The sequence below is a fragment of the Lottia gigantea genome, assembly GCF_000327385.1.
Source record: "Lottia gigantea unplaced genomic scaffold LOTGIsca_52, whole genome shotgun sequence".
In the NCBI taxonomy this organism is placed as follows: Eukaryota; Metazoa; Mollusca; class Gastropoda; family Lottiidae; genus Lottia; species Lottia gigantea.
This window is the reverse complement of record NW_008709781.1, coordinates 1566131-1684875: the sequence shown is the minus strand read 5'-3', so window position 1 is coordinate 1684875 and position 118745 is coordinate 1566131. Positions and strand designations below refer to the sequence as shown.

The window sequence follows — 118745 nt, the reverse complement described above, 5'->3', positions numbered from 1 at the left end:
CGTTGATGTTATTACTATATATGTTATTCATGTCTTTATGATGTTATTACTATATCTGTTGTCCATGTCTTTATGATGTTACTACTATATCTGTTGTCCATGTCTTTATGATGTTATTACTATATCTGTTATTCATGTCTTTATGATGTTATTACTATATCTGTTGTCCATGTCTTTATGATGTTATTACTATATCTGTTATTCATGTCTTTATGATGTTACTACTATATCTGTTAATCATGTCTTTATGATGTTATTACTATATCTGTTATTCGTGTCTTTATGATGTTATTACTATATCTGTTATTCATGTCTTGGTGGTGTTATTGCTGTATCTGTTATTCATGTCTTTATGATGTTACTACTATATCTGTTGTCCATGTCTTTATGATGTTATTACTATATCTGTTATTCATGTCTTTATGATGTTACTACTATATCTGTTATTCATGTCTTTCTGATGTTATTGCTGTATCTGTTGTCCATGTCTTTATGATGTTATTACTATATCTGTTATTCATGTCTTTATGATGTTACTACTGTATCTGTTATTCATGTTTTGGTGGTGTTACTACTATATCTGTTGTCCATTCCATGTCTTTATGATGTTACTACTGTATCTGTTATTCTTGTTTTGATGGTGTTACTACTATATCTGTTATTCATGTCTTGGTGGTGTTATTACTATATCTGTTATTCATGTCTTTATGATGTTATTACTATATCTGTTATTCATGTTTTGGTGGTGTTATTACTATATCTGTTATTCATGTCTTGGTGGTGTTATTACTGTATCTGTTACATGTTCCTTTCTCAATCGTTCATTTCCCGAACAGTGTGGAAAATTAAGACTTGCTTTCAAAACTGTTCCGGTTGCTTTCCTCGAATTATCGACTTTTTTTATTTACTTTACTAGTTCATAATGTCTAGTTTACAGCTAAAGATTCATACTGGGCCATCTTTAATATACAAGGATAACAGGGGTATATTTCGCAGACAGGAATAGTAAATCAAGTACCCACAGTTATGTCAACAATAATAATATTTGAAGTGGTCAGTCTTTAACCACCACTCTCTATAATCTCTTTGTGTCAAGTGCCTACCAAGAATTTTCCGAATACCACAACATTTACAATATGGTTATGAGTAAACCTTAATTAGTTGATTGAAAACGGGGTCGAAAAATTATTATCTTATTTGACAAAAACGTCAAGAATATCTCTTACCCGTTATCTGAAAGATCCTGATATGATTCCCAGAAAGATTCCATATAAAATTTTTCATCCATTTCATTTCAAAACTACGGAATGAGTTTTCATCCACTATATATCCAAGTTTGTCTGTGTAAAGTTTACTTTCTGTTGTAAAGATCGTATTGATTTGGTATAAATATGGGCTTATGACATTTTGCATGTGTAACAGTCCGATGGCGCCGAGATAGCCGCGTTCATTAACTAATGTTATTATTGAGTTAAACATGATATATAGGCTATGTTGTTTGCAATGCAATATATCATTTAAAAAACACAGGTAATAACTCACATAAAACATTAAAGGTGGTCTTTCATGTGCAACCCAACAAAGCTTCATATATATCAGAACAAATAAAAGTGAATGTATTGGATTTATTATTTTTGGGAGTTTTTATTGTTTTTTTTTTTATTTATCAGAAACTCTCTCACAAAATAAATTTGACCAAAAGAAATCTGGTTTCTAAACTGTCGCCTATATATTTTGAAGATTACGTGTTTTATTATCATCTATGTTAAATACGCGATTTTATATATTAAAGGTATATTAACACTTATTAGTATATACATTCTCAAATGTTCAAATAACTGATGATTCAATAATAACGTTGATTCCTACCTTGACCACCTTAACCAGCACCATTACCAATAGTCTCAATAATAACCGATTGTATAAACTATATGTTAAATACGTGGTTTGTGGCGAATAAACAAGTCAATAAACAGAGTATTTATGGGGTTATTTTATGAGAGGACAATAAATACCACAAACAATATACTCCCCTACTATCTCAATATTCATTCACTTTCTATAAGACAATAATAGATCTAATAACAATCTGACCACAGGTAACTACCACAATGTCCAGAACAGCCCTCTGTAGCTATGAGCATCCATGTTAGATTTTTTGGCTCTCTGACTAATAATTACTTGGCTGGGGTTTCGATCCCGATAAAGTAAGATGATAGCATTAAATTTTTTAACCTGGGTCCCTCTGTAAATGGTGCCAGTAGGAGGTCTTACATGTAAAACCGAGACAAGAAAACAACTACGACAATTTTACTAATATACAGATCAAACGTAGTTCCACAAGAGCTAGCTGTTTCCGGTGTATGTGTACTCAAAATCATAAAACACGAAAAAGATAATGTAGATGGTCCATTTAACACTGCACATAATGCAACTTCCTCATCAAACTGTAAAAATATTACAATATAAAGCATGTTGTTTCTTTTTGGTATAATCCAATTAAAAAATAAAAGATAAACTTTACAAAAACACTAATGATAGTAAATATATTACCCGGTGAATCCAAAAGCCATTTCCTAGTCTTTCTTGAATCAAAATCAGCAACCAGAGCTGCTAAGAACACATAGACATGTTCTTCAAGATACGAACATTTCCAATGACACAAAATGCCCAACACTGCGAGTTCCTGTTGTCTCTCGACAACTTAGACAGAGATAGGATCAATAAATAAGTTCAACACTTTTACTTCAATTGAATTCAATTATAAAATATAAGTTGATAAATATGATTTCTAATGGTCCTCGTGAAAGATATTTACATAATAAGTCAACATAACCTTGTAAGATAAAACTGTGACTTAAAGGAATGCTTTGACATATTCTTCATTTTCTGTTCTTATTTGATATAACATAATACCTGATGCCAGATCAGAATCTCTCGTTTGGATACTGTATCGACTACTAACATCGCGTCGAAATATAGACTAATTTCAAATATGAAATATATCTAAAAAAGTGATGGTCGTAAAATATAATTATAGTTGCCCGAATGTGAAGAAACATTGAGATATCTACAAGTTTAACCTTTTATATGTCTTAAAATTTGCGGAATAGGAAGACATTTTAAAATTCTACTCTTTTTGTCATTTTCTCTTCTCTGAAGGTAAACTCACTCCTTTAATCTTGGTGAGAGTTTCAGAACAGAACTGCCAATATCCGGTTAATAAATCAACATCAACCATGACACTCGTTCAATGTGTATAATAAATATTTATTTTATTTCCAACATAGAAATATAATTGAAAAACGTCTATAATGAGCTAATTATGTATGATAGTTGAAATGTTTTATTGACATTGTAGACTGTACAAGAGAGTTTTACCATGTAAGTCAATAGATATGTCATGTTGTGCAGGATATTTTGCTTTTCTGACACCATATCCGTCAAAAATAGTCAATTACCTCAATATGTTTCTAAAGGTAAACTTCAGAGCAATTATGTGTCGTTGGTACGTTTTTGATTTGTTGCATCTTATTGAAAATTAGTAGTAAAGTGGAATTTACTTCTGATGGAACTTAATTTACCAGCAACATTAACATGTAATGTCGAATGTTGAGAACAAGCAGAATCTGTATCTCGGGTATTTAAAGTATATAAATATCCAGTTCATCGTGCCGAACTCAATCAACAGTCAAGCTCTGAAATGACTAGACTAATTTGGAGACGTATTTGGGTCAAGTTCTAATTGAAAACATTTCATTAAATTCATTTGTGGACAGTGATTTTTTTAGTAATTAGCCAATGTGCCTCTGGTCTTCTGATTTATATTTATCCTGTTTTTTTTCTGTAATATTGATTTTACGTCATATTGAACGATTGGAAAGAAGATAAATGGCATTTTAACGATGTATTATAACAGTTCCACAAGCTTTTAACATAACAATTATTCCCCATAGACGAATCAACACAAATATTAGCTTATGAATTGAATGAACAAAATAAAATCTCGTCTGGTATGGGACTATCTACAAGGGATCTGTCAATGTGAACCGAGCTGACAGTTCTTTAAATTTTTAAATTTTGAATTTTTCTGGGGATGGGGGCCTCCTTATGGATGGGGGCTCGTGAACTTGGCTCAACCAATCCATATGATAGGTGAGCTACTGTATCTAATTCATCCTGCCTCTTACAGAGGATATTAGACAGTGCATCTCGTATGCAAGACCCATTTCTATCCTTCATGATTGTCTGTCAGCTTTTCAAATCAATGTATTTTACAGATGATAAAATCACATCTAGATTGTTACGTAAACTAGGCTTAGGTGAATATCAATCCTTATATAGCAATATTAAATAGATATCAAAGAAACTATGAAGCGCCTTACCTGTCTGATACCAAGCTTTCTCTGCAAATAGAAACATCTTCAACAAAGCCTGATTATGATTCTATATCGATAGTCTATAATAACTTGTCAATGTCATCAATAAATGGCTAGTCAACAAAGCGGTGATTGATTAGGCGGAGCAGCAGCAAGGGTTGTCTTGGAATTCTATAATTTCTAAGAGTATAGGTAGATTGGTGATGGATCACAAGGAGACAATGTGCACTAGTGCCTTTTAAATGGAAGTCCATTATTCAAAAATGTAAAACACACAAAATGAAAGTCAGAAACGAATTAGTTCATCAGCTTTGCTTGATCATTCGATAAGGTTTTTAACCTATGGTCCAAAAAATAAACGTATGCCTAACATTTTTTTCCGGAACACCCGTGAATTCTAACCCAACCCAAGTAAATTGGTCAAAGAATTATCTGTCGATGTAAAAGGATCTTGTCAAGGGCCCGAAGAAAAATTAATTTTTTGGGGGGATTTCATCGTATCGTGGATTCCTCTTTATTTTATTCCAATGGCATTGTAACATCAGTTCTGTTTTTATTGGAAAGACATATCTGAGAACGTCAGATTCCCTGAAAGATTAAACTGAGGATCCGCTCCTGATTATTTTATCAATACTATCATATTGATTTTTTTTATATCGTTTCTTGTCATAAAAATCTGTTGTGTTATTTCATTTATAGAACGCTTCACACAGCAACTAATAACAAAATGGTCACCGTGTTGTTTAATACGGAAGCAGAATTCAGACATTGGTGTTACGTGGTGTCTTATTTCCGCTTATTTTATCTTGTTCTTTTGTTTATTCTGTATTCATTGTATTCTGTTTAATTGTGGTTGTATATTTTTTTACATAAAATAAGGGGCACAGTGAGCTAAACTTTGTATTTGTTTAGAGATCAAACGTTTTACAATTACCTGGTGAATGTTTCCCCTAATAAGAAAATATCATTAAGTACAGTAATATCTTTGGAGAGGAACCAATATGTTTCTATAGACAACAATTGAATTTTCAATGTGTCTCAACATTGAAGTTCCCCAATGTATCTCAACGATAGGATTCAAGTAAATTAATTTCTGTGTCCATGGGATTCTATAGAATTCTTCTTCCGAAGGGGCGCAACTCTTAACTAAAAACCTTGTCACTTCTGCCAGTGACCAGTCAGTAAGACTTGTCTAAATGCTGAATAGGTAGGGTTGATATCTGGAGGGTCATATGAAAAATGTACCTAAATATTTTTGATAACGTAAGTTGATCAAGTCAATGAAAAAGGGCCCAGATCGCCAAGAAACCCGTCCATGACAAGTGTAGTATAAAAATTTCTATTTCGTTATTGTTTACGCCACCCTTATTTGCACCAGATATAGTAGAAAAATCTCAGGGACAAATGCACGGAAAATTAATGGCTTAACAGAAAAATAAAAGTTGAAAAACATTAAATTTAAAACATTTTTCGCACTTAAAAGTAATGCTATGATTTTTCAAAATGTTATTAAAATCTATTATATTATATAAATCTATTCAATGAATACATCTTATGTATGCCCATCAAGTTCCAGTAGATATTGAATTGCTTTGTTAAAACACAAGTAAAGTCCCACGTACATGCCACAGCAGATAATATCGATATATTAGTAGGATAGTCTATATTCCAGGGTCCATCCGGAAGATTGTCAATTAAGGAAAGACAACTCTTTCTTATATGGGAGTTACTTGCCCTTGGCTTCCTTAGCATTTTCGAAATGGCAAATTATACGAAGTAAAAAAAATATTTGTTTTTAGTGATAAGGTGTAAAATCGAAGGATAAAATCGCCCAAAATGGCAGCAAGAGATTTATCTAAAACCTTTGATGAATTTGAAGGTGAAGATTTAAGCCTGGAGACATCGGTACCGACTGATTTTACCATGTCTCCAGAACCAAATGATGACAGAAACAACAAACGACAAATTACAAAACATTTGATAGAAAGAAAACAGATATTACACGATATGCAGCTTTTAAGAATAGATCTGTCTCAGAAAAACCTGACAATAGAAAATATGAGAGCAGCCAGCTTACAGAGAGTAGATGAATTGGAAGAAAGATTGAATGATGCATTACATCAAAAGCAAATTTTGCAGGCAAAGCTTGAATCACAGCTTGCCATTCAAAAAGAAGATGCAAAAAATAGACAAGATGTGATAAAAAATGAGTTGCTGGAAGTACGAAATAGGCAGCTACAGCTAGAATCAGCTAATAATAGATTGAGAGAAAAGGCAGGGGATGTGATGAAAAGTTTGAAAGATCTGACACTGTCAGAAGAGAAGTTCTATGAGTTTCGTGCAACAAAGGAAGATGAATTATCTCTTAGAGACTATGTTGCTGTGAGTTTATAGATAATATATTTCATTAATCAAACAAGCAGTTTAAAAACTGGCATCAATGTTTTTCCTAAAGCTTTCTGCTGTTTAAAAGGAAAGAAACAGTAACATGTCCAGACATGTTTTCAGAATATGTTCCTTATTTTACAGAAAAAGGGAAAAGGATTGGAATGTATGGAAAGGAAAATCACTATGAATTGAAATTCAAATGGACAAAAGATTACTGTAAAATTTTATGATTTACAAGTTTTAGATTTTTCAAGAAATTTAAACCTGTCAATGATGATTCACACCTTAAATCTTATTATCTCCCTTTAATATTTCCAATTTATTGGTCATTTTATAAGTAGCTTAAGAATCTATGGTTATTTTTGTAGATGAAATTATATGAAGTTACCAAACCTCTTCACAATGAAATAGATCAGCTAAGAATGAGAAATAAAGTTATAGAAGATGAGATTAAAGTTGCTTCAAAACAAGTTTTAGATTTACAAGAGGTAGGTCTTTATCAGTTTCTTGCTCTGAATAAAAAAGCACCTTGAGGTTAAGGTTTTTCAAGTAAATCTTTTGGAATCTTCCTACTTTCTGTCTTTGTGAATTAAGAAACTATGTCAGGCTCATTGGATGCCATAATTCTGATTGGAAAAGAAGAAGAGGTGAGTTAAAAAAAAACTGCAGAGCTGTAATACCTATAACTAATTTCATTTGGGTTCTCTTTCAAGACTTTCTGCTGTCAGTATGAAAAGAATTCACTTCCAAGTGTTCTTAAAAAAGATAATCCTAATTACCTTTTAGTTGCTGGCAGATGAAAGACAAAGCCATGGTGAATTAAGAGTCAAGTTCCAGAAAATGTCTTTAGAATTTGCAGAAACAAAGACTCAAGTTAAAACAGATGATTATAAAGTAGAAAATTATGAAAGAGTCAGACAGTAAGTGAATTTTTATATTCTTTGATATTTAATTACTTCAGAATGGAAATTATTCTTTTCGTTAGTATTTCACTTGAGTATCTTGTATTTTATATTAAGGTTATAATTTTACATGACTGTTTATTTAGATATAACTAACGTATATAAATTTTGTATTTCCAGTCAGCGAGATAATTTTGAAAGTGATCAATTAGATTTAGCAAGACAACTGAATGTTTTAGAAGCGGCACATCAAAATGTGGTACGAGAGAGAGATGAACTGCAACGAGAGGTGAGCTAATTTCTTTACAAAAAATTAATATCAATTCTTTAGGTACAATCATACATGACTGGTAAACACAGTACTGGTAGCTCTTTTCTACTTGATGCTCTCAACAGTATAACAAAGTTAACTTGAATCTTAACTTGGAGTGTGTTGAAAAGTTGACCATTGCCTTGTATGTTTGTATGATATGTTTTATCCTGTACCATTTTGTTCGTGCTTTCTCCAATTTGATGTTTTATATTTACAGCTGGCAACAACTAGACAGAGTTTAGCTTTAATTAAACAAGATAAAGAATATTTAAATCGTCAAGTAGTAGATGTGAGTAATAAATCATCATATACAGAGGAGAAATTAGAACAACTAAACAGACAATTAGAAGATGCTAAAAAAGCACGAGAAGAAATGTATGATAAATATGTCACTTCAAGGTAATTCATACTTATTGTAATTTATAAATCCTAGACAGGAGTGTAACTTTATAGTACACAATGTTTGGATTTTGACCGATTTTTAAACACATAATAATGAGAATGTAATTGGTAGGTCTATATGAGTTGATGACATATGGTTAACCTCTTTCAGGGCCACACATCTAAAAGTATTTGGAGGCCTCAGCTGTCTGTTTATGATTTACGACCAGCCCCCTCTGTGAATGTATTTTTATATCAGAAATATACGTTGATAGAAGATGAGCTTTTGTCAAATACAAATCTCCATCACAGTTGATGGAACTGTCAGTGTAGTGGCTTTGCTTGTATGATCTACTTTTTCTTACTACCATATCAAAGAAAAGTCAAAGATAATCAGTTTTATGTTGTATATTTTTCAGAGATCAGTACAAGTTAGAATATGAAAATAGGTTACAAGAAGAATTAGAAAATATCCGATTAAAAACTAATACAGAAATAGATAGATTGAGATCTTCTACTAAAGAGATGTATGAAAGAGAGAACAGGTAAGGAAAATGGTCTTGGTTCACTATTGTTGATTTTATTTAAAGATCCTTAAAGAAAGATTATTAACCTTTATTACAATGGATTTTCTTTCTAAGCATGTAGGTTTCCTTTCCCAAATGATGTTGGAAGAATAAAACTCAAGTGTACTATACAACAAAATTATAATCCATTATTTATGTTTTTTTATTTTATTTAAGAGCTTTATTGGCTCTATTTGACTCATTGAAATGTCTTTCAATAATGTATGTTTGACCAGTTTGATCTGTTATTTAATTCTGTTCATCTGGGAATTTCCTTGTTAGTATTTCTTTAAATATTCTTATATGAATGTAATAGACATCTTTTATATCCATCAACAATAATACTTTGTAGAAATCTCCGTGAAGCTAGAGATATGGCTATATCAGAGAAAGAAAAATCACAAGCTACAGAAAGAGAATTAAATACTAAATATGAACAGTTATTGAATGAGTAAGTATAGGGTTTAAGTATAGTAAGTAGTAGTCCTAGTAAGTATAGTTTTAATGATGGCCTCTACGAGCTCAACAAATCAAAAGAAGGACATTCACAGTTTGTTTGTTTACCATTCTGATGTATTTGGTTCATGTAATTCCTGAAAACTGCAAAAACTTCAGGAGGAATGAGAACTGCCTTTGATATACATTTGAAAACAAATCTTTGAATACCTCTATGGAAATGAAAAAATAATTCAGAGCTAATTGATTATTCTAGATTCCGTCAGTTACAAATGGTGGGTGATAATAGAGTATCAGAAGTACAAAATGATTTAAAAATAAAAACATTTGAATGTGAACGAGCTCAGATGGTATATGAAGAGACGTTGAAGAATCTAAAAGAGGCTCAGATTGATATTGAGAAGATGCAGAAGAAGAATGAGGTAAATTTTAACAGAATTTAGATTTATTGAATGTTTGTTTGACAGTGACATTTGGTTTTATAGAGCATAGAACTTCAATGAAGAACATTTTGAAATTGTTTATATTCAAGCTTTGTGACCTTGACTAGGGTTTTGTGACCTTGACTAGGGTTTTGTGATCTTTGACATTTTAAGGCAGTTTATTAGCCAATTTTGTACCAATTTGTATACATAATCGATAGTAGCAATTGAGTTCATATTCTGATAAATATTCTGTTTCAGGTATTAACAAAAGAATACTATACATTACAAACATCGTTTGAAAAACAAATGGTATCATTAGAAGCTGATGTATCAGATAAAACAGCTAAATTAGATACATATGAACGTTTAGAACAGGAATTAGATGATGTGGTCATGCAAGCAGCAGAAGGTAGTTAAAAATATTGATATATATTTATTTCAGGAACCTCGAAAATACCATTGTCTTGTCATCTAGAAAAAAGCAGCATCCCTAGCAACCCTTATCTCTTTGAATTATAGACCTGTCTCTTTGAATTATGGACATGAACTGATTCCCATCAAACAATATATTTAGATATTCTTTGATTTGAAATAAATAAATAGGAGGTTCTGAAGGTCAATAGTACATTTCCATGAACAGTTTGAATTGGGAAAAATAAGTTACAGATACCTTCTTGGCTAGATTTTCCATATGAATCAGAGCATAGGGCTGTATTCCTTTAATTTACAAGTCAAGAGACCATTTCTTTTATTTTATATCAATTCTTATCTCCTATTTGAAATCATTTCTTCTATTTCAGTTGAAAATGAGGCTGAGGCTGAGAAAGTTCTATTTTCCTATGGTTATGGTGCCAATGTTCCCAGTAATTCTAAAAGAAGATTACAACAAAGGTTTGTAGTTGCAATTTCTAAAAATAGTGGTGTTATCCAAATTTTCATGTAGAAATTCTGGATAGGAATTATTCTCTATTTTTTATAAAAATAATTTTGGACTAGCTATATTTTAAAGGATTATTAACATGTGAATTTATTTAACAACAGTGTACATCTAGCTAGAAGAGTAATACAGTTAGAGAAAGCTAATACTTCTTTACGTCAAGAAATAAACAGAGAAAAATCTAAATCAGATCAACTTACTGTGGAGGTAAATACATCATAATTTTTAGAAATTTTTTTACTCGTGATTGATGAAATCAAGCATTTGCTGTTAAGGTATTTACTTTCAGAGAACAATTCCGTTATATTTCGTTGCATTTAACTGTTAGCTTCTTTGAAGCACCAGCGTATGCTTTAAAATATGTGAAATTTGACATCAGTTTTATTGTTATGTTTGATATACATAATACAGCATATTAATGTCATCACAAATCACACATGGTTAGCATTAGTATCTGTCATGTGCTACAACTAAGAAATATTAATGTTCAATGTGTGGTGAAATGAAATTTGTATCTGAGAAGTAATATATGTGTTTTATATTGTAGATAAAGAGCAGTAATGAACTATTAAACCATGCTGAACAACCATATAATTATCTCATAGAAAGTATACGAGTTAGAGATCATACTCTGAATCAACAAAAACAACATATTAAACAGATAGAGGAAGATCTCCGGTGAGTTATTGACCTCCATTGTTTTTCCATTGGTCAATAATTGGGCAGTACCAGGGCTGCAATGCACTCTATTTTATCATAATGAAAAAATACTTGTGTTCATGGCATAGTTCATTTTGTTTTAGAAATCTTGTACTATTTTTTTTTATATTGGAAATGTTGGCCTTTTAAGGAATGTTTATAGGTAGATTGTTCATTGATTTTGGATGAATTTTTGTAATTGTAGGGAGTTGGAAAAAGAGAGAAGTAGTTTAGTAAAGAGTAAAAATCAGATGGCTCTAGATTTAGAAAGACTTCTTAATCAAAAAGAGGTAAGGAAGGTTTCAGTTTAACTCAACAAACAAAAACAAAAATCTTACAGATTTTATCAAGATATACCCATTTTGTATCTGTAGTCTATGAAATTTTTGTGTAGAACAATACAATATTAATCAATATAATCAATAATTAAAAGTTGAAAATTCACTTATTGACAAACACCGTAGATGACTGTTCAGTTCCTCATTACATTTTCAAGTAATTTGTTTCTGGTATATTCCATTTTGATATTTCTACTGTAGGAAATGGCTGTGATGAAACAAGTTGTATTAAATTTATCAACAAGACGAAATGGTGATAGAAAATCACAATCTGTAAATACACACACTAGATCTCGATCGAAATCACCAGTGTTTAGAAAGAGAGATATTGAAGGGTTTGAAGAATTGGGTATTGAAAAACCTGGTGCTATCACTATAGTAAGTATTTTAGACTGTCTCTGACACATTTTCTAGGTAAAAGTTACATTGGAAAAAGATCATCAGGTATATAGAAGTTTAAGTTTCTTCAGGCGCAAAAAATTTCTGTGAAATTGAAACTGAAGATTACTATGCTTGGGATAAAAGAACTTTTGAGAAAAAAGGTCATGAAATTAGTGCCCACATAAAAACAGTAACTGCTTACTTTTTTAATGCTCTCTCTTCTTATATCCTGAATCAAAAATGTTCATCAGGCATAAATCAATATTAACACTCAAAGCAACGTCAGTATGGATTTGAAACCAAATGAAGTGGTTGCATTAATGATCAAAGAAAGGAACATCAACTTACTTTTTATCATGCCATGTCATTCATACTTTAGTTTAATTTTATTTTCATGGCATGGAGTTATTTTCATTTTTCAGACTGGCACTAAATCAAATTGGCATCAGAAATTAAAAGAGAAAACTCAAGGAAGACAAAGTCATAAATATTCTAAAGTGTATGGTATATCTAGTACTTAGTGAAGATTATAATAAACTAATGAATATTATTGTGATATGATATTAAAAATTCAAAGATTGGTGCTTTCACTGACTCTTCATCCTGCCTACTCATTTTATTTTACTTAAATTATAATAATTATTCATTTATTATATTTATACAATGGTACAGGGGAAAAAAGATATTTCTTCGTCCACACTATTTTGCTTCAGATAAAGTCAACTGTCTGTCTTGAATCATACCTAGATTTGCACAAATATTTTTTCTCAACTATGCTGTTCACTGAACAGTTTCTTAGATAAATGTTTTAAACAAATAAATGGTTATAATTTTTAATATAGGCATGCATACTATCTTGGTATATTTTCAACATGTTTTGAAATGATCAGGTTTTTATGGTTTTAAGAAATAATGCATGATTATATGTATCAGTCTCTATATGATTATTTGTATTGTTTTGTCTTTACCTGATGTTTTATATAGGTTTATATTGTTATTGAATTTTTATATTTTAAATTATGTACATAATAATGTTAGATATTAAATATTATTATATAAAAGTACTGAAATATTATTAATATATTATTTTTATTGATATTAATTATCTTAATCAGAAGCAGAAAATTAGTTGACATTGTCTTGGCATGAATCCCATTGCACAGGATATTCTTTCATCGCATAGATGACCTTTAATTGGATTTTGCATTATCTCAGTGGCTAAGACTGTCAACAAACCAAATTTGATCCGTAGTTTCTTTTACTTATAGCTAAGTGAGGTCATTTCGTAAATAAAGGATTCCCTTTAGCCTCAATGTGATCTGAGGGATTCCCCGGTATTGATTATTTACAAAATGAAGAAGACAGTTTCTGCATTCCTTTTTCTCGTCTTTTATTTCATAAAAATGTACATGTTTGGCGTTTATGCTTTGATTAGAGAGAAAATCGAAGGTCATTATCATCCACCAGGTAAATTTTATGCGGCTTTTCTGTATTTTCTTCACGTTTTTCAACTAAACGAAACCTTTTCATTTGCAATATTTTCGATCATTGAATCAAGTCCAGAGTCCAACTGTCATACTAAATATCGTGTTATGACATTTGAAATAGTCTTATTTCATTGAAGAACCGCCTGAAGGAGAAGGATTGGTTGCTTTGGTAACTGGAGGTACAGAAGGAATAGGATTGGAGATTGTCAACACATTACTTTCTAAAAATGTTACAGTATTCATAGGTAAGTGAGATTGTCTAATAATTTAATAGAGTGATTTAATCCGAAACTTATCAGCCTCTGATATGTTTGACAGTTATTAGTTTGAACAGAATATCTTGAAAGACTTGACAGCTGGATTGTATTAAATATTTCTTTTCTTATACAGGTTCAATAATTACGAATGATTTGTGAATAACGAAGGTATAAATGTGATATTTTGCATCTATAAATCATAACCCAATTAGCTCATTTGTTTATTTCATTGTTGGGCTTTATCATTTTTATTTTAAAGCTTCACACCATAAAGAAAAGGGTGAAAGATTAGTTAAAGATATGAAGTTAAAGTATTCCAGTGCACAAGGTAGGTCAAATATATTTTATTGTAATACGTCAAGATTTGATTGTAGCGCTAGATGTTATGGGTTAAATATATATATCATTGATTCATTGATTCATTCACAAGTTTTCATATTAAAAAATTCAGTCATATTTTATTTTATAGCAGCTGACACTATAAAATTTTGATGAAGAAAATATTTTCTTTTTCAGTGTATCACCTAAGTCTAGATTTAAGAAGTTTAAAATCTGTCAAAAATTGTTTTATGCAGTTTAAAAAATATAAAACTCCTCTTCATATCCTGATTAATAATGGTAAATCACTCTAGCCTCCACCTGCTATCATTTTAGAACATCAGTAGCTGAGATAGTTAGTGTTCTATATTGTGTGTGGCATAATCTCTTTGATAGCCTGCACAGCCTGTTTATTTACATACAGCTCAGAAACAAATAGTTCAATCAAATTCAATGTTACCATATTATCTGTCAAACAAGATTGTCTTTTTCCATTATGTTTGAATTTATAACCAACAAACCAAAGGTTGTCAGATGATGTACCATAAGGCTGTTGATTTTGCTGTATGTTCAAGAATGACCGGCAGATCATGTCAAATGTCTTTTCTGGCAAGGATACATTTGACTTGAAATATAATCACTATGCTTCAAGATTACTTCAAGATTATATTAAGATAGGTTTTAACTTTCAAAATTTCATCTTACAGCTGGAGTGATGCTGACACCTTATAGAATAACAGAAGATGGTTTTGAAGAACAGTTTCAAGTGAACTACCTCAGTCATTATTATCTAACATTATTATTACTGGATAAACTCAAATTATCTGGTAGTCGAGATCATTCTAGTCGCATTATCAATGTGTCATCTGCTGTACATTTTATTGCTGGTGAAGATTTAGAGAAATTAATGTCTAGGTATAAACCTATACAGAAGTATGTTTAGAATATTTTGACAATTGGATAAGATTTTATATGAAAGGCACATGTTAATCTGCAAGGCCATAGAGTAATCAAGCTGACCATGACACAACACTGATCATGTGAATGGAATATAAAACAATTCAAGATCTCCCAACATTTTGAAATCAGAAAAGATATGGCAAGTTGGTGAGACTGTCCTGTCCAATTTTCCAAAACACAAACTCCATTTTTTTTCCATTTTGCCTAAATTAATTTCAAAAATTAAGCTTTCAATTGCCCGATAACATTCTTTGCGCACAATCAATGGCTGTATTGCCCAGCCCTTATCAATGGCCCATTACTTCATTTCAGATCCAGTTGTATGTTTGACTATTCACCTCATTATTCTTATGCTACCTCTAAATTAGCTATAGTACTGAGTTCTTATCACCTAGCTAGACATCTAAATAGCAGCAGATCTTGTGTCACTATAAATACCTTACATCCAGGAGTTGTCAATACAGGTTTATATAGACATACACATTGGAGTATTAGATGGCTTATGTTAATTATAGCTAAATTACTATTTAAGGTAGGCCCAAGTTTCCCTTCCTCTTGCAAGCTGTATAAGCTTATCCTACAGGGCCAAATGTGTATTCTTTTTGGGTGCAGTTTTTCATTATCAAAGTGATTTGAAGATTGGTTACACCTGTTATATTTTCTGTGCAGGCAGATGCAAAGAATATGTGTCAATGTAGAGCATTTTTGCTGTGAAATTGACAGAAAGTAAGACAGTAGACTCCAATATGGTGAAATTTATTTAATTAGACTAATGGCCAAAATGATATTTTCATTCTGCATGGCAACATGAACAGTTTATTCCTGCATTTATTTATTACATTTATAATATGTTTAGTCTTTATGGTGAAATGTATTTTTATTATCTGTTACAGACTCCTAAACAGGCAGCACAATCAGCTATTTATGTCGCCATGGCAGCAGAATTAGAAGGGGTCTCAGGATGTTACTATGACAACTGTAAAGCAGTAAATTCCAGTGATTTATCATATGATCAAGATCTACAAGATGAATTATTAAGCAGAACTGTTCAGAACTGTTTCCAAGATATTAAAACCTGAAGGGGACTGTATTCAGTGTGTCTTATTGGCGATGACAATATATAGGCTCATGATATCTTGCAAGTCTTATAGACATGATTAGATTGTTGTCTTTGACTTGTAAGAACACATAGATGAAGTGCTTGAAGTTCAAATTCAAAATTGGAATCTAAAAATAGTGTTTGAACAGTAAGCAATGCTACAGATAAGGTCAACCAGAGGTTTATAGGCAGTCTTGTTACATTTGTGTGCACAGGGTATTGATTTCAAACTAAATTTTCTTAGTGGTTTATTTATCAACAATATCAAACAAGGACCAATGTGTCCAATTTAATACATTATATACTTAAAATGATTTATTACATAGATGAAATAAATATGAATAAAATATTTGGTATATAGTTTTATTTTAGTTAAACTAACAGTTTTTTTTATCTACTTGCTATTGACTGGGGAGAAACTGGAGAAATTATGTCTTCTATACTGGATCTGAATATCCATGCAGACCTTGACAAATAAAACTCTTTTGAAGCATGCTTTATCAAGGTTATGTATCAAAACAACTTCTACACCTTTGTGATATCAAGCTGATAACAGTTAAAATACAATAATATTTGAATATTATAAATATATCACAGACAAAAAAAATACAATCTAAAACACTTCTTTCTTATTTCACATTTCAAATATCTTATTAATTATTAACATACAAATAGTTTAAACATGAAAATGGTTATAAATTATATAGATATAAAACTTACTTCAAAGCATACCATCTCTGAAAATGGTCATTTAAAGTCTCAATGGTCAACAAGTGTATATATGCATCAGTTGAACTTACCAGATACCATGACTTAAGAATAGAATTCCCATAAAAGATGATATATTCATGGAATAATTATGCTTCTAAGCATGTTTCAAAGTTACTTAGTTTAATGAATTATTACTTAGTTTTATGGATTTATTGGATTATAGAGAGATTCTGTTGTATAGTTATGACACCACGTAAGTCCACTGATGAATAAAGACTCATTTTTGAAATTTAGATATGTTGGTCATCCTAAGAGGTAGTATACCATTAAGATATAAAAATATTTTTAACATGAAAAGAATAAAAATGATAAATATGTCTTCAATACAAATATTATAACATTTATATAAGATATAAATATTTCTAATACAACCATTTCCATCACTTAAATAGACTATTCCTATATCATTATAATATATTATTTATAAAAATATATAAAAAAATATTCATACAATCTAAAACATAATTAAGCTTTGTTTATTAAAAGAAATCCTTAAAATCTGTGTCTACTTGAAGCAAAAAAAACAAAATGAAAATGGTTTTGTGATCATATAGAAAATGATGATATATTAATGAAAAAAAAACCTTAATGATTAAATGTGACTGTGATAATTCATATTTTTGATTATAACAACAGCAATGAAAGGTTGCTTGCTGTGCGATCCCTATTATAAGTTAGATATAGCACACATCATATCTTAAACTGACAGTAGTCTATTAACTACTTACATGTACTTAAGTGACTCATACAAATATAGCACTCAACTTGCATTGCACTCTAATATGAAAAGTTCAGTAAGTGTTGTAATCATCACGGTGCCCATCTCTGTGGTGTGATTTCAGGAAATACATTTAGCTTCTGGCGGTGTTATGGTGAAGAAATACATGAACATCAAGACTAAATATATACATAATACAATAGAACCTGTAATAAAAAGAGACAAAATTCAATTCACTATCTACTTTTATACATATAAAAATACCTCAAACTAGTAATTTCACTTTCTATTTCTATTTATGTCTTTTATATATAAGGTAGAGTCTCAAGAAAAGACCAGTCTTCTTTTAAAATTTCAATCATAGATAATTCTGGAGCCACATTGCCTTGATGGCTCAAAATTCAATAGTGAGCTGTGAACACTATTACTGATTTGTTTAAAGGGGCAGATGCGCCATTTTGGGGGGATTATTTTGATCTTGAATATATGTAAATAGTCTTCAGAAGTACTAGAAATATCAAAAATTAAAAATACTTCAAACTATGAATTTTACTCGCTATTTCTATATATGTCTTTTCAATAGAGTATCTTAAAGTGACGAGTCATCATTTTAACATTCAACGCAAATAATTCTGGACACAGAGATTCTAAGGCTCAAATTTCGATGGTGATTGGTTTAGCTAAAAAATTCCTGTTTCTAAGACTATAGTAAGATTGGTCAAAAAAATGGTGCATCTGTCCCTTTAACTAAAGCATTCCAGTTTCTGAGACTAAGGTTTAATTGGTGTAACGAATGGCAAACCTGTCCCTTTACTACAAAACTGAACATAAGGAGATCCAAAAGTGCAAATTTTGTTAAATTAGACTTTACCTTGGAAATAGTCACTTTTACCATCTTGAAATATATAATTAATTATAACCACAGAAAATATGACTGAATACATGTGGACATCACTGAATACAAGGATAAAATTCATAGGCTGAAATACAATCATATATTCTGTGTTAAAGAAACACATTAACCATGCAGTAAAGCTTGGAATTTATAAAGTGGTATTGCAATACAGCTTCCTTACTAACACATTATAATTTTCTTGAGAAACCTGTCTATAATCCTAAGTCAATCCGTAATATTTATCACTTCCTGGTTGATCAAAAGTAAACAATATAGTCAGTATAGACTACAGTTCTATGATGAGACAAACAAAAAAACAGCAGAAACTAATAGTCCAAATTGGATAATAGCTTCACAATGGCAGAATACAGAGGAATTCAACAACAACAACCACATCATTCATCTGAATTTGTGTTGTATGCTTGTGATACAGGCCAAGCATTAACATTGAGGTTGAATCATAATATTCACAAGAAACAACACAGGCCTAGGCCTACTGGAAAGAAACCTTTTCATTGTGGTATTTGTGGACTAGGTTTTGATATGACAAGAAAACTAAGTAATCACATCAAAATACATAAGGCTGAGAAACCATACGAATGTAATGTTTGTGGAAAGTGTTTTCCCAAATTGTTCAATCATACTGAGCACATGAGAAGAAAACATACTGGAGAAAAACCATACAAATGTGAGGTTTGTAAAAAGAGTTTTGCTATAGCAAGTGATCTTAAAGTTCATAGGAGACGACATACCGGAGAAAAACCATACAAATGTAAAGTTTGTGAAAAGAGTTATATTACAGCTGGTCAATTTAAAGTTCATATGAGAAGACATACTGGAGAAAAACCACACAAATGCGATGTTTGTGAAAAGAGTTTTATTACAGCAAGTGAAATTAAAGTTCATGTGAGAAGAGCCCATACTGGAGAAAAGCCGTATAAATGTGATATTTGTGAAAAAAAATTTAATACTGCAAGTGATCTTAAAGTTCACAAAAGAACACATACTGAAGATAAACCATACAAATGTGAAGTATGTGAAAAGAGTTTTAGTGAGTTAAGCTATCTTAAGGTTCACATGAAAACACATACTGGAGATAAACCACACAAATGTGATCTTTGTGAAAAGAGTTCTGTTACAGCAAGTGATCTTAAAGTTCATATAAGAAGAGCCCATACTGGAGAAAAACCATATAAATGTGATGTTTGTGAAAAGAGGTTTGTTACAGCAAGTGAATTTAATGTTCACATGAAGAGACATAGTGGAGAAAAACCATACAAATGTGATGTTTGTGAAAAGAGGTTTGCTATAGCAAGTGAATTTAAAGTACACATGAGAATGCATAGTGGAGAAAAACCATACAAATGTGATTTTTGTGAATGGTGTTCTTTTCAGCCAAATTCCCTTAATTTGCACATGAGAACCCATACTGGAGAGAAACCATATCAATGTGATGTTTGTGGGAAATGCTTTATAACTTCATGCAGTCATAAAGTTCATATGAGAATACATACTGGAGAGAAACCATACAAATGTGATGTTTGCAAAAAGAGTTTCTCAGTCTCAAATAAACTAAAAGTACACACCAAAATACATATGAAAGAACTTTAAAAGTATCTTAGTTCATGAAAAGTTTATTACTAAAGACATAAAGAGGGGGGGGGGGGGGGGACTTCTAATGAACTGTTGGTCCTTTGAGAGCTGAAAGTGGCATTACCTTCATCTCATACCCTCATCCTTTGGTAAATAAAATGATTTTATGCAGAAACAATAGAGGAGAACCTATACAACTCTTGTACTTTGCACCGACTCTTCTATATCGCGATATTTGAATCTATGGTGATAAAAATTGGCCTATATCGCCATACACAAAATATCTCATATCACCCAACTAGGGTCTCCAAACTTATTCCTTGCTAACCCTACCTATACACAATTTTGTAATCAGATTCAGACTATTTTTCAATGAACTCGAATACACAAGAAAAACATTTTCATAATCTCATGTTATTGGAGTTGTAAAGCCCCAGAGGTTTGCCCCTGATCACAGAGTGTAGACAAACAGTTGGCAGGAAAATACATTACATTCATAAAAATACATAGTAAATATGTTATATTGGTTATATTGTCATTATTTAAGTAAAGTTTATTATTATCACATGTTGACAGAGATTAGGGTGATTGAAAGTAATAAGTAACTATTCAATAAAAGACACAGGACGAGAGTTATCTTTCCAATAAATTAGTATAAGTTTACTTACATAAATGAGATTTATTAAAACTAGAATTGGAACTTGAACTAAACAAACTTGTATTGCTGTAGAACCACCAATCTCTATACTGTTAAAAAAAAATCATATTTTCAAATTAATCTCAATATAAGGAGATTTCTTGGCTAGTAACAGAATACGAACCAAGTTCCATAGAAAAGGGGCGTTTACAATAGATATACCAATATTTAATTTAGGAAACAACACTGATACAACCAAAAATCAATATTAAGCAGACTCACCCAAGATTGACATTATTTTGTAAAGAAAACTGAACACCATTGACTACCTCTGGTAATTCAGGTACTAAAGCTAACATTGTTACACCAACAAAATACTGTAAATATCAAAAAATATATAAATTTATTAATTATCTAGCTGGATTCTTTAAAAGTTACAATTTCATCCAGTGAGAGGTCTTCTTATCATTCTAACGCATTCATTGTCTCTGTTTGTGACCTTGGCCAGTGCTTCTACAAGAGGGTATCTTCTAATACTAACTTGGGAATATTGCACCTTTGAAGGAATATGCAGTTATGCTGAAACATTTGGGTCTAAAATATCCCTTTATCAAAGGTATACAAGTATTTTCCACACACATCCCTTGATTTAAGCAGGCTTGTATCATATAGTGCTGGAATTTCAAAAGGACTAGATTCATTGAAACAAATACTGTACCAAAGTGCTTCTACAATTGCTATGTTATACTCTACTTAGATCATCAGTACTATACAGGGTCGTAAGTTTTAAGTGACTAGAATATCAGCCAGCTGTATCAATAGATAGTTATCAGTATGGTGATGGCTGGGAGATCAAGCTGAGTGTCAGACAATAAAATAGTAACACCATACCTCGGATACACCTGTACTCTCTAACAATGGTTGTAGATTATTAGTTACTAAATCAGCACACAATGCTATTAATACTGCACAGAATAATAATATAATAGTACTCTTTAATCTCGACCATTGAGCTGATTCTACAATAATAATTTAATTAAAAAATCGATAAAAAAAATCATTTTTTTCAGGATCATATTACTATTTACATTAGGTGGCGCTTAGTTGGTCAGTTCTTACAGGTTTGGCCTGTACGCAACCTGATATGTCACATTCAAAGTTTGAAACATATTATTCCTTTCTCTGCCATTTTCAATTCTTTCTCGATGCACCTTTTGTACTCTGTTCCAACTTGTTTCCTTTAAAGTCTTGTTGATACCATGAATCCAAAACATCAAGAACTTTCCAATAGAGAGCCCAAAAATACTTTCAATAAGGAAGATTAGTTACTATTGTTCATATCAAAATATTATTTTTCCAAGGTCAAGACTATAATTTTCTCTACTGACAAACCTTCAAGTGCTGTGGACGTGGCTTTAAGTTGTTCATTAAAGGCATCATAGATATGTGAGGAATGTGTTTTCAGGGTGAATATTAAACCCACTATATATGATATTGGTAAAACTATAGCACAAGCATAGATCAATGGTTCTATATGTTTCTCATATAATGATTTATCTCCATCTAAACCAAACTGAAAAATAACAAAGAAAATTGAAAATCATATGGAAATTTACATCCTACTTTTCCATCTTGGGCTAATGAAGACCGGATTCAAATTTTTAAGGTACATATCCAGCCAAAAACAATAGTGCTGTTTTGTATTTTAATTTTTAACTATAAAGTTGCATACCAGCCCTAAACTTGCAATTGATGCTGCATGCATATGTATAGTATATTTCAATAGATAATTTCTTAATCAAAATCATACGCTACCAAGTTATTTTGTCATTAAAAGCACAGTATTAAGAATTCTTGTCTAAAACCTACCAAAGATTGTTTACAATCATCGCATTTAAAACCAACAGTAGCGTTAGAAGTACCATTAATATCTGTTTGATTCACATACTCACAACGATTACACGTTAAATCACCATAAATCTTAGAAAATATAGTCGGAGCAAATATACCTAAAAAATAACAATTGTTTATTCCTTAACATTAATAATCGCTCTAAACCACATTCTCTTTAAAACCAGCATCCCTTCATAACTGGTATTTTCTGGTTGGCTGACAGTTTAGGGGTTTCACTACAGTTTGTTCAGTTTATCATGTACTTTATTGAGTCATCTGCCATGTCCAGTGGCTGATTTAGCACAAATAAGTTAACACTGTTAAGATCAGTTGCCATATAAATTCAAAAACTTAAAGGAATCATCATAATTAGTCTGCATGATTTTATATATCATAGATATGACAATGAGTTAATCAATAGTTGTACTAACCTACTATAGAAACAAACAACAAGGCAGCACTAACTGAAGCTGATCTTGGGTTAAAATTCTGAGTACGAAATTTAATACCACCCACTATCATACATACTCCCTAGAAAATAAATAAATATATTTATATTCTAACACAGTTATCTTATGCATCAAATACAATTTAACAAGGAAGATATGGCATGCATTTGATGAGAAAAATAAGGCATACTTCAGCAGCTTGAACTTAACTCAAGTAAATGAATCCTATAAAGAAACTCGGAAGAAATAGCAGATACATGTAATGACATAAAAATTTCTCCTTATACTTACAGGAATGAATAAAATACTGGCTAAAATAGTTCCTGAAAAATAGAGATAAAAAATTTATAACAAAATCTGAATACACTTATAACAGTTGATGTCGACATAGATTAGGGCTAATAGTAATGCTATTTGTTTCAAATAAAAAATTGAGCATTGGCTCAATCACAGTAAACTAGAAATCAAAATCCTACTTTTCTGCTCCAGCTTGGGCCTATGATGACATAGCAAATGAATAAAAACATTTCTTGAAAGCCAAGTTCACTGACCTGCTAAGGAAGATTTGACTAGTTCTTGATAACAACCTTTATCTGTATCAACACCTTTCTTTAATACAATCACAAACAATATTATCTCTACTATAGATCCAAACGTAGCATTCAATATAGCACCTACAGCAAAACTACTTTGAGCTGATATACTGAAATAGAAAATATGGAAGTTGATTTTGAGGTAAGTCAGACACAAATCTCTCAGTTACTTTGAGCTCCACTAAATTATTGTGCCAGTTTTACCAACAAATAAGGGAATGCTCACCACCTGTTTCCATTATGTCATTCAGTCTGTCTACTTAGCATCACTCTCTTAAAGTTCAAATAGCTAGCAGAAACAATATAATATTGTATTGTATCTAATAGTTGTATTGAATATGTGAAAACTTTACAAAACATGACTTTGATTGATTAAATCCCAGCATAAAAGTGACGAATTACTGAAATTTGAAATATTGAAGCTGACTGACCTAGTAATGGAGAGGCCAATATAATAAGTTAATGGTATAATGGCAAGAATAGCTAATATACATTTCTGAAAATAGATTAATAATCACATAACTGGTTTAAGAAAAATTCCAGTATAGGGAATAATGAATGGTTATGTGTCTATTCTATAGGCAAAGCATCCAATTTGTGCTATTAATGAAATTCACAAATTGTCATATGCATACAATCTTTACTGGACTTCATGTTTATTGTTATGTAGTTCATTCACTTTAGTACATCAATATTCTAGTACCAGTAACTAAAATGACTTAAAGAAGTAATAAAACACTATCTTACCGTTACACCATTTGTTATTTGATTCTCTTCATCAGAATATCCCAAAACAATAGATAAAAACACAAACACTAACAAATCTAATTATAAGTTTAAGGTATAAACATAACATTATTTATTATCTTCGGTTTCAACCATATATCAAACCAAACATAAGACTGATTTGAAAATTGTTCAATAAAATTTTTAAAAATTAAATCAAGGTTTTAGCTTTCTCTTTTTCCAAATAAAATGAACACAAGCTACTTTCACATTAACCTTGTGACAGTCCTCAAGTCTTTCCCTTTCCCTCATCTGATCGAACTTATTTTCAGCTACATGTACCACTTTTCATAATGAAAATTGTAAAGGATACTGACTAATATAACATTAACACCATCAATAGTAAATTTATAATAATATATATTCATAGATTGGTGGGTGTATAATAATATTTCACTGTGTAATCTTTCTGAATCCTACAATATACAAACATAATGCATTATTACAATACACAACCACAATGCTTATTACAAATCACAAACAATGCATTATTACAATACATAAACATAATGCATTATTATACAAACATAATGCAGTAATATTGTAAATAATAATGCAGAACGACTACATGATTCTCGCTGTACTTACCAAATCTACAATGGCTTCTGTATGAACCGTGACTTGTTCTGGTGGTAGAAATAATATTATTCTCATTGCTTTTAAATTGACCTAGAACAAGATAAAGATATATATCAATGACCTTTTTCTCAAAAAGCTCAACTTGATGACATTATTATTCTAGGCCTCACTAAAAATTATTTTAAATTCAGTTTTATTAACAAATTAGATTACTGTATTTGATAAAATCAGGTTTTATCATCGTTAAGTTTTGAAAATAAAGACTTAGATCTAGAAATATTACAAGGAATAAAAGTATTTTCACAATCACTATAGTGAGTGTGAGGCAAACTTCAAGAAGTTCAAAAGTATTCTTAGTGATCAAAACTAACTGCTGCATTAATCCTAGAAACAACTGGATATGACACATACTAAGGCAACTATTTAAAGAAATAAAGTACTCCAATACTAATATGAGTTACTTACCTTGGCCATGGGAATAGAAACAACAAACATCCATGTTAAAAAACATGCTATTGAATGTCCAATAACTAAAAAAGGAATACCCAATAAGAACCATAAATATGTAAGTGGTCTTCGCTGTAAAAAAAAAAAAGAAAAGTAAAATTAAATTTTCATATTCCCATGCTCGTATCAATTTGATGTCATTTAAGTACATCTTAACTATGAACTACATGGAAATAACAGACACGAACAGAGTTCACATTTAGAATCTCTTCCTCAAATCGATTACGTTCGTGTGTTATTTCCATGTAAGAACCATACATAGAACAAAGACATAGATACAAAAACTCTCCTCTCAAACACACAGAGAGGTTCATGGTGGTCTACATCATAGTTCATTCTATGAATGAAATTCTATCATTTTAAGAAAACAAATGAAATGAAGATGGGTAAAAATTCTGCAAGGTGCAATGAGGACAATTTGCTAAGAAGGATTTACAAACTATTTGCAATTTAAAACTATCAAGGATCTATGTACAAGGCCTGTTGCTGAGCTGAAAGTTTTCATAAATAAAAATAAGCCCTCACCCAATATTGAGACTGCTCTATATTGTGAGGTTTTTCAGATGTTTTAATATCATTGACACCAAGTAATGTGGATCTTTCATTCAAGTCTTTATTATCGTTCTCCTGAAAGCTGACCTGGGCGACAATATGTAGTGGTATTGGATGAATCTGGAAGAAAGATTTGATACAGTTGGGGCTCAGGATTTCATTACAATCCTTTATTTAGAAGTCTGTAGGTCTGTTAGGCAAGTTAGAGAATTTATCACATATTCACTACAAAAATTGTTGTGTATTCTTTATTCACAGCTTCACATATTATAAGATGTAACAAATATAACTATCATCATAACAGACATGCATAGTATTTACCATAATTTGCATATCATTATACATGTATTAGGGATGTTCTTGCAGTTTATTTCATAACAATAATGACAGAATAGGAAAGACCAATTGTATCAATCCATTCATTGTTTACTTAATGGAAACTTATGATAGTATAAAATGAAGTTAATATATGTTCTCACCTGGTGAAGAAATTTGCCAAACGGCCAGAGGAAGTACTTTGACAGATTCCAACATAAATAGGCATAAGGTCGTCCAACTATAGTAATCAACATTAACCCAGCTACTAATAAATATAACAAAGCTAGCCACCAACCAATAAATACAGTGTATAATATATTAGATATTCTTATAGTTGACACTGTAATTAGAAATAAGTTTGGAATTACTGGCCACCTTAACAGATAATCAGTAAAAACAGTAGTGATGTAAAATTGGCACTGACAGTTGCACACATCAATAAAATATCATGTATAGAAGCCATTTACAAAATAAATCAATAATTCCTAAATTATACTCTCAAGTCAATTAGAAGAGTTTAAAAAAATCAAAGAGAAATAACAAAAAAATATCAAAATATTGTTAAATGAAACTTTTAATACCAAGATCTTGCCAATTTAAAATATATCAGTTCATTATATTTCTATAGAAAATTGAGAGAAAAATATTCATTTCAGTGCATAAAATTAATTAATAATAAAACATAAGTTTCTAAATGCAGTACATTCATCATTAATTAGTGTATTGTTGTTTGTACTTCATGAGGACAAGTTATGATGAGTACCATTGTGCAGGCAATAACCAGGAGAGTTTGATGCCTACATCATGACATGAAAACTACAAAATGTACAAAATATTTGGTCAAGGTATAAAAAAAATGTTGGAAAATTTCTCAATTTCATACTGTAAATGTCCAATCTCATTATCTTTAACATTATTAACAGTATGAGATAAGATGTTATCTTACTGAAAAATTACTGAAATGAATTAGAGCATGATATTTTGCATCTTATCATACTAATGAATACTTGTAAGGTCATGCTCTGTGCAATGAGGGACATATTTCCATCAGTATAATGAGACATAATGATGAAAGTCTATAATTTCTCACAATTTAAATCATTATTATTATTGAGTAGACAACCAAGAAATTTTAATAAGGATTACTGTCAATGAAGGGTAAAAGTTTCGGCAACATGAATTTGAACTGTTCATTATATTAGTCAGGGATATTCATTGTCATGATTTTATCTTATCAAACAATATACTATGTACAATAACAAGAATCTCTACCCAATATTATTAAATGTTGACCATGGAAGTCATATGTTACATAGGATACAAATCCCTATATATTTACACATACCAGTGTACAAAATATGTATATATCAGAAATGTGATATCAAAAGCTTTTTCAATGTTTTCTGTAATTAATCCACTGATACATACGTACATTGACTTCTTACAATTATTTTTTGAAATATCATAGTGTAAATACCAGTATTAGGTGGTGATGAGAACACAGTCAACAGTATAAGCATGAACATTTCAATTACCTAAGAGCTAATTTTACAGGAAAGAATTAGATGATGATAAACTAACATGTAGGCCTACTGTAATTCTATCCAGTTTGAAAAGATGAGTACAGGTGAAATGATGATCTGACACCAGGGTTGTCTATAGTTAATAAAAATTATGTATAACTTACCATTTTTGATTTTATAATCATCTGAGTACAAATCTTGAACAATTTCTGATCTAGAGGATAGAGGTCGAGCCGTCACATGACTCTTCCATTTTTTAAAACCAAACTGTTTGAAAAAAAGAACCAAACAATAATTATAAATATTGCAGTGAATAAATCCAGAATCTTTATTTCTATAGCAACTGCTAGTGTTTATAAAGGGACAGTTGCACTATTTTGGGGGGTTGATTTTAGTCTTCAATCTATGTAAATAGTCTTTAGTTAGAGGTACTAGAAATGTATGAAAATCACTTTAAAAATTCTTCAAACTAGGAATTTTACTCACTATTTCTTAATATGTCTTTTCTATATATCACAGAGTTTCTTAACATGACGAGTCGTCATTTCAACATTCAAACACAGATAATTCTAGACACATAAGAATTTAAAGGCTCGAATTTCAACAGTGACCTGTGAACACTATTATTGCTTAGCTAAAACCTGTTTCTGAGACTAAAGTATGATTGGTCAAAAAAATGGAGCAGCTGACCCTTTAAAATCTGTATTATCTTTCGAGAATGAAATTTAGATTGAGAAATCAATATTCGATTAGAACACACTGATTGGAGGTTTGTTTGCAAGCTTATAATGTTTGGTTCAATATGATTAAATACAAGTAAAACAGGATTTTTGTCTGGGAAAAAAAATTTGAATCATGAATGAGTAGAACACCTAAACAGTCATACATTGTAATAGATAACTTTTTACACCTGACTAGTACACCTGACTTGATACATTACAATAGATAACTCTTGATAGATAATAGATAATGATCATATACATCATCACCTCTCACCTCCTAAACTTAACAGTACATTGACTTTTCAATGAATGAAAAATTCAAATTCCATTAAAAGGGATGTTGCATTATACAGATCAAATTTAAGCACAAGAAGCTTTTTTAAGGGTTTCTGACCTGTTGCTTTTGATCCCCTGTCTAGGCTATTACTCCTATTGTCTACTATAAGCCAAATACAAATATACTAGAAATAGGACAACAAGGATATTAGTGAAACCATCAATCTCAGTATTTTAAACGACTCCATAGTAGAGTAACCCATGTATTCCCATTACAAAAACTTACCAAATAATTATTAGAGATTCTATGAGCTTCTATGACATTTTCTGGTTTTGCAATAAACTGAGCTGACCTTTCAAATGGTCCTATACTGGAGGTAATATCTAGAGTGATATCATTACTTTCTGTGTTACTGGTTCTTAATCTAACTTTAGGTAAATCACAGACATCAGGAGTTCTGACTTGTCCATTTTCAACCGTAATACTGGTTTCATCTTTAGAACTACTCCATGATTCTTTATCAATGTCGGCCATTTTGACAGTGTCTTATAAATTTACAGTATGTCTTATTTTGGTTACTTTTAGTCAATTTATCATGTCAAACCATGTTCTAAAACGAAACAATTAATTTTCAATATTAATATCTGAAATATGGATAAATTCTACACATAAACAACAGCTGCAAGATATACTACAAAGACTATACACAGGATGTATCTCATGATATATAATCATATTATATCATAATATGTAGCTTAATTAGCTGATTAAGAGTTCAATTTTTAGCTATCAATATTACTTTGAGGACAGGCTGTAGCAGAGTTGATAAGAGCATTAGAATAGTTGACATCATTAGTCGTTCAAACAAATTCTGGTGGCCTTGAATAAGTTACTCATTAATTCAGTCGACCAAGTTGTAATATAAAAACTGGATTTTATAATATGGGAAAGATCAATGCAAAGATGTCTGGTTAAGATTCAGACGGAAACTTGGTTGCTATTCTTGTAAAATATGATTTCTTTATAACTGCCTTATATCTAACGACAGTCTTAATATGAGTCAGGGCTACCTCATACGTCTGTACGTCGCTTAATATGGTACATGTTTGTGGAATCCTGTAGGCCTTTGCATCTGGGAGAGGCAGACATCAGATTTAAATTCTGAAAATAGTTACAGTTGTTGAAATCAAGTTATCAGCTAGTAAATATTTAGACTAATATATTGTTTTTATGATTATTGATTAGGGTGCTGACTGTGAATGATGCTAATATCAATTCATAGCATACAAAACATCACACACAAATTGATCAAGATAAATCTTTTTTATTACCTCCACTAAGTAGACAAATGAGTTTAACAAAATGTGTTATATATTGTAATGTCATCGCCTTTTCCATTTAAGTGCAAAAAGGTTAGCAAAAATAAAAACATGAATAAAAACATATTTTTTAAATTTAATGAATTACAACTAACTAGTTATGAACTTTCTGATAAAAACAGTACTTTATAGAAGGTCCTTTTGGCTTAGGCTCACTCTCATGGGCCTATATTTTTCCTCTCAGATCACCTGAGTAGCCTACACAGTGCGAGCACGGTAGTCGGTAATCTAGACGGAAAAACTTCAAAAGAACTCAATTTTCTGACTGAGTTCAATGAATATCACGAAATGCAATATTGGCAATTGATAATAATACTGCATTTTAGACAAAAAAAACTGTAAGGAGTCAAAATACTACCTTGCGTTCAGTAGATTGTAGGCTATGATACCGATCTAAGCCGTTTCTTTAAAAGCTACAGTCAAAACAAATCTCTGCCATGATTCTATCATGTGATAAACGATGATCACGTGACTTTAAGTTTCTTGATTACGGTAGGTACGTTTCACAAACTACAAATCATTACAAATAACTAAATTCATTATATTTTTTTTAAACATTTCCTACCCGATTGAAGCAAGCCCCTTTACATTTGGGTAGTCACTGTATAAAACCACATCTTGGTGACAGATAATGTCAATAAGAAATGAAATAGACTACCGTTTTAACCGTTTGTTTTTTTACACACAACGATAGGCCGAAACATCTGCCTCTATTCCAGTCTCTAATGGATATTTCTCTAACATAATATACCCGTCTTCATTAGCCCACAAGGTGCAGAAGAGTAGGACATAAAACTCCATTCATTTCATTTCATTTTCTAACATAATATTGAATTACCTTTAAAATTATTGTAAATAAGTGCTTGGCATCACCTTAACTTTAGTTTTGTTAGTATCACGTGATACTGTGACCTTTGGACTTTTGGCTGTGCAAGCAGTTTTAAATGACCGATGCTAGATCAATTTCGCCAAAAAAAAAACTTTGATGGAACCGGAGACATGACATAGATGGTGTAGGGAGAAAAATATGGTATGACTGAACTACGAAAATATTCATCTTTCCATATATAACTGGGTTATACAGATCCGAGGTATCTAATTAGGTTTAAAAAACCCACACCTGCGAAGATTAAGTCGAACTTTATAATGAAAAAGCATAATATAATGAAAAAGCAAAAGGGGTTTTATCGGGCTCTTGCTTCAATATAATTCATAGCCGAGACACGCCTATTTCTTCTCATTTTGATGTATACAGTTCTTTTACTTGACTCAAAGAAGACTTAGCTTCTAATAAGGCATATCTGCAACTCTAGTCAAACAGTTTTACAGTGACTTTTTTTCTTATGTACATACCAAAGGCGCATTAAAAACCTCAGTAACTTCCTGGTTAAGTATAGCCCAGATCGAATTCTAGTCCAGTGGGTTCGTTTTGCCGCATTACCCAACTTGCCGCATCGTGCCCAACTGCACAAAAACGACATGTAAAACAAAACTAGAAGTTTCTGATAAAATTCGGAATGGCCGTTTTTCACATGAAACGAAATATTTTAATCTGTTGTCCCGCATCTTTATTTTTTATTATGTATAATTTGGACCTGTTAGGGAAATTGAAACTATAGTTTTATGGTAAAATCTGAAATAAAATAAATACCAAGTACAAACGATCAGAACCGTAACATAAAATACATAAATCCACCACGGCATGCGGATGGTAAATATTCAAGATTTTGGGGCAAGGGCAATAACTCTGCTTCTAACGGTCGAAAAAAGCTCAAATTCGAACTTGATCTTCGTTTTATGAATATGTATACTATACACATACCGAATTTCATTTGATTCGATCCAAAAATCTAGTTTTTAGAGCGCTTACAAGCAAATGTTGACGGACGGACCTACGGACGGATTTTATCAGAAACCTTTAATTTTGTTTTACAAGTCGTTTTTGTGCAGTTAGGCACGATGCGGCAAGTTGGGCAATGCGGCAAAACGAACCCATCGATTCTAGTCCACTATTAACATTCTCGCATTCCGATATTCAGACGGCGACATAATATCGTATCCAGTGGAATTGATTTTGATAAATGTCTGATGAACTGGTCGTTGGAGTTTATCCTAATAAAAATGGTAGACCCTATGAATAACTGAAATTGAGCTCAATAGATTTAGAACTTTTAAGACGATATTACTTCAATTATATTTGGGAACTACTGATGAAAACCTGAGTTAGTTGAAAAATTGTTGTAAAAAGAACTTTCAGTTTAATAAGTAGGGAAATTTAATTATCTCTTTCTCTTGTTCTTTTATTTGAGTTTTGAACGATTGTATTTAAACTGATACAATACCACTTAGAGTGAAAAATAAATTTATTCAATGTATTTTTTGACGACTTTGTTGATATACGTCTCTATGGCAGCCATTTTTTGTTACATTTTCTTTTAAAAAAAATCATCCAATTCAAGTGTTCAGTTTGTAAATCATAATGTAACTATTTGCTTTGATAGCGATGTTTATTCCTAGTTATTCCGTTTTGAAAACAATGTCTTAGCATTTTCGTCGATATTTCACATAGAAATAATCTGTAAATTCTGATATATTCATCATAGTGCATGCATTGCTGGTCACTATGATCAAAAATGGCTGTCATCTTCTCAATATCATAGAGGTTAACAAGGCGTTTACAGCATCTTGCATTCTTATCCACTTGATCTTAAAAGGATTGTAAAGAGTTTTTCGAAACTTTTTATGTGTATCGGGGACACTGATAGCATCTTTTTGCACATTTCACTCTCGATCAGACGTCTGCGATATCTGATATGCCCCGTCCCCCTTGATTTCTGACTGGGGGGACATCATATATATTGTCCCCCCCCCCCCCCCCACTTTATTCATTCAACTGACCACTATAGTTCGTAAATACATGTATATAAATAAATATATAGAATAAGAATAAAATAAAGAATAAAAAGAATTGTCAGTTGTTATATATACATTAATTAATTTTACTGAATCAAATTCGCTGGGAAATCTCGTTTCTGGGCGACCAATTCGCCATGAAATGTCAGGAAATAGTGTTTCAGGGAGTCAAATTATCTAGAAAAAACAATTCTGGAGGGGGTCCCCAGCTTCATAAAATCGAGTTTCCAGGCTTTTAATGGGTGTCCTCGGCAGCAATAAAGATATCAATAACTACAGAAAGCACCAATGAAAAGCGTCACAATTCATGAAGTTTTACACCCCCCCCCCCCCCCCCCACCTTGATTGGACGTTTGACCCTCGAGAAGTACTAACTTGGCTACAGACCTGCCCCTTTGACCAGTACCCCAACCCCCCCCCCCCCCCCACCCCTTTTAGCAACGGATGGTCGGCCCTGCCTACGGGCTACATTGCATCAAAATAGGTCAAAGATTTTAGATTCTTCAGAGGGAATGTGAGTGAACGGACAAACAGGTCGATCGTGGGACATACACATCATGGCGTATAACATTAACAACTGAAGGTTGTCAAAAAAACCGCCATTTATTCTGACAATTTTGAAAATGATTTTTTGCAACAAAAATCAATAGCCTTTGTACAAACCATCTTATATAAAATAATAAAAAGACGAGTAGAAAATCATTGCATTCGTGGCATCAGGGAGCGAAGTTACATCGGATAAAAGAATGGTTTATTGGTATATCTTGATTCTCTTGGTTTTTATCAACTTTGGGACAGAAAAAGTAAATTGTGGTAAGAATATGATAGATAATTTTGTTAGGGGCACAAAATCCCCGTAATGAGGAGTGGTAGTGGTGTTGCGAGAAAATATCTTGCTGGCTGGGGGCATTTTTAAACGTTTTTACGGGATCAGTTCTATAAGCTTTGTATTCTGTTCTTTTTTAGCGTGTCTCACTGAAAACCTTCCAAGTAATAATTATACAAAACACAATGCAAGTGATGAAGAATATGAGAATGGTACTTTGATATCTTTTAAATGTATAGAGGGTTATTATGATCAACAAGCAAGTTCAGCGATTTATCAATGCTTGGGAATAAATCTTTCACGAGAAAGGAAGAGATTCGTGTGGAAAAAGCCAATAAAAGTTATAAACTGTACAAGTAAGTTTAACGTTGATAACTCTATAACATATGTTTAACGTCCTGTGTCACTTTAAATATTGAAAAAAGGTTCGCAAGCAATCATCAAATAATTTTTCTAAAATAAAGATAACAATGGCATGGACACCATCTTCACACAGTCAGGCTATACGAACTGCGTTTGACTGCAATAGCCACCATTCTTGTTTTACGAAGCGATTTGATTGCATTGTACTTGTGAATACAGACAGTCAGAGCCTTCGACAGAAAGACTGTGAACAATATGCTATCGGTTTAACCGTAGGCAATGATTGGCTGTATCCGCTAACGACAATCCAATCAAATCACTGCATCAAAAACTTGCGTAATGGCTATTGCAGTAATATACTCAGTTCGTAATAGCTTGACATTGTGAAGATGCCTGGATATTTATTCATTAAAGCTCAATTTTTTTAAATTAACCACAGGTGATGCCGTTTCCGGAGACTTAAAATCTTCAGATGGATCAACAAGAGCTCTGGAGACGACTCTGTCTACATCTATTCTTCAAGTTATTCCCAGCTTGTCTATTATTTACGCTGAAATAACATCAATAAAGGCATCTATACATGAAAAAAGTCCTTCCTATCTGAAATCAACTAATCATCTGGAAGGACAACTGCAATGGTCTTCAACAGTGATCACAGTTCAACAGCAACCATACGATTCATCGTGCAATTGTCAAGTTTTAGAAACGGTCTACTCCAATTTGACAACAGACATAGTGCATTGCTCGGTTATTAATTCTCATACCAAGATACACATAACCTACAATCACTCGCTTCTCACCACGTGGAAAAAGCACAAGCCTCCTGTTTATGAAGCCAGATATTCTGTAGCTATTGGTTCCACAATCTATCTATTTCTAGGATTTGGTCTGGTGTATATTCTTGTACTGGACATACCGCGTATCGTGGAGCACATCAAGAAATACCATAAGATTTTCAATAGAAAAGAAACAAAAGTATCAAATTAAACAACCAACTGTGGTGGTATGCCAGTGACTCAATTAGATAAGCGCAGATTTTAGTTTTTTAAATGAACTATACAAACTACATCCAGCCTGCGAATCAAGGAATCAAGGAAAAAACTTTTGGTTGAAAATTTGTAAATGTAAAAAAAAAACTTTCAGATAAAAAGAAACGCTTTAAAGATTGTTCACTGCCAAGCTCAGTCATAATTTTGTCAAAGATAGCACATTGTTTCAGCAACAATGGTCTTCAGGTCAAAGGGAGATTTGGCAAATAGATCCAACAGATGGACAGGGAAAAACTTGTAATGATAAACAAAGACTTCTTTTTTTTTTATAGAGAATGAAACAATTTATAAAGAAAAAAAATTAATGAAATAACAAAAAAAAACATATGAATGCTTTGTCTAAGCCAGACATGTAAAGGTACTTTTAAAAATACGGCTCATAATTGAGTAGGTACCTAAACAATACAACCTAAAGAAATGGAATGTCACAATAACCTGTCTTTAACAAAAGTATATTATAATCATCTAATGCTAGGTATATTAAATTAGGTTAATATTATTAAACGACTACATCCCTTAAATGGTCATTTGAAAATTGGTCACAAAAACGTCATAAGCAAATATGTCACAGGTAAATTGGTCAAAAGATAAATAGGTCACAAACTTAATTGGTCTCAATTACTCAAGTCTTATAGGTGAATAGGTCAAAGTAATATGGTTACATGGTATGTAGTTCACAAAATGATTTCTAATTGGATTTTGTAAATTACCAAAACAGACAATTTTAACTTCTGACCAAATTGTGACAGAGAGAATATATTTGAGTTAGATGGATAGTTTAGAAACTAAGTTACAATTTTACAGTCAAAACGGGCACCACACAAATATTGCTATGTGTTATTTGGTTTGATTTATTATTTGTCAACTGAAGCCTTCTGACATTTACCATACCACAATTTCATAAGCCTAACCTGTGCAAGAAATAAAAGGAGATCAACATATTATTTCGAATCAAGTTATACATCTTCTGGCGATATATAATAATGGAATAACATTTGGTCAACTACTAATCTCATTATGTAACTATTGATACATCAAAACCAAATGGTATATCAAAATAATATAGCTATCTAATAACACCATTGAACTATTGGCAAATATAAGTACCTATACTACATGTATAATATGTTTGTATCTAAATACCATAAGTTTCCACACAGAACCAAATTTCATGTTTTTTAATTATCTGTGTAGTAATGGGAAGATAATGGCAACAAAAAATAGTATTTATAAGACAATATGCTTCATTAAGTATATATGTTGGTATTGACAGTTGGGCAACTCTTGGTATGTTTCAGAGACTTACTTTTTATTTAAATCTACATAAAATTAAGAATGACATTCAGAGATATAAAAGTGAAAATTATCAATTTCTATAATCATGTAATAGTGTAAGTTATTCATAGTAAAAAACAAAATATTTTACAGCTAGCAAGGCATGATTTCAGCCCCCATATGGAAATGAAAGTATGTTAAATACTACAAGATAGCACTTTTCTGGATGGAATTTTGAAGTACTGAAGGAAGACATGTTTTTTTTACACTTTTCCTTTTGTGGTTTGGAATTCCTTCAAAAGTCCAGCTCTACATTTTGGACAACTACTGATGTCCATTAAATGAACCACATTTGGATGGACAGAACAAGGATATCTGATTCGTCCATAGAAAACATTTCCACATGAACGACACAAGATATTCTTCATGCCTCTTTCACAGGAACATTCAGTCTTTTCTGGTTTAATTGTCACTTGTAGTTGTGTCTCATTTACTCTGTTTTTAGTAATATATCTCAAACTTAGTTCCTTCTGAAAACAAGAGATAAACTTTGTATAGTAGGTTCATTGCAAATTTTAGTCGAAAAGCAAATAATCAAATAAATTTTACGATGTAAATACCCTAGATCTACACCAAAAAATTCAGTGGTAAGCTCTAGAGTTAAAGTCCCTAAGATCTTGCTCAGTAGACTACTGGCTGATTACTGTGGCAAGTATCCCTATCAAGAGAATGCTTATACTTAACCATTAATTTATGGTTCCTGCAAATTAGGGAGGAATGCAACACCTTTTTGGCATTTTTTGCTTTGGCCCAACTCATGCCTATGCGAGTTCTGTCACTGTGTGTAACTGGATAGGTCAACTAGTAATCAACACTCTTGAAGCTTATTTGTTGTCATTTCAGACTAGTAGCCTTCTGCACTACTCTTCTCAGTTTCCATTTAAATCAAGCAAAGCGAAGTGGAAGAGTCATTGATTGACATTGCTCACTGGAGGTGAAGAAGATGCATCCTGCTTATTCTGTATTAATTTGGTACTGTAATTTCGCTCAGTTGCAGTTGACATTGAATATGGGTCGAACAATCCCTGACTGTAATGTGCTTTGTTCATTGTCATGGTTGTTTTATCAGCTCACAACTTGTTTCTTAACTTTAATTAACGTCAGTGACTTTCACAAGTTTCTCTGCAACTGAATATGGCGATGGTCACGTGAGATAAAAACGGCCAGAAAGTAAAAGATTACGTCAGCTCTTTCTATTTGATTGGTCAGAATATTTTCACTGGAATCGAGACACGCCCATTTCACATTAGGTGTGCGCGGAAAGTGTCTATCGTAGACCAGACGCAAAGTTGATTTTCAGTTGACACTCATCCTCAGAAGAATTTTACGGGTTTTTTTTAATCACTTGAGAGGAATTGGGGGTTTCTTATGTCATGTCATCACTTTCAAGACGTAAAAATCTATAAAAACAATATCTAGGACTAAGCAAGAAAGTCTAGGCCTATGTCTTTTTCGTTAATTTTTCATTGTAGCATTTTATTAGGCCTAAAAGGCTTAGATCTTATTGATATCTTCCAAAATAAAACTTGTAACAGTTATTGGGATACATTATTTTTTCCTCATTAGGCCTATACTTCCATTTTGGCGCTTATTTAGCCTTTAATTGATCACTAGGTATCTGCGCAACATGTTGCCGAAAGGCCCGTAGTCTTGATTGTTCGGAAAGGCAAGTATATAACCGGAAAGGCATTGGTTCAATGCTTATTGAACGGGATTGTCCCTTGTCAGAATTTTTTTTTGTAGCTACGGTTGCCAAAAATATTTTACTTTTGGGAGAAGAGTTAGTATAGTCCTCATATATACATATATTATCTATTAAATCTTTCGAAATAGAACGTTAAGGTTCCATGTTCAAACAATCTTAAAAATCGCGAGCATTTCTTATTTTGAAAATGAGTACAAGTCACGTGCAAACCAACCGACGAAAATCACGTGCTCATACACGGTGACCCATTTTTAGACAAAAAGTATGAATGGAACAAATTGAAAACACTATTGAAATCTAAACAGTACTGGAAGAAGTTTAGTAGTAAAGTTGAATATTTTATTAGCTTTTATTTATAATATAGCAACTTCAGTTAGAGTCTAAAGTTAGGTCAAAAGCAACGTTCATTGTCATGAATATGTATATAAAATATGGATATTAAAGCTAATAAACAGAAAACAGAACAAAGTTTTAGTCTAATTTTTATCAGACTGTGGTGTTGATCCATGACTAGATTCTTATTATTGCAGTTTTGCGTTTGTGACGTCATACTTTGGCATGCTTTTACAAAAGTCAAACAGGATATAAAAGGGATGGTGCAAATGGAAGCTATAATAGCACCCAATACACATATATAAACACCAAAATCTTCCTTACAATTTGATTCTGTCTTTTGGAAATTGTAAACGAGGGACGCCTTTAATTTAATTACAATATAGGACAAGTCGAAGGTGTTCCTAACTCGTTGGGATATCTAAACTGGACAGCACAAACTGGCTACAAGATGTCTGCGCCCATTGAAAACAACAACACAGTCACAGAGAACAGATAATAAACTTGATAAACTAGATGGTTTCCGTCAAATACTAGTTATTTTTAGTAAGTATGCCTCTGGTATAGCTATTTTAGTGGAATAATCACTTAGTCACTGGCATTATAATATACGGACATAGCTTCAGGTTACTTTTGTGAGTTTCAGTTTCATTTTGACAGAAAAATGTTAGCCAAATGTTATGTATTGAAAGTTCACATTTTTAATATAGTTCTCCGAGATATTTTAAAAAAATGTAGTCCAAGTGTCTATAGATGAGACTGCTGTCTTAAAATCTGAATGATACAGGTAGACCAAAACATCTGTCTCTATTCCAGCCTCTGATAGCTATTTAGACAGATGTCAGCTAGTATGGAGACAGAAAAAATAGGCCCTGTTAAATGGGAAAATTCCGTATATCCGCAGGTGTGGGGGTTTTAAACTTATTTAGATACCTCGGTTCTGCAAAACTGAGGTATATTTGGAAAGACGAATATTTTTGTAGTTCAGTCATACCATCATTTTCTCCCTGCACTGTTTATGTCATGTCTCTCTGGTTCCATTAAAGTTTTTTTTGTGAAAATGATCTAGCATCGGCCATTTAAAACTGTGTGCCAGCCTAAGGTTCAAAGGTCACAGAGTCACGTGATACTAACCATAAGTTACAGTGATGCCCAACACTAATTTACAATCATGTTAAAGGTAATTCAATATTATGTTAGAGAAAACGCATCTTTGGAGGTGTGGAAAATCCCCATTTAACAGGGTCTTTTTCTTCTGACTCTACACCAGCTGACAACTGTCAAAATATCCATCAGAGGCTGATGTTTGAGACTATGATACACATATACTTTCTTTGTAAATATGTTTGAAAAATTTAAATTGTAAAACTGATATTTCAGCGGAAAATTATTTTAATTTGGGCATATGCATTATTAGAAACTTTATAGGAAGTTCTGCTTTTTCAGAGATGAGTGATGTCAGTAAACTAGCTGGAATAGAAAGTTCTGCTATAAGTCTGCTAACAAGAGCTGTAGAGTTAGATAGTAATAAAAGATACGAGGAAGCTGTCACTTGCTATCAAGAAGGATTACAGCTGCTCTTAGAGGTTCTAAAAGGTAGAAACTTTTTCTCATTTTTTCTTATTCTTTAATCTCACATTACGCTCCAAAATGTTCACATGTACATGTAACCCTAAGTGACAGTAAAAAGCTCAGGCAGTACTCCAGTAGCGAGTTGGTCTACTGCTAGGCGATTAATTGCATGGCTGTGGATTGAATTCTGATGTCATAGCCATTGCTTTTGAGAGTAGGCCTTATATGGCTTTCATCCCTTTATACTTAATGGAAAAATTTAAAGAATGTACAGAATTAATCTAATTGATTACGCTTTATGTTATATGCAGTATGATTATGTACCAGTACAGTATTATGTTCCATTCATTTTTAGGTACAAAGGATGAATCCAAAAAACACAGATTCCGTGATAAAATTCAAGAATATATGTCAAGGGCCGAAGAGCTAAAAACATTGGTTAAACAAGAAAAAGAAGGTCAGTGTAACACAATTTTGGTTAAACACAAGATGTTGTGCAAATTTGAATAAAACTGGCTGGGCAACAGGTTCATTTTAAAGTGTGTGAATAAAGTGGAAACGCTGTGTTGCATTGTCTCTAAGTTGGCACAATGAACATGATCCATGGTAGTGAAGCTTCAAAAGGTATATGAGGATGACATCAATATTATGCATTGTGAATGTGTCAAGTAGTTTCTGTTTGGAAATTTGTATATAATGTAAACGTGAAGATTGTAGTGTGTCACATTGAATAGAAAAATATTTAAACATAAGTACTGTAAGATTCAAGATTGTGACCTTGCATATCAATGATTCTGAATAATTATTTTGATTGATATCAGTTATATGATTAATATAGATAAGAGAATTCTAATATGGAATACATTTACTGATGATAGCTGCCTTTGACCAGGATTCTCAAGACTTTATATTCCATATATGACTTAAGTTATCTATATCAGACCACCTTTTGTAAATGCCATCCAAGGAATATATATTTGATTAATGATCTTTCATTTTTAGATGGAAAATATCATGAACAGATTCATATTGATAATGGTTCTAAAGGAAATAGTTATGAAAAGTTATTCTCAAGATTTTTTGATAATAATGTTACCTCTGTTGAAATTGAAGATCCTTATATTAGATCCACACATCAGGTTAGTAACATTTTTAACAGTCAGAAAAACTTTAAAGGGCCATTAAATGGCACACTTGTCCCTTTAACTAAACACCAGAAAAACTTACAGCACATTATTCCAGGGGAGAAATTAATCTATTGTTACTTTTTCAACACAAAATGTCTTGACATTGATTATCACTGCACATTTATCAATGATCTATTTAATGATATGATTTGTATACCAAAAATCTGCAAATTAACCTACATTATAACGAATTATACTCTGGAAAGCTGCTCATTACAGCTGTTATCTTGCAGCTGTTGTTTATGTGTAGAAATTATCCATATTTCAGATATTTGGATAGCAATTGATTGTTGTGGGCTTCTGGAACATTTGTGATTGATTTTTAACATTATCAATGATTATATATTTCAGATCTATAATTTATTGAGATTTTGTGAATTGGTTGTGAAATTAAAGTGTCCTGTTAGAACAATAACATTAACAACTAGTAGAGATGAGGTTAGTAAATATTTACTAACATTCTACTTTGTACCTATTCTCTAGCAAGCAACAATCTAAAACGTACATAATGAAGCCACAATGAAGAACTGTGGTTTCGATTATCGTTTATTCTACTACAAAATAAAGGTATAGTCAAGCAAAGCTATTTCTGCTCATTTGGATTCATTTCAAAACATAGCCAAAAGCTAGTAGTTTAAATAGTAATCAACAGTCTGTATAGTTTTTATTACTGTTTATTGTACAAATAAATTGCACTGCATGCATTTTAAATTGGACCCAGATGGCCAAAAATATCTTTGCTAAACCATAGAAAACCCTAGTTTTATGTTTACATAAAATGATTTGCTTTAACTTCTTTGTAAGACTATACACAATGTAAAAAATATTATACAGAATACCCAGAAACAAGAACAGAATCTTGGACAAGTTAAGAATGGTTTACAGCATCATGGTATTGAGTTAATTATCCAGTATTCTACCACATTACATGATAGAGAAATTAGGTAGGAGTATTAATTGGAAATAACAATTTATATTTATGATTAGATATTTGTAAACAGTTGTACTACTTTTATGTTAGATTTGACCTACTTTAATGATTAGGTCCTGACAAAATTCTCCACATTGTATGACATTGGTGATAGTTTCGGCCCAATACCACTACCATTCCACTAGGATACATTATATCTTTTGGAATTTTTATAAATGTGTGAATTTTTCTCGTATTGTAGGTTAGATACAGGCTGGGTGATAAAAATAGGACGTGGTTTAGACATTTATAAAGGTGTAGATAAATTTGCTGTTGGTTTCTGTGATTTTGATCTTAGGCCGTGCCATGAAACTACAATAGATGTATTTCATAGGAAAAACATGAAAGGAAGTTGATAATGAACTGTTTAATTTTATAGGACAAAATCTGTGATATTTGCAATGTTAATGTGAGGTATAGAAAGTATATTAATGGTATGGAAGGTACAACCAGGTGTGATCCGAACATATTAAACAAAATATGAAATATAGCGGGAGAACTCCCATTATGTTTCCAATTGAGCCTGTTGTACATAAATTCTGCAATCTTTATTATTATTGTGTTAGCTCATTAAACCTATTTCATTAATCCTAGAAATCTACTAATACTCAAAATTAAAAAGCATAAATATCACATTAGTCCGTGTTTTATTCAATTTATGCAAACAAGAAAGTGGATTTTTGGGGCAGTTTAAAAAAAAAATTCTGTTTTGATAATAATCCATTCATGTCATGTATATATAATTTTTATTTTCTATTTTTATAAAATTAATTTTTATAAACAAAATATTGTTAACTATTCGCACAATAGGTTACAGATGAATTTAAAGTATTCATGATTTCATTAATGTCTTTTTTTAATGTCGTTCTTGTCTTCCAATTTATCACTTTACCAACCGATAAAGCCTTAGTCCAGCTACATATGAAAAGTCACTTTTAGATTTTGTCTGTTATTTCCTAGAAAAAAACTAATGACATCAATATATGGGTTGTTGAGACTTTTCTGGTTTTCTTGGAAGCATGATAATTGAAAATTAAACAGTTCTAGCAGGAACAGGAAATAGTATTTTCATTGTGAAAAGAGATTCAGGTAGCAGAAATTAAGGTCAAACAACTGGTCGAGGGAATACTTAGATCTTCTTTATATCCCATTCACATTATATAGCAGATCATCTTAAAACAGAATACATTTGTAATTCTGGACTAGAATAAGTCTGTACTCGACTAGTTGATAAATCTGTAGTATGAGTTGGTGAACGAACTTTAATTCTCCGAACATGTGTATCACGTCCATTTTGATGATTAGATAAAATTGCTACTTGTATCATAAATGTTCTGATAGGTTTATCATTTGAGTCTTTTAATGGCACTGATATCCAACCCACTGGCTCTGTCATTTCTAATAGCTCTACTTCTATTAAATCATTAAAATGGCTTCCAACTCTTATAGAAATCCTGAAATATCAAAACATTCATTTGACATTGAATTAATTTAGAGGTTAACAGGTCATGATAATACTCCCTGTTCCCGGCCCATTTCAGACTTGATATAAAACATTATTGATAAATTTTGAAAATCAAGTTCAGATAAACCAAAGATATATATATATAAGTTTATCTACATGTACTTACTTATTAGGTGTGTAACTTTCATCAGCTTTATAATTTGCAAAAAAACATATGTCATATATTGTTGTTTTCCTTCTAAACTGTATATTAGCTAGGTGTGGTTGAGGACCATCTGATTGCCAATATGTATCATATGCATCATCACGTAACTGTTCCACTCCAAAACCTATTAATATGACATTATTTATAATAAAAGATTATAGGTACAAGGTATTGATTATTGATTCTATACTCAACTTTTCATAGAAGAGTTAGGCCTATATAGCCTACTATACATGTCCAATGGGAAAAATGGTCATTAAGAACTTATTCTTCAGAGCAGTTAACCTTACCAATTAATAAGATCTATAGACCCTCCTGTAGGCACTCCTTCGAAAAGCAGGCTTATTTTAGAAGGCAAAGTCGGAAGATTACACTCGCCATAAAAAATTATAACGATTCGGGCTTTTCTCACCTGGTTTACACGAAGATAAAGACCACGCAGCTTGGTTTCCAACTTCTCTCAACTTTCCCTCTTTTTCATCTTTAAATATATTGTTGTTCTGGGTGCCACTGACTTTTATAGACATTTTTGTTATTTTCGCCAAAAGCTAATTTCGAACTTCGCCATAAACAGTAAGGGGGGTAACTCTGAAGGTGCTTTTGAAAAACTTAAAAAATAATGGAGATGTCGTGTTGAGATTATATGTGGAAATGATTTTCCGTTGTTTAGGATGGGGCAATTATATAAATCTATTGGTCACTTACAGAGGATTTTTCTTCCTTTGACAAATTTTAACTTTATAAATTGAAGTCTGGATAATCGTGACTAGTCATAAACCACCTTTCTTGACTTTATTTTAGAGAGTATGTTTTGATTTTTTGAAAGACTGTCGGAAAACAATTAAAATGGGGCAGGTGTCAATGTTATCACACTTGACAATGAAGCCCCTTTCTTTGTTATATTTTTGCTGCCACAGATTGAAAAGGGTAAACAATATGCTTAAAAGAGTAGGCTAGATATCTATGTATGATTGATACATAGGCCTAAATTTTTAGTACGGTAGTTCAGTTACATCTTATCTTACTTACTGTTACAGTAACTTACTTATTTCGATCAGTGCCAACTGAAAGTGTTGATACTTTGGTGTTTGTAATTCGATCATGGCATTCATTCAATGTCAAATAGACTCATTTGTCTTTTGATATTTCAATTACACTGTTAGAAAGAACAGAAAATAGGTTTGAAGCAAACAGCCTTTGTCATTATTTCAGTTGATTACACATGTAGGCCTATAGGATGTTAGTCTGCTATTTTTAATTTTTGTTCAAAGCATAGAACTGTATACTGTCAGTATGTTCAAAGTAATGGTTTTTTATAATAAGCAAATATTATGTAACTTGAATTTATATTTGAAGGATATTTTCCTTTTGTTTTTCAGGTGATTATGAGGCTAGGGATAACTTCTAAGTGGTTGGTGGCCTCATCATATAGATGATTATTTCATTTTGTTTATGGTTGAATAGGTCCTAATTAATACAAAGATGGCATGGTCTATTGATAAAGATTTGAGTTGCCTAGTAAAGGAAAGTGTACAACAACATCCTGATCAGATAGCTGTTCTATTTGATGATTACAAGTCTAAATGTTTTCTTACTTATAATGAATTCTGGTCAAGAGCTGCAGAGGTAAATAATCATTATTCATACTTGATCGGATGTTTACGTCAGATCTTTCTCCTCTTTTATCTTCTTGTGGATTAGGGTTATCAGGTTCGCTCTCTGCCTTTTCGAAGCAAATGGCAGTTCTCTTCATTTCATTATGTGCTTGTGCAAAATATTGTTTTGCTCTATATAGGCCAGTGCTTTCATTGAGACGCGTCTCAATACACCCTACCACTGTATCATGAAGTTATTTTAATAAAATAGTTAATTGGAATGTTTGATTAAGTTTTTTGGTCTTCTGTTATAAAGATTCACTTGCAGTGTCTGAAGACATTCTTTGTGTTTATTCTTTATGTTTGACTTATTAATTTCAATTGTTTATATAGATAGCTGATGGCATTTCAAAAGAAAAACTCAATAGTAATGTAATTGCAGTATGTGTAGATTCTACCATAGATCTACCATGTATATTATGTGGGTATGTATTCCTCAATTATGTAAAAGACAGTTCACATTAATCCACTAAATAAACATGGAGATTTCAGATGAAGTTAATATTGAAGCTACACAGTTCACTTTTATCTGAGTTTTTCAACCATGTTGAAGACAGAATACAGATTGCCTTAAATGACCCATAGGAACCTTCAGTTAGCTACTCTTTAATTCACTTTGTTATTTCAAAAATTTTACTATACATTAAATGGTATATTTCAGGGTTTTGAAGTCATCATGCAGCTTTTACCCATTCACTATAGACAGTAAAGGTTTTATCAGTCACAGTATAAACAGTCTGGGAATTGGTTATCTGTTAGTTAATTCAAACAAATTGGAGGTATATTATATTATCTTTTTTAACAACTGACTATAAAAGAATAATTGCAAAATGAAATGGATTAAAATGACTAATTTATGATATTTTAGATAATAATTAGCTATCAACATTTTAGTATAAATGTATTTGCTGCTTGCTGCTGTCTTGTCCATTTCTATACAGACATTTGTTCACTTAATACTTATAGAGACCAAGTTTGGTATATAAGATGAGTGGAAGATAATTATTTTTTAACAAATTAGTCTTTTGTTTACATATAATATGTTATCTTTTTTTGCAGGAGTTACAAGATGTTATATCTGAAAATCATGGCGAAGTTATTCCATCATCAGGTCTTTTGAAGTATAACCTGGTATTTCTAGCTTTGCGAAGAAATCATGTGACTGATACAGTTGACCAATCAGATCAGGCGTACTGTATAACTACATCTGGAACAACCAGTGCCCCTAAAATTGTTTCTGTTCCTCATAGGTGTATTGTTTCTAATCTACTAGCTCTTAGGTAAGTTTCAAAAAGCTTTTTACCAATAAATTATTAGTTTAAGCATGGCTTTATTCTTTAAATTGTCTCTTTTACCCATCCCTTCTGATATTGTATCAATTATTTGACTGGCAGACCTTTGTCAATAATAACTATCAGAGACCAGATATTGATATACTTGAGAATTTATAGAATGGAATAGAAACAACATGATATGACATTGTGGGAAAGTGACAGTGCTTTATGTATCTTTTTCAGAGAGATATTTTCAGTGTCACCAGAAGATTGTTTGTTTCTGGCCTCCCCATTAACATTTGATCCGTCTATAATAGAGTTGTTTATTAGTATAATTAGTGGAGCTAGTATATTAATAGTACCTGACTATATCAAACAGATACCTGATAGGTTATTAGATATATTATACCATAGAAACTCTATCACTATTCTACAGGTAAATCGTTTAATGTCGATTAAAATCGCCACGTCTTTTGCAACGGCCAATCACAAAGGGACACATGTAACGAATGGCATCAGTCATCTTTGGTTGGGATAATACCTTTGGATATTTCATCAATGCTCACCTTGTCAGTGATGCTGGCTGGAGGGGTCTTGCATGGAAAAAATCTTTTGGATAAAATAAAAAAAAAAGAAGTACTCATGTGCTTCTGGTTGTGCAAGTTAACGATGTTTTAAATGTTTTACAGCTTTACTTACCTAACTGTTATTTTCTAGGCAACCCCATCACTGTTATATCAGTTTAAATCTAGTGAACTAAAAAGAACTCTACTAGGAAACAATACCAGTTTACGTATATTAGCTCTAGGAGGTGAAGAGTTTCCACCAATATCAGTTGTTAACCAATGGAAAGATCCAGGTTGTCCTGTAGAGTTTTATAATCTCTATGGTATAACTGAAGTTTCCTGTTGGTCTAATTGTTACCATGTAACTGCTGAAGATTATAAGTAAGTGAAACCATCTACCAGTTCCATACGTCTAAAGCATTTTCAGATTTGAAAAGTGGGTCTTTAGCTAGATCACTTAAGAAACCCTGATGTAAATGTTTTGAGCACAGCTAACTGACATTTACATATGCCTTTTGGCCATAAAGTGGTTTTCACATACTAATGGCTTTCGGCTTTTTATTCAGATTAAAACTGAAAAATGTACCTATTGGTGAACCATTAAATGGAATAGAGGTGAAAGTCACTAATAAAGATGGAGAAAAGATAAGACAGGGAGAAGGATTATTATGGATTGGTATGTCTAATAGTATTTACTTAATATAATACTTAATTTATAATTTCTTATTTGAATTCCTTGTCAGGATATTTTTGACACTCTTGGATATACTCTTACGCATATAAATCTACTAATAAACTGAATGTAACAAATTCCACTGCCCTGAATTTGATGCCAGATCTGGATGGGCCTATCTTTTAACTATTTACTTGCAGCATCCTTTTCATAAAGTCCACATAATCATAATTATGTTAATTTTTGTCATTGTTCTGATCATGATAATATTATATTTTTGTATATAAAACAGGTAGTAAAGAAAGAGTATGTGATATAAATAATGAAAGAAGAGATATAAATAATAAAGGAGATATAAGTAATAAAGATATAATATGGAGATGTACAGGAGATATTGTTAGGATATTAAACAACAGTCATATTATATATCTCTATAGAACTGATACTCAGATAAAAAGACAGGGTAAAAGACTAGACCTTTCTACAATACAGTCAGTAAGTACTTTATGAAGTAGGCAAATTATTTGCGCTCATATAGGTTGTTACCGATAACAAACCCTTATTTGAAATTATAGTGTCATCCGAATGTTAGTTCTGAACCTTTCTACTTAATTTGAAAAATAATAGGCTTGCTTTTATAATGCCATAGAAAGGAGCATGAAACGAACAGACTTACTAAGACACAGTTCTTTCAGAGCCTCTCAAATGAATGAGGCTTGTGTAAATCAACTTAAATAGAGACAACTTTGAACAGGACATCAGCTTCAGAACTTAAGGTTTCTTTTGGTGATCAATTAAGAAGAATTGAATAACTACTATATTTGTTGTAGTGTGTAATGGAAGTTGATGATATTAAACAGTGTTATGTTATTTATGATGAGAATAAACTATGGGTATTTATTGTGTCAGAGATGGTAAACGAGCTGGAGACTATAGTTCTGTCTTATATACAGAATAAATTACCACTTTATTACCATCCTGATTGTGTTAGAGATATTCAGTCTTTACCACTTACATCTCACGGTAATTTCCTTCATTCATTCACATTTGTTTCTTTGTTCAATTTATCTCAAGGCAAATTACTTTTTGTATATACTTGTTTACAATGTAACACTATTGACCCTTTTTGATGAAATATTGTTTTTTTTTAGAACATGATGCTGTATCCTAATTTGTATACTTCAAGAATCATCTCTGTTTTAAAGAGATTATAAACTAAGTGTTTGATACACCTAATCATGAGGGTCTTAGGTGATACAAGCATATTTCGCAATTATTGATGTCATCAAACACTTAGTTTTAGTGGAATTGCTGGAACCACAGAAGTCTGATTGAAAATTGGAATAGTGCAAATTGATGCTATCAGTGCCCCCAATACACATACAAGTTTTATAAAAAACACTTTACAATCCCTTTGACTGCTTTTAACTGTCTATTATCTTTTTCCCTATTTACCAGGTAAAATCAATAGAAAGAAATTACTAAAAATAATGCATGAAGAGAGTAGGAACATCAAAATACCAACAACATTATGTGAGTTGACAAAATGGCTAAAGAATTTGTGGCAGGTAAGAGTTGAGTTTCCCTATAAACTTTAAGAAAAAATCATGTACTTTGACTATCAATGTTCTCATGTCTCTTTTTCATTGCCTTTCATTTTTTTTATAGAAACATATAAGTTTGGTTGATCAATGTAAAGAAGATATAACTATAGAAGATTCTAGTTATTTTATAATGTTAGGTGGTAACTCATTACAAGCTGTTTATCTTACTGACTATATACAGTCTGCATTACACAGTAGACATCCAGTTATATTGGACTGCTTATTGAACAAAAATTTCTCTCAAAATATACACTGCTTGTACGACATTATCAATATTTACATTGGATTAGATGAGATATCTACACAGAAACATAATGGTTCTGTTATTGAAAACAGTAATCCTAAGAAGCAGAAACTAGAAAAAGATGGTTTGGGATTCAGGAATGGTAAAGACGATTCTGGTAATCATCGATCTAATTTTGAATACTTCATCTGTCGAGGAAACAGAACATATCAGTGTGCTACAAGTTCTTTACAGCATGGAAAGATGAAGTCTTGTTGCAATCAACACAATAAACATGTTTCCAATTTATACAAATGTTCAGATTGTGATACAGACTCAAGTGAGTTCTACAAAGAAAACTCGGGTCTTCGAGAATCTCAGATTATCAAGAATAATGGTGATATGAAACCTAAAATAGAATTACAATCATTGTGGAAATATGATACAGGCAAATGTGTGGATTCTTCTCCTTGTGTTTCTGCAAGAAGGTAGGCTTGGTGTGTTTTTTATCTAAGTTATTTGCATGGGTGACATTGGCAAGCCTTTAATTCCAGATTTTAGAACATCATTTATATTATTATTAAGAAAGTAAAGTAAAGATACAAATCCAGAAATGCATGTTGATTCATTCAATCACTATTGCCTGTTAATTTCTATTCTGTTTCTATTTAGTGATGGTAGTAGTGTAGTTTTTATTGGTTCACATTCCCATAAGTTTACAGCTCTAGATGTTAACAATGGTGATATAATATGGGAAATATATCTTGGTGATAGAATAGAATCGTCACCCTGTCTATCTAACTGTGGTACATTTGTTATTGTTGGTAAGGTTTATCAATTTTAAAAAGAGACATGCATTTTTGAAATAATATCTTTTTTTGATATTAAGAACAAATTAAGGTTTTCAAGTAGTTCATTTTATGTATGAATTTTTATTACATTGATAGTGTTAATCACAAAAACACTCCTCAAAGTTGCTTGTTTGTACCAGTACCTACATGTTGATGTCAATATTTACAAATAAAGCCTCGAATAGGAGATAGGAGAGAGTGGCAATGTTGGTACATTACACCTATATGATGACATTGTCATGTGGCCATCCCTTTTTAAAAATTAGTTTAAAGGGAAATATGAGTTTATATTCACCAAACAATAATTTCCTTACAGGTTGTTACGATGGTATGTTATATATTATTAATGTTAATAATGGTGATATAAAATGGAGGTTTCAAACAGGAAGTCATATCAAATCATCACCAGTTTTAGATCCTCTAACATCATTCATTGTATTTGGGTCACATGATCAATGTCTGTATGCTGTTGATATAGATGTATGTATCTTTCACAACTTTAAATTTATTTAAGACCTATCTTCATCCTTTTCTTTGAAAAAGTTGATTGAAAAATGCTAATAAACAGCTGCCCTGATTGTAGATGTTAAAGACTCTGGCAATCATTGCACAATTTGATATTTTTTTTTTTTTTCAAATACATTTCATGTATAAAATGCAGCCTGATAGTGATAATAGTATCTAATTACTATTTGTTTTTTTTAAGAAAGAGGAATGTAAATGGAAGTGTGCTGTAAACAATGGAAGTCTATTCTCTACACCTCTGATATATAATAATACAGTTTATATTGGTACATTAGGTGGTCAGTTATTAGCTATTAACACGGTGAGTTATCAATTATTCTGTTAGACATAGTTACATTTTTCATAGAGCATTTCTATATCAATATCATATCCTTAAAATGAATAGAGCTAACCTTAGGCTGAATTCTTAATGCATTCACTTAGGCATTAAGAGGTTCCTCTGTCTTGAAAAACTTACTGTCCTTCATTGCTTACCAGTGGACAATCCAACTCAGATATATCCTTAATTAAACAAAAAATACCACAACTGCACAAGGGTTGTATTGCAGGGGTATGTAGGCCAATGTGTCAAGGAATGAAACAATTCAGAATGAATAGGATATCAAGCCAGTAACTGTAAAATTATGCTTAAATACTTATCAATATGATTAGATATTATTCTCTGTATAGGATGATGGTAGTATAAAATGGAGGTTAGACGTCAACAAGCCAATATTCAGTTCACCATGTTATTTATATAACAGTATTATTGTGGCCTCTGTTAATGGGTACATCTATTCTGTTTCTTTAACAGGAAATGTGGTAAGTCTTGTTATATAATACAATAAAAAAAATATGTGAACTTATAGTAGATCAATATAAAAGCCTCTTTGAGTTTCTCTATCCAACATTTCATTTCTGTTATCAAGGAACACTTTGGTTGTAAATGGGGTATAAAAATTTTGACAATTGAGGCGAAAAATAAGAAACAAATTTGTTATCTAATTTATATTAGAATGGCCTTTCTGTCATTTTTAATATGTGATCAAAAGTTTCATCTATGCATATCTTTTCAGATGTGGACATTCCAAACCAACGCACCGATATTCTGTTCACCTGTTATATCAGAGTGCAGACAAAATAAATGTGTCATTATTGGTTCCCATGACAATCATCTTTATTGCCTTAACCAAAGTGGGCAGCTCAACTGGAAATTCAAATCGTCCAGTCATATTTATTCTACACCTTTTGTGTATTCAACATCAACTAGACTTGAACATTCCAGCCAAAAGTGCAAAGAACTTTCAACTGAATCTATAGCCAAATGTAGAAATTGTGATCAATATGATGGCAATAAGTCTTCCAATACAAAGCATCAAGGCAGCAACAAATCTTTACCTAATGAACTGCTGAATAATGGAATGTGATAATGAAAGTCATCGATCTCAAACCATTAGAGATCAAAATTCTCAAGAAGTTATTTACTTTAAAGACTTCAAATCATGTCCATGTGAACCATATCAAGATTATATTTTAAGTGCCTCAACAAATGGTGATCTCAATATCATATCTGTCTCTACTGGTGAAGTACTGTACAGTATTCAGTTACCAGGAGAATTATTCAGTTCTCCTGTCATTTATCAAAATAAGCTATTAATAGGTTGTCGAGATAATCATCTTTATTGCTTTCAAATTGAGCATGAGTTAAAATAACTTTGAGATTTGTTGTGACCCAAGTGTGTGTTTTAAAGCACATTTTTGCGCTACTATGCTTTGCAACGAGAGAATTTTTGTATAGATAGCTGTACCTACAATCCAATCAAAGATAAGGTACCCTCTCTAACTGTATTTGCTTATTTGAAGAAACTGGATAGCCCACCATTCACTGATAAAGCCACATTGGCACTCAGATTTCATATGTTAATCATCCATGTTATGTTAAAGCTCACCATGTGCCTCTGCTATTTGTGCAATATTATTTATTACATTTTTATTTGTTAATGATTAAAGTGCCTTATTCTTCAATTGGTCTTACAGATATTTATTATATACTACTTTGTTCCTTATCTGATGCGTTTGTCTACCTACAATAAACTTAATGTTGTATGACACTGGTCCCTGTGATGTTGACAATATCAATACTTATCAAGTCTAAAGAAAAGGGTGGAACAGTCTAAATCTGCACAACAGATATCTTTCAAAAAAAAAGAGAAAAACAAGTCAGATATTATAAATTTTAATAAATAATAATTCCACCATTGCGATGATACATAGTGAGAATATGAATATGTGTACATTATATTTATATTATATTCAACACCACTGCTTAAGTTGTTACAAGGAACAAAATGCAGTTTCTGTGAAAAGAATGACATGAAAGCAGCCAATATGGCTTGAAATTTCATTTAACAATTTTTATGTGGGGTATGAATCAAGATTACTCAGAATATGAAAGTTACAAAATACAGAACATGATAACAGATCAAAAGAAATTTAACTTAAAAAATTTATGCTGTGAACTAACAAGAATAATTTTTCTGATTCAAGATTTGACGAAATTTAACTCAAATGTTTTTAACAATAGTTTTGAAAATATGTGACAAACTTATGTAACCATAATTTAATAATCATCATCACTACTACTGTTTCCATCATCTCTTATTGTTTTTTTCTGGATAGGTCGACCATAACCTAGCACACTTTTATTTCTACTGGCTGCAGCCTCGTCATCTAATGGTGGATGTAACAAGTCACCACTGTAATTAATAGCATCAGCTGTACCTAAACGCCATTCTAACATTTCTGTTGAAAAATCATCCTTATTGCCAAGATCATTAAAACCAACTATATAATCAGTAGTTTTACCATTCTTAGCCACACAAATAGTAGGTAAAACTTTAATTCTTAAACGCTCTACTAAAAACGGCGCCTTTTCTACATTAATTTTCAAAAATCGTGTTTCCAAATGTTTCGGAGCTAACAGATATAAATGTTTATCTACTATTTTACAGCGAAATGTACTGTCTCTGAAAAAATGGCACACCACTTTTTTACTCTTTTTACACTCATCAAAGAACTCTTTTTCATTGGCAATTTCTGTATATTCACCATGACCCTGGGCTAACCATTCTTGTTTTTGTTGTGCTGATTTTTTCATCATATCCATTCTCTTCTGACGCAAAGCATCAAAATCATCTTCATCCATTTTAGACATTTTTTCAATTTCAGCGTCCACCTGTTGCTCCATGGCCTGGGTGGCCTGGAGTAGATGTTGCTCTAAAGCTTGCTCCATTTTGCTTTTATCTAAAAAAAAATTTAAGATTAGTGGCTTGTTCATTATGAGAATATACAAATCTCAAAAGGCTTGTCAAAAGCGACAAAAAAATTCCATTTCTGAGACTAAGGTATGATTGGTCAAAAGAATGCTGCATTATATTGCAAACACAATATTCTAAATTCTAACTCTGAAAAGACTGTAAAAAATCAAACAATTATTGTAGTTCAGATAGCCGAAATTGAATAACAGCTTAAAATTGTGATGTACACAATTTGCTTTTGATTGCAGTCGAACAGAGTACACTACACTATTTAGACGCACCTATAATTGACAAACTGAGAAAATGAACGATGTTGAATTACTACGAATCAAAATGCCAAACCTACATTTTTCTTCGTAAAAAGTATTCTGACGGATCAATTACTTTCAGTTCAATGGTAACAAGAGACAGAAAGTTACCTGATTAGAACTGTTTCTTTACTATGATGTTCAGTGACTCAGTTATTGCAAGTCGCCATTTTCTTAACATGCGTTTACTTATGATACTGTAATGCGATTGGCTGTTCTTAAAAAATCAGCCAATCAAATCAAATACCAATCATAATGTCAAAGGTCAAACTTTCAAGGTAGCAACAACAAATTTGTTTGTTTACAGGTAAAATAATCTGTACGTCAATCATGTGGGGACAGGATTCTTTTTGTTGATGATCGCTAGATTCTTATTAAATTATGTAACAATTGTTAGTAACAAGATACAACTGACATCACTGTGAAGTATTAAATATTTCAATATTGTATTAAAGCCTGGTTCTTTAACTTTAACCATATTTTTTTCAGACCCAGACCATTTTAACAAGTTTATAATTCAAAACTTTTGCATTCTCTTTATCAGGTGACAGTTAATGGTCTGGCCAAATAGGAACAAAATTTAAGCTGCCTTTAAAAGCATATTAATATTTCAATAAGTCTGCAGTTGTAGACTATTTACATGAAAACAGTATTTTCATACTATAAACATCTGGAATTCACTGCCTGAATATGTTGCTTCATCTGATAACTAAAACCAATTCAAATCGAACCTGAATATAGCATGGAAGAACAAGGCCATTAAATTCAATCCGTCTACAATGTTGTAAATTAATTATTATCAAACCTACTTTTACTAAATTTTCCACGTCATGCGCACTAAACTATTATTCCGAGGTGATCTAGAAGCTTTTTAGCTTAAAACAGATCGAAGATCAGGTAAATCAGATGTTAAGCAAAACATTTGATGCTTATATCACACTATTGTTTACTATGTCAGGTGATCTAATATTAATTTTTGCCATGAAAAATTTTGGGATAAATCCTTGGATTTGTGGAGTGACTTGACCATTATAATAGTCCAAAACATCAGCCTCTATTCCAGCCTCTGATGGATATTTTGACATTTGTCAGTTGAAGTAGAGTCAGAAAAAATATACCCTGTTAATTGGGGAATGTTCGTACCTTCGAAGATGAGTTTTTTCAGATATAATATTAAACTGCCTTAACTATGATTGTAAAAAAGTGTTGGGAATCTTTTGTTTTGTTAGCATTACAGGCCCCCTTGACCATTGAACCTTTGCTGAGCATGCAGTTTTAAATGGTGGTAAAAAAATGATGGTATGACTGTACTACAAAAATATTCATCTTTCCAAATATATCTGGGCTTTGCAACCTTAAGAATATGTAGGAGATACATTTCTCTACAATTAGTCGTTTATTTGACTTGAATCCGTTCATTATTTTTTTTAACAGATTCCAAAAATGATATCGAAAACCTTATGTAATGTTTTTAAATATTTTTGGCTAATATTTAGCCTAACTGCTGGATTTTTTTAGATAAAACTTCCAGATACATTAAAGGGCACATTTCTCTAGATATTGGTGTACAAATTGGAGCAAAAAACATTTTTGACCTACAAAAAATGCAGAATGTCCCTTTACACCTACCACAAAATAAATTGGATTGTACTTGATTTGAATCTTCCCAAGATTATACAAATGGAATATTATAACACTGTGTTGTGTGCATTTTTTATTGACAAAAAAAACTATGAACTGAGGGTAATATCATTACATTTTCTTAAAATAATAAACTTAAACTGTCATTTGCCACTAGAGTTTTATGTTATTCATATTTACACACAGATTGAAATCTTGTTGTTTATTTATACTTTGATTCACTGTTTATTTTCCTTAAGTTGTCCAAAGTTTCTTGAGATATGTTTGGTGAAATCTCTCTTTCTTTAACTCTTACAGGATCATTGAATACAAATTGTCTGAAAAAAAAAAAGCTTAAAAGATAAATGGAATATAACAGGATATACTGACAATATAACATGCTTAATTAGAAGATGACAATTATAAATATTTGAAAAACATATTTCATGATCGAGCACAATCATCATAAAGGTTACAACTTTAGCAAGTATTGTCCTGAACTGCTTGAAGCATAAGTCCACCTTAATAGGCACATGAAGTTATTATACCGGATTTAGTCCAAAGTGGCAAGGATAATCACGGCTACTTACTGCCAAAACCAGACAGTTGCAATCGCAGCACAACTCACGAAAAACACTGGAAATCCATACAATTTCACCCTCTCCAAAGGGGTACGTTTCACAGGCTTGTCTGGGTTACTGTACCGACCCAGCCATCCACCTGCCATTTCACACTTTTATTTTCTGTTGTAATGATTAACCTTATTTCTTTACATATTTTCCGATATGACCTCAACCTTTACCGGAAGTTACAGAATGTCTATTAATCCGAACCCAACTACCTGGCGATCACAAGTAGAATGGTTGTTTTCTGACGTAGAAAGAGAAATACGGGCTTCCATTTTACTTTTTATTTCATAATGTAATTTGGTAGAAATTGATACACTTTCTTATCGTATTACCAATTTTGAGTCGTTTGAAAGATATTTTACTATGTTACTTCATTGGCCCTACAGAACGCAGGTGGTTTCGGATTAATGATTAGTCTTCCGGTAAGGCCAAGGTCGTTAGATATATCTCGGAAAAATATATGTTATAAAAGGTATCTTCAAAGATTTTGATAGATGCCGTGATGGTCTACCCCACTCTTCTCCGAATGGTGAATTCTCACCAAGCCCGTATGCTAGAGAGGTCTCGTCGTCGTAAAGGTCCAAACAAAGAAGGGTTTATGTATCGTACAAGAAATTATCCAATTTATATTTTCTGGGGAGTACTGGCGTGTGTGTTGATAAATTTTGCAAGGTAGAATACCCTTTCTCTGCTTTTACATAATAATAATTAATGAAAATTTCATGGTATGTCATGTAAAACTGATTAAAAATATTTGCCTTCTTTAGGCCTACTTGAATAATGTAACATAACAGAGTTTAGACATAGGACTACCATGTATTTAGTTATAAACTTTGCTACAGGCTGACAGTACAGGGTACAGCATTAACAATTCTGACATGTTTTATTCATCTGCAGGGTAATTCAGCAAACATGAAACATCCAATACTTGGAATATGATAATGCATGTAATACCATGCCCCATTTTTGTCTTATGACATTGACTTGTTACTTCCTATTTTTAAACATTCAATTCAGTAAAATAACTGGAATTGGTTAAGTAGGCTACATTACATTATGTGTTGTGTACTCTTGGTAGAAATGCTCATTAAACTATTACTGATTGAGAATTTTGTGTTATCTATTTTCAGGGATGCCTATATATTACAAAATAATCCACCAACTGGACCTATACAACGTAAATCATCTATTGACCTTGATAAATTTAAGATAGTTGATTCGAGAACTGAAGAAGAAAAAACCGAAGCAGCTAAAGAATTGGGATTATAAATAAAGTGCTGTATACAAGTGACATAATATATCTTTGGCTTACTAAGTGTTGAAATCATCTATCTCACTGTGTGGATACTGAAAGTCAAAGATTTCTAAGGAATAAGATCTAGTGCTGGCACGATATATCGGTCAATCACGGTATCGCTATATGACATGCTACGATACACATATCATATCGCATTGTCGCTAACCACTTCTATCAACTATATTATCAAATATTAGTGTTGAAACGGTTAACTATTTCACGGGTAACCGGGTCTGATTTGAGATAATCGGTTAACTATCACTTTTATAAGAAGTAAATATAGAGCAATTTTGACAGAAAATTCGTCACTGTATGAGTCTTTAAGCTGTTTTCTTTAATAAATAAACATCTTTATTGATTAAATAATGGTGATTAATAAATCAAGATAGGGTATCAATTATCAAAATTCTAAGAGTTGCAAGAATTGTGGTCAAGATTAATAAGCCTCATTTTTGATTTAAGTTCAACTAATTACTTGTTCTGGATAATTGCGTCAGGATGGTCTTAGTTTGTCGACAGTCGCCGTGTGCACCATTATGTTAATTAGGTTAAATAAATAAGCACTGTAATCACTATCAGACGTTCGGCAAGTGCCACGGTTCGTTAAATCTTGTATTTCAATAAAATTTAAATATTTCAATGAGATACACTCCGTTACACTGACCCCACAATTGGTATAAAAACCTTTGAGCTGTTAGAGACTGTAGCAATGAGTGACAATGGTGCCAGTCCGTCTAAACTCTGTCAGGCCCTCTCGTAATCTTACATTGAAGCAGACGCTTCAATGGGTTGTTTGGTATATGTTGATTTGTACCGACAATTCGCGGGGCTAGCATCCTGGGTACTCATTTAAACTTTCTCTAATTTAGTTACCAGTGAGTTGCCGCCGCAATAGCAGTTTTTGACTCCTTTTATAATCTTTAGTAATTAACCGGGATCAACTGGATAACAAACGGTTATTGCCGACGATAACCCGGTTCGCAAAATTCACTAACCGTTCCAACACCATCAAATATCACAGTTATAAAGTTATAAATTAATATTAAATAGAAACTTTGAAGATAAAAATTATCATATGTATCGTATCGTGATACTAATCTTATCGTGGCATAATTGACGATATCCAGCACTGATAAGATCACTTGGCGAGTGTTTTACAATATTTTGTTTTATGAGGTAGACTAATCATATCCTAGTTTACTTACTGGAGATTTTATCACTATCACTGAATAACTAAAACATAGCCAGTTCTGATAAATTGAGTGACGGAAGGGGGCTTGGAATTTGGATATAGATAATTATGTGTAATTTGAGATGAATATCATAAGTTGCAGACTGAATTCATTCTGTTTCCCTTGTTGTATGTTGTGTATTTAGAAGACTAAATGAATGGAATGGATGGAAAATATATATAATTATTCTTTTATACAAGATATTGAATGGTTTGCTTGTAAATAAAATTATGTATCATACAAAGTGTGTTCTGATTGAATCAAAAGGCCCTTGAAAATTTCTGTTCATGGTGAATGAATACTGGTAGCTAATATGGAGTTTCCTCCCTTGGTATATGATCAAAGTTAGGATTATGTAGACAGTATTGTTAGTAAAATTGAGGAGTTATTTGTGATCATCTAGACCACCTACAATCCACTTTAGTTTTGAGAACACTAAATAGTAATTGAAAACAGTGTTTAAGAACTTGATAAATAAAGAGGCCATGGACAACATGCAGTTAGTAGCAGAAGATATAGCATCAGCCTTGGTAACCCTGTTATACATGAAAACCTTAAAGAAATGATTCTGATAAAATTGCCTTTATACATCAAATTGTTAAAATTATATACAATCATTACATATCAATATAAACAATCTCTTTCATGGGCTTTAACAGAATTTTTGATAATTTTAACAACTCATAATGGATGAAGCATCAATCAAAGGGATATAATCAAATATCTGCTCTGCCAACTGATGAAGCTCATTTCTACCACTATGAATCTTAAACAATGGAATATAAGTCAGATTATTTCTTAATTGCAGATGAAATATGCTACAGGTAGCAGAAATTGAGCTCTATCAGTTGATAAAGAAATTATTTAGAAAAATAATATCCCATTGAGTGATTTCAAATGTAAAATTTCCATTTGAAATTTGAAATCATCAATGCTTGTGCATGATTATTCTTTAAACCAGAATTTACTTATAAATGAAGTCTGGCGGTCAATTCAAATACTTTGAATACATGGAATAGCTAGCTCATTGCCATAAACTGAAGTAGGATGACAAAAAAATTCTACCAAAACATTGCTTGTCCTGCATGTTGACTCTTTTGTTCAGTTGAATCTAAGAAAAGTACTATACTGTAGCATATTCTCACTTATACACATCCTATTCATGACATTCAAAATAAAGAAATGCAAATTTGCGTTTGACTGAAAGCTGAGATGATGTCCCCCAATTTCCATTGTATCACAGTAAATGTATCTTCTATCACGATTGCTCCTCCTCTGAAGATGACGAAGATGATGATGATGATGAATCTGAAGAACTGTCAGAAGAACTATCAGTTGATGTACTGTCACTATCAGAATCACCAGAACTGGAGGAACTATCACTATCACTAGAGGAACTAGAATCTGTATCGGTGGAACTTTCACCATCAGACCTGCAATATGTTAAGAATTTTTCTACACATAATATAAAATGAAATGGAGTTTTACGTCCTACTAGACGCTTTTTCCATATCAGCCCCTTGTACCTGCATCACTGACAGGGGGAGACCGGATTGAAAAATCCGAAGGTATTATCTCGACATATGCCTGGATTGAACCTTGGACCTTCAGGTTAGCGAGCAAACGTCTAACTCACTGAGCCACCGCGGCTCCCTACACATAATATAAAGAGCTGGCATTGATGAAAGTTATAGGTCTATGCGCCATTCGTTCAAGTAGGTAACTAATTAAACTGAATAGATAAACATGTAGTCCTAGATGATTTAGTTTATATATAGAGGGTATGTCTTTGAGGATCACATTGTGTTGTATTTTAAAGTTGTAAAAGCCATTTGAATCATGACCTGTCCTCACAGGTTCTGCTAATTTATTCATTTACCAATCTTCACAATGTCAAGCTATAATGAACTTTGTCTTATACCATTGGGCTTTTTTCATGCATCATGCGATTCAATGATTTAATTGGATTCTTTGAATAGCAGTTTGTAAACTCAATCGAATTTTACATTGTGGCTTAAAACAGCACAAAATTGTATTCAGGTGTAACAAAACAATTGTAATTTTCTTACGTTTTAGCTTTTTTCTTTTTGTCCTGAATACTGGATGTTTTGACTCTGAAAAGGAAAAAAGTTAGATATCTTGAGATAGTCGTCCATTACTATAGACTATGTGACAGGAATATAAGTAGAGATTATTACTCTTCATTTCATAGACATTGACTTGATTCAATTAGTAGGCTACTAATCACTTCACTTCATCTGAATTCTTCTCATTTTCCTCAACATCATATGTCTAATATTTGATATTGAAGGTCATGTTGAATGAACCTTGTTAGCTGGACAAGTGGTAAAAACCTCTTTTATATTCTTTCATGAGATATCTCACCTTTTGAGAATGACTTGGACCTACTCATTTTCCCTTGAATTTCTAGCAAATTAACAATCCCAATTTATCTCAAATTTCTGATCATTATTCATTATTCAATGGTTTCTGTCTTATCAACCCAGACAAATTGATTTAAAGAAAGAGAAATTTTAACAAATATAATTTGAAAACTTCTTGTGAATAAAGAAAGAATTCTATTGATAAGAATTTAAAGTGAAAATTTATACTGAGCACTGTGGAATAGTCTATCATCTTTTCATTATAATAAGACATTTGATGAATTGATAAAAGTTTATATATGACAAGAGTAAAAATTAAAATTGATTGCCAATGACCATGACATGCAACTTGTTGATCCATCAAATAATATTTTTATACATTTTGATCTCTGAAACAAAACTTACAAGAGCTCCAATTTCTTTTTCTCTTCTTCTTTTTTCTGACGTTTTATCATTTCTGTAGATCTTGATTCACGATGAACATATTTTCTCTTCCCAGTACAAGCAAATGTCCAATGACCTTTTTGTAGACATTTCTGACAACGGATATTTTCAGCACTTGAGTCACTGAAATGAGAGAAATATCTGTGCTAAAAGAAAAATAGAAGTCTCAAGAGAATGGCCTAAAAAGCAATAAAGCTGCAAGTAGCTGGTTATTATTCATATATTCCCAACAATTTCAATTCTAATATAATTTTACAGGAAATATGCAATTTAGACTCATTTTACTTGCCAAGTCAAGAACAACAATCTAATAACTAAATAAACAAGAGATCTCTTCACATAGTTAGCGATTTTAATACACTTTACAGAGAATTCTGATATGCCTTTAAGCTCTAGAAATATTTTTCACAACTTAATTCTAAACTATTTGGTCCCTGTTTTTTTAAAACATACTTTATATATCAAATAAGGACTTTGCAATTAGTGACAAACACTAAGTTTTAGTGGAATTGCAAAAAATTGGAAATTAAAAATTAGAAAAATGAAGTGTACCTGATATACATAAATTTTTTTAGAAAAACTTTACAACCATTTAACATCTTTTGATATAATATTTTAGACGTAAATCACAACCATAGTTTATGCTGACTTACACAAGAATAATGATTTCTAAAAGACTAATGCCTGATTACTGAACCAACATAAAAATCGTTTACATTTTCCCTGAAATATCCACATCTTCTCGAGTAATTATTGATGAGTATAAGGAGAAAATAAGCTGATCTTTCTGTTTGACACACACTCCAGTTATTTTCACATTAATTCTAATTTGTGGATAACTGGTGGTAAATATATTCTTTATATTGATCATTCAATAACAAACATAGAAACTTTACAGGACCCAGAGGAACAACATTTCAAAGACTTCTAAATTACTATAATTTTATGATGTTTATCAGATTATATTCAAGTCTTGTTTGAGGAACAACACCTAATATTTTAAAGGATTAAGTTTGCAAATACATTTAATAAGAAATATTCCACGATGACATCTCTTTAGATTGAAAAATTTGATTAGCATTATTTTCATTTTAGGATAATCAATTAAAAGTTTGATTTGCATTGCATAACAATCCATTAGTAAATGAAAACTATCTGGGAAGGGATCTAAAATGAAATTGTATCCTTTGGGATAATTGATGTTTTTCCTCAAACATGATACAAATATCAATTTGAAAATGAAAAGGATACAATATATTTCTGATCATCTTCATTAAACTGTTTTAAACTATCTTGAAAATTACATGTCACTCAGGCTCAAATCAAGTTGACAAAGAAGTCAAAATGGCTCCATCTCAATTACATGTCTTATTAAACAGTCTAGATTTTTCAAAAGACATTTTAACTATTAGTTATAAATAATAGATCATTATTCCGATGACTGACAACTCTATGAAAAATATCTTCTCTCAGACTAGGGCAAGAAACTACTCAGACTGACAGTAGAAAACTCAAGTCTTGTTATCTATTCATCTTCCAATATTCACAGCTTTAAACAAATCAAAGAGTTAATTCAGATTCTGGTCAATATAAGGTAATTTTACTGACATTTCCAAATATCAGCAGCAGACAATCTCCACGCTGATTACAGTCCAGTCTGATTAATACTGAAGAATGAAATTGGAGGAGAATAGTTAAATTGGGACAAGGAGTGTATCTGATTTGTCTAGATTGTAATTTGGTGTAAGCTTATATAATGGGATGACAAAACAATGTGAGTTACATAGCCTCATTCCTCCTTGGTTTGATAGAAACATTAATCTTCTTGTCTGGATATCGTTTTAAAGAGATTGTAAAGAATTTTTTTTATACCGGTATGTATCAAAGACACGGGTAGCATCCATTTGCACCTTTCCAATCAACAGTCAAGACATCTTCTATTATACTCAACTTTTTATACGTCACTATCAGAAAATCTTATTATATCATATTTATACGTGACATCATAAAACGTTTGGTTTTAGTTGCTTTGCAGAAACTACAGACATCTGAATTAAAATTGTAATGGTGGAAATCGATGCCATCAGTGTTCCCGAAAGACATAAAAAACCTCTTTACAATCTCTTTAACTCTTCTAATTCTAACCTAAATAATACATAGAAGAGTAGATATTAAAACTGACAGATTAAAACCTTGTTGATCCTATTCTTGGTTTGAAAATCTGCTCAATTAACGAAATAGATACAAGTTATAACACAGGCTGTATTTATATAAATATGTCATGTCTAAATTGCTGTATTCTCAGTTGTGGCAGTTGATGTCACATGATTGAAATATTTAAAAGTATTATCTCAGCCAATGTCAGAATAATCACCTCTGATAGTCAGGAAACATTTAGTTTAATTGTTAACCTGATTTCAATTTGTTTACTTAATTGAGAAACTGAGGGTTGAAGAAAGAAGACCTTGATGTCTTTTCATATGAAAAATAACATCAAAATAGCATGTACAGTTGACAAATTCAGACAACCGGATGAAATATGCTGGTTTCAATGGCTAGAAATAAGATTTGTTTCCATGGCCATGAATCTAGGTTGTTTGACATTCTTTGTACAGTTTTTATCAGTTTTTTCAATCTGATATCAAAGTAAAGAGTAATATAGCTTTATATCAATATAGAATATCTCAGTTGGTTTCGTGTATGAAAACAATAACTGCAGGTTCAATAAACTTAATTTCATCAAAAAAATCAAACCTTGCCATTCTACATTGAATAAATAAGTTTCAATTGATTTTCTTCTAAAACATCATTCTGCAATTTAGGTTTTATTCCAGTTCCTTTCATCAGTGGCTTACATCTTGGAAGATTGCCAGCTGTATTGTTTACATGATGCAATTAGTATGCCTAATTTTACAGTCTGGTTACAGTATACAATTATATACAAATATTAGCACAGATTTAACTCTACTGTAATTGTGTAGGAAATTATCATCCACAAAGATGTTACCAAATACTTCAGGGTTACCACTTTGTAAAAAGCGATTACTAGTCAACTTACGCTGGGTTGAATACATAATTCTTCACCAATAAATTGGTAAAACTTGAATATTCCTATAGAACTACATTTATTTCTACTTAACAGAGAGTAGGGAAAAAACTGTTTATTTATTACATAAAAGGATTAAAATTTATTCTGTGCATACCAAAGTCAATTTAAATCTGTTGAAAATTGTAGATCTGCAGACAGTAGTGTTTACAAATTACAGAGCATGTAGAATGTAGAAGTACAAATTCTTCTTCAAATTATCACTGTAACAATAAAGCTTCATCAATTGTAAACTTATCCATGGAAAGGTATAATTTAATAAAATTGTATTAGATATAAAAAACAGAGTAAAAATTTCACAAAAATCAAAATAATGGTTTAGATTTTCTTAAATTCTAATGAAGAAAACCACAACAGTTCTTGATCATAGATCAAAATGTCTTTGAAAACAGATAGTCTCTTCAGTCTTCTCATTTCTAACTTGTCACATCAATCAGGGCTGTGATAAAGAACCTAGTGAAAGATACAGACATTACCATCTCTAGGGGAAAATTACTGTCTTAACAGGGAATCTTAGCTAACATAGAGAACCATGTTCCATCCACAAGCATTGAATATACATTTTTTAGCAATTTATAACTTAACATTTACTAAGCTATAAGCTTAAATCTTGTTCTTAGGAGAATTATCAGTAAAACTATCAGTTTAAGGAGAGATTTTTTCTTGTCTTGAAGAGAAAGAAACCAGAAACTTAAGACACCTACCAGACAGCACATTCAACTTATATTGATATATGCTTCTTTGAGCTTTTTAAGACATTAATTCATAAATTCAAATTCAGAACAAATGTTAAATCTCAATGAAAGTCATAGTATAAATCCAGTAAAGCAAGAAACTACAAATGCTGCAACATAATTCAAACAATAGAAAACCTCAACGCACCTGAAATCAGAGAATTTATTTCCACTTACCGTATGTTATACAACTGTTTCAATAGTTTCTTTAAAAACAGCAAACACTGAGTTTTAAAAACTTAAAGGAAAGAAACACAGCAGAACATTTCAGGATTTTTAACTGTTTTAATAGTTTCCTTATCAACAGTAGACATTAAGTTTTAAAGAATGAAAGAAAAGAAACACAGCAGAATATTTCAGGATTTTTAACTGTTTTAATAGTTTCCTTATCAACAGTAGACACTAAGTTTTAAAGAATGAAAGAAAAGAAACACAGCAGAATATTTCAGGATTTTTAACTGTTTTAATAGTTTCCTTATCAACAGTAGACACTAAGTTATAAAGAATGAAAGAAAAGAAACACAGCAGAATATTTCAGGATTTTTAACTGTTTTAATAGTTTCCTTATCAACAGTAGACATTAAGTTTTAAAGAATGAAAGAAAAGAAACACAGCAGAATATTTCAGGATTTTTAACTGTTTTAATAGTTTCCTTATCAACAGTAGACACTAAGTTTTAAAGAATGAAAGAAAAGAAACACAGCAGAATATTTCAGGATTTTTAACTGTTTTAATAGTTTCCTTATCAACAGTAGACACTAAGTTTTAAAGAATGAAAGAAAAGAAACACAGCAGAATATTTCAGGATTTTTAACTGTTTTAATAGTTTCCTTATCAACAGTAGACACTAAGTTTTAAAGAATGAAAGGAAAGAAACACAGCAGAATATTTCAGTTTTTTTACTGTTTCAATAGTTTCCCTATAAACAGCAGACACTGAGTTTTCTAGAATGAACGAAGCAGAATATTTCAGGTCTTACTTCACTACTGATGACAAGAAGATAGTAATAAATTTCTTCGTACCGTCTGCTACACCTCCTAAAAACTCTCATCTCACACAGAAACCAATCATCATCTTACACACAACTAATGGGATATGGCTGAATTTCCAACACTTTATTACCATTAGCACAAAACTAAATTTTTTTATTATCGTCACCATGACAACCTCTAAATACATTTAAAACATGCATTAAACTAGCCCAAACTCTGTTTATTATTTTTTCAGTTTTTTTATGGAAGAATAATAAAGTTTTAAAGGCCTACAGGAAGTTACGTTCAGATGGAACTGAAAACTGTTCTTTTGGTTCATTTCATCTGCTAGCTCTATAAGGACCTATTCATACATTTCTGTTAAAGGAATTTAAAAGATTTTTAATTTTTTAATGTGTATCAAGAACACATTGCATCAATATGCACAATTTCAATTTTCAGTCAGATCTCTGTGGTACTTGCAAATCCATTAAAACTAAAAGTTATAAATCTTATAATTGATAACACCTTTGCCTTTATTATACCAGTAAGCTTACTCATTATTTAAATTCTTCATTCCCTACATGCCATTTCATACAAAAATCTTTACAAAATAATTTAATATGAAAAATATTAAAGATAGCTTGCCAGGCAAGGTAACATACGCCCACTGGCAGCTGTCAGAAATGATAAAAAGGCTTTAGTGACTAAAAGTACAAATTTTCTCATATTAAAGAAATATTAATAGTTTGAATTCATTGATATATATATTTACTGCCAGTTATTTATGCTGAGAAATACCACCAAATTTTTAAAAATCAATATCAATAACCCAAATACATCAAAATAACACATCAATATACATAATCACACCATGTTTCATTAAAATCAATTGAAAACTGTAATCTCTTATGTGTTCACAAATAAATTTGAAGCATTTTTCCTAAGTCAAGGGCAATAACTCAAAGACCGTTCATTGAAATATGAAATTCGAACTTGTCCAAGATCTCATCAATATAAATGATCACACCAAATTTCATTAAAATCAGTTGAAAACTGTATTCTCTATTGTGTTCACAAACAAATTTTGATGCGTTTTTATTAAGTCAAGGGCAATAACTCAAAAACCGTTCATCGAAAGATCGTCAAATTGGAAATTGACCAAGATCTCATCAATATAAATGATCACACCATTTATTAAAATCAGTTGAAAACTGCAGTCTCTATTGTGTTCACAAGAAATGTTGACGGACCAACGGACAGGGGCTACGGCAATATACGTCCACATTTCCATGTGGGCGTATAAAAACAGCCGGTTCTATAGAAAATATTAGATAGAAATATTAAAGTAATCATAAAATTCATATTCATCTTATACATTTTCTACTGTCATTATTGCTCACTATTAAATTGTCAAATATCTGATTTCAAAAGGTTATTGATGAAATCTTTATGCTGAAAATTATGTTAACAATTTTAATTTCACAAAATATCTTATAGGAATTGTCGAAAGTGCAGAAACATCATAGTTACAACAGAATTGATTACAAAATTTACCGTACTCTGCTAAATATTTGCTAAAAGTATGCACAAACTATGCCAATAATCATTGTTATCTGAAAGAATGATCTCAATAAATGTTTAAAAGCTTCAAAACAAAGAAAACTCTGAAAAGAAATCAAATTTGTCAAGATAAAATAAATAAACTTGTAATAAAGCTTACCTGTAAGAAATACGTGTTTTAAAACACTGTTAGAAAATAAGTAGCAAGAAATCTCAATTGAGTATTGATTACCGATATCTAAAGTGGTATACACCGATATTTGAAAAGAATCAAATCCACCTGATAGCTTTATCAAAGACAACAAAATGACAGTTCCAATAAAAACACGCGTAAGAAGACCTCTAAAATCCCTCACGCTTGTCACATTACATCACACATTTAAGACAATTTCCGCATCATAAAAAGTCTCTTTATTAGAAATCAATTGAGATTGTTGGGCAGATGAAGCCATTAAATTCTCTCTCACTAAGATTATGTCACGAATTTAATCAATGGGAATTGAGGAGTTCTACTAGCTCAAGGGGCAATCTGACATTTTTTCTTGAACAATACACAGTTCATGTTTAATTAAACTTAGATACCATACAGTTACACTAGCACTGGAAGCTAAATGAGTTTTCTTGGAATATTGACAGTTTCTAAATCTGATTTTACGAGTGCCTCTAGTCTAAGCCTTAAGTAGTTACATTTAAATCTTAAAATTATCCAATTATCATTTTCAAGTAATTTCCTGTTAAATTATCTGCTATGGCCTGAGAAGGGAGAATATCTGCGAATAATACAGTTCAAATGTGTCATACATTGATAAATGCTGTTGGGGACAAAAATGGTACAATTGAATTTCAATTCTATAACTATCAAGAGCAGTTTTGCAGAGATAAATGTTAAAACCTGAGGGAAAAGCCATTTTTTCTTTCCATTTAAAAACTGAACTCAGATTTGACAATTCAAACCTTCATATTTATTTCATTTTAAGGTAGTTATATTTGTATGAAATAAATCAGCTGACAAAGTGAGCATCAGAATATCCTTTGATATTTGATGATAACAAAGAGACTTTGTCATAGCATAACAACAATGGCTAAACTTTGATTTATCAACTTCTTTTTCAAAAAGAGACTGATTTTAAATATTTTCTAGAACATCACATTTTCAATTCTAACACTTTTAACTTAAACTTTTACAGTGCTTTAAGACAATAATATAAATATTTCAAAATGCAGTAAGTAACCCTTGAGTGCAAACTCCCAATTTTGACAAGGCAGAGCGAAAGTAATACCACAAAACAGGATTCTACTCTTAATGTTAACAGTTAAACAAGTTAGAGAACAGAATTTCCACTTAGAAATTCAATTATCAGGGTAAAAACTCAGCAGGTAATCAAATCTGTGTTCACTGAACTGATGTGTAGTTTAACCACGAAAAAAATCTCTTCAAAATCTACTTTGTTTCACCAGGACTCCTTTAACTTAATGAAAGTAGATCAAACAGTTAAACCTTGAATATATTCTGGAAAGTTAAGTTTAATTTTCCAACAAAAACTAATACAATAACTTGATAAACAGGCGTTATTGGAACTGCTCCATTCAATAAAAGATCAAATATATTTTATACCTCTATAGATATGATCATAATCACAATGTTGGTGGTGGAGGGTGGTTTTAATCGAAGTTATGTCATGAGATCAAGGTACAGCTGAACTCAAAAGAAAAGAAAACTTTGTCATATCTTAAAAGTGAATCCACAGAAAGAATGAAAGAAACAAAAACAAACAACTATATTTTTCAAGGATAACAACTTAGGTTCACAGTTAAGGATCCTTTCTACCTACTGATCCTTAGCCAAACCTCTTGGCATTGATCTTTCTCAGATTATCCACACCCATTTACAATACGTTGACTGGAATTATGAGTGAAGATGACTTATTCAAGGTCATCGGCTTCACAAATCGATCCAGATCGGAACCCAAAACCAAGCAAATGACGTCATGTAAAGAGCTAATAATGCTCTAACTGACTGTGCTATAGAAACTCACAGAAATCAACTATCGTCAACCATTTACTGAAATTCGGGTTACAGAACTAAAGTTTGCTGTTTTCAATATAAAAAATAACATGAAAATATGGAGATATTCCAAAAATCAAGTAAGTCAGAATAATAATGGGTTATCTTGAGACAAACTTTACACAAAAATTCATCAAAATTTGATACACACTTCAAACATATACATTATTTTCATGTGGTAAGACTGGTAAAAGAAAACTACAATATCTCTGATTTCAAAATACAGATCTATTTAAGTGTTAACTATAAAGCATTGAGCCAAGAGAACATTGATAGAAATAAATTGAATCAAAGGAGATGTAAATGATTGCTAATGTTCCCAGTAATCTGTTACTCACTTGACATTAACTCACTTCAAATAGAGAGAAATTACTCCACTAATCTCTACTGGCAATTCTCTAGCCTGCCTTCTGAATACAAATTGTAAGATTAGACGCACACAATTTGAATAATCATTATGATCAGTCCTTCAATAAAGAATAAATGATGTCAAAATGAGACTGAATTATGAATAAATGGTGTTTCTGACAATATTCCTTCTAGTAAGTCACGTAAAGAGATCCAGCATCTAATTTACTTCACTTCATATTGAAATGATTCAATTTTGTGCACCTCTTATAGTACAGTTTCTTCATTCATGATAAAAAACAGTGGAGTTCAATTTCAACTCTTTCAGCTCTTTTCAGAAGCAAAATTTCACCTTTTTTTGTCACTACCAGGGATATTAAAATTCTTAAACATAGTTATTGATATAAAATATATAACATTAACATGAGAAAATTTTAAAAACAATCTTAAACTGATTTTCAAGTTTGAAGAAAATAAACAAATAAACATAGTATTAACTAAGATGAACAACATGGTATTAAGGAGAAATGCCAAGAAATGATATCAACTTCAGATATATTTAAAAGTCACCAAAGTATATCTCTTCATAAGAAACTATTACTGGCACCATGTAGGCTTATCGTGACCTTTTTCCTCAGTTGGAAGAATTTCCAAACCCCCTATCTATATGGATTCACAATCACGTAGTCTTATTCTTTGCCAGTGGCAGCAGTTTTCATATTTTGATTAACTGACTTCGTCCCCATTAAATGAATTAGTAATATGTCACTACAACTTTTATATTGTAAATATAAATTCAGCAGAAACACTTCCCTGTAACAATTTTACTGAAACCTTTCATATTTATGCTTATTACTTTAAATTTCAAAGTGATGGCATAATGTGTACTCATGCTTGTATGTCATGTATACATGTATATTAACACAAAGATATTCTATGACTATCAATTTACTGTTTTGAAGCTGATATTCCAATTCCTATAAAATTGATTTTCTGAGGAAAATGTAAAGGCAAAGCGTTTCTATTCAATACATTGATTGATTTGTTAAGGACCTGTATTGTTGTTATTAATCGATGTTGTGGTGCTGATTTCTATTCTGTAAGCTTACACAACATAATTATCATTAACGACATTATAAATTGGTTAAGTATTTTAATATTCACATGAAGAAATAAAAACTTATGATGATTTACTACTCTCTGACTACAATGATTTCTGAATTGAATTTTGCCAATCATTTCCGTATGAATTGAGATATAAATTACAAAATACTACCAGTACTGACAGTCTTACATGGTCTTTAGGTTGATGAAAATGTCAACCACTGGAAAAGTTATTATTTGTTATTCTAACATGATTTTACAGAGGAGTATTTTCAGTCCAAAAAGTATGTCATTTTCAAGTGAATTTTCTGGAAGGGAAGTGTTAAGATGTAAAATTAGTGAAACTTATATTTCTATGGATCTAAGACAAATTGCATACAGTTGAAAATTTTATTTTGAATATTTATGAAATTTGAGAAAATATTTAATTCCGATCTCAATGTAGTCAGACAGTAGGCGTCTAGAACAAAACATCGAACTAAATATTTCCAGCCTCTCATAGCTATTTTGAGAGAAATTTTGGAGCTGGTGAAGAGCTAGTTTTGTGGGAATTTGCTTGGGTTTAACACCTATAAAGATATATCGAATCTGCCAAACCCCATTACATTCAATAAGAAAAATGAGTTTATTTTTATAGTTCAGTCATACCATCAATCATCATTTCTTACAACATTTACGTGGCATCTATGATTCCATTAAAGTTTTACTAACGAAAGTAACACCTTGACGTCCATCTAAGACTACGACTACGTGCACAACTGAAAGTTCAAGGGTCACACAATACTAACAAAACAAAAGCACCGTTGATGCCCAACACTAATTACAGTCATCGCATTTATAATTTAATAACAGCCTCAGTCAGGCCTGTGTTTTAAGAAAAAAACCTTCAGGCTCAGGGCTGTGGAAATCTCCAATAAACAGGGCTTAGACTTTCTGACACTACTCAAGCCGACAACTGTCAAATTAGCTATCAGAATCTGATGTTAAGGATTGCCTATTAATCCATGAAACGTTTCTTATTAAAGCTTTTTGTTTGGCGGTGTAGGTTGGCAAGTACAGACACCATTTCCTTAATCTAACCCAAGATTAATACATTCTCCCTCAGATTCGAACTCCTACTTAAAGGGGGGTATAAAATGGTTTAATCTCAATTTATCGATTTCAAATACGCAAAGCGTGTAAATACTTACGATTTACTAAAGAAAGCATTTTTCAATTCAGTCGACGCCATTTCCGATTTCTTCTATGTACTGTTAAAGGGAGGCAATTCGTAATAATTTAAAATCATTCAGACCGCTATTAATTCCTTTTCAGAACACCTCATCAAGCACAAGTCAATTTGAAGCAGATTTTTACCATCAAGGGCTATAACCTTGCAAAACTGAAGAAAATAGAGCTTATTCGTTATCTTATCAATACCCATTTTTGTTTTATTGTTATTCACTGAATATAGTAATGTTTAAACGTTGGAACAACATTACACTCCTTTGCTTTTCTATATCGAATTTTCAATAAATGATAATTCCTTTAGAATATGTATATTTTTGCTATGTATAATATCAGCTATATCATATAAATATTAACAAATGCATTTCATTCACTGTAGTGTCAGAAACATCCAAAGGATATCAATTGTAGTTGTTCATCTTCTATAATACACATAGTTTCATGCATACACAGTGTTTCATTTATCCATAATATACTTTAACTTTCCATATCTACTTCCAAATAGATTTACCTAATAATATCAAAATATGAAAAAGAGATTGCTCAATTCAAATTAAGCTTTAAGTCTTTTAGTGATGTAAACAAGCATGGAGTCTCAATTCAGCTTCACCAAGCGGATTTGAGTTTATGAACACCAACAATCAAATTTAATGGAAAAAGCCATTTTTTAACAATATTTAATTTTTGTCAGACCTCTAATCCGAATGTTATTTATATATTATTATACAGGTATATAGAAAAATACACAGTTTAAGCCTCCAAGACCGTGTATCATCCTAAAAATTAGTTTTTTATCCTTATCCCATTGACCACCATTACACTTTCATTTCAACTTGAATCTTCTTTAAGCCGATCCTCTATTTCCATTAATCTTCCATTTAAAGACACTGACACAGCCTGCAACTTTAATTACAAGATAAAATTATTCAACCTGACAAAACTAAAAAATTCTACCCAACTTTCTGTGCAATATTACAAAGAAAAAAAAAACCTTGAATATTTGACCCTAAAAGGAGATACAAAATATAGCACAGAATCAATACATTAAGCAACTAAGCAAATTTTACCTTTGATTGCCAACTTTCATCATTGGTTTAAATAATAGATTTTATAGAGTCTTCAAGGGCTCACATAAATAATAACTGGGTGAAAGTCTGTTAATAGGATAATGTAGCTATTCTTCTTAGATGATCCTCATCATACACTGTATGGGGTTGATAATATTCCTAAGCTCTATCAGTTGTAATCAAGTGCAATGTAAGACTTTTGTATATCAGAATTTAGAATGTAACACTCATTTCTTTATCACTTACTTTGATAATTTGTTGTTGAAGATAATGTACTGAAGGTATGGCTGCTGAACTTAGTGATGCCTTTTGTTCTTCACTACCAATCTGATAGCTGAAATAAATACCATTCAACAGATAAAAATACAGAAACAAAAGCAATATTAGTCCTATGACCAAGTGAATAATCAGAACAAAATCTGTTTAAAAATATCAAACTTTATTTCATACTCTGATATATTTAGTTATGCTAGCTGTCAGTAACATAGTCCTCCTAAAATAGGTATGACTATAAATTTTACCTACCAACTAAGCCTATCAACATATAAACTAAATTTATCTCTTAATTCATCTAAATGAATTGTCGTTGTTCTGTAGATTCTTCCTAAATCAGAATTACATGTTTCACATGCTAAGGGGTTATAAGAGCTGGAAAAAAAAATTATCAATATATTTCTTCTTTATATCAAATCATGAACATGAAATGGTTGTTATTTAGAGTTTCACACTTCCTTCACATCTTAACACCTGATACTCTGCTGCAATTGAAGCATTACATCCAAATAGTTCACAAAGTCAAAAATGCTATTTTGCCAAAAAATAAATTCCAGTCTCTATTTTCCTTTCATTAATTTATGTTTATACAACAAACTTTTAAAACACTACAATTTTATGATTTATCTATCTACTTCCTAAATGGCAACATATGAGAGAATAAAATCTGTTCTCATTCTACCTTCCAAGATCTGTTGTATGTGAAGAGGAAACAAGTTTATCTCGTATTCGAACTTTCTTTGTCACTCCTAAAAGAAAAAAATCAAATAATCCATATAAGTAGGCTAAAAAAAAACTTTTTAATAATTAGAACTTAAAAATCAGATTCCTGATTCCCTGATTAAGCCACACTTCAACCAACATTCCACAAGTTATTAGCACAGTTAATTTCTGTTTCTTTATATTAATTTTTTCAAGTTTTCTTAGGTAGGGCCTGACCCTGAGGTAGCCTGGTAGGTGCCTCTATACTAAATTATAAAATAAAACTTTCATTAATTGATCAAACAATAAGATCTGAAGTGTACACCACCCCACCCTATCACTTTCAACTTTCATGGTTTGTGATACAGATTTGGAATAAGAAGGGGAGGGGTGGGGCCTGGCTGGGGGACACTCACTGTCAAGCGTCACCATTTTTAGAGTGCTGTTTGATGAGACAGAAGCAAATGAATCTCCAATGATAGTGCGACAGTTTTCACACTGAAAAACTATCGGAAGGTCATGAAACGAATCTTTTTTTTCTCTTAATGGAGGTGAAGAATCCATTTGTTAACATAAAAACTTTTTAGAAAGTTGTTTTGGCCGCCATGAAAAGAGTCGTCGATTGTCATTTCGTAGTATTGATCTGTCTATGGATTTCATTTCATTTGTGAAAGAAAAAATATTATGGATACAAAGATTTTTTTGATTCATTAGTAGCGCTCCATAAGTGGTTAAAGCTTGAAAAATACAATTACTACGAAACTCTAAAGAAGTCTGATATTAACCACGTGTCAGTCACGTGACATCTTGATGATCAATGTAAACATCTACACATGTAGTTCTCTTTAATTAATTAATTAATTTATAGGCCTATGTAACCATATTCATGAGTCAACCCCTTTTCTTCCTGTTCGTCTTTAGAATGACACTTTTTAACCAATGACTGTACATTCTATTAAGCTATAAGAAGGCTGTGTCTAAGAATTCTATGGTGACATGATTCATGATTAATCAATTCCATTCCCCCTTGCTGAGTTATGACTAGACTACCGTTATGTATATCTCAACTTGTGTCTTGAATATCGACTATATTATCCTATACAGAAATATTTATTTCGTCTGAAATTAGTCAAATGAGACTAGTAGCAAAACCCCACCTCACTTTAGTGGCCCTCACTTGGCCCCTAAACTAATTCACAGAAACTCCATAGATGAAGGCTTATTTCATTTCTACCTGGATAAATTTTGATAATATGGATATATTGATAGATGAACAAATGAATTTTAAATCAATCGACATTGACTAGCATTTTTTCTTTTAATCAGTTTAGTGCCTCTTTGGATAATATACAACAAATAATTACTGATATTCACAAGACATTGTAAAGAATGGAGAAAGAGGAAGAGATAGATATTAAAGAAATGTTAGAACTACAACTGGCAGAAGTAGAAATGTTAAAGAGTATGTTTCCACAGAAAGGAGAGTTTGTACTAGATGATGAATATGCTGTCAGAGAGATTCAGGCCTATGTTGATGGAGATATACTACTAGATAGCCCTGAGAGTAGGATTGGATTTACAGTTCATATAACAACAGAGGTACAACTTATTATCTTCTACCCCAAAAACTCTGTGCCAGTGTCTACTGTTGTAACCTTTCATCCAACCTAAGTCCTAGTAATGGTAGCATGTAAATGGTCATCCTACAAATGGCAGTTAAAAATCGAAGAAGAAAAAAAAGACTTTCTCACATTTTGTACAATTTTTCACAGATATATTAAGATATTAAAGTTAATAGAATTGTGAAGAAGAAGTGTTGATTACAAAATGTGGAGAATAAAACTGAAATTACCTCAGTAATCCAGCTCCAACCCTAGCATTTTTTAAAAGAACTGTCTTCAATTCAGACAAAATTTTCTCTGCAACTGAATTGGTTCAGTTTGCAAAGTTTTGTTGTGTTGGGATGAATGCCACGTTGTTATCATAATGTATTTTTGTTTTTGTAGAAGTACCCTGTAGAATTAGTAGTTCATCTACCTCATGAATACCCAGCTGTTTATCCAGAAACCTTTCTCCGTACTCAAAACACAACGCGAGAGAGCAGTCGTCGGTTAAATGATGATCTGAGTGAATGTATGCAGAGTTTGGAAAAAGGAGAAATTTGTGTGGGAACGTTAATACAATGGGTTCAAGAAAATGTTGAGAATTATTTTACGGAGGTACAGATTGAAAAAACTGAAAAATCATCTGATAAAATAGACACAACCTTTTCTCGATTGTGGATTTACAGTCATCATATCTATAGCAAATTTAAACGCCGTGATATATTAGATTGGGCCCAGGAGTTAAAACTAACAGGCTTTTCAATGCCAGGGAAACCAGGAGTAATGTGTGTTGAAGGATACAGCAGTATTGTTGAGGAATTTTGGTATCGCATTCGTAGAATGAATTGGAAAAAAATTGCTGTAAAAGAAAAGGAAGATTTTGAAATAGATCCTAATGAAGGAATTGATAAATATAAAAAATTCTCAGATTTTCAAGAGTTATCATTTGATGTGCAAGCTGGTAAAGCAAGAGAATATCACATGAATTTAGGAAAATTTTTTGATTATTTAGTAAAACATGATTCTAAACATATTTTTCCTCTCTATTTTGGAGTTGAAGGAAAATCTGCACCGGAATAGTGATGGTCACTGGCACTTGGTATTTGTTTCAAAAACTATTTCATGTAGACTTATATTTATATTATAATTATTTATAATTAATCAATACAGTTACTGGCATATGAAAAGAAAGAAATTCTACACTTTAAAATCTTCTCTTCCTTCTAGGTTGATTTGATGTTCTTAGTTTATAGTTTGAGGGATGTTACAATTACCAAGTGCCAGTGAACACAATATGTAAATTTGAAATATTTTATTAATTTTTCAGAAATTGTTATTAGCCATATTACTTTGATTTAATTTATTGATTTTTTTAAAATGTATTTTCTGTCTGATAATGTGATATTATTGCATGAATTTTTGGATATTATTTAGAAAGAATAAAATGAATGATTATATTTGTTCTGATTAGCAACTAGTAGGAACCAGAATTGACTTTTTTCTTATTTATAACAAAGTGACAGAAGGTATCATGAGTTGCAATACAACTATGCAAATTAACTGGTTGGACCCTGGTTGCATATAACTAGGGGAAATTTTGTTTTTGAGACTTGTATGATCAAGAGCAACATTATATGGAAAGTCAATGCCGATCTATCTCTATATTTGATATATTTTGCATGATTCAAATGAGGATTTTGTCATCAAATCCTATGTAGCAAAATGCCTGTACTAGTTTGAAATGTGCATTTATTTATTTGTTCATTAATTGAAAATCTATACTTAGCATCGAAAATCCTATACAAAAGTGACAGTCCAAGAGTTTGGGAAATCATATGTTAAGGATTACTTAGTGTAAGTGTATGTTGTGGGATTATCGATACAGATAAAAATAGAAGCGAATTGTGTCCAGACTGTGTCCAGAACCATATCTCCTGTGTTCGATTCTTCTATTTTCAAAGATACCAATAATCCTGCAACATACACCACACCTTGTCTATAAACAGCTTCTTATAGATTGTTACAAAATTTGGTTACATTGGTGCGACATGTTGAATTAGATGAATAACAACAGTTCCTAACAGTGGAAATATGTGTATGAAATTGCTAATCTTATAAGAGACCAAGCCTTTGACTACATTTCTTAATTAGGTAATAGATTTATATAGATTAAAGTATTAAGATCTAAGAAATATTCTGATTGGATTTATTATTACTGATATTAGGGAATTAAGATTAACTACATGGTAACCCTAAACATAATCTACATGTCAGGATTAGTATTCTACTGGCTTTCACTGGGTCCTCACCTCATGTCTTACTTGGCTTTATTTCGGAAAGGAAAATAACAAGAATAATATCAAAACCATGACAGAGATCTAGGCAGTGCTCATATATCACACTCCAAAATGAGGATATTATTTGTTATTTTGTCTGTGTTTTTCATTTCTAAATCTTGTGAAGGTATGTAATAATAGTTATCTATATATTTAACTATATGATTTGCTTCTTCATTTGTAAGCCTTTCTATTGATTTTTAATGCATATAGCCATTTTTAGTGGCCAAAATTCTGCGAATTTGAGCTATTACCATTGCCTTTAGCAGAAATGATTTAACAGTGGTTGACATAAAATGGAAAAGGAATTGCTTGTGTAATTATAACTATTGTTGTTGCAAAAAAAAAACTGTCATTCATCAATGGTTCTCTCTGAATTGACAAAAGATCATCTTAATTTACACATGTTTAGGATACTTATAATCTATCGCCAAGTTCATACAAATTTATATTCATATGCCTTCTTAATTTTAGGTCAGTGTGTGCTACCGAATAATTTAACTGGAACATTTATTAGTAGTAGTAAAGGAGTACTAGAATTTACTAGTAATTCTATATCAGGCTATACTGTTAGTAATTTTGGTGCCTTTGACTTTAACTGTACTGTATCATTTGCTTCTAAACTTATTCTTAGGTAAGTTTTTTTATGTTGAAAAGTTTTATATACCCTCAGTTAAAATGGACATAAATTGCTGATTATGTGTTGGTAATGACTGCTGGTTGTCATAAGTGTTTGATAGGGAGAATCTATGGGTTAAATTTCTACTTTTATTTAGTACTTTTATTTTTGATGGCAACATCTAGGTGCAATTTCTATTTTTGAAAATTTGGAAAAAATAATTTGAAAATGAAAGACGTCAAGTTTCCTCTGCATGGTATTAGGGTGTATTGAGACAAATCTCGATGAAAGCACTGACAACAGAGCAATAGATAACCTTATGAATATTAAAATTTATTGTATCAAGTAGGCTATATGTTTAATTTATTTCAGATCCAACACATTCTCGTATCTAGGATTGATATGGGAAGCGTATTTATGTTTAGATATCACCACTGTATCACAAGATTTGTTTGTCTATAATCTTAATTCAGGTAAGGGAAAAATTTGATAATGTTCTCTGTTTCAAATTTAATTGACCTCAGCAATCAGTCTTCCATCTTTCTCTTATTTTTGAGAAAGTGATATGTAGTAGATTTTACTTGATTTCCATATGAAACAGGCATGAGAGTGGCGTTGTGCTGTTTTATATTTTTCCAAGGTTATCAATGATATTTCTATCTGTGTACTATTTATATTTTCATTCCTGAAACATGATATTTGATTATTAGATTTAACATATTCCTGATGTAAGATAGATTATGGTAATGTGGTGAACCAAATGAAATGAAAATGAACATAAAACTTCTACTGCTCATGAGCAAAGTTTCTGAATTAAAATGGAACATAGCTCCAATTATATCTTGGAGGATTGGTCTTTTGACAGATTATGAGATTGTTTGTGATTATTTAAGTTAACAGAGATATTAAAGGGATGTACAGATTGTGAATTGTTTTTTTACAGTATTGTTTTTATTTCTTCCAGTTGAAGAAGCTGATGCTCAGAATGAAAGAGTGAAAATTTTTGTACAGGGAACAAATCCTAATGTTTTAACTATTTGTGATAGAACATCAATACCAGCAGGTTCATATGAACTTCTTATTAGAAATGGTAATGGTTTCTTAGTATTTTATACAAAAATATATACATGATATTCATAGTGGTTTTGGTTCAATTTATTCGTTTCAAAACAGTGCCTGCAAATTGTTTGAATTTAGTTAGCATACATTTGAAATGTGAGCAACTTCAGTCTAGAAGCGTTAGAGTATTGTATGTTTTCTGTAATCACAATTTTCTGTATTTTATTGAACACATCTTACTTGTATTCAGCCCTATATTCATATTTTCATTTCAATAAAGTTGAATTGTTTTTCCTTCAGAAACTACAATAAACTACAAAAACGCTTTTGTTTTGTCAGATATATTCTAAGATATTTGGTTAACTTGAGGTAATGTTAATGATTTAAAATAATTTCAGGAACAGGAACAAGCTCTGAACAGACTTGTTCTAGTGATTTAGAAGGATATTGGTCATATAGTATAGATAATAATAATAATAATGATAACTGTAGTAATCAAACTACCAGTCTGGATGTTTGTTCTTCTACATCATCACTAGCTTTTAACTACACAGCTTGTCCTACACTTATGGCTTATTCAGGTTTGTAACAACTATTTCCAAAAAAACTAAGAACCACAAGCCTCTTAATGAGATTTGGCATTCAGGTCTTTGGTCAAGAACTGTTGAAGAATGAAAAGAATGGTTTGAAACCTTGTTTTTATTCCTTCGCCAACCAGCTGATAAATATCACACATAAATATTTTCTTGAAGTTTAGAGACCTTACAAAGAATTCTTTATTAATTTGGTCTTAACTATTAAAAACATAATGCTATTAAAGAAAACAAAGAAATATGCTTTTGAGATTAGAATATCTTTCAATTGAATCAAGTGGAATACAAAGTTTAAAAACCCAAGTTGTTCAGAAAACCATTTTTGATTCCACTTCTTTATTTGTTCATTGTATTGTAGCTAGTGGTGTTGTGAATTGTTTACAAGAGATATCTAGTGGTTCTGTTAAATATCTTACTTTGTTAAATACTGATCAATCTACAGATGAATCTACTACTTACAGAGTTACTTGTATGGTAAGTTATTTCAAGATATTTATCCCTTTAAACAAAAAGCACAAGCATATAAAATGTCATATGTCCAAGCTCTGAATGTTAAAATATATAAGGTCAGACTGTAGAATACTTGAAATATGAGGATGTCACATACTTAAGTTCATTGGAAAGTTGGTTTCTGATAGATACTTGAATATGTCAACTATCATTATAAAGTCGAAATAGGCTCATGTGATAAAACGTGATATCCTTTTAAAAGATATGGATGCTTCCGTCTCTCTTGTAACAAACAGTATATCTTGATAATGAATTATAACTGTGATATATTATATATTGTAGGTATATGAAGTAACTAACAATGGTATCAGTTTGACTCAATATCCACAAGCTTGTTTATCAAATCAAACATCAACATCAGTTACCTCCCCCGGTTTAGCTATAACTCTCTTTAACAGACGTAAGTCATTTTTTAAAATACTGTTCAAATATGTTTATATTATGATGCAAAATTCTTGAAAAATCCAGTCAAATTTGTCATTTTCATCAGCCCTATAGGATGCAGAAATGCAGGATGCAAGACTCCAAATCAGATGTATGTTTTTCATCTGTTTGTATGTTGGTTTGTTCCTTCCTTCATCCATCTATCTATCCAGCTTTACCAATTTTAAATGCATGTGTGTAACACAGTGTGTTATAAAAGTATATCTTTACATACCAAATTTGAAATTCAAATTATAACTTTGTCTAATTCAATATCTCTGTTCATTTTTCAGAATCCTGTCGTAAGTTGAATTACATTATTTACATTGTAAATTATTTAGATTCATTTAAACCATTGACTTTGTCATAAATTTAACTTTTACTGAAGAAACACTTCAAAAGAAGTGGAAAGAATTAAAGTAACTGAAGTAAACAGCATTAGCATTAGTGGTCTGTCTAAAATTGAGTTTCAAAGAAGTAGAATTTAGTGAGCATTAGTAGAGTGAGCATACAAACTTCATGGACTTGACTCAAATCTTACATCTAATAGGTTGATCTATGTTAAGTGAGCTAATGAATAAAGTATGTATATTTGATATTTCAGCTGTGTCAACAACACCTGAGCTTTTAGCCAGTGCTACAGCTAGCTGGGTCTATGCTGTAGTTGTTCTAATAGTCCTCTTAGTAGTAATATTTATTATAATAATTGGTATCAAGGCCTATAAAAAACACCAAGAGTCTAAAGATGAATCTCGTGGTATTAAGCCTGATACTGTGACTACTACTGTAAAAGTAGAAGGTGAAGATGTAAGAGATGGTACTAGTAATAGTGATATGCCTCCTGATATTTTAAACTATCTACAGAAAGAACACAGTATGCCTAGTAGTAAGTCATCTTCATTTAATAATTGGTATTATTACCAATATCCAGCTTTTATTGGACTCTATCTCATGACTTGGAATTTGATATAGATTAGATTTTTTTACATTAATTTTTAAGGTTGTCATTTTTTTTATGCTACAGGTAAATCTATTTAAACCATCAACTTCGCCTAAATTTAATATTTAAAAGGATACTTTTACTGAAGAATCACTTCATTTTAACTAGACCCATCAATTAGACCCATAGATTTGCTGTCAAATACTCTCGGTTGACTTTATTTTCAGTTTGCAATAATGACATCAAATGAAATAGAATATTGCGCTCATAAAGTTTTGTTTCTTTGATCTTCTTGATAATATTTAAAGTATAATGGAATAACCTTCTTTGATTCCTGTCATTGATATTCTGTCATATTTTCCAGGTACAGTGAGTAAAGATGATGATATCCAGATAACAATGAGTACACCAGTTCAACCATTTAAAGAAGATGAGAGTCCAGGACCACATTCTATAGAACTACCAGGTGCTATTACTGACTACCACACCATAGGGGGGATACAACATCCCAATTCTCCTAGACCAACAAAAAAAAAAGGAGGAACTACACCCAAGACCACACCTAGAAACACCCCACGGAACACTCCTAGAACACCTAGAGGTGGCATTGTACCAAGATCTATTAGTAATCTTAGTTTAACCAAGAATAGTCCCAGAACACCCAGAGGTGTTGGAGCAAAGAGCATCACACCACGTGGAGCGACTGTTAAACCCATTGATAGCCAGCCTAGAGTAAAGAAGGGTGTTGTTCCAGTTATGGGACCAGCTACTAATGATTTAGGACGGGGTCGAAGGTTACCACCTATTGTAGAATCAGTAATTGCTGCCAATAAAATGAGGAAAAGTATTGGAAATAAAGGTTCTAAAGATGCCAAGAAAGGAATGAATATAGATAAAAAGGTAATAATTATACAATAATAACAATTTCAGCTGAACAACTTTCTGAACGACAATCATAGTTAGAGTAGCTGACTTTTGTGTTAATAGCCAAATACAATACAATATATAATGTTTTTGATTGGCTGATATAAATTTGTCTGAAATTCATCAATTACCAAAATCTGATTAAAAATGAAAATAATTATTGCATCCAAATAAGCTGTCCCAAGTAGAATTTTATTAAAGGTGTGCCTAATATAAGCCTTTGTCAATAAGATCAATAGTGTGAGGACATTTATTTATTGTTTGCCTCTTGTTACATACTCAAATATATTTTAATTTTTAGACAAGGGCTATCGAAAGAGCTGATTCTGCAAAGTCTACAACCTCAAGAGAAAGTATAGATTCTTTTACCAATTCACGTCCCAAATCAAGATCTGTATCATTCCGTCAGGATGTAGAGGCCAAGAAGAAAGCCAAGAGAATGAAATCCATGTCTTCAATGAATCAGGTAGATAGAGAATTTTAATACCCAACATTTGGCTAAGAATATCAGGGTTGGTTCTACTAGATTGAAGTAGAACCATGGTAAATTGCACCAATAAAAATCATGAGCAGCCTTGACAATGAGACATCCAATTTTGAAAGAACATGTCAAATCATAAACTAATTATCTAGATACAGAGATTTCAGGCATGGCAAGGTTAATTCTTTAATTCCAGGTTAACAGAATCACTTAATCTCAAGAAATGATTCATAAAAAACTTTGGTCATGTAGTCTCATTGAAAGGAATAACAAGTTGGAAATCTAGTTTAAGAGGTTCTTGAATGGCCAGTATCATTTGTGATCATGGCAAAATAATTATTGAATTGTTCCTACTATGAGTTTCATGATTTGATTTCAGTCATTTGATGAAGACGAGATAGTCCTTCCACCCAATATTTCACAGATGAAAATCACCCGAGTTGATATTCCAGCCCTGGCATTAAGAACAGCAGAGTCAGAAATGAAACTTCAAGATATGGATTCCAATGCACCTAGTCCAAAACAGATGGTAAGTGACTGCAGTTTCCATGGTTACAGAGAGAGTGCTGAGCCTGAGGTTAGATCTAGTTATCCCAATCAAACTGAGTTTGTTTTTGATGTGGCGTCTGGTGTTTGGAATAAAGGTGGAGAACATTTTGATGATGATCAGAGAGACTTGGATGAAATGGATTCAAGCCTGTCATACTTTGAAACTGAGTCGGACATTACTACCACAGAAAGTTCTATTTATTCTAAAAGATCTTTAACTGTGTCCAATCTTAGTCGACACAATTCAGCTCGCTCAGAAGAACACGAGGGATTCGTAAACACTTGGCTTGATGAAGTGGATGAAATCTCCTTATCTTCTTCTCCCAAAATGCCAAGTCCAGTTTCAGTGAGCCTCCAAACTGAGGATTCGGTACAAAATAATTCAATGTGTCAACAACAAAATATTGAGAATGATAATGTGGAAGGGAAGTTACCAAGAGTTACTTCTATGAAAAGTGGTATCCGCAAGAAACGCCCTCTTAATTTTTGGGTTTCAATGGCAAAACCATCAATACTTTATACCAGGGATTATGTTAATAAATTCAAAAGGAAGTTATTAAATGATGTCAGCCCTAAAAATGTTCAGTTGGAATCTTGGGGATAAGGTGTCAATCTTTATACCAGTTTGATAAGCATTGGCTCAATTTACATGTATCTTGCACCATTTTTAAATTGAATGCTCTTTAGCAAAATACAAGCTGTACAAATATGAGACTTGGGTTTCGAATTTTTTGATTTTGGCTCTGAGCCTTTTGTTTGATGTTTACATTTGTTGGAATTTTCTCATGTTTTAATACATGAAATGTAAATTAAAATGTGAAAAAATCATAAAGACATTTTATTTTCAAGCTTTTCTATTGGACAACTTGTTTTGTATACTGAAAAATATATGAAAATTCATTTTTAGAGCAAACCTGCAAGGTCCAATTAAAGAGTTTGTAAAATGAATGAATTGAGTTATAAAATGTAAATAATAAATGTATTTGGTACCTTGCAGGTTTGGTCTACAGATGACAATGATAAGGTGGAAGATGTAGAAGCAGGAATAACTATCAGAAAAGTTTGGTTGGAACCAGATGACCCTACAGAAGAAATCTGGGCCCGTGTTTCTAGTTTATGGAGGTTAGGTCAAACATGGACTGATAAAACTATCAATATGTAGAATAGAATATTTTATAAGCCCTGCATTCAGTAAAACACAGTATTTCTTAGTGTTTGTTGTTGTGAGTGTAACAGGTAACTGAAGGAAAACAAACTGTTTTATTGAAACTGAATGCAGGGCTGGTTTGAAACTCTCATGGTTTTCATCATATGTACTATACAGAAAATTCAGAGCACCAATTTAATCCTTCAATATTTATCACTACAAGTACCAAAATTTTCATATGAAAACTTACTTACATTTTCAAGTATAAAGATGAAAACCATGCATGCAAACAGCAGTGCTTTCAATCAATATGTTGACCAGGTTAGCCTAGGAGCAAGGGTAACTTTACAGTTCATTTCAACCGTTGATGGATGAAAGCTTGCTTATCCTACCCATCTTAACATTGTAGATATAGATGTAAACATTGTTTTATTTAAGTTATTTTCTGTTGATTATGAAATGTAAATATGTATTTATTTTTATCATTTATTAAATATTTAAACCAATTGAGTTCTGTTTAAACTTTTACTTTCCCATACATCGATAACAATTCAACAGAAACAGTTTATGGTTATTTTTTGCATATGATTGCAGACCATCTTCACTCAAGATACTATCTTGGTGAATTCAAGCACTAGGCAGTGATTAGTTATTTAACACTGCCTTCTAGGTAATCTGGAATGGTTTTTGAAATTCACCCTTCATGAGCATAAATATATTCTAAAAAAACACTAATCTGTTGAATTTTTTGAGTTTTTTTAGACAAAAAAAAAACAAGCAATGATAGAAGTTAAAAACATCAATTGATTTTTAACAATCATTAACATAAATCAATTAATGAAATATAATAATTTTGTTGAAATAATTGATGCATACATCTAAATATCTGTCTTGCTCCCAGAGCTCGATGTTAAAGATACACTTTTTGCAAGGAAAATCCATTATCCGTTTGTTTTAGTCAAATATACAGAAAGAACACAAGTGATGAAAGTCTAGTTTTACAAGCGATTATTAGCATATTATTCAATGCAAATAATACCAATTATTTCAAAATATCTATAACATTTGCAAAGAATGTCTATATTTTCATATACCGGTACCTATAACTTTTAACATAAGCTGGAAGTGGGCGTTATCTTGAAGTTTACCAACCAACAGTTTCTTTATCTGCTTTATCACCAAGCGAAGCAAAAATTACAGAGAAAGTGCAGTATGAACAACTTATTACTACAATTTCAATAATAACAGAGAAACAACTTTAAAACAGAGACAAACTGACTTAGAATATTTGATTACTCATACAACCCTTATGTAAAACTATACATTCTATTTAAAAGTTATAAATATATATATGTTATAATGTTTTTAAACCAACATAGTCTATGACTCTATTTGGTAAAGGTAAACTGCTAATAAGATGAAGCTTTTTCATTGTACCTAAATGTTGTCGTATCATCTGTTTAGTAAGATGTAACAGTCTAGCTGGCTTTTCACACTCGTGTTTGTCACGATATTCATAAATCTCCTTAATTAGAGACACAACTGATGGATAATATTGACACATTTCCTCTAAATCAATTCCCTCCAAGCTTGCATCAGATTGTACCAACAGACGCACAACACCTGCAAAGGGAGACAAACACTGAGTGTCCTCTTCACATTCGGAGGTTAATAAAGTCACCAAGTTATCCCTGGAGTTTGAGACAGACCCATCCTCGGTTGATTCTTCAGCTATACAAGGAGTAAGATCACTTGTGTTGTTAACTGGTGACGATTTCATACTCTTGGAAGCATAATTTGTACATAATTTATTGATGACACCAATTGGAATTTGTTTTGTTGGTTCCATATTGTTTACTGTCAGTTGAAGTGCCAGGGCAAGAGGTGTATTCCATGCAAAATTTGACATATTTATAGGTGTATTTTTTGAAAACTTAGTAATGTTTGGATCTGCACCAGAATTTAGCAATGTCTCCACTATAGAAATCATATTGTGACTAAAGACATAGAGGTCACTTGTATTACTAGTACTGGTAGTAGTTTCATATCGCCCACTACATGTATGCATCATAGACTGAAGACTCAACATTAAAGGTGTGTTACCCCCAGAATCTTGAATATTAATATGTCTTTTTGGTTTATAAGATAGCAGTAACTTTATAATATGAAGATCATACTTCATCACTGACATGTGTAAGGGTGTGTACAAACTACCACCACATCTTGTTATAAACTGTGACTCTGCAACATGTGGAAATATCAGCTCCATAGTTTGTTTATCACCAAGTTCAGAACAGTATAACAGAGTTGTTGTCCCTTTATTGTCTTTAATATTTACATCACAGCCCTTCTTTAATAAAGTATCCAGTAACAAAATCCCTTCATTAATCTCTAAATTAGATGATTTCATTGATTCTAACACAGTATGAATCAAACGACCTGTTTTAGTAGGTAAATTTGGACTGCATCCATTGTCCAAGAAAACTTCTACCATGTCTCTGTAACCTAGTTGACAAGCCAATAAAACTGGATTACTTTTCTCTGGATTCCTTTTCTTGATGTCTAGAGTAGCCCAGCCTGTATCATCTTCACTGTTAAACATGATATTCAACAACAATTCTTTATCTCTCAGACGTATTGCATCTTCCATTGTAGGAGTAGCACTTGATTTCTTAGCAGGTTTCGTTTGGCATCCACAAGGAAGGTACATTGAGGTTTTGGATTCCATTTTCTTAAACTTAACAGTGGTTTTTCGAAGACGTGATAACAGTCTTCTTTTATTCTTTTTCTCATCAACTTGTACAGAATCATGATGATCTTCAGATAGTAAAGGTCGGAAAGTTCTTACAGTCTGAGAAAATGCACAACCCATGTTGACGTGAAATTGAATTTATTTATTTATTTCACTCCAACAAGCCTGATATAGACTTCAAATGACTACATTCCGATACATTACAAATCTGAAATACAGAAGTCAAAAAATACTAGAGACTTAAAACATAAGTTAACATGTCCTACATTTAGTATCTGAATCTGTTCTATCAAAATAGGCCTAAGCCTGATATCATTCATTGATACAGGTATCTTTATTTCACTCAGATGGAATTAGTAGGCATATACACTAGTATAACTCTGAGATAGCAATGCCAATTATCTCATGCCACTCCAAAGACAAGGGAGTCCACGTCAAGACAACCCCAGTTTATCGGTCCAGCCTTGAAACTGATATAAATTTAAAGCTTGATGATACTCCATCAAATATCTAATTTTCACTGATTCAGAGATTAATCATTAACTACTGACAGCGAAAAAAATTGCACTTTTTACCCTTCTTTTATTCTACACAGGTAGGAACTGCATTTATGTCATTAACATCGTTATTATGAGTCAAAAGTCTAAATATGTAAAAAAAAAAATATTTGGAGAGCTGTCAAATGATCTTCAATATAAAAGATAAGATTGGTCATTTTATCTATACAAGGGCAAGTAACTATGTTTGATTTTCCGCCAGACTACAGTAATTGATCTGATCCAGGGTAAATAAGACACTTTTTCTTCATAGACCTAGGGCAAAAGAATATGCTCTTATCCTTTGATACCAAAGATTGAAATGTTCTGATCCCCCTACCTCAGATCCTATCTAATGTTGTCTGGTAAATGTGGTATTCAGACTTGGACATTGATAATCTGAAATCCTTTAACACAGACTATGTTTAAAGTTAGGATTTAGAAGATCATCACCATTTTATACATAATAGTAATAGTCTGAAGGGTTATTCTGGATATATTGAGTGCAGGTTACATAACAAACAAGGACAACAATATATTGATGTGTTTATTGTGATGAACATGTGTTCAATATAAAACATAATAAATACAATTCATTTATACATAAATACAGATATATAACGTTTAACTACTGGCTAAAAGAGAAGCCCATTTAAAGCTCTATTCATTATAATAAAACCTGTGTATTATATCTACTACTACACAAATATATATATTTTTGAGAATTGAACTTTTTCAAGTATTCGAATTCAAAATAGACTGCTTTTGTTTCTGTCTGCAATGTTCTTAGATGTTCAAAAATAGCCTTTTCAGATTATGGTATATATTCCATAGACTTCCATCATGAACTATCTGGAATATTATCTACTGAATCAACATAAATTCTACACATACCCCTGATGAATTGAAGCAATTAAAATTTGTCTATTGAACTAAATTCAGATTCTACAGTGTATATCAATAAATATATATTAAGTAATATTATATAAGGTATATAGATATGAGTATTAGATATCATAATATATGTGGACCGAATAAATTCTTATTTTTGATTGGTTATAGATGATCAGCTTGATTTTAGAACATTTATTTATTTTACATATTGGATTTTGAGCTGAAGTGATGGAGTTTTATGCTGCACACAAGTGCATTTCAAAATATGAGACACAATGAAAAAATATTTTGGTGGCAGTTTAGTGACAGTGTGAAATTATCTAGCTTGCACATCAATCTGGTGTTTTTGGTAATGAACAAATTCATACTAGGGCTTCAAATATTTACTGTATGCATAATAGTATGTTATTGAAAATACTTGGAGTTCTGTTTCTGAACTTTCTATGGCTCAACCATCTTCATTAGCCCACATGGTTCAGAAAACCAGGACGTAAAACTCCATTCATTTCATTTTTTTTATAGCTCACGCATCCTATCTTAATCGTTATTTTAAAAAGATACAGTTTGCTTTATCAGCTCATAGAGCTTAATTTTCATCTATCTGTATCTCTTTTCACAACATGTTCTTACTGATTGTGAGAGAACCAGATATCAAATTTTACTCTGAAAGCTAAAAAATCAAGCTTTATAAGCTGATAACACATTTATTAAGACAATTTTTTTTTGAAGAAATTAAAACGTATATCAAGATAGATATTTGTTGAAGAAAATCAAGAAATTAGAGATAAATTAAAATATCACAGTAATATATTAATTTAAAATCATCTCTCTGATGAAACTTGTAAATCTTCCATTTCTAAATGACCCGTTAATTTAGACACTCCATTGTAATGTCCATTAGACGAATGATGACTGGATTTCAACTCTCCTGAACTATGTAACGAACTTCTGAAATATAAATAGTACCCATTGATATATCAGATAGTTTACAACAAAACTGGTTATCACATTTCTGTTCATTCTTTTAAATCAATCAATTTGATGCTTTAAATAATATAACAAGTTCTGTCCATTCATTGATAAAAAGGATTTTATAATATAAATTTATGGCTCATACTAAAATAATTCTTAAAATATGAGGTCACTTATGCAAAAGCCCTGTAATTTTACCAGCTGCTTTTGCAATAGCAATGTTCTTAATTGCTTAGCTGAAGTAGAATTGCAAGAAACACAGACGTCTGGCAGTTTAAATCAATGCTATCATTACCCCCCTAATCTGATACATATAAAAAGTTTTGAAAACTTAAAGTCATCTTCATCAATTGTTTAAACTTACTTATTAGATCTAGATAATTCTCTTTGACTTCTACTTAATTCCTGTAATAAACTTTGTCTTTCACTTTCCATTTGACGGCATTTTACAACAGATCTTGATAACTAAATTAAAATAGATTTCAATCATTAAAAACATAAAAGGTAAATGCCAACTCATTTCGTGCTCGTCTCTTCAACACGTCAAACTATCAAAGATTTCTATCATGTTCCCTTTAGCAGGTACACCACATATTAGGGACCTAGATAAAGGAGTAAAAACCAGCCCACAATTATGTAACTTATTCATTTTATATCTTGAAATAAATAAGAAAAACCAAATACCTTTCTAGTTGATTCTGCTGCCCTGCCTTCACTTTCTCTCACTCTTTCTTCCATACGTCTAATATTACGAGTTGCTTCCGCCATTGTTTTACCAGCCTACAAGTTAAAATTTATTAATTGAAACAAAGGCACAATCACAAAACAATGAGAATTCAAAACTTAACAAAGCAAAGTAGACTTTAGGATAAGAATGGATATCAAGGCAACAAAAAATAATTTTTTTGAAAATGAAAAACTATATGTACCTCAATGGTCTTTTCCTGACTTTCTTTCAGCAAGGCTGTTATTTCTTCACTTCGCTTTTGTTTATGATTTAATTCATCTCTTAAATCTTGAACTTTGACTTCAAATTTCTTGGTTATACTTTGACATTCTTCTTTCCATCTAGAAAAGAAAAATTTATCTTTGAGTCAAATATAATGTTGTGCTCCTTATAATTATATGTTTCAATTATTTGTTCTCATGTCATTTTTTGAATTATTGACATCCTCTTTCCAAAAGATGGGCTTGGATAGAGAGTTTTTATATCCTTATAATGACTTGACTTACTTGGCTGCCATGCGTTGCTGTGATGTTAATAATTTGCGTAGTTCTGTGATAGCATGGCGATTAGTATCTTCAGTAGATTGTACCTTAACTTCATAGTCTCTTATCTTCATTTGTTTATCTTGTTCTAATATAGCTAACTGTAAATCACGAATAAATATGTAATTAATCTTTCTAAAAGACAAAGATTTGCCAAGGGTTTGACTAAGGTCTATTTTCTAAAATACATTTTCATAAAAAGAAAAGGGATATTATAAGTAAACAGCTCTAGTATTAATTTCAAAGACAATTTCTTAAAAAGAAGCAAATGCAATTTATATATATCGTGCTTGTGAAGATTCCTTCTCATTTACAAACAAGATACAGATCTGCTTGGCCAAATAGCAAAGGACAGAAGAAATCAATATTCCAAGACATGAAGCCTATATCATACCTCCTTATAATACTTTCTTTGAGCTTGTTCTTTTTCTTGTATAGCAGATTGAACTTTAGACTTCAGTTCATCAATTTCATCTTGTTTTTTTAAACATTCTTCATTGGCACAACTTAATTCTGTTTCCATAGAAACCATTCTATCTTTTAGTTGTGTAAACTGGGTATCCATCTGTTCTTTTAATTGCTCTGAGCTGAAAGACAGAAATTCAGATTATAGTATCAAAACACCACAACGGATAGTTCAGTTAAAAGCAAGAATTGTTTTAAAGGAAAAAGGATGAATTTTTAAAACCCACAGTACAGATAAATATACTGTAGAGGATATTCTTGTGGAATAATTATGCAATTTGATCTATTTGTCATTCACAATCCTTTGATATAACTGTATTTCTTTACATATAGACTCTAATTTCTCACACTTGTAGCAGGTTTACTAAGAAAAAATATCTCAGGATAACTTACTTTAATGTTTCTCGTTTCAATGTGGCCTGCACAGATTCTAGTTTTAATTCTAAATCACATTTACTCCTCTCAGCATTAATAGCTCTCTGATTTAATTCATGATAAGACATGTTTTCTTTAGATCCTTGTACCATTCCTTCCCTGTAGATCTATAATATATATATATATATATCATAATATTAGTGAGTTACCAGGCAAAAAGATTTATACCAGTAACTAACAATCAGATTGTGTTATGAGAAGATATCATTATATATAGATATATACCACATATTTTCTTTACAGTTCTTCATCCATTCTCATGTTATTGAGTTATTCAGATGGTCTTACCTTTTCTAGTTCTGATTCTACTGCTCTTTTTTCACGTAATAATCTATCTAACTGGGTTTGTTTTTCAGCATTTTCCTTAAATTAAATTATAAAAATATTCAATAATCATAGAATAATGTTCTTCTCCTTTTAAAATACTATGTATTTAAATCTCTTTCGTGCTCAGCTTTCTCAAAATGGTGTGCTCAGCTATCAGCTATCTCAAAATGGTGTGCTCAGCTTTCTCAAAATGGTGTGCTCAGCTATCTCAAAATGGTGTGCTCAGCTATCTCAAAATGGTGTGCGTCAAATAACAGATGAAATACATCTTAAACTATTCCCCCCATAATATCATACACCTGTACTGAAACTGATTTTAAACTAACAGCAACATAACTAACTATTAACTTACCATTTCCATTGTATGTAATTCTTCTGTTAATTTACTGAGTCTATCATTACTTTGTTTTCTTACATTATCTACCTGAAATATAGTTGATACAATATCAGGTATAGAGTCTGATAACATTCTATTGTTTTGCCAGTAAAGCTGGTCATCTCATAAAGAAAATATAAATAGTGCATTAATTGTTCTACTTCTATATACATTCATCTTATTATAATGTCAACAGTACTCTGGTTCAGTGAAAACAGAATTAACTGACCGGCAATAATCTGTATTCACTCCTGATATCATCAATAATAACCATCCTTACCTCTTGTCTTGTTCTAGCTCCAGCTTCATTAATTAACTTATTTATTACTTCCTGCATATTCTCTATTTCTTCATCTTTCTGGCCTAGCTGTATCTCAACCTGTGATATAGGATATAGGAAGGTATTATTCACTGGACGAGTCTACACAAGTATCTGTTATGATTTACAGAATGGCTATTTGTTATGACCTGTTTCCACTGAGGTTCTAATAAGTGACACAGCCTCAATGAACAACAAAAACAAAACAGGTCTCAAACAGAGAGTACCCAGGATGGCTCATGGTTTTGGGTACTGTAGTGAAGGACAGAAACTTTTATTGCAGTCTACAGTATACCTCTTGCTGAAAGTTACTGGTTCTACAATACTTTTTATACTGAATCCTTTCTGATACTGAATCCTATCTGATCCCAAATGTGACAGAAGTAATTTGTTTATTTTTCTACCTGATCCTTTTCCAAGATGGCATTTTCAGCCATTTGTATTGCATCTCTTACTTTCATCATAGCATCATGTTCTTTATCATCTAAACCACCCCTACAAAAAAAAAAACAGTTTGTAAATTCAATATTGAATTTGATGGTGTCAAACTTACGGGGGTTTTAATTTTTTTTACCTGAAATTGTTTGACTTGTTAAGCAATTCGTTTTGAAATATTGCATCTATGACTTTATTGTAACCATATTTCAGTGATTGAAATAATAAAACCATCTGAAAATGATGAGAATAAAGCCCTAGGACTGTAGTCTGGAAGGTGATCAATCATTACGTCAGTTATCAACTATTAGCATGTTGGTACAGTGATACATTACTTACAATCTTTTCTGTAACTCTGAAGATCTTGCTTCCAACATTTCTTTATCCTGTCTAAGATTATTACATTCTCTATGACTAACATTCAGTCTGGAATAGATAGATATAGAATAGATAAGAGTAAGACCTTTATCAAGACTAAAATAAATAAAACATTTATATATTTTGGGTGTATAGAATCAATCACCAATTACCTCTGCAAGTTTCAAGGATAAAATTGAGTTTGGTTATGATGAAATTATCAAATATTTTTCACTTACTTTTGTGTGAGTTCATCAATAACCATTTTAAATTTATCATTTTGACCATCTGATATACCTCCTTTGAATAAAGCATCATTTCGTTCTTCATCCTGTGACAAATAAAATTATGTTAAAATTTAGTTATTTTTGCAAAAGTAATAATTCTACTTCAAGAATTTTCCATAATATTTGTTTTTAATCTTTAAGGATGTCAAAATAACCATTCTAGAGAAATCATGCCTTTATTAAGGCTGCAACGATTCACCAATGAATCGATGAACCGCGTCTCTTTCCTTCTTATCGATGTATTGCATTGGATAAGAATAATCATGATGTATTGGCACGATTAATTCTTAAGCCCTTGTAATAACAAATGACACAGAACCCTTGTGTGTATAAGAAATTGTGTCAAGTTTTAATTTTCCAAGTATGATTTTCACATAAAAATTTGCAAAAATTTATTTCTGACTTTAAAAATCGAGATTTTTTTTTCACAATTCCTTACTTCTACTATCTTTTCTCTTTCCTTCTGTAAAAAATGAATCAAGCTAATTATCGCAATAAATTATATTGTTGAATGAGTATTGTGTAGTGTATCGAATCGCAACTTGAAGAATCGTTGCAGCCCTAGTCTTTGTACTAATGTTCAACATACCTTCCATGTCAACTGTTGTTGTAGATCAGCAATGGTTCTTTTTAAATCAGTTACTAATAAATTAGCAGTAGCTAAATCTGATTTGGTCTGCCTGTTATAATTGAAAGAATACTATAATATATGTTTTTTATCAATCAACGGTTTACAGATTAAGTAAATAACACAATCAGGTTAGTAAATTGCCAGAAAAAAATAACTAAAAGATGAAAAGATTTCAAGAAAATGAATAAAAATGAAAGTCTGGGAGTGAATATTTTGGATTAATCTTTGTCAACCTGCTGAAGAATGGTAGTGCTAATTTAATCTGATTTACTCTGAAATGTTTACCATTAGCTTCATTTGTAACACCTCTTTTGATAAATAACAACCAATTATTACCACAACATGATTGTCAGTCCCTAGGTAATTTAGACTTGATATTGGTATGGTATGAAGTAGTAAGATAACAACTAACCGTAACTCTGACTGTAATGTTTGTATTTCTGTATTTAATGCTGCTGCTGTTTGATAATACTGATCTTTCACCTAGTATACAATATAATATATAATATCATCTTAAAAACTAATAAACCACCTTCAAAACTGGCAAAGGCCATCATAATTGTTCAAATAGGCAGTAACAAATTTGTATTACTTATTTCTCCAAAATATATATGTGATCGATAAAACCAATCAATCTATGTTCTGATCAAATGATTAAGAAATGTAACAATGTCATCTTAATAAGAAGAATGCTTACCTGGTGGGCCTGGTCTTCTACTACCTTCCATTGGTGACTATCTTTTTCCAACTAGAAATACAAAATATAAACCAGTTTTATTTCCAATTCTTTTGATTAACAAGATATCTGAATAGTTTCAGTTCATAAAGTTTTAATTATAAATGATTGTTTCATTGAATCATATGATATATGTATTTAAGATATTATCTTAAATACAAATCCTGAATAATCACCTGTAAAGCTCTCTCCAATCTGTCTATTTCTTGTGATGCTTCTCTCCATCTTTCTTCTGCTGTTTCTTTCTCCTATCAAATAATAAATATAATACAGAATCTGCAATTGATCTAAGAAGAATTAATGAAATTTGTCTGGGTATAAGAGAGATATCAATGACGTGAATGAATAAAGTTATAACTGAATAGCAAGTTGTATTTGTTTTTGTGTTTACCTGAATATAAAGTTGTATTTGTTTTTGTGTTTACCTGAATATAAAGTTGTATTTGTTTTTGTGTTTACCTGAATAGAAAGTTGAATTTGTTTTTGTGTTTACCTGAATAGAAAGTTGTATTTGTTTTTGTGTTTACCTGAATAGAAAGTTGTACTTGTTGTTGTATTTACCTGAATAGAAAGTTGTATTTGTTGTTGTATTTACCTGAATAGCAAGTTGTACTTGTTGTTGTATTTACCTGAATAGCAAGTTGTACTTGTTGTTGTAAATTAACTATAAGTTGATCACTATCTGTATTCTCTATATGATGATTACCACTAACATTCACTGGTGATACTTGGGATTGTAACGTATCTTTTAATTCTGTTATTAGTCTACAAATTGAAAATATCACTATCATTCTGTTTTTTTTCATTATATGACAGCTTAATAAATAAGCTTTAAATGTTTATATTTATTGGTATCAAGGCACTCAGTGACTCAGTATACAATGAAATGAAAATGAGTTTAATATTCTACTTCCTGTGCATGAAGGCTCCTGAAAACTTTTGCCAGGACAGCAAAATTAGTCAGCTCTTGTCCTATTTCTTTATTTCAAGAGTTTCAAGAGATCATTTTGAAGAGAAAAGAGTAGTTTTTTGTTAATAGGTACTGTATCTTTCAGTATTTCATATTTCAGAGTTGAGAATAGATTTTGTCAAATAAAAGAGTGTCTCTAACATCCATTAGTTATGATTAGAATGCCATGTTGGATAATACACAATATAATTTTCTTTCTACAAGACAAAACCTAAATTTTACCTGTTATTTTCATTGACCAATTCCTGAACTTTCCTCTTCAATTCTCCATGTTCATTCTAAAATATACAAAATATGAAAATACATCCTACCTGACCTTACTTAACTACACCTTCACTTTTTGTGTGAGTCAGGGTTTACTTGTTTGTTATCCTAATCAAAACAAACAAAACACATATGAAATTTGAAGTAAATCCTCACAACGTTAGCAAACTTACAGTCAAAAAGAACACCCTCTCAGTCACTGGTACTTACCTTGTATGTCTCATTCTCTTTGTTAACGTCTTGAATGATTCTATCATATTCATGAATCAGTGGTGACAGTATGCTGAAAAAGAGAGAAATTTTTCAATTAACATATAAAGCCTGGGAAATTGTTTAAGCATAGCATGTATATAACAAAACAGTAAATTAAAAGAGTAAATAAAAGTATGAAAATATTACCTTGAATCTGTTAACCATGGTGTTGATGTGGAAACATCTGTTTTTCCAGGATTCTTAAAAAAATAAACAGCAGATGAATAAGACTCGATTGACACAATGACAACAAAATACATTTCCATGCAGTTTCATGCTTACAGTTCTATAAAGGAGGTGAAAACCACTAAGATTAAAGGAACAGATGTGCCATTTTGGGGGGTTGATAGTGGTCTGGAATATATGTAAATAATCTTCAAAATAACTACAAATTGTCTACGAGTTGTCATTTTAACACTCAAACGCAGATAATTCTGTACACACATGGATTTGAAGGTCAAATTTTGACAGTAAGCTGTGAAGACTATAACTGATTAGATCTAGCTCAGCTAAACAATTCCAGTTTCAGAGACTAAAGTATGATGGCAAAAATGGCCTACTTAAAAAGAGTTTGAAATCAATGTGGATGAAACTGAAAATGGGGTAAACTAGCCTACATGCCCTTTTAATAAGTGATGGTTTTTCACATGGCTAGATACTTACTTGATCAGCAGATGATCCCGGATAATTACTCTGATATCTTGCTAATTGATTGTTTAATCTGGATACTGAAATGAAAAAGGAAATAATTGTTTGATACCAATACTTGTAGTAATACTATCTGAATCTGACTAGGTAGAATCTATTTATTCGGACTAAAGTTAGTATTTAATATAAATCTTTGGCCAAGTCTTACAATTTTAGCCATCCATGTTATTTTTATGTTTAGTGCTTGAGTTTGGACATGTTTTCAAACTGCCGCTGCGATTGACAATTTTATCAATTTACCTTGGTCCCTGAGAAAAGTCACTTCCTTTTCAGCCATTATGACAGATAGATGGTGGGACACATGTTATCAGCATATGGAGAGCTTTTTGTACATTTCAATTCATTATACAACTGCTGCTTAGAAAAGAAAATATATTTTTCGTTAAACTGTTAAAAAGTCGGCCATGATTGTTTACATCACAGTGCCGCAGAAAATTTCTGCGCTTGATTAACGGTGTCTTGTATATACAAATTACAAGCTTACAACTGAAGGCTATAGTTTCAAAAGAAATACTAAATATATTTAGTTAAGGTCCTAGTTCATTAGTTAAAACTTAATCTTAAAGTCAGAAAACATGTGGAATTTCATTGTGGCATTGTGAGATGTGAGATTCAACAAAATCACAACTGGTCTATCGATGGGTTTGTTAGTTTGCAAAAACTACTCACCGATAATGAGCTAATTCAAAGAAATAAAATGGAAAATTGCAACTAAACCTCTTTAGATAACTAGTTTTTTTATCAAATACATGAAATCCTAAATTTAAAAGCTAATTAGAAAAATTCTTGCTTTCAGAAATAATTGCCCTTATCTTGAAAGTCACATGACTGGCCAAGATGGAGGAGGTGGATAACATTATTATTCACTCTCTAAAATCAATCGGATGGTATGCATTTACAACCCCTCTCCTTTCTTTTAAAGTTAAAGCAACATTTATTTAAATAGCTGTTCACTGTTACAGCTATAATTTTCAAATAAAACCTTTGACATTAAAGATATTTGCTCAATAAGTTGATTCTCCACCCCTTCCATTTGGCACCTGCAGTGGTCATATCCCTAATAACCTCTTCCTTGTTGTCAAGTCTTCTTTGAACTATCAGTTTCAACAGATATTGATTGTGATACTCTTATGTTTTATGAAAGTGTGTAAATCTATGATTTAAGAAACATTTCTTTGCTGGCAGATTTTGATTTATTACATTTCTATTGCAGTGATATAGAAGATAGTGTAAACAGTCTAAAGCAATTCACTACAGAAATTATTGTCTCAACTGTTGTGAAGTGTATTAAATTTATTAAAAATGATGTGGAATTACCAAATACCCTACCCCCTGGCATGTCAGCCAGATTTAGAATTGGTGCTAGCCTGGCTAATCATATACAGGTACGGTAGACATTTACTTTGCTACTCATTTGAATATATTTAAAAACTCTGATGGTTGCTTTAAGTACCCATTATTCACATTAACTAAAAAAAAAGGGTTGGTATTTAATAATGATACATAGTTCCAGTTGTATAGTTTATTTGTATCATTACTTACACTCCATTATCATTATTATTATCTACTACAGGCCTACCGATTTAAATCTGGCTTTAATGGAAGAATGAGATAAGATTGTAAGCTTATTCATCAAAATTTCGGATAATCATAGATTAGTATCAACTTGAAAATTCAACCAGATTTCAACAAGCTAGTATGATTAGAAAACTATATAAATGTAGATATTTTGAATGACATCTTCTTGAATCTACTATAAATGTCCTCTGATATGATAATGATTTGACCTGTTTCTAGTTTAAATGATGAAGATGTTATATTTATTTTCAGGATTTGGGCTATAAAGGTGAAATAGGTTACCAGACATTTTTATATTCTAATGAAACAGAAATACGTAAGGTGTTTATGTTTTTAGTAGAAAAATTACCGAAAGATACAGCACAGACAGCAGATGAACCAATAGGTAGTTACTAGTTCTATGATTTAGTACTATTAGTAAGCCTTCAAATTAATATGCTGAAGATCTATGCTAATAAAATGAAAGGCTTGATTCCATCTGGTAATGTTTTAAGCATTATCTTGAAATAGTCTTAGGATGTGATGCTGGCATATTGTACATTAAAATTTTGATAGCCTTTGTTCAGATTTCCCTGTCTATTGCTTTTTTGATATATTTTTTGACAGAGAATTACTTGAGAACATACTGAAAGTCTGAATTCAGTTATTACTTTATGACATAATAATCATTTCAGGGGCATCAATATTATTACATAGAGCAATATCAGCTAAAATACATCAACAGTTAACATCACCATGGACACCACATTATCTTAAAGATAGAGGTATAACATGGCGGGGCAAACCTCCAACATGGCAACGAGAGGTCAGTCATCTTTGATTGATTAGAGATTTTCTTTATTCTTATAAGGGATTGTTTCAGACAAGGATCAAATTTTGAATATTTGGTAGCAAATGATGATATTATTTTCTGAAGGACAATGAGTCCTCGGCAACGAAAACTTACCTGATTGATGAAGCAAAGTAGACTTCTGGTAACGCATACACCTTAAATGATATGGCTGTGGCATTACTTTTTTGTAAGTTGAACTTAACTTAAATAAACTTCAGTACAATCTCTTTGTAGGGTGCAGCCTGTATGTATAGTTATAATTCTTATCATTTATCAAAACCAGAAGGTTTATCAGATTTAACCAGAAAAATTCCCAAAGGTTGGCAACATTTTATTATTCTTTACTTGGGTTAATTGAAAGAGATAGTTTTGATATCCTTAAGCGACATTTAGTGGTAGAGATCAAATTGAGATCAATGTGAGCTATAGTTGTGTTAGGTACTTGTCGATCTAGGGTCAATTCAAAGCAATAGTTTTGTTAGTTATGTGTATGTGCTGGCTAGCTTTGAGAATTCGTTGTTGTCTGAAACAGTCACATACTATTGTTCTGTGAAAAATTTGGCTTTTAATATATTTATTAAGTAAGTTTGGGTTCATCATTACCAATAATACTTTGGCAGTATGAATTATAGTTCATTGATTATTTAGGTTATATCGATAAATTGTCGAAGAGACAACAAACTATAAACATGGCTTTTTTATTTCAGAACTGCGAAGTTATTACTCTACTAGTCTTCCATATATCACAAATCAATGTCGTTACCATAGAGATACACTAGCGTCTGTTATAGAATCTAATGTATCACAAGTTACTAAACAACAAGAATGGGAAAATGAATGGAATAGTGCAGGTTTAGCTTCTCGACTTTCAAAGCAGGTTTGTTTTTTTATCATTGCTTTGCATCAGATATCAGGACAGATTGGTTTGGGACTTTCATAAATCATGTGCTTGCAATCATATGATTTGTTTTTACTCATAAATTTGATCATTTCTTTCACTTTGAATCTCTGGCTCTCTCAGAAATAAAAACATTCCACTTGGAAATCATCTGAATTTGATTGATATTTATTACAGGAGTTTTTAGATAAGAAGAAGAAGAAAATAGAGAAGATGATTAGTGATAGATTAAGACAAGATGTACAGAGAGATTCTAGTTCACAATCAACTCTCACAGACTTACAACAAATTATCTCTTCTATAAGTAGTAGAGCTAAATCAGATATTAGAACTAAAGGTTCTAGGTTTGCTCACACTGAAAAACTCTTATTCTCTAAGGTGGGTAATTAAACCTGTCATTGTTCAATATATAATAGTGATGAAGTGTTTGATTACTTAGGTTAGAATGAGTTCTTGTGTAACATTTCATATACTGTATACTTTTGAATATAGTGCGCACAATTAAACCCAAAGTTTGAAAAAAATCTGGACAAAAGAATTGACAAGTTTGCATAATGCAGATATAATGCTTTTAATAAAATTTTATTGAAAAAAAATAAGCTAAATGAATACCTAACATAGGTTTTAAAGACTATATAAATATAGTTTAGTTATAATAACATTTAGTCAATGCATTTTAAGTTTAAAGAAATCAGGAGTTTTGCATTAGTGACTAATACTTTATGAATTTTCTGCAGGATGAAGATAAAACTATGTCACAGATTGGAGGTGATGTACCTACCAAAGATACAGAAGAGGTTTGTACCAGTTATATTGTATCAAGATCAATGTACTAATTTAACAGTAATTATAAACAACTAGTCACCTAGATATGGGATTTAACAAATGCAAATAATACAAAAGAATGTCAAATTGACAGACTTAGTTAAAAAGTACAAGCACAAGCAATTCCCTTGAATGATGACTCTAAAGTTTAAAACTATAGTAAATATTTGTACATTTGATTATTCAGGAACAACAAAAAAAGAGAGAAGAAGAAATGCAATCATTAAGAGATGAATTAGGTGATTTATCATCTAAATTTGAATCATTAGAATTAGAAATAAAGAAATTCAATGCTACACAACAACAGTTAGAAGAAACTATAAATAAAGAATTAAGAGAGAATGAAGAAAAAGAAAGTTTATATAATGTTAAAAAGAAAACTATGGATTTATTACCAGATGCTGATAATAATATACTCAAATTACAGGTCAGTGTTTTAATGAATAAGGTTTCAACTGTTTGTACTCAGATTTTAACTACAAGACTCAAATAATGGAATGTTAAATATCTTTGGTTATTAAAGCATTATTTACCTGAATTTCACTTCAATTAGCTGGTTTTTATACATTGGTTTCAACGATTAAATGAAGCCACTCATGATAGATTTTGCACCAAATATTTTTTATATTTACAATTGCAACTACTGTGTTTCCATTCTTCATTGCTTATACTGTGAAATCCTTGAGGTTGCTCAGTTGGTGTTCTGTACGTTTGGGATTCAAACCAGAAAAATTTAAATTTGACATACCGATTGATTGACAGCATAATTGGAACAGTCAGAACCTGTTCAGAACTCTTCAATTTCTGCCCCAGATTTTGTGTCAATGTCCTTGATATTGTAGTTGACCCTATCTAACATATAGATTTTCATGATAGACATTGATTTGTTACAGGGTGTAGTTGATACAAGTTCTCAGAGATTGGTGACCCTAGCTAATAAATGGGAGGCACATAGAGCTCCATTAATACAACAATATAGAGAATTAAAAACTCTTACTTCATTAAAAGAGGTTGGTATTCTTATATTATTATTCTTGTCAATTTGTTAAGGAGAGACTTTCAGAGCACAGAGTTGAATGTATTTCACCGATACAATTTGGTACATTTATATATACTATGGAGACGTCAGATTAGTTTTATCTTATGAAGATTGTTAATGAGATAGACAGATATACGTTTAACTGTATAACATTGTCTATATTTCAGTCTGAAGCCCAGAAGAAATTAGAAGAAATCAAAGCATTCCGAGATAAAATGAAAGAGGTTGCTGATGAAGTTAGAAATAAAGAAGATTTACAAAAACAATATGTAATTATTGAATATATACTAAATTCTCCCCACGTGGAGCTCGATTGAAGAGTTCTGAACAGGTTCAGTCTGTTCCAATTCTTCCCCCAATCAAACAGTATGAAAGCGGATTTGTCACATTCAAAATTGTTCTTTCTACTTTCTTCTCTGCCATTTTGAATTCTGTCTGCACTACTCTTTTTTTCAACTTAGTTTATTAAACATTAAGTTCATTCCATAAATTGAGCAGCCCCCTAGAGACAGTTGGCTATCATCAAACATTTTGTCTCACCTGCTGTAAAATATTTTTCTTCAGTTAATCTGATAAAGACTGTTTGTATATTTGTAGCAAGCAGAATATGAGCGAATGACCAAAGATGTAAATAGATCAGCCTACACCAGAAAAATATTAGAAATTGTGGCCAATATAAAAAAACAGAAAAAAGAAATAGACAAGGTGGATATTTTATATTTATTTATTTAAGGGTTTTAAAAGGCATATTTGGGTTTGTATGTGTATTTTACAACATTCCAAATGCCAATTATTCAATCCTAATTGAATCATAATGAAAGCATTTTTCTAAAAGATGTGAAGGAATTATTCAGTAGTAAATGAAGGTGTGTAATGAGATTTAACTGGCTTTCTGTGAGTGAAGATCTCAAATTGAATATGATTTAAAACAAATATGAAATGTATATTGTAGGTACTAGTAGATACTAAACAGATACAGAAAGAGATTAACTCACTATCTGGTAAATTAGATAGAACATTTACCGTTACTGATGAACTCATATTTAGGGTAGGTGAACACAAAGCCAGTTTTAATATGACAGAACTTAACAATTTCATTCTGAAAAACTGATGTCTTTAAAACCAATATCATAAATCACATTGTTTTGTTTTCTCCAGCCTTTTAAGGATGCTACATCACTTAACTTTGTATAACTATGCATATAAAAGTGCAAAAATTTGTCAATAGCAATTTTCTCAGATTGAAGCCTTGACATTTGATGAACCTATATAACTACATATTTGATTAAGGACTAGACATTGTATTGATATTGAATAATATAATATTGATATTCTGAGTATATGATTGATTTCCAACTGTTATTATTATAATCAATATATTTTAATTTATTCTATTTTGACAGGATGCTAAGAAAGATGAAGCAGTAAAAAAAGCCTACAGATTTTTAGCAGCTTTACATGAGGTAAGAAGAAATATATATGCTACAGATTTATATAATATTAATTATATTAATTCTTATTTCTAACTGTCAAGAGATCTGATGATCAAATACAAATCGAGCTGGGATTGAACCCAGACCTAAAGATTAGCAGACGATTGGATAATAGTTAATACAGTAATATTATAATATACAAAATTTCTCTATTTAACTAGAACTGTGAGTTATTAATAAAAACTGTAGAAGAAACTGGTGTTATTATGAGAGAAATTAGAGATTTAGAGGATCAAGTAAGTGGATTGTTTAAGTTATTTCTAGCTCTTTTTAAGTATCAAAATTTCATTGTAGGATAACTTAATATCGATTGGGACAAATGATAGATGTTGTTGCTCATATCAGTTGAACAATATTTCCAAAAAAGTTATTATTATCTGTACAACTGAATTCAGTCTATATCAGTGTTTTTTAATGTTTCACCACAGCATTGTAGCTGTTATATTATTTAATCTTTTCCCATGTCATTTTGATATCGCCAATAGTTTAGGCAAAGAACTAGCTAGTTTACAGGTTCATTGAGAACCAAAGTTGTTAACCATGTAGACATTCTTATGGTTCTTTCTTCTTGTGTATTTTGAACATTTGTTGAGTAATTTTAATGCTTTCAATTATGATTATCAATTGCTTATTACAGATTGAAAATGAAAGTGGTAATAAAGTACTGGCTAATCTGGAAAAAATTACTCAAGATTATCAAGAAATGAAAAAAGAAAATACAGGTTTATTGAGTAAATTGAAACAAAAATAAAATACATAGAATTATATGGCCTATTTACAGTATGTAATGTGGTGTATGCAGGCTTCCATGTTAATAAAACGATGAACTATGTATTAGTATTGACTTATTGAAAATCTTTCAAATCTACCCAATTCCTTATTAATATAAACTTTAACCTTTTAAAACAGCATGAGAGGACAATAATTACTTATTATATTTTGTTATATTTAGCTCAATGCTCATCCACCGCAATATGTACATAAACTTGTTATATTTTTTTATAAATCATATTTATTTTCACCTATATGCCGGTTTAAAATGCACTTTTCAAAGAAAGAATTAAGATTTGAAAAACATTTAGAGGCAAATCACTCAGTTAAAGAGCTAAAGATCAATTTTGCTGCTTGTTGAAGATTTGTTTTGTACAAAATTATGCTGAATTAAGAATCTAATATTGATTCAATCTTAAGAAGTTCTTCTTTTAATGTGCATAGACACTGATGGCATAGATTTGCACCATTCCAATTTTTAGATGTCTTGTTATTGCAATGGACCATAGATGTTAATAGGGGCTGGCGCAATGGTGTTATCAAAGAACACTTTAAAATTCAAAAATTTTCTGAATTATAATCCCTTTAAGAGATCAATAAAGATTATATTGAAAATGTACATGAACTCTGTATATACTTAATATATTTTATAAAGGTGATTAAAAGTCAAGTGTAATTATCATTTACCCACGATTAAATACATGTTGTTATTTAAGTATTAAATACAATGTAGAATTGATACAGCTTTATATTTGAGAGAGGTTCACAAGTTTTCCCAAATGTAATACTTTATGTATATAGTAGGGGGAATCTTCAAATCTTTCAAAGTATAAGCCATTATTTCACCTCTACCATTATCAAAACCCCTACAATTCCACAAAAAATGTTTTATCTTATGAAAACCATATATTTCTCAGAGTTCTAGTGAAAGTAATTTTCTCACATGAATTGGGTTAATTAATGAAGACTGCTCATATAAATATCTTAAGTATTTTTCTAATTTACAAGAAATGTACAGACATTACAATATCAAGAATCAACATGTAAAACTGAAATGGAGCATTACATCCCATTTTCTGATAGTATTCTGATCTTTAATACTATTAAATAATAATATTTCACATGGAATACATTAACATTAAGTCAATTTATGATTACAATTTCCATGACAGAAAAATGAAAAATATTTTTGAATTAAAGAGATGTGATTGAAGGTTGTTGTTTGGTAAACCCTGATACAAACTGAGTTATAACTGAAATATATATAAACTATAATGAGATAATATCCAAGCCAGTTTTGATTGATAATAAAACTTTGTACCTTTCAAAAACTCTTCAAGAAAGCAGCACCACAATTAAAATTTATAACATTAAATATTCCAAACTAATTCCCTGAAGACAGATCATTACTAAATAGTTTCACAAAATATAATTAGTAAATATATGGACTGACTGGCACAAGATCAGTCGATAAAAGGTCTTAATTGTGTAAGTGCCTTCCATAGCAAGAATTTTGTCTTCATCATTCATTATAACATTTTAGAAGACAACATGGAATAAATGAATTTTGAATATTGTACAATTATAAATAGAAACTAATATAACAACTAATGCTATTTTACTCCTTTCATATTCCATAAACCATCATTTAAAAAGTGAAGATTATCAACGCCTATACCTTTATTCTTAGATAATCTGAAACAAAAAATTGAAAATTATATACCAGGGACACAGCAAGAAGATTTTGGGCTTTTTTAAATACAATTTTTCGTTTGGTTCTGAAAGTATTCTGATGCCCCTAATGTATGTGTCGATCAAACCAGTTTCTAAATGGGTGTCGATTTCCCATTCACACTGATATTTCACTTAGAAATAGGATTTAATTTCCAATACTAGATTCTAGAGGTTTTGAACAAAGAAACCAATAAGAAAATTCTGATGCTTATTCAGTAAAGCTCATCTTATGCTCGTGTTTGGATCTGATTAGCAGATAGTAACTGTATTAATTACAAGATATTCTTATAAATATTATAAAGAAAATTCTTAATACTTACATATCTTCTGTAGACATTTTAGTTAAGCCTACAGCTACAGCATGTTCTTTACCTTCAGCCATTATTGCCTGAGGTTACGATAAGGAATCATAATAAAAACACTGTAGCTTTATTAACTGAACCAGTAGCTGCTCAAAAAAGCTCAATGGTACAATGACAGGTCTCTAATGAATAGATAAATTTAATAACTCAACAGTCTAACAACAGTGGTATATCTTTCTCTCCAAACATGAGAACAAACAGTGTATAGGGTAAATAATATCAAGAAAGTAACTAGTATTTGAAATTTGAATTAGCAGCATAAGAGCTAGGTTTATCTTCATTGGGAGCATACCTGTAGCTACACTTATGCAGATAATATCTTTTCTAATATATCGAAACTAATTGCCATGACAATAACCTATTTTGGAAAGAAATTACTGGATTGAAGATTTTCATAATATTTTAGTGTTTGATTCATTTATAGACACAACCTTTACGATATGGAGATCTTGAAAATTATGAAATAAGAAGTTCTATGAATTTTTTATACCAATATTATTTAAAAGGATACCACAACTTTGTCAGCATCTACTTTAGTCATTCTAGCTCCTGGTGAAGTTAGACCCGGACACATTATATTAGCACCACTTAATACAAATCTTATAGCACCTTTATCTACCTGCATGTGAGGTAGGATAAATGGGTCTGAAAGAGAAATAAGAAATTTGAATCAAGCTGTGTATTTGATTCCATGTTTTTAAATGGTTTTACAATTATTTTGTGCTGTTGGTGTTTTTTTAATTCACAGTGGAGTAACTTGTGCAGTAGACAAAACCAAAATAAGTTAATTAAATGAGAAACTGATGATCTATAATGACCTAGTCAATTGTCTATGAATCAGAATGTGCAAATATTCTAAAGATTTCTTGTTAGTCCTTAATACTATTGTACTAGTGTACATTTGGTAGAATAAAAGAATAAGATACCGTACTTACATTTGTGTAAAAGACGAAGGGTAGGGCAATATGGTCCATCTCTGTGACGGAAAAACAACAAATCTCCATTTTGAGCAGCTATGACTTCTATATGATCATGGCTGAAATTAAATTCATATAAAATATTAAATGATGAGTTTATTATCATAATTTTTTTAAAATATTTCCCCATCTTTCAATAAAAATTTCTGATGCGTATCATTGACTTCAAGCATAGTTTCTTCTTTCACAATCTCAATTATAATTTTAGTTCCTTGACACCATTCAAAAAAATCTCCTGATTTAATAAATCGGCATGAGAGATGCTTGTTGAGTTAATAACAGAGTAGCCGAAATCAAAATATTTCATTTCAGTTAGTAAGGCTTACTTTACTCACCATTTAACAAGCTTGATAGCTTCTTTTTTGCCTATGATTTTATCTAAATAAGTTGCTACATGTGGATATGATTCTAATAAAGAATTTCTTACTCCTTTAACAACAGAAGACTTGGCATTATTTACACCCGTTACAGATTCTTTATCATCAAATCTACAAAGTAACACATGGGTATTCATCATTCTACACAGTCGACTTCAAATAGAAATATTATTACAGTAAACTGAAATCTAATATAACTTAACATGTTAAGTACGGCCATTTTGGCCTGTTTCAAATCAGAGAATAGCAAGATTTTGAGACATCTAGCCTAAATGGTTTTAGGCCTACTTTTTTATTTAAAAAATAAAAGTTATATTGGCTTGGCACACACAGAGCAGACAAACTACCGACAGTAACATGGTAAGAGTAGACATAAGGTAGGGATACTACCATATACATAATTTGATTAGGACTAGATATTAAGCATTTAAACCAATTCATAACTTATACAGTCAAGTAATCTAATTTCGTGGATTTCCGGAAATGATTAATAATTTACGTGAGCGACCTTGCGCGACCTCCGCATTAGATTGTTTTGATAAACATGGCTTTTCTCTACAATGTCAGCTAATAGAATGAAACCAGTAGTTTCAAGCAAGGTAAAATGTATTAATGTATACTTTGACAAATACAAAATGGCGGATTTCACTTCTTACCAAACGTCACCATTTTTTATCGGTCAGATTTCCTTTAAACAATAAATCACGCTACATATCTTATTTTTTCAGTCACTATTTCTTTTTTAAAATCGTGGTTCTTTGAAGGAATTGTCACTAGTTATATTGAATTGATATTAAAGATAAATACTAAGAGAAGTTAATTATACCACCCGGTATCCATACAACGTGTTTTTCTTGACTTATTTATAGATCAAACATTGTACATGAAAATAGGTTACGCATTCTGCTGCAGTTCCCGAGTTGGTTGCTCATGAAATATGGGTCAAAGGGAAGGATTCATAAAGAAAATCGAAATAAACCAATTTTAATTATTTTGTAGAATATCTGAGGAAACATCTAAGATATAAAAAATAATTTTCGTTTTTTTAACTTTGACGAAATTCGCTGTTGAATCCTTATATCCACGAAAATAGGTTCCACCACTGTACTGTATGGTACCGGTAAGGAATTGTCAGTGTCAGTCTGTCTACGAAAGTGTTTACATTTTCACAGTAAATAAATGAACTATTATTATAGGCCTAGTGACAGATCTTCAATTATCCAAAACAATTACAATTACAGTCAACAAAACAACAATATAAGAATAAAATACCACCTACTTTTTAAACATTATTGTGGAATATTCTCTTAAATGTGGAATAGTGTCTCTGGAATCAAAACATGCCTTCCCAATTACCAGAAATAGGTTTAGCAATGTCGTAAAGTTAAATTGGATTTGTCTCCCTTTAACAACATAACGCTTGCTTAAAAATGTGGATGAAGGCGATAGAGCCCATGCAGCAGAAAGTAAAACTATTAAAATAGATTTAGGTGACAAGAAATCTCAAAGCAACCTACCTCTTCATAAACCACACTGAAATAAAGCATACTATATGCAGCCCCGTCGTTAGGGTGGGGCCCGTGGGGTTGGACCCCAGCAAGTGAGAATTAAGCCCCAGCAAAACCTTCGTCAGAGCACCAGAGATTGATTCATTTACAATGTATTTGTACAAAATCAAAAAGATATAGATTTTGATACGTTTTTGGCACCTCAAAATTGTCAATTGTCAGTTTTCTGGGCCTTTAATTCTTCAAATTACAAAATCTGAACCGCAGGCCCAGCACCAATTCATTCCTAGCGACGTGGCTGCCTTTAAAGCACCAGGGTGGAGCCGCGGTGGCTCAGTGAGTTGCTCGCTAACCTGAAGGTCAAGGGTTCAATCCCGGCGTAGGTCGAGATTAAACCTTCGGATTTTTAAATTTTAACCCTGTTTCCCCCTGTCAGTGATGCAGGTAAGAGGGGCTGAAAAAGCGTCTAGTATGTTCGGATAGGACAATAAACCGAGGCCCCGTGTGCTACAGGCTGTGCACGTTAAATATCCCTCGACAGTTGGAAATCGAAAAAGAGCAGGCTAATGCCACTGTCCTGGCAAAATTTCCCTCATCGCACCCTGCATGGCGTTGCCCGTCTTCATTAGCCCACATGGTGCAGAAAAGTAGGACGTAAAACACCATTCATTTCATTTTAAAGCACCAGGGGAGACTAGGACTAGTTGTAACACGGGTTAGTTGTAACAAGCCTCATAATTAATAACACACAAACTCTACAGTTATATAGAGCTATATTGCCAAAGAAGATGGTGTAGCTATTTACATATCTGAAAGAAGGTGGACTTGCTTAGAGAACTCGACTGTAAAAAACATGTTTATCAAATATGAAAGTACAATTTTAGATAGCATTTTAAATCTATGTCAAAAAAAGGAGGCATTATTGGTAGTAGTCCGAAACATCTGCCTCTATTCCAGCCTCTGATGGTTATTTTGACAGTTGTCAGCTGGAGTAGAGACAGAAATAATAAGCCCTGTTAAATTAGAACATTTGGTATCTTCGCAGGTGCGCGGTTTTTATACCTAGTTAGATACCTCGGATTTGCAAAACCCAGGTATATTTGGAAAGATCAATATTTTTGTAGTTCAGTCATACCATCATTTTCTCCCTACACCATTTATGTCATGTCTCCGGTTCCTTCAAAGTTTTTTTCTGGCAAAACAGATCTAGTATCGGCCATTTAAAACTGCGTGCGCAGCCAAAAGTTCAAAGGTCGCGTGATACTAACAATAAGTTACGGCGATGCCCTACACTAATTTACAATCATCTTAAAGGTAATTCAATACTATGGTATAGAGTAAACGTATCTTTGGAGGTGTGGAAAATCCCCATTTCACTTGGTCTTTTTCTTCTGACTCTACATCAGCTGACATATGTCCAAATAGCTGTCTGAGGCTGGAATAGAGACATATGTTTCGGTTTATATTGGTAGTATCTTTTAACATTGCTTCTTTGATTGGATGGTGATCTGACGCTGTTCCACTATTTATAAATGATGGGCGGGAGATTTAAAATGAGCAGGTGGTTTGGGCTAAATTGTAACATTCTTCGTGGGGTAAGTTGTATCTGTGTTAAGATATGACTAGACTAGGCTATATTTCTATCGCAAAACAGGTGGAAAGTGTTCAATTTAAGCACTGGCCAAACGAAGATTTTATCAACAGAGTGACTCCATATTGTCACAATTGTGACTCGGACGAATCTGATTTTGCAATTTTAAAAATCATCTTATGGTTTGAATGTAATTCTTTCTATACAAGGAAATTATGAAAGCTTTAATTGTTTGTTCTGAAATGAGATTTGTAGGCTACTTGTTTAAGGTCGTAACCAGTTCCTGGTAGCCCTTATAGACACCATTTGCCATGACAAGTGTTTTATTGTTAAGTTACATTTTACCCCGTGGTCTGTTACAATTTATAATTTACAGGTTTTAACAAATGAAAAAACACAAATCACTTTTCTTAAATTGAAGTTTTTGTAAAATAGCAGAAAGTATGAAAATTGTTACAACTAACCCCGATCTCCCCGAGGGTGTGTATTACATGCCGACATAAGAGATAGCAATTATGTGGATTTGCTGAAATTGGCACAGTATTCCACTTTTGCTTTCCAAACCAGTTAATTAAGCATGTCTTAGGATATTGACTATAGCATCAATATTTCTTTTGTGTGAAAGCCCTCTTTTCTTAAATTAAAATAACACGATTTGTGGAAACGTCGAAAAGTGGACATTCATTGGTTCTAGGTTTGGGCGATATTCCTATACAAGCTTATAGCTCTGCTTATGTAGCTATGTCACTTACAAACATTCAAGTTGACAAATGAGGAGGAGGAGTTTAACGTTCTACATTTCTGCACCTTATATGGACAAATGAAGACGCACAACGCCATTCAGTGCGCAATTGAGGAACATTTTGACAGGACAGCGGCATCAGCGTGGGTTACTCATTTTCGATTTTTAACTTCGATTATCAGCCCATCCGACCTGCATCACTGACGGGGTTGAAAAATCCGATGGTAATATCTACCCTCAGGTTAGCGAACAAGCACCTAACTCACTGAGGCACTGTGTTTTATAAGTAGACGAGTTTCCAAGTTAATATTGTAAAAGATGGAGCATGTTCGTTCTATACAAAATTTTATTTCAAACAAAAACATAATACAATTCTCAAGTAATACTATGCATAGTCAATAACAGCAAGCACCAATGAAATAAAAGCAATGAACAGAATATTTGGCATAGGCATAACAAGGAAATGATAACTTTGTTAGGTTGTCTTCCTTTTCTAAATTTAACATCAAAGCCAGTAAATAAATAGACAGAAACAAGTATACTGGATATACCAGCTGATAGCTTATAATTAAATTAAATATCACTTGAGCATAATGTCAGGGCGCCCATTTAACACAAAAGATAACAAACTGGTCTGTTTCTATTTCAACATATTTCAGCTTATTTTTGCAAAGTATTTACAAAAATAGTTGCGGTCGAAGGGCGAATTATAATTAACAAACTTAAGGTTCAAATACTTATACCAAAAATGATTTTAATACAAATTCTATAAGGTTGTGTTCCTATCTGTACCCAAAACAGTCCTTACAATGGATTATGGCATTTAACCTATCATCATTCCATCAATTGGATTCGCAATATTACAAGCATAATATATAAATACACTGTTAGCTTTCAGGACTATATTCGATGACAAATCGACAAACCAGTGGCAGAGAAACTTCTGGAATCATTCATTCTAACAATATAGGGTATTGGTATATATAGAATGTTCTTTCCAGTATTACGTGCAAATCATCATCATTTGGACATTAAGTCTGAGAATTATTTAATTCAATATTCAAAAATACATGTATAAGTAATAAAACATTAATGACACATATTTATATCACAGAATATGCAACAGTCATAAGCGATTCTTGTCTGGTTTTCTTTGGTGGGTTAAAGGCACTAGTTGTTACGTCTGAAAAAATAAAAATGAAATCAAAATATAAACAAACACAGTGATAGATTTACCCCGTTTTTAATACTTGCTTCTTTATTCAATGTGGAAACATTTCTTCAAAGACAATAATTTTGCTACCTTTCAATCTAACGTATAATTTTGAATATTATGCGCAATCATGTATCATACGCAACCTTACACTACCTATTATATACCTGGTAAGATTCGCCTGAAATGACAAACCTTATTATAGACCATTTGATTTAAATCACAATTTCTTTATTTTAGTCTACCCCCACATAGACCCCTTTATAGAATAGTTTCACCAATCTCAGTAAGTAAAATGTATTTTCTTCTACTATCTTCGCAAACTGTCAGATAAATCGATTTTACCGGTTATATTTACAAGAATTTAAATACCATCTTCAATATTCGTTAATAAAAATATACATAAGCATACACAAGAGTATCAGTACTGAATCTGGTAACATAGTTAATTTTTACCTTGTGCACAGTCGTTGAATTGGAATATCGGGTGCTATTCGACAAGCAATCGGTGGACAAGAACATTTATATTGCATACATGAAGTAATTGTGTCACATGATCATGCTGTCATATCATTTATCATACTTACGGAAGAGCAATCTAATAATAAGTATGATACAAGTTTATCTGGACGGTAAGAATGATATTTCGAAACCTGTCAATAAATTAAATTTCATAATATTAATACCAGTATAAAGTGTTCTTAAATTATACAGAAATGTATCAAATTTACCACGCTCAGCTAACGTAGAGGTATCGGACAATATTAGGTTATTGTTCCTTTGGTCAGGAATCATACGAAATTCTCTTTTAACTCTCAGGCTTATTACATGGTCATATATTCCTAGCATTCCCATTTACTATTTGTCAAACAACAGCATTCGAAAAAAAACCCATCAGTTGTCCCTATAACTCGGCACTCTCAAATCAGTCTAAAAAAATAAATTACCTGGCATTGAGTTGACAGTACAGATAGTGATGTCGGTATCCAGTTTCAGTCGGTTATGTCCACCGTCATGGATCGTTATATTTACCGTTTACTGAAATAAATGCAATAAGACATTCTATTTGAGTCATTCAATGGATTTAAGGAGCAAGAACATCCTATTCGGTTTATGATGAAGCTTCATATGAGAAGGGGTTTGTTGGTCCCTAATAAGGGACAGGGTGTCTCTTACTGTAACACCATAGTATACCAGTTCTGCAGTCAATAATTGTGGATCTTTGTAGTGTGCTTCGTATATATATATTTACTATACATACCCGTAAATAAAATCAATTTCTTACCAGAATAATACATATAGTTGGCCATTGAACATTTATCATTCAACTGAAATATCAATGATAAAATTTGCAATATAATTTAACTGTAGAGAACTCTGTAATGAACGATTATCCACATCCGCCACCCCGACCTCACCCCCTTTGCCCTCTGATTTGGGCATTCATGTTGCCTGCAAAATATTACATTGTTAGTTAGTATCTATCATGAAGTTGAAAATCATGCAATGGAAAAGTCACAGCAATAGAATTCACACATTAATTGAAGAGATCGGTAACTTAATCCTATTAATAAGACAGATTCGCCATCCGTTTGACCAATGGTTCCTTATCTCAGCAATGGGATTTTCCTTAGTTGAGCCAATAAGTTGGCTAATAGTTTTCACACCTCACAGTCGAAATTTGAACCTACAAATCTATGTGTGTAAAGAATTATCCGCGTTTGGAAATTAAAAAGTTAAAATGACGACTCGTCTTTTCTATTTCCTGTCATATATAGAAAAGACATAGGCTACACATAAATAGAAAGTGAAATTTGAAGGTTTGAAGTATTTTTTTCTAAATTATGCGATTTCCATACATTTCTACTACTTCTAAAGACTATTTACATAAATTAAATACCAATTCAACCTCCAAAAATGTGGAACGTCTCTTTAAATATGTTAAAAACAGTATTTTAGCTTGAAAGATCAGGATCAGCTCCATAGATCATTAATATAAGCAGATCTAATATTTCAGTATGAAGTCGAACTTACAAAATTGATATTAGTTCTAACTGTTCTTTGATTAATCGGCTGTCTAGGTCGTATATTTCCCGCCATTAACATCTGGGGATTATTTCTACTAGCTTGATTTAACTTTCTCATTTCTTTTATCTGAAAATAAATCAGTCGTGTAAACTTTCATTATTTCCCTATGTAAACTTAGGTCGCGCAATATCATATAATTTACTATTGAATATCGCTAATTCTTCAAGCAAATCAGGACCCCATTTATACAGAAAATTTGTACGGCCTAAAGCTACAAAATTGAAAATTTCCATGTTAAAAATTTGAAATCAAAAAATATTTTATGCAATTGGCCCTTGAAACCGTTTCCCTTATCACATGAAATGGAAACTTACGTGTGGTTGTAAGTTAAACACCAAGATCTTCCAGTGGCGGAGCCTGGTTTACGTCCGAGAGGGGGGGGGGGGGGGGGGGGGGGAAAACCCG

The 118745-nt window shown here is 31.5% G+C and overlaps 14 protein-coding genes across 14 annotated transcripts in view; 7 read left to right on the top strand and 7 right to left on the bottom strand.

Moving 5' to 3' along the window:
- Positions 1–14433: 14433 nt before the first annotated feature.
- Positions 14434–16221, top strand: LOTGIDRAFT_65663 (hypothetical protein; the record flags this gene model as incomplete). The annotated part of the gene is made up of 4 exons (XM_009062549.1): positions 14434–14527; positions 14935–15136; positions 15506–15691; positions 16044–16221. Coding segments are annotated over 4 exons (660 nt in total), but the record flags the coding sequence as incomplete, so codon positions are not given.
- Positions 16222–18980: 2759 nt separating this feature from the next.
- On the top strand, positions 18981–20275 carry LOTGIDRAFT_193387 (hypothetical protein; the record flags this gene model as incomplete). The annotated part of the gene is made up of 1 exon (XM_009062660.1): positions 18981–20275. A coding segment is annotated over exon 1 (1248 nt), but the record flags the coding sequence as incomplete, so codon positions are not given.
- A 903-nt stretch (positions 20276–21178) lies between these two features.
- On the bottom strand, positions 21179–29633 carry LOTGIDRAFT_165642 (hypothetical protein; the record flags this gene model as incomplete). The annotated part of the gene is made up of 15 exons (XM_009062659.1): positions 21179–21277; positions 21792–21919; positions 22293–22473; positions 22770–22909; positions 23225–23324; positions 23534–23565; positions 23794–23945; positions 24267–24331; positions 24939–25037; positions 25210–25290; positions 25666–25779; positions 26233–26379; positions 26739–26917; positions 28265–28367; positions 29385–29633. The coding sequence occupies 15 exons, from the start codon at positions 29631–29633 to the stop codon at positions 21179–21181; spliced, it is 1869 nt and encodes a 622-aa protein (XP_009060907.1).
- A 9827-nt stretch (positions 29634–39460) lies between these two features.
- LOTGIDRAFT_219231 (hypothetical protein) lies at positions 39461–43087 on the top strand (the record flags this gene model as incomplete). The annotated part of the gene is made up of 7 exons (XM_009062658.1): positions 39461–39548; positions 40449–40598; positions 40930–41031; positions 41577–41713; positions 42113–42199; positions 42596–42705; positions 42934–43087. Exons 2-7 carry the CDS (start codon positions 40451–40453, stop codon positions 43085–43087), a joined length of 738 nt encoding a protein of 245 aa, XP_009060906.1. The 5' UTR covers positions 39461–39548; positions 40449–40450.
- An 812-nt stretch (positions 43088–43899) lies between these two features.
- On the bottom strand, positions 43900–44928 carry LOTGIDRAFT_179104 (hypothetical protein; the record flags this gene model as incomplete). The annotated part of the gene is made up of 3 exons (XM_009062657.1): positions 43900–44185; positions 44363–44525; positions 44814–44928. 3 exons carry the CDS (start codon positions 44926–44928, stop codon positions 43900–43902), a joined length of 564 nt encoding a protein of 187 aa, XP_009060905.1.
- Positions 44929–47244: 2316 nt separating this feature from the next.
- Positions 47245–53464, top strand: LOTGIDRAFT_125913 (hypothetical protein; the record flags this gene model as incomplete). Its single annotated transcript, XM_009062656.1, has 14 exons — positions 47245–47336; positions 47574–47766; positions 48048–48277; positions 48463–48576; positions 48866–49064; positions 49400–49592; positions 50028–50137; positions 50238–50884; positions 51069–51220; positions 51564–51727; positions 51954–52073; positions 52442–52573; positions 52828–53042; positions 53290–53464. Coding segments are annotated over 14 exons (2736 nt in total), but the record flags the coding sequence as incomplete, so codon positions are not given.
- Positions 53465–53972: 508 nt separating this feature from the next.
- Positions 53973–55486, bottom strand: LOTGIDRAFT_193380 (hypothetical protein). The gene is made up of 2 exons (XM_009062655.1): positions 55415–55486; positions 53973–55054 (listed from the first exon to the last, which is right to left on the bottom strand). The coding sequence occupies exon 2, from the start codon at positions 55041–55043 to the stop codon at positions 54372–54374; it is 672 nt and encodes a 223-aa protein (XP_009060903.1). The 5' UTR covers positions 55044–55054; positions 55415–55486; the 3' UTR covers positions 53973–54371.
- A 2566-nt stretch (positions 55487–58052) lies between these two features.
- LOTGIDRAFT_234551 (hypothetical protein) lies at positions 58053–60393 on the top strand. The gene is made up of 2 exons (XM_009062654.1): positions 58053–58297; positions 58756–60393. Exons 1-2 carry the CDS (start codon positions 58128–58130, stop codon positions 58892–58894), a joined length of 309 nt encoding a protein of 102 aa, XP_009060902.1. The 5' UTR covers positions 58053–58127; the 3' UTR covers positions 58895–60393.
- Positions 60394–60722: 329 nt separating this feature from the next.
- LOTGIDRAFT_234550 (hypothetical protein) lies at positions 60723–64886 on the bottom strand (the record flags this gene model as incomplete). Its single annotated transcript, XM_009062653.1, has 4 exons — positions 60723–61587; positions 62224–62268; positions 62944–63105; positions 64855–64886. 4 exons carry the CDS (start codon positions 64884–64886, stop codon positions 61413–61415), a joined length of 414 nt encoding a protein of 137 aa, XP_009060901.1. The 3' UTR covers positions 60723–61412.
- A 9511-nt stretch (positions 64887–74397) lies between these two features.
- On the bottom strand, positions 74398–76739 carry LOTGIDRAFT_234549 (hypothetical protein). The gene is made up of 5 exons (XM_009062652.1): positions 76559–76739; positions 76123–76189; positions 75693–75815; positions 75414–75501; positions 74398–75003 (listed from the first exon to the last, which is right to left on the bottom strand). Exons 1-5 carry the CDS (start codon positions 76704–76706, stop codon positions 74929–74931), a joined length of 501 nt encoding a protein of 166 aa, XP_009060900.1. The 5' UTR covers positions 76707–76739; the 3' UTR covers positions 74398–74928.
- Positions 76740–77531: 792 nt separating this feature from the next.
- LOTGIDRAFT_165633 (hypothetical protein) lies at positions 77532–78826 on the top strand (the record flags this gene model as incomplete). Its single annotated transcript, XM_009062651.1, has 2 exons — positions 77532–77741; positions 78149–78826. 2 exons carry the CDS (start codon positions 77532–77534, stop codon positions 78824–78826), a joined length of 888 nt encoding a protein of 295 aa, XP_009060899.1.
- A 1252-nt stretch (positions 78827–80078) lies between these two features.
- LOTGIDRAFT_234548 (hypothetical protein) lies at positions 80079–87834 on the top strand. The gene is made up of 12 exons (XM_009062650.1): positions 80079–80209; positions 80557–80716; positions 81074–81174; positions 81666–81791; positions 82159–82341; positions 82712–82827; positions 83146–83263; positions 83891–84172; positions 84591–85126; positions 85452–85616; positions 86011–86160; positions 87178–87834. The coding sequence occupies exons 1-12, from the start codon at positions 80155–80157 to the stop codon at positions 87340–87342; spliced, it is 2157 nt and encodes a 718-aa protein (XP_009060898.1). The 5' UTR covers positions 80079–80154; the 3' UTR covers positions 87343–87834.
- Positions 87835–108724: 20890 nt separating this feature from the next.
- Positions 108725–112574, bottom strand: LOTGIDRAFT_219222 (hypothetical protein). Its single transcript, XM_009062649.1, has 6 exons — positions 112478–112574; positions 111157–111309; positions 110780–110880; positions 110356–110489; positions 109803–109870; positions 108725–109443 (listed from the first exon to the last, which is right to left on the bottom strand). Exons 1-6 carry the CDS (start codon positions 112486–112488, stop codon positions 109362–109364), a joined length of 549 nt encoding a protein of 182 aa, XP_009060897.1. The 5' UTR covers positions 112489–112574; the 3' UTR covers positions 108725–109361.
- Positions 112575–118265: 5691 nt separating this feature from the next.
- LOTGIDRAFT_125950 (hypothetical protein) overlaps positions 118266–118745 on the bottom strand; it is a gene marked incomplete at both ends in the record, with an annotated part of 27167 nt that continues 26687 nt past the window's right edge. Inside the window, one exon of the mRNA XM_009062648.1 lies at positions 118266–118406. Coding sequence (XP_009060896.1) covers positions 118266–118406 — 141 coding nt within the window. The remainder of the gene's footprint in view (positions 118407–118745) is intronic.

Coding starts and splice junctions, on each gene's coding strand:
- LOTGIDRAFT_193380 (XM_009062655.1), bottom strand. CDS start 55,043: ATGGAGCAAGCTTTAGAGCAACATCTACTCCAGGCCACCCAGGCCATG.
- LOTGIDRAFT_234551 (XM_009062654.1), top strand. CDS start 58,128: ATGGTCTACCCCACTCTTCTCCGAATGGTGAATTCTCACCAAGCCCGT. Junction 58,298..58,755: donor GTGTTGATAAATTTTGCAAG/GTAGAATACCCT, acceptor ATCTATTTTCAG/GGATGCCTATATATTACAAA.
- LOTGIDRAFT_234549 (XM_009062652.1), bottom strand. CDS start 76,706: ATGGATTCTTCACCTCCATTAAGAGAAAAAAAAGATTCGTTTCATGAC. Junction 75,502..75,692: donor TATGTTGATAGGCTTAGTTG/GTAGGTAAAATT, acceptor TATTTATTTCAG/CTATCAGATTGGTAGTGAAG. Junction 75,004..75,413: donor TTCAACAACAAATTATCAAA/GTAAGTGATAAA, acceptor TTGTAATTAAAG/TTGCAGGCTGTGTCAGTGTC.
- LOTGIDRAFT_234548 (XM_009062650.1), top strand. CDS start 80,155: ATGAGGATATTATTTGTTATTTTGTCTGTGTTTTTCATTTCTAAATCT. Junction 80,717..81,073: donor GCTTCTAAACTTATTCTTAG/GTAAGTTTTTTT, acceptor AATTTATTTCAG/ATCCAACACATTCTCGTATC. Junction 86,161..87,177: donor CACCTAGTCCAAAACAGATG/GTAAGTGACTGC, acceptor GGTACCTTGCAG/GTTTGGTCTACAGATGACAA.
- LOTGIDRAFT_219222 (XM_009062649.1), bottom strand. Junction 109,871..110,355: donor TAGATGCTGACAAAGTTGTG/GTATCCTTTTAA, acceptor TCGTAACCTCAG/GCAATAATGGCTGAAGGTAA. Junction 109,444..109,802: donor AAAATGTCTACAGAAGATAT/GTAAGTATTAAG, acceptor TTTTTGTTTCAG/ATTATCTAAGAATAAAGGTA.